The sequence below is a fragment of the Camelus dromedarius genome, chromosome X (genome assembly GCF_036321535.1).
Source record: "Camelus dromedarius isolate mCamDro1 chromosome X, mCamDro1.pat, whole genome shotgun sequence".
NCBI lineage: Eukaryota > Metazoa > Chordata > Mammalia > Artiodactyla > Camelidae > Camelus > Camelus dromedarius.
In genome coordinates, this window is record NC_087472.1 from 109,093,670 (window position 1) to 109,237,848 (window position 144,179).

Below are 144,179 nucleotides of genomic sequence, written 5' to 3' on the forward strand. Positions count from 1 at the left end.
ACATGATTGTTCCATTTTAGGCAGGTGATGAGGAAAGGGGTCCCAGGTGGAGACACCCAGAAAGTTGTTGATGTCTAGTTGGAGTTTAGAGGCGATGGAGATCAAGGTGTGGGAGCAGGGACAGACATAGCAGCAGAGGAGATGACCCAGGGACAGTACTCCTGGAGAGCTGGGACAGCCCAAAGCCAGCGGACAACAAGCCACTGAAAGACTTTGCCTGGAGTTGCCATTTGGATTTGAATTGGAAGAAAGTGACAGAGTAAAAGTTGAACCAAGAGAGGTGTTTCAGAAAAGGGCTGATAGAAGCCTTGAGAAAGCTGGGGGGTGGGCTGGATGATGACTGTAAAGAATCCACTGCATTTAGCAACCAGGAGGTCAGGGGTCACCAACGGAAGCATCTGATGTTAATTGAGCAGCTATTACGTGCAAAAGTAAATTGTGGATAAACAGCAACTTGCCTTTAAGTAAGGTGTTTTCTGTCTAGTGTTAGTTTTTCAAAGATCTTCTCATTTATCTTGTCTTTTCATTGTTTTCTCCACAACATCCTTGTAACTGGTATTATTATTTCCATTTGAGACATGAGAGAAAGATGATGCAGAGTAGTTCCTCTGTGGTCAAAGAGGTTCACTGGTGGAAGCAAGCCGCAGAGTGCTCTGATTCCCCTGCTTTGCAAGGGGGGTCATTGCCAGACAACGCTCACCTGTGACCCGCTGAGAGCCCTGCCCTGCCCCACGCCTGTGCTCTTTCCACATCATTGGAGTTAGAAGCCGTAAAGATAGCAAAAGGTTTTAAATCTGCACTTATGTTTTGCTTCTCTGTAACATTTAATTACTTTAAGGTGAATCTATTATTCACTGTTGAAGATGGGTTAGCTTCTGCCATGCGGGCTGCTGAGAACATTTTAATAGAATTATTTGTCTCTGCCCTACTTGTCCAAAAGTGAAATGAGTCACTGAACTTTGAGAAGCTTCCATTTCTCATTACAGCTTTTAAATCAAAGCCTTCCATGGATGGAGAAACACAGAGTGGAAAATGTTTAAAGATGCCGTTTGCATCTGCTTGGCAGGAAAAACCTGAGGTAGCTTAGATAATCTGCTCCTCATTTGTGAAAACTCATTGGATACTTGTGCGTTTCGCTGGCCATTTGCACATACTGTTACCCAGTTCATGCCTGCTTCTGCCTGTTCTCTGGCACGTCAGTGTGTGTCTGTCTGTCTTTGATGCGCTCGTGTTACAGCAAGTCCACTGGGCTCTTTGAGAAGTTTAGGCCAAGGTAGAGTCTGGGTTGTTTATTCATGTTATCTTCTCCCTGTGCCTAAAACATGCCATTGTTTCATTTGCTAATTATCTTCATGACCATTTGGAGAGTTAATGTGGAATGGATTCTCATCCTAGTGACATTGGGTCTGGAAATTCAATTTGGATGGAAAGATGGAATTAGTAACTGAAATCAGATATACTCCTGGAGGTCTCACGAATTCAAACCAAAGGCTGAAGAATATCAGATTTTTTGCAGAGATGAGCAACCCAGTAGAGGGACCACAGCCTAGAGAGGTGGTACCGTGATTGGTGCCCCACATGAGCTCCCTCTCACAAGAACTTGTGTGCAGGGGCTGTTGAGAAGCAACACGGACTGGTCTCGAGGCAGTAATCTTCTAGTGATGCTACTGTCACTGGTAGAGCTAGCCCTGCGGAAAAAAGTATGACATCAGTCACTTCACTTTGGACCCTTCCATCTTTATTTCTGACCTGTTCCTTTTTGATCTCTTTTCCCCCATAAGTAGCCAGTCCTTACTTGATCTTCCACATCTCTTTTTTGTCCCAGGAGCACCATGTGATAAAATGTGCAGATACTACTGCCTTCTATTTCCCATAATGATTGCCATTTGGAGACTCTGATGCTAGGTGGAAAATAATTTTCTCTCCATGGAATTTCTGGTTTGTGGTGCTGCAGGAGGAGATTCAGCTTCCGTGTGGGGAGACCTCGGATTTTGCCTGTGAAGGTAAATAGACCGTACTCCCTAGAGGTGGCCCTGCCTTGGCAGGGCTCTTCAGTAATGAGAATGCAGTGCTTTGTGACTGAATGCCTGTTACAGCCCAGGGAAGAGATGAGTTTAGACTCACAAAGAAGTCTCATTCCCCTCTCTTAAAGAGAACTGGAGGAATTGGGTTTGAATACAAATCAGTATGTATCAAGAAGAAGGTGATAGATCTTGTGGTAGCTCATAGCGAAAAAAAAAGTGACAGTGAATATATATATGTTCATATATAGCTGGGAAATTGTGCTCTACACTGGAATTTGATACAACATTGTAAAGTGACTATTACTCAATTAAAAAAAATGTAAAAAAAAAAAAAAAGAAGAAGAAGGTGATAAATTGCATTGGGAAGACATATAAAGGGTCTTGGGATTTCGCATATCCAGGAAGCCTACTTGGAGGAGGCAGCATTCGAGATGGGAAAGGGGATGGGTATACTCCTAACACGTCGAAGCTGTGTCCTCCCCACACAGGGAGAAGCACAGACCTCTGCACAAGGACCCAAAGTGCAAATTCTGGACTAGAGACAGCAACAGACATTTAAGGGGAGATTAAAGGGGGTGGGGGAGAACCAGGGGTAGGGAGACCCCAACTTTACAAGATTCTGTGGCGAGGGAACATTCACGCATCACTGGGTTTGCATGTTAACAGCCTGTAACTATGGCCAGAAACTTAGCTGGAAGTGGCTAAATATTCAACCAAAGCTATAGTATGATAATGTTGAGGGATTTTAAAAGGTTAGTATTGTTGACATGGGCACATGGGATAGCACATTGACTAGGAATTAAATAGTCATTGGTCATCATCGGAAGAGAGAAAACCTCTTAAAGACATTCAATAATCATTGCTGTAAAACCCACTCACTTGGAATTTTTAATGCCATCCCCGGCTGGCCTGGAATTTACCTTTCCCCTGCTGATGAAGATGTATGTAATGAGCAAATTAATTGTGTTAGCACAGCTCAACCTTCTCAAGCATCCTAAACCGGGGAGGCATAGCTAATATTTGCAGACAAACATTAAGGAGATGCTAAGGGATTCTGTCTATTCACGAGCGTAGATGCTGCTTGGCATTGGTGTCTCATTGTTTCTGCTATTATTTTTGTTGAGGGTGACCAGAAGCCACAAAAGGCAGAATAAATAGATGGGGATCTGGATTTCCTGGACTGTATGGTATTCAGATAAGCACGGAGAATGCTGTTTGTTTCTCTTTTGGGCAAGGAAGTCACAGATAAGCAGGCTTCAGGGAAGAGCCGTGTAAGTCAGTCATGTTTCCAAATGCCTCACGGAGCCTAGGCTGCAGAAACCTGCTGCTTGGGGGCTGCTGCTGTTTCAACATGGGGTCGCTGCTGACACCCATGCACCTGGGTGTGTTTGTGCCGATGGTTCACTTTCTGTGCTTAGGGAAGAGATTCCAAACCAAGCCATTGCCTTTTACCCCACCCACTTGTCCAGTCATTGTCTCCAAGGTTAGGGGACTTCCTGCGCTTGGCCAGTGGCTTTGCCAGAACCACCTCTTCCCTGTCACCACTGAGATCTTGTTAGGAGCAAAGGACACCAGCCCACATGCACCCGTGCTCAAGAGGTATCCTTTTCCTGCCAACAGAACCCCCTCAATTTGGTTAGAGGTTCCAAATGTTACCCAACTCAGGGCTGACTGCTCGCTGCTCAAAAGCCAGTGATTCGAGAGGCAAGTGTCAGTAGAAAGGAAAGATGCTTTAATCAGAAAAGCTGGCAATCTGGGGAGAAGATGGGCTTGTGTCCAGAGACCATCTCTGAAGATTCTGCTCAACTGTGACAGTTTTAACGGGACAGCTGGGGGGAAGGATCTCAGTGAATCATCGAGGCAGGACACTGGGTTCAGCATCATCTCCATCGCGTGCAGACTGGCTGACTCACTCTTCAGAGGTCATCTTGACCCCTGATCTGCCTGCAGGATCGCTAAGGGGGCTCTTGGAGGTAGAGAGCTAGCCATTCTTTCTTAATTCTTCATTCTGACTTTTTTTTTTTTTTTTTTAATCTAGGAAAAGAATCAGCAGGTTGGGGAAGGCATGGTGTGCACTCAGGAGAGCATAAATCAGGAGTTAGTTCAATTGCTTTGTGATCTCATTCCTATAATTTGATTCTTTCAAGGTCAGAGGGGGACAGAAATGGGCGAACAGGGAAGGGGCAAAAGAGCTGCTTTCACAAATGCATTCAACTTAGAACAGGACTTTGATGTCATCTCTGTGATATTCTGGACTCATTGATGTCTTAGTAAATTAGCCAACAGCTCAGACACCAGGGATAATTGGAAGGGTTGGAGTTTGTCAAGGAAGATGGGGGAAGAGAGAAGCTCTGCATCCCCTCCTCCCAGGGCCCTGGGTCCTACTTGCCTTAGGTTTGCTCAGTTAAGTTGTATTTGTTAAAACAAAGATCTGCAGTTTCCACCTAGAGGAAGCTGATGAGAATTGCAGCCAGAGAAAATACAAATCAATGTTGCATTAAAGAATTTACTATTTTCTTATCTGATTAGCCAACCCCTAATCTCCCTTCCCTGATAATATTACCATTGTTTGAATTAGTCTTTGCCCCTTCAGGTGGAAAACTTAAAATACTTGAAAGCAGCTTCCTTCTACCACTTAGAGCTCAGAATGCTTGTATGTCCTTTGACACAAATCTGTACCCCCTGTGAGTTATTTGATAAATCATTGCAAATTTAGTAGCAAAAAGTCTATTAAAATTTATTTTGAGAATCAGTTGTTTTCCTTGAGACATTCAGATGTATATATGATCTTCCCCACCCATTGAAACATTAAATAACCTCCATTCATTTGAGCCTGAGGGAGAGTCTCCATTTGCCTGGAAGAGAGTCTCCATTTCCTTTTTTTATGCCCCACGTCTCTTCAGGTGCTAGTTATGTAAGGTCTGTTCTGCATTACATCATCTTCCCTAATGCCTTTTTAAATGACAGTTTGAGTTTTGAAGAGTTTTTCAAAGGTTAATTTGTGAAGACCTGAGGGGATGGGGGTGCTTTATCCTAGAGCTCATATCAGTTTTTGTATAATGGCCTTGGAATGCATCTGAGGTCAGAGCACTGACTTTGCCCCCCTGAGGTTCTGTTTCCTACAGAGGCGGTCTGGGCCCTTTCTGCTGATGGGGGAGGGTGGAGTGCTGTCATCAGTTCAAACCTGTCTGCAATCATATCAGACTGTTCACTCCTCTGAGCCCTGTCCTGACTTTTTGATTCGAGGATGTGCGAAAAAACTTTTCACAGAGTGTTTGTATTTTAAATTTGCTTTTCTGTAATCATGTTTTCAAAGTTCTACCAAGCTGAAATTGCCTCTTTTTTTTAAGTTCTGGTAAAATTTCTCATTTGTCCCAGAGCCAAATAAGATTCAAAAAGGCTAAGACGTTTTTTAAGCTGAAAGTCTTGGATTGGCATCACCCTCTGTAGGAAAGTACGGGGGGGGGGGGGAATCATAAATGGTCAGCCTTCAGAGGGTGGGCTAGATAAGCCTGGAAGGCTGAGTGGAGGCACTTCCACCAGGAGATGCTGAGGGGTCTATAGAGAAAGACAGCAGCTGTTGCTGGTCATAAGAGTCTACATGCACCGAAAAAAGAGAACATCTCAATCCATCAAATGTTTATTATAAAACATACTGCGGACCTATAAAGTCTCATAGGAATAGTTTTGTACTTAGACCATAAATGCCCAGAAATAGGAAGGCTGTTGAGAATGAAGAGAAGCCAGCTACCGTCCAAAAAATATTGATTGGAGGCTAATTATGCACTGAACTCTGGTCCAGGCACAGCCAACTCAAATATCCATAAGATAGAGGAGGTTTCAGCCCTTAGAAGATTGAGTGACACTGATATTAAACAAGTTAGAAAAATACCCAGTGGAATGTGCCCATAGGGTAAACCCTGGGTGTCTTAGGACCTAGTGGGAGAGAAATTAAACCAGTTATTGGTGGCTGTGATGGGAGGAGGAGTGAGGTCTGAGCAAGGCAAAAGGAAAGAAATGTTTAATCTGAGATCTGAAAGAGGGACAAGATTGAGGCAGGTAGAGGGCTGTTCTCTAGAGAACACCATTCCGTGTAGCCTATTACATCATCTTTTAACCTCAGCCTATATGGCAGGTTGTTTTTGTAGAAACCACAATTTCGTGATGGCCATTGATGCTCAGTCAATTATAGAACTTCTTTCATAGCAAAAAAAATGATCAGAATGTTCTTCTTTTGGGTCTTGTAGATGAAGTTCCTTTTCTTCAAAATACATTTTTCAAAATTTGTGTGTGTGTGTGTGTGTGTGTGTGAAGAGAGAGAGAGATTTATTGTAAGAAATTGGCTTCCATGATTATGGAGGCTAGCAAGTCCCAAATCTGCAGGCAGACCAGCAGGCTGGAAATCTAGGGAAGAGCTAATGTTGGTTTTAAATCTAAAGTTCGTTTGCTGGCAGAATTCCTCCTTGTTCAAGGGAGACTAGTCTTTTTGTTCTATGCATGCCTTCAACTGATTGGATGAGGCCCACCCAGATTATGGAAGGCAGTCTGCTTTATTCCAAGTTCACTAATATAAATGTTAATTTCATCCCAGAACACCCTCACAGAGCATGCAGAGAAATGTTTGACCAAATGTCTGGACACCATGGTCCAGTAAGGTTGACACATAAAAGTAACCATCATAGGGGGACTGAGGGTTCAACCAGCCATGAAATCATTACACACAAGGACTAAACTGGAAGGGAAAGGGAAGGGAGGGAAAGAGAAAGAAATAGGAAACAAAAAAATATAGAAATCAACCCTCCAAATGAGCCGCAATCTGAAAATCCAAAACCTATGTAGAAACCCATTATAAAAATTCATTATGATCAATTAAATCAACATTTAAAAAATTAATATGTAATGACAAGAGTGTTCTAGAATATTCTAAGAGTTTAAAATTAATGTATTTAATGCTTAAATAAATAAAAAACATGCTTTCTGACACAGGACAGTAGAGTTATTTAGATAGGCAGAAGTAAACATAAAAGTTAGAAATCATAGAAAAATGTAGCAATTATCAGTAAAAATAAAACTAAGGAAATCCTGTTACGGGGATAAACTCTTATTACACATACTCAAAGAGAAATTGGTAATTAGATGTTGTTAGAGCATTAGAACAAAAAGAATAGCAATAAAATGTTTTTTTAAATAAAAATAAAAATATAAAAGAGTAACTGAGATTTGGAGGCTAGGTTGAGATGCTATAGTGTTATTTTATTAGGAGTTTCATAAAAGATGAATGGCTGGAGACTGGATGGGGTTGAATGAAGTACTAGCCAAAATTACTCAGAATTGAAATCTTCACATCAAAAGTACACTCTCTGAACTGAAAAGCTGAGTAAACATTGGTCCATTCCATGGCATATGATAGTTGTAGGCCATTGAGAATGAAGAGATATTCTTAAGCTACCACAGTGAAACATCAGATTACCTGTGAGGAAAGGGTAAGTCAGCTAAACAAGGACCTCTCATCGACAGTAGTCCAGTTTAGAAGGAAAGCAGTTGCCATCTTAACATTCCAGACCAAGCATCAAATACAGGCATTTTTCCACAAGCAAAGTTTATATGCAAAGACTGTAGAACAAGCACTTTAAGAGCTATTCAGGGATGTTCTTCATTAAGAAGATGAGTGAGAAGGCAAGAGAGAAGAGACGGGGTTCTAGAAACAGCATGTGCAGAAGTGGATGAGATAATACCAACTCCTTTAATTAAATGCTAAATGTAAAAACAGCATTATGCATTAAACACTGAAAATAAAAACTCTGTCAACAGTAACAAGACAGTAAGGCAGTGTTTTGACAAAGTATACAATTACTGAATAACTTCAGATTTCATTAGACAAATTAACGTAGAGTATATGTAATGAAAATAACGACTATAAATATAAAATATGATAAATAAACAAAAGTGAGGAGAAATAAAAGGAAATAAACAGTTAAACTAAAAAAATAAGTTGAAGGAGAGCGAAAAGAAAAGAAAGGGAAAGGATGGCAGTATAGAAAACACAGAATAAAATGGTGGGAATCAGTCCCAATGTATCAGTAATTGTCATCAGTGAAAATGGATTTATCCACTAGAAATCCAGCTACATAAAAATGACACGACTAAACAAAATCAAGGAAAATACTGATAAAAAAGAAAGTTTAATAAAACTAATATCCCACATTATAGAACTTAATGTACAAATTGCTTTAGTAAAATAAGATGGTATATAATAAACACAAAAGGGCAAGTCTACCAAAAAGACGTACACAATATGAAATTGTATGTACCTTGAGCTCCAGAAAGAAGAGTGACAGAAATTCTAAGAGAAATGAACACATTTATCAGCAGTTTAAGATTTTTAACATGCTTTTTATCAGATATTGGTACCTCAAGACGACAGAATATTAGGAAGTAGATAGAAGGTTTCAGTAATGACATTGAGAAGCTGGTATATCATACCTTCACAAACTTGTACTCCAAATACAGAGAATGACTGCAAGGCAACCCATGAGAAATCAGTAATAAAAAGATAGTAAGACCTTGTGCGTTTGGGAATTTTTAAATGCCCTCCTGAATAACTCATAGGTTATAGGAGAAGTAACAGTGGCAATTAAAAAATGCTTAGTACCGTAACAACTCTAATGATACTATAAATCAGTCGTGTGCTACCAGTTTCTTGGGAAAAAAAAAAAAAAAAACAATCAATACCTCTCACTATGCATCCCCCCATTCCCTAATAAATCAAGACCGTGTCCATTTACACAGCTCTGCTACAAAGTCTTTTTTGTTGGAAGCATTTTTAATTGATGGCAGCTCTTTGACGATATTGATTCTAATCAAGGTTCTCATTTTGCCAACAAACGTATAAATCACTGCTTGCCCAGGCTTAGCACAAAGGGAATATTTGTGCAGATAATTTTAGAGTAAGTCAAGAATGAAAGTGTAAGATCATTTGGAAGCGACTGTAAGCAGCTCCAGTGGGCAGGGGAAAGTGTTCCTGCCAGCACAGAGCAAAGGGGAGTACTTGATAACAAGATGCTTTGTGTCTGAGATGTGGGGGAGGCGCCAAGACAGCCTGACTGAGATACAGAGAACATTCCAGCTTCCACTAGACAAGGTGCGGGGGAGAACCTGGCAGCCACTTCAGTATGTGTTTGCACATTTGTTTCCTGTGACAGGTCAGCAAGCAAACTCTTTCTGTAAAAGGCCAGAGAGTAAGCGTTTCAGGTCTATGGGTCAGGTGGCCTCAGTCCTGATACCGCATGTGAAAACAGCCATAGACAATTCATCAGCAAGTGGGTGTGTTAGTGTTCCAATAAAACTTTATTTACAAAAATGATGCTGGGCCAGGTTTCGCCTGAGAGTAGTGGTTGGCTGTCCCCTCGGCCTAAAACAGAGTACCAGAATGGAAAACTTGAATTGGGAGACAGTTGTTTTATCTTGTTAAGTGGTTGTGTTGTCTGGACTATGAAGAAATTTTGCATTTTTTCTTGTTTTTGTCCTAAAATATACCTTGTAGAACTACATTAAATTTAGTTGTATAAAACCTTAACAGCTATCCAGGTTACTCTAGCATTTACCCTGAGATTATCTATGTGTCACCAATATTTCACCAAATTTTTTTTTTTTTTTGCTCAGCAGTACTTATGGTTTAGTAGAATTTCAAAAATATTTGCATCCACAGTTGTTTTTTCTAGAGTTTGATAAATAATTGGCTATACTTTACCACTTGATCTTAACTGGCAGTTTATGGAAAAATTATAAATGATTATGTACCGAACCACCAAAATAAATGATTAATTTGATTGATGGATAGATAAATAGATATTTAAGTAGATAAAAAATAAATTGTTTTTTCCCTTAGACATTTGAATGCATACAAACCTTATTTCAAGAAAGACTACTAAAGCTTATTTAAATTTTTTTTCTGAAATGCTTTATTTGCATTGTACGTTACACATATGTGTGGAAAACTGCTTTCTCCTGAAAAAGTGTCATGAATGTTAAGTCTGAATTTTAAGTATGATTATAAGCCACACTGTCATTTCTAACCGTAAAACAGGGAGTAGGCCTTGAAAGCCAACCTTGGTTTTTGAGGGGCTTTTTTCTTCCTTTATCCTTTCGTCACAGCATCTTGATATCCTAAGCAGTTTGCTTCCCTCAATGACTAAGAAATGGCAGTGTGATAACAGGGATGTATCACTGTGATAAACACCAGGTTTTTACAGATCATCTATATTGTCCTTATGTGTGTAAAGGAAAATTCATTTATTTAAATGTTGGAGAAGACTGCTTTGATTAATGTGGCTAGGAATGAGATTCTGTTCCCTGAGATTAAAAAAAAAGGGCCTATGACGTTAAACAGCATTCAGTAGAAAGTGGGACAGGGGAGGAACATTTAGTTTTTTATGTGTATCAGCGTCCAGAGAGAAATAATTTTGTATCTGAAACAGGGGAAAATAAAACCTCAGAAATCCCTCCCACATCATTAAAGCATATTTACAGGAACCTACTGCATCATCCATTAATGAAAAATGCGATTTATAGAAATATTTATTTCAGAGTCTTGGTTTTCACAAAGCAGCTACAATTAATGATTTTTTTAAGTAGAGAGGGTTCCTCACGAAATGTCGAGAGCAACCACAGACAGCTGTGGAGACAGAAGGGAAGGCTGGAAGAGAGGGGACAGCACCCCATAGCAAACCCGCAGAGCTCCCTGGGGTGCCTGAAGGATGTTGGAAATGGAACTGTGTCTTTCTTGGGAGTGACAGGGAGAAAGTTTCTCCATTAAGTTCCAACGAAGCTCCCCAAGGGGCAGTGAGAGAATTAATTTCTCCTCTTACCTCTCCCCGATGTTGCTTTATATGTGTGTGTGTGTGTGTGTGTGTGTGTGTGTGTGTGTGTGGTCTCTACCTGCCCCCTTTGCCACAAGGAACCTACTGCAGTAGCCAGGTCGCTGCTATTCCTGGTGTGGGTGACCGCACCAGGGCAGCACAGCATCCCCTCTGTGGTGAAGAATTGATGAAAGGGGTCTCCTAGGGTCTGACCTGCCCTCCTTGGGCATCTCCTCCTCAGCCCACGCCCTTCCTGAACACCTAGCACTGGTGAATCTCTCAACCTCAGGAGACAAGCTTTAGACGAGAGTCTTAGGGAAGAGCCTGGGCAGAGGATTGCCTGGTGGTGTTGAGGGAAAAGAAGTGGCCACAGAGGTCCTGTGCTGCCAGAGCATTCTCCCCTGGGACCAGACCCTCAGGAGCACATGGAGCAGCTGGGACGCCGAGCTCAGGGCTTCTCAGCCTCAGCAGTAGTGATATTCGGGATGGGTAACTGTTTGCCATGGGGGTTGGCGGAGATGTTCTTTGCACTGCTTAGCAGCATCTCTGTCCTCTACCCACTGGATGCCACTAGTGTCCCCCCTCACCCAGTTGTGGCATCCAGAAAAGCTCCTGACACTGCCAGGTGTCTCCTGGGAGGCACCACTGCCTACAGGTGACAGCCCTGTCCTGGACTAACATACACTCAGACGCTGAAATACCTAGAGACCCAAAGAGTACAACCTCTAAATAGAAAGCAAGTGGAAAACCGTGTACTCACGAAGCAAGGTTACAGAGAGATGGCCCAAGAATGTAAACATAATAAATGTACTCAGTGAGAGCATGAAAGAATATAGCAATACAAAGCACATGATAATAAGTCACACAGGTAGAAATACATGGTGTGGAAAATATTATAGTTAAAATAAAGAGTACAGGCATTGGACTGAGTTGCAGAATGAATACAGCTGAGAAACAGATGGTTGAGCTGCAAGATAAGTTGCAAGACTCTCCCATAAAACGTCAGAGGAGGCAAAAAAGAAAATTAGAAGTGCCAGGAGCATGCTGGATAGAAGTATAACTAGCAACAAATAGAGGGGACCCAGAAAGTGAAAGAAAAAAAAAACAGGAAGCACTTCTTGAAAAAAATGAAGAGAATTCTCCATTATTAAAAACAAACACACACACACAAAATAAAAATCAGGAGAATTCACAAAAAAAAACCAAACAAACAGAAACAAGATCAGAGATCTTTGATGGAAATGGCTCAGGGAGTTCCCAACATGACAAATAAGAGAAACACACACCCGTGCATATTAGAGTGAAAGTTTTAATGGCAAAAGGAAGGGAATTCAAGAAATCCAAGGAGAAACCAGTAGACTCCCAAAACACAAGAATCAAACTGATAACATAATTTTCAACATCGACACTAACTCTGGGACGTCAGTGTTCTGGACTGAAAGTTTATATCCCCCTCAGTTTCTTACCTTGAAGCCCCAACCCTCCATGGGTTGTATCTGAGAGGGAATCAGTCATGAGAGTGGAGCCCTCGTGATGACATCAATGCCCGTAGAGGAGGAGACAGCAGAGAGCTTGCACTGTCTCTGAGCATCCCCACTGAGGACAGGCCAGTGAGGACACAGCCAGAGGAAGCCGCCTACAAGCCCGGAGGGGCGCTCTCACCAGGAACCAAGCTGGCTGCAGCCTTGATCTGGGACTTCTAGCTTCCAGAGCTGCAGGAAAGTCAGCTTCTGTTGTTTAAGGCGCCCAGCCTGTGATATTTCGTTATGACTCCTTGAACAGACGAATCCAGACGGAGTAATATTTTAGAATTACTCTGAACGTTGAAAACTCTGTATCTAACCAAATTGTCGCGTAAATGTGAGAGTGGGATAGTATTTTCAGGCATGCTGATTTTCAAAAGATTTTCTGGACAAAAATCCACTTTGAAAATAGTCTGGGAGGAATTGTTCAACTCCAGGAAAAGGCTGTAACAAATATAGAAGGGAGGTGATCTCTGTCAGGTACATTTATTGTTGCCTAATAAGACCAGGATAAGAAAAGGCCAAACGATATCTTAACCCGGGACTAAAATTCTAGACAATACCAAACAGTGGGTAACCGTGGGGAGATTAAAGAGATAGGAGAACTTGCTTCAACATGTATCCTATTGGGGAAAGACATAGCTATTAATAAGTTTGAGAATTCATTGGTGAATATGGATCTTAATAAAGAGTGATCATGAGCAGAAGAAAAATAAAATGTGTTACATTTACATCAGCCAGAGGAGGAAAAGTAATTTATCTATCAACAGAAAGCAGAAAAGGAAAATAAAAACTATGGTAAAATTTGGCAAATGGACATGTGACATAAGATCGTAGAAACAAATCAACATAAAAATTTAGAAATTCTATTCTCACCAGTTAAAAGACAGAGGCTACAAAATCAGACTGCATCTTTTGTTGCTCCGAAGAGTCCTGCTTAAAAGATAGAGAAAACATGAAAGTAAGACAATGTCCATCATGAACCAATGAATGATGGGGTAACAAACCTAAAAGAAGACAAAACAGGCTTCAAAACGGATCATAACGGACAAAGAGGTATACTACATTGTATGAGGAACAATGCTCTAAGAATACTAAGTCATTCCTGGCATATATTAGGGCGAAGTAGATCTACCAACTGTTGTAGTTTGTGATTCTTCTAAGAAATGGCTTGATTAAACCGGCAAAGAAAGCACCATTATAAAGCTCTGAATGATATAACCAGTAAGCTCGAGATATTATAGATAGAACTCTACACCAACAAACAATAGATACTATTTTTGCAGAGTCACAGAGCATGGACCAAAATAGTCCTATCTTGAAACTTCTGGTCTCTTTTACTTTCCCAGTTGGATGGAACAAGGCTTCGTGTATTACATCATTTGCAGGTGAAGCAATTATCTACATACGAAAAGAATACAATAGAGCGTTATAATTAGAGTTCAACAGGGTTGCTGGAAATGAGATAAACTTAGAAAAAATGGAAGCAGTTCTGTACACCAGCAGCTTGAGCATGTAATCAAACATAAGAAACCACTCACAATAGCAATAAAAACGATCAAGTACCTTTATGCACAAAGGCTATGGAGAAAAATGTGAAATTCTCTTGAAAGACGCAGAAGGTAATCTGAATGTGAAGAGACACTTCTTTTCTTGAGATGATACAATTTTAGAGATATTTGCAATTACAGAGATATCATTTCAAATTAATCTGTAAATTCAGTATTTTAGTTGGATTTCTTTAGAAACATGAACTTAATGTAAAATTTGTATTGAAGAACACATTTCTGCGAAAATGACAAAAGTACGACAAAAAATACTAAAGAGGGAAGACTCGTCCTACTCGATATTAAGCTGAGCTTAATACGAAAAAGCTATTGTGGCAAAAACAAAGCAGTTTTGATAGAATGACAAAAACATAGACAAGTGGGATATCACAGAAAGACCCATATGGGAACAATATAAAAATATGTAGTGTTTAATCACAAGAGGTATCAAAAGACCCAAATTTGTACTCTGAGTAACAACGCAAATAAATTCTCACAGCGGGGCTGCTGGGAGACACGTACACTAGGGTTTGTCCTCGTGTGTGGGCTGGCCCGGAGCTGCAGGCGCCTTTGGAGGTGGGGCTGTATGTTGGGTGTAGCAGGTGCGTACTTAGGGGCGTCCCCCGGTGGTCAGAAGCCACGCTGTGTGTGTGTCCGTGGCACCTCAGGGAGACCCGTACAGTAGTGTTGAGTGAGAACAGGTGAGGAACAAAGTGCAATTTATCACAGAAAACAACCGTGCCCACCGGACAATGACACCAGACATACAAAATACACCCTGTAGACGTACATCTGTAGCTGACACTGGTGATAGGTGCTTCACATGCTCATGTGCTGCTAACGCAGACTCGGAAGGTGCTTCTGTGGGGTGGGAGAGGACTGTGGACAAGCGAGGACGGGCGCACGTACATGGGGGTAAACACGCACGTGTATTTGTGTCCAACCCCTCGCCTCTGAGTGAGTTCCCTCAGGCAGGCAGATCATGATTGTGCGCCACGTCTGAGTGTTCCAAAATGAAACGAAAACAAAAAGGTAAGAATCTCGGTTGTTCAACATTCAGTTCACTTGAAAAATCTGGTGACAGAAACTGGGTTCAGGCTACACAGGAGAAACATCTCCGCAGGACGGAGTTGGGCAGAGCTGCAAGGCCCCAGCGAGGTTGACCTTCCACAGACGTGTCCTGGGGGGCTTCCCGGGAGAGCGTCGGCAGCTTCACGTAGAGCGGGAACGATGCCTACAGGGAATTTGTTTCTCTCTCCAAAGAGCTGCAGTTCCAGAGAAGCAGAAGGGACAGCCAGCCTCATTCCTTTTCACATCTGTGCCCCTCCTCAGAGAACGGAACGACTTGCAAAGATCTCCTTGGGCTGGGAAACGCATCCTGCATGTTGACCCAGAGCGTGGCCTCCCTTTCTTTCCTGGAAAATGCACTTCCGGTTTGAACAGCTGGCTCAACTGCAAAGCACAGCACCTCCTGTCTTAGCTTAGGCGGGGACAGCTGCAGCAGGGAGTACAGAAAGCTGGGCAGAAAGAGCACTTCTGTCCGCACTGTCCCAACAAAAGGTGGAGACATGAAAAAAAGGCCAAGGCCTGGAGAAAGTCCACGCTCTCTCCGGCTTCTCAGAACTCCTTCACAATCCTAGGGAGAAACCCATGTGTTAATAATGTGAGGCCTTGCCAGTGTCCTAAGGTTAAACTCGTATTTTCAAGGGGCAGTCATTATAAGATCAAACACATGAGCATTAAACTTGGACATGAAAGTTATTTTTCCCTTCCCTTTGCATGGAGAGGTCGACTCTGGCCATAGAAATCAAAGGCAGTGAAATGTTAGCACATTTTACAAAGAGACATTGGAGATGCCCAGAAGAGAGTACTCAACTGAGAGAATAAAGACCCATTGTCTTTGGAAATAGAATTACCTCCCAGCATAGGACTGAAATGAGTCAAAATTATAAATGAAGCCAGCACTGGGTATGCTGCCCACCATGGTCAGCCTCCCTTAGGTTGCCGTATCTCTTAAGCCCTCCTTGGACTTACTGACTGCCCAGAATCCTGATGTGTGGTCTCTCAGAATTCCCTGGATGGTCTCTGGATCCCCCGTTCCCCAGGAACCAACCGAGACCCTCTTCTCAAGGCTTCAGTTGGGCCCTCAAGGCCACAGAGCAAAAGGGCTTTGGTTTTATCAGAAAAGAATGCTGGAGTTGTGAATATTGTTTCATGCAACGAAAATATTCTGCTGTTAATACATCAGCAATCATAGACAATCAGATTGCTTTTTCAGAATCTAGAGTGTCTGGCGTGGTTACAGGTAGATGCTGGTTTAACACACTGCCCTGCGGTCCCAGTGTGAGCTCATTAGCATCCTTGAGTAAGTCATTTAGTCGCTCTGAGGCTCAGTGTGCTCACCTTAAAAAAAAATACCAGTAGTGACATCTACCACATCTCAAAGACATAGGACCATGGGATGATGGTGTCTGGGGTGGTTAGCAATGGGAGTGGTCCCTACAAGGTGCCAGGCCAAAGCAATGTCTGTAGCAGGGTAGATTATAGACATCCTTGAATGCCATGGGCAGGAGTTCCAGAGCACTAAATGCAGTGATGACACAGACTAAACATCTGACTTCTGTTTATTAACACCATGTACTTCTACACGATGTCAATGGTAAAATATTCCACCTCTCAGGATGGGTACCACTCAATCCACGCCCCCACCCTCACACTCACTGCTGGAAAATACGATGCTCTCTACTCGTAAAGGGGCCCTTGTTATTAGGCACTTGTGGAGAAAGGGTTGAGCCCAATGAAATGACAGATAAGTAGATCTTGCCAGAGTTTTCTGATGACTCCACGTTCTTGCTGTGCTCTCGTATTTTATTTGAGGACAGCTCTCTCCAGTTCTCCAAGGTGATGACCAAATGGCAAAATCACCAGTCATTCTATAAGCCCGCTCATTCTTTGCCTGCAAGAAATATCCTGTCCTTAACAATATGATGTGATTGCTTATATAACCATTAACATTAATTAGGGCCAAATCATTGCCTTGTAACATGGATTTACACGTTGATTTTTCCTTATGGAAGCTAGTCAGCAATCTTTCTTTATTTTACCTCTTGGCTATTTTGTTTGTGTCCTTGGAGATGAAATGAAATATTTCCAGTTGAGGGAGGGACAACAATACCACTTACACTTATATCTGATTTGAAAAATAATTTCAATTAACATAGGGGAGTTAGCCAGTGAAAGAAGTGTATATAAATTCAAAGATGTATTTATTTGTAGCAGGAAATAGACTTCTGTCACATTTTAGACACATTGTTTTCAATTTATTTAAATGCTTTCTTGTAGCAGGAGGATTGGAGAGTTTTGGTTGATTAAAAACCTTATATATAATATAAGCACTGATGTCCAGAACCAAAGATCTTTTTAGAGGTCAGATTTGCACATGAGCATTCCCACCTATTGGTATTCAGTGTTTGAATTTTCAGTAGAAATATTTTGTCTTAACCTTATGTCAGGAATGTTCAAAATCATTTGAGTATCTTGCTACCCACATTATACACTGGGTTTTATCTAAATGTAAGCAGAATAAAACATAGTGGAGAAGTTCTGACAGACTCTCCTTTTGTTTCTATTCCAATGAGGACAATTACTCCATAGACTCACAGTTAGAACTGCTCTGAAATGATCAGCTGCTTAGCTGGGAGAGCTCGCCCTGTAAGGGCAAGCTGCTTTGATAACACGAAGAAGGCACTCTTGTAAGTTTAGAAAGAGGAACAGACACTTAATGGGGAATAATTTGGACAAGGAAGAGGCTCTGATGCTAAGTGCTATCTCATATGTTGGAGGGCACCTTGGAAGGAAAGATTAAGTAGTTATGTCTCATTGTCTTTAAGTCAAGTAGTAGGAGGTAGAATTTGGGGCTTCTAAATTGTCATTGTAACTCATGCTGAAGTCATTTAGAATCCAAGAACAGTGGTGTGGATTTCCCATAATCCTGCCCTGGGCTGTTGAATGGGGCTTTAATTCTAGGGCTAACTTTATACCTGGTGATATTTACATTGTTTGGGAAGAAGGAAGTGATTTAAAACACTGCCTCCAACAGGTAGTTGACAAAAATAGTTACCCTATGATCCAGCAATCCCACTCCTGGGCGTATATTTGGAGAAAATTCTAATTTGAAAAGATACGTACACCCCAATGTCCATAGCAGCATTTTTTAAAATAGCCACGACGTGGAAGCAACCTAAATGTCCATTGACAGAAGACTGGATGAGGAAGATGTGGTATATATATATATATATATATATATATATATATATATATATATATATATATATATATATAATGGAATACTACTCAGCCATAAAAAGAGTGAAGCAATACCATTTACAGCAACATGGATGGACTTAGACATTATCATAATAAGTGAAGTAAGCAGAAAGAGAAAGACAAATATCATATGATGTCACTTGTATGTGGAATCTAAAATATGACACAAATGAACTTATTTACAAAACAGAAAGAGATTCACAGACGTAGAAAACAAACTTATGATTACCAGGGAGGAAAGACTGGGGGGAGAGATAAACCAGGAGTCTGGGATTAGCAGATACACACTACTATAGATAAAATAGATCAACAATGAGGACCTACTGTATAGCACAGGGAACTGTATTCCATATCTTGTAATAGCCTATAATGGAAAAGAATATTTAAAAATATGTATTTATATGTATAACTGAATCACTATGCTGTACACCTGAAACTAACACAACGTTTTAAGTCAACTGTACTTTAGCAAAATAAAGAAACAATAAAACAAAGTGAAACAAAACCAAACCAGGCAGTTGAATCCCACAGACTCCCCTTTTGATGTACTTCCTGGTCTGAAGGATGCCTCACCTATGCAGTGTCTTGGCACCATCACCACACACATCCGTTAGTCATGGCAGGACCGGAGCCAGCTGGGTTATCAGATAGTGCTGTCTGGAGTCCTCTGATTCCGCACTGTAAGGGGAAAGACCCACACCCAAGGCGGCAGGCCCTTTTGCACAGCTTTGCCTCACAGGCTGCTGCAGCCTTAGCCCAAGGTGTAACCACAGCACGTCCCATCTCAGATGACTGGAACTCGCAGGAAGGGAGTAGCAACCCTTCCCCGAACCCCTCACTTGGCAGGGAAAGGAAGCTGAGCCCCAGAGGGCTCAGGTGGAAGGCATCATGTCACACCAAGGGGAAACTTGTTTTTTTTCCCCTCTTTTGCTTTAAATCTTTCAGGTGAAAGCAAACTGCATTTAGCACAATGGCAATAGTAAATGAAGTAACGTAAGTGATCACTCAGAAACCAGACCAAACCAAACCAAACAGTGCCTTCGGGTAACCCAGATGTGATGGTCCAATTCGGACAGGCTGGTGGGGACAGTGATGACAGCCACACGGGTGGGCTGTGAGCAGACCCTTCACCCATTTCCGTTTTCAAAGTTGTGTTACCCAATCTCTCCTCATTCCGTCAGCAGTGAGCAGAGAAGCAAACAGACATTCCTGGAGAGTACATGGTTCACTGGATGATTTGCATGAGTTTTCTGTTTAGGATTTGTCTGTTCTGACCAAGAGTATTTGCTATGCGGAGCAAAACCCAATTCGTCGGAAGTGTGGGGGCTTTTTTCCATGAGAGTGGTCCTTGAGATTGGTGGGTGTCCCATTTAACGAGAGACTCACCTCATAAAGTGTTGTCGGCTCCTTTACGGGGGCCATCAGAAGGCAGAAAAAGGCCTTGTCCATAGCTGGAGCAGGATGTTTCCGTGGGGTGGCGGTGGGTGTGTGTGCCTGAGTCTGCCATCCTGGCTGTTGACGGTGCTGTGAGTGGGGGTCCGCCGGTGTCAGGTGGTGTTTCCCAGAGGTGGGCACTGAGCAGGAGCCCTTCAGGTGGCACCAGTAAGTTCTGGTGAAGGTGGCGTTGGTGTAGAATTGAAAAGACTCTGAGGTCTTTATAAGAGCTTGTTACTCCAGTGAACTCCTCTCGGGGGGTCCACACCAGAAACAGAACGAAATGACTCGTGATACACTCCAGCTCCCCCTTCCCTCCTCCTCTTTAGAAATGTTTATTTTCTGTTTTTTAACTTCATTTTTATTTTTCATGTTTTATGGAAAACACACACACATAACATGCTTAAAACAGTAAAATAGCAAAACAAGGCATTCCACGGAAATCTAGAGCCACGCTCCCCAGAAGCTGTTAGCAGCCTTACAAGGTCCTTCTGAAATCACAACTGTATGGACAGGCAGGACTGTCTGTGTGTGTGTGCAGGTGGGGTGGGCTGTGCCCACCCTCCTTTGCACAGCCTCCATATGTGAGTGTCCCGGTTGTGTAACGGGCGGGGGGACACGTGTCCCCTCAGTGGTGACAGGACATGGAGCGTGGTGACGTTTGCTCCCCTCCCCTCCTGTCTCACAAAACTAGCCTACTGTGTGCTCAGCTGTACATGTTAACATTTGCCAATCTGGACTTGGGAAAATAAAGTTCTCTTTTTAAGGGACGTTTCCTAAATCAGAATTAGGCTATCATTTTATGATTATAAGTCATTGTAATTTCTTTTATGTGATCTGCCTATTCATATCTTTTGGTCATTTCTTTTAATTGAGTTGTTGACTTTTTAAAAATTGATTTGGAATCTTTATATATTAAGGGAACTAGTCTCTTCTTTTGCGTGTAACATGTATTTTCTCCGTGTTTCCTCATTAAGCAGGGCACTGACTTTTGTTTTGAGATACACACACATACATATTTTTGACATCTTAGGGATGAACATATATATTTCTCTTTTAAAGAGAGTTTTCATGGGGTAAAGACCTTGAATTTCATCCAATGCCTTATCAAATCCCCATTAAAAAAAAATGACCTTTTGTAAAAAATGGTTACTGACTCAGTCGCTCTCCTTAAGTTACTGCTTTCTTGGGGATAATGCTTTAGTTAATAAAAATCGCTTCTGATTTCTGCTAGTATTTTGCTTGTGTTAGTAAGTATGCTTGCTTTTTTCCTTGTTTTACATGTGTGCCAGCTTGATTCGAATTTTGTATCCACATTAATGCAGATGTTACAAAAATTTTTTACAATTTATCTTGCTATATTGTGTTCCAATTTAATTAGTTTAATCATCATATTTGAAAAGTGGAGTTTCATAGAATAAACTCACAGCTCACCTTTAAGTTTATTCCTCTATGTATTAGGTTTGTTCTTTCCCTTCCCCTGGATGAAATGTCTGGCATGACCACTTACTGTTTATTCTTGGCTAGTACTATCAGCAATATTAATATTAATTTTTGTTAATGGGCAGATAGTACTATTAGTAATTTTGATTACTAATTAGTAAGTTAATAGTTTAATGAATTAGTTAAATAGTGTTAATATTAGTATTAAAACTACTGTTGTGCTCAGATTCCTGTGTATTTCAACGTCAGCCATCCTGTGCGGCCTGGTTTACACTGGTACCTTCCCGTGCTGCCACCCTCCCTTCCACTGTTACGGCCTCTCTCCCCGTGTTCTTCTGTTAATGTCCAGGGTCACCTCATTGTTCTGCCTTCCTGCCAGAGAAACAGGAAAACATCTTCTCTGTCTTTGATTCTCCCCGCAAGTCACTGCACATGTGCCACCATAGTCATTTGGAATTTCATATTATGCTTCTTGTATTTTAAGACCTCTTCAATAGCATTTATTATACTTCCCAACTGTGTCCCTATTAATCATTAACTTGAGTTGTAAACTTTGCTGGTGTAATTGTGCACCCCTGCGTCTTACCTGTTCCTCTGCTTCCTGTTACCATGTCTGCATTCCTTCCATTACAGGTTTTTGCTTGACTTTCTTTTCTTTAGAGAAGACACGTGGTTGGATTGAGTCCTTGGATAATCATAGCATTTTTTTTTTCTTCTCTCTCATCCTCACCAAAAAAGATAGATTAACCAAGTGGAGAATAATTTTAAAGTTAGGATGATACCTTAAAAATAAACCAAAAACATAACCATCCTGACTGACCCTCACAAATCAAATAAACCTCTCTTAGCAACAAAGACATTACTCCTGTCAACCTAGCATGGGGAGCATTTAAAAACAAAAACAAAAACAAAAACAAACATGCCAACAAGACCACACATTTTCATATAGTATGAATTGTTGTTTTAGAATGAAGTTCATTATTTAAGTCTTAAATTTCAGCAAATCATGATGGCGATGATATAGCTAAACTTTAAATTGGTTCTTCACTCAAATATAAGAATGTAACCTTAAGACAATCTTTTCTTTAGATTGCAATGTTAAAAAATTTTTGAATAGCTTTCCAAGCTTTAAAAGTAAGACTATTTCATGTTACAAAATCCAAACTTTTCAGCTTTTCTTGAAAAACTGGAAAATCCGGTCATACTGGTCTTGCATATGCAGTCTGTATCACCTTGCTGACACTAAGCAAATGACCCGCTGCAGTGAAGTCTGCATTTCTGCCCTGGTGTTTCTTTACACTCTGCGCTGCCATAAGCCTTTGAACCCATGATGCCTGATTATGGGTGATAAAGATGGGTGAGCTAAATGAAGCTGAGGGGAAGGAGAGCAAAGTGGAGCACAAACATCTCTCCTCTGTGATTTCTGCTTTGAAAGGCCGTGCTGCACCCTGTTTCTCTCCTTCTCTCTGGTTCTCCCATGTATTGTAAACACAGAGTGGCCTTAACACCTCTCCCAGTGCATGCTGATCTTTTATTCCCATCACCGCAGTTAATGAACATTTCTTTCTCCGATTGTTCAAACAAAAACCACGAGTCAATCTTGATTGGCCTTGTTGACACTTAAGCAGACTTGGAGGAGCCTGTACCCCAGGTACCTGCAGGATTTGGGGGAGAGCGGATGGGTGGGCCACGCCCTCCAGCAGGGCTGTGCTTCCTGTGTTTGAGGAATGACAGGGCCTCCAGAGTAGCTGGACTCGAGTGAGAAATAACCTCAAAGCCAAGGAGATTTGTTGACGCACTCACAACATAATGCTATTTCCTGCTAACATATTTGTTGCATTTTCTTTCCATTATTATTTCTCTAATACCCTTAGGAGCTACTTTGCATTGCATGCTAAGTCTTGCCTCCAGGAAAAGTCTTCTTTTGTGGTGGGAAAAAATTATGTCCTGTCCATAAGGCATTCATCTCAACACGTTTTTTTGTTTTGTTCTGTTTTTTTCTCCCAGTATGAAATTTCTGATGTTGAATCAGGTCTGGGTGGTAAAGGATGGTTGTTAATATTAACGAAGTCTCTTTTGTCTTTCCCAGTGTGGATTATCTGTATCTTAGACGGTGTGATTGGCAAATGGAGCCTTTTTCACAGACAGTCCATTGAAAACGTGTTTCTCCCATTATTTGGATCTGGAGAAAGCAGGAGCTCCTGTCCCTCCATCACAGATGTGTGATCTTGGGGACAATTCCTAATCTCTCTCTCCCCCACTTTTCCTCATTTGCATGGCAGATAACAGTAGTCCCAACTCATAGCGTTAATTTTGGGGATTACAGGAGCTCTGATACATGAAAAAATGCTTAGAAAGGTAGCTGGCACATAACAAACTCTATGTGAGTGTTATTGTTATAATAGTAGTAATAATAATAGTTTAATAATAATAATAAAATAGTAATTAAATATCAATACAAACTGGAACACATTCTAAATGGAAGCTAATTCCAGATTTGCTCTACTCCTGGAATATTTTTCCCAGGGAAGGTGTATTTCTGAGGTGTTTCACTGCTTGGTTTTTCCCACTTTTTTCCAAAATTACCCATCTGTTGATAATCTTCTCTAAAGTGGAAGTTCTCAGTGCCATGCATTTGTGTCTTTGTCATCGTCTGGAATGTCTCTTCACAAGTGTCTGCCCTGAAGACAACTCCGAGACCCTGTGCCTCGTCTAAGCGTGGGCCGGGTCCTTCCTCCTTGTTCAGAGCTCCCCCCGCCCAGCAAGGCGGGCACGCAGGTTGGACTAATGAGTCCACACAAGACCCCTCGGAGGAGCAGGTTTAGCCACTGTACGTTTCCCTTGGGCCAAGTCTCTCAGGAACCTCTAGACCTTTCTTAGTCTGCCTTTGGCTGCTTCTCTGGGAGAGGCCTGGGTGCTGGTCACTCGTATCCCTGAGGAGCCATGACAGTCCATTTGACCACAGCGAATGTATAGACCACACCCGCCTTGCCCCCACGTCCCTGACCTGCAAGTGGGACCCCCACGGTGGTGCTGGACTCCCAGGCCAGGCAGCGCTGTCGCTGATCAGGTAAGGGAGCAAAGACAAAATAAAAAGAACAGAGTCTACCGTCAAATAAGAGAAAGTGATAAACTTTCACAATCTTCCCCGTCATGCCCTGACTGTTTCTTAGTGCGACCTAGCTACTGTCTCATGTATGGTGTTTATTTCTGCAGTGATTTTTTTATTTCTCGTTCACTTCTTTCCAAGCCTCCGAGTGCCCATTTTTCATCTCCACTTGTGTTCCGGCTTTTCTCGCAGTCCTTGCTCTTCTTCCGTGGCCCTTTCCTCAGGAAATCCATCCAGATTTAATTGAGTCTATTTACTGTGTTAATTTATTTTATTTTATTGCCACAGGTTTGTGTGGCTTCCAAGTGGATGTCTTTGTCTTATTCATGTCTATGGGGAATTTCCTTATTTCATGCTGGTTCTCTGGGGAGATATTACATGCAAAGGGGAAGGAGGGCCGGGGTGGGGCTGCCAGGCCTTTGAGGTGCTTGCCTAGAACACTCCTCTCCTGCACTCTCCCTGAAGCCTGGCTTCTGGCCCACACACGCCCACGTCGCAGGCCATGTAAGAACAGATTGTCTTCTGCGGATCCAGGGCTGCGGCTGCTCCTTCCTCTACCCCGCCTCACCTCGAGGCAGCTTGCTCCCTGCATGGATGGGATGTTTGCATGCTTTGTCATTCACCCCTGCGTCCCTCACCTCTCCGTAGTGTAGGCTCCATCTTTATAAACGATTTAAAAAGTGCATTCAATTTAGTAAAAGGTGAAATAGGGAGCTCAGAGCAATCAGAGGTCAATGCACATTTGAAGCAACCACCTGAATTGAGCTGTTTCAACAGTTTCATTCTCTTCTGTCAAGCTTTGCCACATGGTTCCAGTCAACTAACTATTCCTTGATACTCACTCACACAGAAGGGGGAAAAAGACTCTTTCCCTGGTAGGAACACAACTATCTCTGGGAGGTGTAGTGGACAACATGAAAAATCACTTCTCTCACTGACCTTCCATTTCTGGTCCCAAGTTGACCCGAGTTCAAGCCTGGCTAGTCCTCCCTACCGTGGATATGACTGCCAACATCTGAGTGAAATTCTACAACCCCTCTATAAGAGGGGCTTGGGTAGCAAACATTATTGAAGGGGAAAATGGAGAAAAGGGAGGACATATTTGCAGGTAAAAGCACAGAATCTTTAAGAAATATACTTTTGCTGTTACAGGTTTGCCTGCTTATCACTCAAGAATCCAATATTAAAAGACAAGTATTGGGCAAGAGGAGAGACAGCTTTATCGAAGAAGCTGGAAGTCCTCAGGAGAAGGTGGACCCAGGTCCCAAAGAACCAACTCCCACCTCCCCAGATTTGGCTCAGAGATTATACAGGGAAAAGAGGAAGGGGCTCTGTGCTGCAGAGGGGGCAGTCTTCTATTTTCAGAGATACTTGTCTTGAACACACGATTCCAAGCAGCCATCAAATCTTGCTTGCAAATGGAACATTATCTAAGTCATAAATCTCTGGCTAGCTAGTCCTGACTGCAAGAAACAAGGGACAGAATCAAAGAGCTGAGGGTCACTAGTTATAGTCTCACTGCCTCAGTGACATTCCCTAGAACTGTGCAGACTCTGTGATTGTGGGACATACTCATGTTTGGCGTGTCTCTGATATCAACAGGGAAAACGTACTAGAAATGATCCCCTCCCCATATAGTAAGAGGGAGGCATGAATGGGAAAAGTGGTCCAGAAATGCAGACTCACCACTGAGGTTATTAGTTAAGCCTTCTCATGTGTCACCATGGTGAGGGCTACTGATTAGCTCGACTACCTGGGCTCTTCTCTGTCCCCATGTGCTAGAAAAAGCAGTGAGATGTAAGGTAATTGCAGAGAGATGGGGAAATGTCAATGGTATGGAAAATCCACAAATTCGTAGGTAGTCTGTGGATAATTGTACACTGCCTCCATCTGTGATATGCTTTGGACACTGTAAAGCAGTATAAAGATGGAGATTATTGTTCGTGGCTGTATGGTTAACAGCATTTTACTGTTTAAAGTAAGTGGTTCTCAAATGCATCCTTGCTTACATACAGATTTGATTCATGTCAAAAGGACTTGCAGGGATGTCTGACTGTAGCTCTCCAGCAATTACACTTACCCTGACAACTGAAGATATTTACAGCCAGCAGACAGCTGGTTGGAATTTACTGGAGCTCCTCTGCACAGGATTCCTCTCCTTTTCCTGACATCTGAACCCATAGCTCTGCCCCTACCTTTCACCTGACCTGTTCCTAGGGTCTCCTACTTTAAGACTTACCTGTAAAGTCACTCTTTTTCTGGAAATAGAGCAGGGAAGAAAAAGGAGAGGAGGTTGAAGCAGTTTTCTGGGCAAGATGAAATGACTTGGCATGAAGCATTGCTTCTTCGTCTTTCCGTCAGTGTCCGCAACAGCAGATGGAAGGAAACCCCCGGGTTTGGGGGAAGTGGTGGGGCTTGCTGTGCCCACTGATTAAAACAGGCTGATCTCATCAACCACGTGTTCAAAATGTGGGCCTCCGGCAAGTTTTCTTTCAATTTAAAAACCTTATGCCTGCCTTCTCTTCTGTGTCTTGGTATTTTTACTTGAAAAGAATGTTTTGTGTTATTTTCACCAGGAAATTTCTTGCCGATCTCTCCAGTTACTGGTTGAAATATGATTCCATTGAGTTTATAGGTTTTGGAAAACTGGCTGAAATGAAGAGGGTGACACGCACATCAGATGTAATGTAAGGGCACTTCCTCTTGTCTGTCTTAGCATCACAATATTTCTAGAAAGAAATGCCATATAAATAGGATACACAAATGGTGACATTGGTTTAATGCTTTACCACGTGTCAGGGTCATCTCTCAGGAAAGAGGTACAAATTTCCTAAAATGCCTGGAGGACGCTGTGTAGTATTTTTAGGTCACATTGGAGAAGTTTTTGATCATTTTCTAAGAGCAAGCTTCTGGTTTTATTAGTTTTCCGGTTTATATTTTATTGATTTCTGCCATTATCTGTGTTCTTTTTTCCTGTTAATTTGAGCTTATTTTTCTTTTCTTAGTTTCCTATTGTACAAGCTTAGATCAGAGATCAGCAGACTATGGCCAGTACTTGTTCCTATCAGCAGTTTTTTGGAATCCAGTCACGGTCATTCCTTCTGTATTGTGTGTAGTTGTTTCTGTGCTACGGTAGCCGAGGTGAGAGGTTGCAGCCGAGGTGAGAGGTTGCAGCCGAGGCGATACGGCCCACAAGGCCTAAAATATTTCCTACCTGGCCTTTCAAGAAAAAGCTTGCCAAGCCCTGGCTTACGTCATTGCTTAGTGACCTTTTTTGTTTTTACAGATAAGCCTTTAAGGCCCGTAGAGTCTGTCTAGGCACTGTCCTGTGTACTTCGTGTAAGTCTGTCGACATGTTGTGTTTTCCAGTGAGTTATTTAATTCCCAGATATCTGGTATGTATGTGTTGATTTCTGAGTTAGTTCCCTTATGGACACAGAACATCCTTCGTAATATTTCAATATTTCTGAACCGCATGGGCCCAGCACTGGCTGTGTCTTGGTGGTCATTTTCTTCTAGTAGGTGCTGTGTCTCTGTCATGCAGTTCACTGAGATCTCAGCCCTGTCTTGTTTTTTTCCACTGCTACTTTTTCGGCCTGGGCCTGTGGCTCTTCCCTGGGCCCATGGGAGCTGACAGTTAGCCGAGTATTTGGGAAGATGTGGGACTTGCTCTCTCTGCTTGCCTGGCATCTAGGCAAACGATTACTTTCCATCTGCTCATCTGGCTTTGGGTTCGGGACTCTGACCCTTCAGGCTTTCTGTTGCGCAGGCTGTGCGTGGTTGGAGAGTGTACTCAGTTAAGACAATCACTGCCTTGGCATGTTTTTGCTCCGTGATGCTGTGGTCTTTCCCCAGCGTTTCCCTGTGCCTTTGTGGCTGAGCTGTCCGAATGCCAGTGATTGAGGCAGGTTATGTTCTGAATTTGGATCCGTCAAGGGCTCTCGTGCTCCCACGAGTTCCCGTTTGAGCTCCGGTGCCTTCCTCAGAGCCCTTTCCCAGCAAGGCTGTAGATGTGCTCACGCTGTTGTCCACAGTCCTAGCCCTGGGGGTGCAGGGTGGGGGATCTGAGGCCGACAAGCCACAGTCTATCAGTTCTTACTGTTACAGCTGCAAATGTTCAAGGTTAAACTCCCCTCCACTTTCCATCTCTTTTCGGGAGCTTTCGAGTATATTTTAAAGCTTAACCAAGTGCACAGAATCACTTCACTCTGCTGACATTACCAAAAAACTACTCCTATGTGAATGATTTTTCAGAAAACTTTTTATTGAGGTAAAACACACATACAGAAAAGTGCACACATCATGATTATACAGCACACTGAAATTTTCCTGGAATTAACACGTCTGTAACTCATATAAAAAGTAGCAAATAATCAGTATTTCAGAAGCTCCCTGGGGGACCCTTCCAATGACTAACCCCTTCTCCCCAAAGGTCAGCCAGCTGCTGACTTCAAATACTGTCACTTAGCTTCTTTTAAAATTTTGTATAATTGGGATGATATAGAATGGACCTTTGGTCCCTGACTTCTTTGGCTCACAGTTACGTCTGTGGAATTCAGCCATGCTGTTCTGTGTAGAAGCGGTTTATATATATATTCGTTGTTTTATAGCTTTACATTGTGTGAATATAAAATAATTTACTTTTCCTCTGTTGCACTGCTGTTGGGCAGTAGTTGGGTTGATCTATTGATGAGTTGTTTCCCATCTGAGGCCATTACGAAGACTGGTGCTGTGACTGTGCTTTGATGTGATGCCTGCTGGTGTTCACAGGGCAAATGCTGCTGCAGATGCTCCTAGGGGTAGAATCCGTGGTTGGCGGGGTGTGGACGCCTTCGGCTTTGACAGACGTTGTCAGACAGTTTTCTAAAGTGCTTGTGCTCTTTATCCTTCCTGGAGCAATGTCCCTGCATGATCAGTTTTACGTTTTATTGGCTCAGTGACAGCTTCATGTACCTACCGCTCAGGGCTCTCTGAGTGAAACAGTACGCTCATTTCCATCTCCCCACCCAGACCCACATTACTGAGCATTTCAGGACAGCCAGCCATCTGGATCGACAACTACTGCCTAACTGCTGTTACCTACTTTTCTTTTTAGGACAGAAGACTTATTCCTGGGAACCCCTGGCAAAGTCCGTGACACTCAGAATCTCTCTAGATTACAGACTGTTGTGACTTTCCCTCTTGATTTGATGTTTTATTTCAACTTTGTGGTTTAAACCTTTTATTTTAATCTGTAGAAAATAAAAACTTGACTTGGTATGTTACCAAATAGTGCCTTGACAAGGATACTGATCACAAAACCCCAAAGTTTTGATAATTGTTTCATGTAGATTTCTCCATAAGGAATTTTTTCTTTTTACTCAGTTATTTCATCATCACAGTTGTAGCAGGACTCTGAAATAATGTATGTGAACAATTCATTCTTTATGTGGTGTGCAGATGTAATGACACCTTCCTCTGCTAGGAGGCAGGATCCTCAGGTGGTCCCCAGATTCCTGCCCCTTCGTGTATGTTTTCATCCCTCATATGATTTCACACCTTAAAGGGTGGGCAGGGCTTAGGAATGTGAAGGGAGATCATTCCTGTGATTAAGTTGCTGGTCTGTTGACCTTGCGTAAATTGAAAGGGTGATGTTCCTTGTGGGCCTGACCTAATCAGGTGAGCCCTTAAGGGGGCCCGAGCTTTTCTTGAAGTCAGAGATACTGGAAATATGAGAAGGATTCTTGGGGGCCCCCTAGCTAAGGCCTGTGGGTGGCCTTATGGAGCTGAGAGTAACTTCCCACTTACAGCCAGCAAGAAGATCAGGACCTCAGCTGCACAGACACAAGAAATGGATTCTTCCAACACCCAGTAAGCTTGAGAGGGGAGCCCCAGCTTTTAGATGAAGATATAGCTGCTGACACCTTAATTTTAGCCTGGTAAAACCCAGCACAGAGGAAATAGCCCCTTTGCCCTGAAGTCCTGATTCAGGGAAACCGTGAGCTAGTAAAGGGGGGTTGTGTTAGGTTGGTAAGACTATGGGAACCTGTTACACAGCAATCGAACACTAATAGGCCTCTTAGAAAAATACTGAGTCACAAGGTAAAAAATCCTTTTATGTAAAAATGAGGTAGGGTTCTGTTCACACTTCCCCCAGAATCACATGTTGCAACTGGACCCTCACTGAAATAACTGGATTCTCCTGTAGGGGTGCACTTTGCTCTCATGGACCTAAAGTAGACTCAGAGCGAACACCCCAGTAATGGAAGCTACCCGTTCTCTCACTTACGTGCGACAGACACTGCACTTTTTCTGGCCAAAATGTCTTTCCTAGAACGCAGATTCAAATCTTCCTTCCCAAAATTTTGGAGAAGTCTGATGTTTCCGGCAGACCCTCGCCTATTACTCCGTGGCTCCTCCCACCCTTTGGTAAAGCACGCTTCCGCGTGTGCGAGGGCCGGAGTTCACTACGTGGCCTCCGGGGGAGCTAGGCTGGCTGCCCTCGCGCCGTCACGGTCAACCACGTCTGAAGCCACTGCCAAGAATGAGGATTCCAAGCACAAACGGAGGAACTGTGGAGGCGCTGGACGGAACACCGGTAAAGAAAAACAGGCACTTGCTTGTGTAAACTTGGTAATTTTTTTTTTTTTTTTTTTTTGGCTGCATCGAGCTGTTTTTCTGTTGCACTGCATAATGTTTGAAGTCCATGGTCATGCTTAGGCAAAAAAAAAAAAAAAAAAAAAGTAGAATTAGAGTTGTGGTTATGGCACACAGGCAGAGTGCAAATACATCACTCTGGGGGTTTGAATTCTTACACATTTTTGTTTAGTTACTGTTGAAACCCAGCTCTGGGACTTTTCACCTCTTAAAACATGAATATGGTAAGAGATCAAAGTAAAAACAGTGCAAATAAGGCCGATTTCTACCACTGGTGAGGAATTCTATGCCCAAGGGAGCTGCATTAAAAAAAAAGTCCAGCAGTAAATTTTTAAAAATTAAATTATTTGACTTTTTTTCTTTTCTTTTTCCTTTGTTTTCAAAAAAAAAAAAGTGGAATTTTAAGCAGGCTAAGAATGATTTGCTGCAGCTGAGTGTTTCAGTGTGGCCTGACCACCTCCTTTCTCTGCTTCTTGTCTCGCTGGCCCCAGGGCTGAGCGTCAGTTACTTCTGTCTTGGGTCATGCTGTTTCTTTTCCCCTAGGCACATGGCCAGCTGTCTTGACATACAGGAGTGTGACTTGTGCTGTCGGCATTTTGGGGGGTCTGGTAAGCCAGTCCTTTTCCAAGGGCACAAGGGGCGCCACCCCCTCTGTGAGTTGGTAGATTGCTCTCTGGTCTCCCTTGCATTCTCCTTCCGCGTGTGCACCCATTTGTCGTTAACAATAGACATCTGAGCACTTAGGACTCCTGTCGATGCCCGTTTCTCATGAAGTCTGTGTTTATGAATTCCTTCCTTGCGAAAATGTGTTTTTAACCCCAAATCAATACAGCCACCACTTTCAGGGTTGTTCACTGATGTGGGGGGACGTTCCCAGTGGACGCTGAACAGCAAGACCTCTGCCTGCCTGTGTCAGCTCTCGGACTGGACACAAGGGTCCTTTCGGTTGTCTCTGTAGTGCCACATTTTTTGTGTTTTTGTGCTGCTGCCGCTGCCTTTTTTTCCCCTCCTGGTGATTTTGCCATTTAAAATGGCGTCCAGCCCAGCACTGAAGTGCTGTCTCGTGTCCCCATGTGCGTGCACCAGGGAGAAAATCCGTGTGTGAGTCAAGCTTCCTTCATTCCCAGCTACAGTGCTGTTGGCCATGAGTCCAGGGTGAATGGATGTTTCCCCTCAGGAGCGTGGTTGGTATTTGCAAATTCCGCGCTGGCTGCAACTTCGGAGCGCGCGGCTCTGGGGGGCGCGCAGGTGAGCTGCGTTATGCTAGCTGGCAAGCGTCTCTGCCGATGAAAATCAGGCCCGTTTGCTCAGACCAGGTGCTTTTGTGTCAGTCTGGACGTCTGTCTGTCTCTCTCACACTCCACATCTAACTGTGATGCAAGTCTGTAGGCTCTACCATTAAAATATATCATGCTGGAGTAACTGCCTCTCCAACCCCCGCTGCCCTGCCCGTTCCTCGGACGGGGTTATTGCAGAAGCCTCCTAACTGGGCTACTGGCTTCTGCCCCGGATCCGCAGATACCAGCATCCCGCTCCTCACAGACTGCGTGGTTCCTCTGCTTAACACCCTCGTCAGAGCACAAATGGACTTCCCAAAGAACTCGTGCAGTCTGACCTCATCCCTGACGGTTACTTCCCTGCTTCCCTGTCCGTCTCTGCTCCCCTAGGCGGCCTCGGTGCTGTTCCCACACACAGCCCCGCCCAGCTAGAGTGTGGGAAGGGGCTGAGCAGACAGCATGGCCCCCAGCTGGATTCAGTGCAGGAGCTTGGAGACGTGTTCTTGAGGAGAGAACGTGTTTCACTCGTCTCCCTTGTGCCCGCCTGCACTTGCACGCCCTCTGAAGCACGTGGGGAAGGCGGAGTACCTGTGTCCACGTGTTCCGGAGTGGTGGTTCCAGGAGGCAGGAAGACGCACTTTGAAGGCAGAAAAACAACCAGTGTCATTTGTGACGCCTGTAAGGAGCCTCCAGTAGTGGCAGTGAGGAATCTAAAATTTCTCCTGCATCCCTGCATTTCTCCACCTGTGTGGAACTCTTAGGATGTGGCAGACGCTTAGTGGGGACTTGATGTAGGTTCCTTTATTTCACTCTAATCTCAGCCTCGAGGGGACTAACAATACTTATCCTCATTTCGCGTGATGGAAGGAGGTGTGGAGCCCACTTGCCTGCCTTCTGGGAACCCCAGTGTCCCCCTTCCGTGCTCGGAGCTTGTAGCCATGCTCTGCTCTGGTGAAAGGTCTTCCTTGTCTTGTGATCTATGTTGGTGCAAAGAAAGGACAGATTGTAAAATAATAGGATGCTACCATAAAACAGTAAGCAATCTTACGGTTACCGGGAGAAAGGCGGTGGGAAAGGATAAATTTCGAGATTTGCAAATATTAACAACTATATATAAAAATAGATAAAAAACAAATTTCTTCTCTATAGCACAGGGGACTATAATATCTTGTAATAACCTTTAATGAAAAAGAATATAAAAATGAATGTATGTATGTATATACATGACAGGGATTTTATGCTGTACACCAGAAATTGATGCATTGTAACTGACTATACTTCAATAAAAATTTTTAAATTAAAAAATAAAATAAAATAGTAGGATAAACACATTGTAGTATGTATTATGATTTCTGATTGTTAATCCATGTGCCATACAGTTAATAAATGTCCTGAGAAGCTTTATTCTTTGAAGTTACACTACTTAGGACAATTCAATATGACCATTGTCATTTCTATAAACATTAGGCAACAACAGTTCCATGGTTGAAATAAGAATGCCCCATCATGCCTTTTTTTAAATGAGAAACTTACATTCACATATAGCACATTTTCCAGGAACACACATGACATGTGTTTCCTCTTTTGGACATTTATTTCAGAAGCAAATAGATACTTTAAATTAGTAAAAGAACATCATCGAAAGCCTGAGAGAACAGTTATTTTCTTCGGCTGATTCGTTGGGAGAATGGAGACACCTGCTGAAAAGCATTCTTCATCTTTTTCTCTATTTAACCTACGTTTTAGATAGATATGCCATGTTCTTAAGAAAAGAGCTGCATGCATAAAAATGGAATGTTCTAAGACTTCCTTTGTTCCCTTTAGCTTTATTTATCCCTTTTACTTCTTTGCACCATAGCATCAGGACTTGTTTTGGATGAGAACCTTATCAACAATGAATTTGTACTCCTTTTTTGTAAATTGAAGAATAGTTGATTTATAGTGTTGTGTTAGTTTCCGGTGTACAGCAGTGATTCAGTTATACATACATATATTCCTTTTCATATTCTTTTCCATTATAGGTTATTACAAGATACTGAATGCAGTTCCCTGTGCTATACAGTAGGACCTTGTTGTTTATTTTAAATATAGTGATGTGTGCAGAATTTGTCCTTCTTAATACTCAACAAACCAAATATTTTTTTAATGAAGGCTTATCTTCAAAGCGAGATTGTAAGTTTCTTTTAACCGGTCCCCTAAATAAATGGGATGGAACTGTGCTGTAATGCACCCTCAGACTGTTTCTATATATTTTGTTGCATAATAAACCATCCCCCCACCTTAGTGACTTAGCACAGCAGTTTAGTTGTTCTCGTGATTCTGTGCCTGGGTTGGGTTCAGAGGGCTGGTCTTCTGCTTCCCATGCTGCTGGCTGGGGATGCACACCTCTCGGGTCTTGACTATGCTGTGCTGTTCCAAGATGGGGCTCCCATGCATGGCTGCCAGTCGGTGCTGTTGACCAGGACCTCAGCTGAGGCGGTCATCGGAGTGCCCCCAGTCTCCTCCACAAGGCCTTTCCACGCAGCTTGGGCTTCTCATAGCATGGTGGCTGGAATACAAGGAACAAGAAGCTTTTAGGCCTTGGCTGAGAATTCCCAGAGCATCGTTTTATTATTATTATTAGTTAATAAACTTTATTTTTCAGAACAGTTTTAGGTTCACAGCACAATTGATTGGAAAGCACAGAGAGTTCCCGCAGGGCCCCTGCTGCAACTCCCCGCCATCTATACCCCCCACCAAAGTGGGACATTTGTTACAGTCAGTGAACCTACATTGACACGTCATTATCACTCAAAGTCTGTAGTTTACGTTAGGTTCCCTCTTAGGTGGTGTACATTCTGTGGGTTCTGACAGACAGCATCATTTTTTGTTGCATTCTTTTTGCCAAAGGTGGTTCAAAGACCAGCCCAGCATGAAGGCAAGGAAAATAAAGTCCACCTGCTGATGTGTGGAGCAGATGTACATCCAGGAAGAGATATCTGGGGACTGTCTTTGGAGCCTCGTTCCCACAGACATGGAAACAAACAGACCCTGTGTTTTATAGCTTGGGTAGCTCAGGTCATGCTTAAATGTGTGTAGATCCCCTGGGGGATCTTACTGAAACCCAGACATGTTTTATAGGTATGGGAGGGCCTCCTGAGATAGGGCTGGAGGTTCTGCGTTCGTCCCCAGCTACCAGGTGGTGCCAGGCTTTTAGTCTGTGAAGCACACTTTGAGTGGCAGAGGCGTCTGACTGCAACATTTTCAGATTCCCGGTTGCCATGTGACAAGCCTCATTCTCTCCTGATACCGGCTTCGTCCTCCTGTTTTCTCTACCTTTGAAGCTGGTAGGTAACACAGATGTGGAAGAGCTTTCAATCCAAATTCAGGGTCATTCTCCCAGAGAAGATTTTGCTGACCACTCAGTTCCCCATTCATTGTCATAATTCATCTTAACCCACCCACCCATTGGTGAATATTATAAAGCGCTTACAAATTCATTGTATTTCTCCCTTGTTTATGTCTCTGGCTCCCTGCTAAGCTTTCGGTTGGCAGGGACTGTGGCACACTTACTTAGGTTATGGCCCCACAAGATTCAGTCCAGCAACCACAGTAGTAATTATAGCCACCATAGCAGTGGATGCTTAGCACGTTCTAGACCTTGATAAGTCTTTTTCTTTGTTTTTCCTTTTGCACAACAACCTTTGGGGGTAGACGGTTCTTATTTCCACATCACAGAGGAGGAAGCTCACGTTCAGAGAAGTTAGCCCTGGGTAGTAAGAACAGCTGGAAATGACAGCTGGATGTGCCTGACTCATTGACCTGGGTCCTCACCCACCATGTTTTTCGGCTTCTGGACATTTCTGGAGCAGATTTATTGAGTCACGAATGGATTTGGGTCCTTTTCAGGAATGGTCTTTTGGGTAAATTTCAGGGATGATTAGGTCCCTGTAGGGGCACGTAGGTACTTTAGAATAATACCTAGCCTCTCGCGATAGCTTGTCCCACTGTTGCCATCCCTTCAGCCAATGAGAGTGTTTTTCCTTTCAAGGATCTCATGGTTTTATGGACCAAATAATGGAAACTGAAGGGCAACAGTGTGTCCTTCATTCCGCACACGTCCAAGTGCACATTATGGAAATAAACTACCTAAACTAGAGCCGTAACCTTGTAAAGAGGAACCCAAATCCATGCGTAATGCTTTTGGCTTCCCTGTGACAGTTGGTTCCTGATAATGCGTATTTTATCTGCTACCTTCTTCACTAGTTGGTGTCAGTTTCTTAGTGAAACTCTTCCCTGGTTAGCCTCTCACAAAACCTAAGAATACCCTAACAAGACAAGTGAACTCTGCTTGAAGATACATTTCACATAAAATACATACTGCTGCCCATTGAAAAAAAAAATTTTTAACAGGCTGCTTCTTGGAAGGAAAGAATTATTTTCTACATAAGGAAGAAAAATAGCTCCGATTGTCAGCTCATTGTTTGATGTGTTATTGTTTCTCTTGTCATCTCTCTGGTCAGCGTCCGCACACTCTCATGATTGTCCTGGCCACAAGGAAAGGAAGACCGGCCAGTGTCACAGGTGAAATGGAAATCTATTCCATTAAATTTAGAGGCTAGATCAAATTATTTCCTGTGCATTCATTTTCACTCTTAGGACAAAAACACGTATGAGCTCAAGAGCAGTTCTGAAAGGCTGCCATGATAGGCACTTGTACTTGCAGTCATTGGCTTTGCTGAATTATGGGAGATTTTTGACTCATGATATTTAAAGCCTGTTTATCACTGGATTGCAGATGTTCCACTCCTTGGCACTGCCCTGAATCATTCAGTGTTTTATCCCCACCTCTCCTACCGTGCTTTGGGTTTCTATGCCGTTGCTAAAAGTCGTCCAGAATCTTACTTTATTTTAAAGACTGGCTTTACGAGGCTCAAGTGAGCACATCACAGAATCAGCAGGAAGCTAGCCATCAGTAATGAGAGAGGTTCCCTCCTTGAGAATGAGGAAGCGGAGGGTACATTGCTTACACGACATTTAACCCTTTAAGCCAAAGCAGAGAGAGGAGGTACTTCTTGTGACGGGGGTGTTTCTTCACGAAAGGATGGAAGGATGGACTTGGGAGGCAGACAGTCTCCCGTGCAGACTGTAGGGAGTCCTGTAGCTCCCAAGGAACCTCAGAGACATCAAGACTTTTCCAGTAAACTGCGCAAGCAGGCTCCACTGGCCAGAGCTTTCCTTTGTGGTGTCAGAAGGTGTGGGGAGAGGCCCTGGTTGGAAAAGTGATTCTTTGAATAGTATTAGCTTTGATTTGTAAGAGCAGTCTTGAGAAAACTTTCCTCCTCTCTGCTGTCTTTTTTGGACAGAATTGTTACTGGATTAGTGTTAGAGATGCCCCATAATTCTGCATTTTCTGGCTCCCCAGTATGAATGTGTTTCCTTTTAAGTCTGAAGTCTTTACACAGGCTGCTATGTCATTTTCTTTCTCATCCATACTTCAGAGTGGTGATTATTTCCCAAAGAGATGGAAAAAAATGTTCTGAAAACAGTATCCTCTCCATCTGGACACACCTTGTCTGGGCTTGTGGCTCAGAAAGGAAATGGAATGGTGCCTCGCTATGATCAGGCGTCCTAAGAAGAGGACATTTGAACTTTTTTTTCTACTATTACTCAGAATCTCCAGCATTTGTAACTTAGTAAGTCCCTCTCACATTCTTTTTAGTATGAAATTGCGACGCTGTGTCTTTGCCCTTGAAACCTTTCTGTCTGGTGGCTGAGGAGAATTACATTTGTTGGTGACAGCTGTAGCCATCAATGACCATTACTCGGTCACCCTTGAGGGAGGCTGGTGGTGTGTGTTAGCTCCCCCTACTTATAAAAACAAAGGCTCTACGCTGCTACTGATCGCTTAGGTGAGTCGAGAGAAAGCAGGTGTGTCGTATGACAGTGGACAGGTTCATGCTCTCCGTCTGGTTAGTGTGTGCACGGATGGGCTGGCATCTTCCTTCGGCAGGCAAGGAGTTAGAGCAGCGAGTGGCAGACTTACCCGGTCAAGGGCCGGACACTGAATATTTTAGGCTTTGTGGGTCACCTGGGCTTGGTCACATATACTCAATCCTACCATTTCTGTTAAGGTAATAATGACTTATTTTTTTGCTCTAAAAAGATATATTGTATTACAAAAACAATAGACCAATGCAGGAAAGTACAAATTAAAAAAAAAAAAATCACACCAAAGCCCACCACCCAGAAATTGCTCTGGTCAACATTTGATGATTGTTAACAGACGTCTCTCTTCAGAAGCATTCAGATTAAAAGACCCTTAAATTGTTACTAAAAGATAGGGGGAAAGTACTTTAAAAAATGGCATTAAACTCACACATGTCATTTTTAATAACAAAGATTATATTAAGTTTTACTTAAATTTAACCAAAAACAGTAAGTGGAAATAAAAGTGAAGAAATTATTAAATGTTAGATGAATATTTCTTTTTCAAAAATTACTTCATTTCCTAGAAGAGTTATATAGGAGCATAAAATGTTAAAAGTTTTTTTTTTTAATCCTTTTAAAAAACTACATGTTTCAACTTTGCCCATTACCTTCTTGTTATGAAAATGAGGCTTTTTATTATAACACAACTTCCTCTTTGTATCTTTCCCAATGACCTTTGATTTTTTTTTTGTTTTTTGTATTATTTTAATATTTTTTCTCTGTTTGTAATCATAAGTTCATTCCTGCATCTAAAATTATTTGATTCTCAGTCTCAGGTTTCTGATCACTTTTCCCCCTTTCCCAAGTTATTCTGATTGGTCTTTTATTGCCTGAGTTTGCCACTCAGGAATGTTTTGAAGACAGGAATGTGGGTGCTGCATTCTTACAGCACTTCCATGCTGCAGAATGTCCATCTGTGGCATTGTAATTGGAAGACAGCGTGGCTGGGCGTGAACTTCGGGGAGGACACTGTCTTTACCTTCAGGATTCTGTAGTCGCTGCCCTGTGACCTTCTGGCACCCAGCGCGGCAGTCCAAAAGTGTAACATTAATTGAATCTTTCTCCTTTTCCGTAACTCGACCTTTTCCCACGGGCGTCCCCATGGGATCCTTTGTGTTGGAAGGTGGTGAATTTCACCACGGTCTTCATGCTGATGATTCCGCAACAGATTCCTTGGAACTTGTGTCCTCCCTATCAACGGATTTATTCAAGTGTTTATTATCAAGTGTTTATTCCACAGTAAAATGTTGTTTATTATAACTCTGAGTAGATTTTCAGTGCATCGCTCTCTTGTCTTCTGCAGGAATAGCAGTTACACTGCACTGGGCTCCCGTCATGTGCCCATCCAGCTGTCTTCAGGCTTTTTATACCCTTGTTCTCTCCCAATTTGCTGTGTTGCATGGCCTCGACTCTAGGGTCAGTGCTTCTGCATTTTCTCTGTTATATTCACTCAGTCTGGTTGGTTTTTTTTTACTGTTGCTTCTTTCCCATTTCTTTCCTGGGCTCCACTAGCTAGGTTTTAAAAAATCTCCTTTTGTTGTTTTGTCATCTAATAATAATCTCATCTCTATTCTCTTTAGTTTACTTGAGACTCTGGAGAAATATCTGTCTGAAATTTGTGGTTTTCTCTGTTTTGGGGGGATAGACGTTCTGGTCATCCATGTCCTTGTCTTGTTTGTAATCTCTTCTCTCTCTCCCTTGCTCCTGTGCCCACCATCCCCCCACTCCCCGGTGCAGAAGAACCAAGGGCACTCCTTTCACATCATTCTACTGTGTTGAACGGGACCCGCAGGCCCTCAGGGGGAGGAGTAATAGAGCAGCCTCCACTCCGAACCCGTGGTCTTGAACGCACTCTTAACGGAGCAGTTATTTCTTCACCCTGAGGGCGTGTCTCCCTTTGCAAAATTCGGGAGGTTGGGTGGGCTCCCAGCGAAGCCCTCGGAATCATGTTCCTTACGCTGTCGCTGGTCCCTTGTTGCCTCCTCTGCGTTTCCCAGAAACGTCTGGAAGGCTGTGTTGCTGACCGCACAAAGTGCCTGTCAGGCTGGCACCTCCTCCCCCGACTTCTGGCTGCTGACTCAGGCCTCTGGAACAGGATTTCTCAATCTCGGCACTGTAGACATTTGGGGCCCATAGTTCTTGGTTGGGGCGGGAAGTGGCCTGGGCTGTAGGATGTTTAGCAGCACCCGGGCCTCATCCGGCTAACTAACTGGGTGCTGGCAGCACCTCCCCAGTTGTGCGAACGCAAAAATGTCTCCACTTATCGCAGGGTGTCTGCTGGCTGAGTGGCGGATTGCCCCCCACTGAGAACCACTGCTTGCAAGGAGCATTCCCTTCTCTCCCACAGTGCCCCACCAAACTGGGATCTCAGAACTCTCATCAAAGACCTTTAGGCTGGACCTTTCAGGATACTGGCAGCAAATTTGGGGAAACCCAAGGTGTCTTGGAGCTCCACTGTCACGCTGTCTGCCTTGGCACAGGCTTCACAATACTTGCCAAGTTTGCTGTGTCCTTTGTGGTTTGTGCTAGTGTCATTGATGAGTATTTCAAGTTCCTGATTGTTTATATTTTGCTATTTTGGTGGGATTCTGAGGAAGGGGAGAGCTGGAACATGGTCTCACTGGATCTCTTTAGCTGGAAGTCTCTTCCTTTCTTCTTTCAAAGCACAACCCTGACCTGCTTCTACTAGTTTCTCTTGTTCGGGGGACAGAGGGAAACATTCCGTTCCAAATTACAACTTTTGCCCACTACACAGTTCTGCACAATGAATGAAGAGAATGAATGGAAGTCAGAATGCTTCTGATAAATTGTATTTTAAAACATTGATTACCTATCTCGATAATGGAGTGGTCCATTTTTGTTCTGGACGAAATGAAAACGCAGTGCTAGCGAATCAAAACATGTAATTGGTCTATTGTGATAGAGTAAAATGTATTTTAAAAAATTTGTAAACCTCTTTCCTCTTATTACCACAGAGGCACGAGTCTTTATCAGAGTGTTAAATTGATGGTAGACCTGATTCAAAGTGATGGGGTATGATATTCTGCAGATGGAAAAGTTGTCCTTTAATTTTGGGTGCCATTTTCACTGCCTGCCGAAAGCAATGGTTATTAAGCATCTCAATGAGTTTAGATTGAGATTCTGCAAGAAATAGCCTTATTTACACAGGTCTTAGCAGGGCTTCATCCTATAGATACATTGTGAAAAAGATTACAGTCTTCAAGTCCATGGAACTAAAGGTAAGCTTTAAATATGAAAAACATATACATTTACTTTGCTGTAATCTGACTTTATTTTATAAAGCCCTTAATGTTACGGTCACGTAGGCTGTTATTTTATGCTGTTTGCATACAGTGTACACTGCGTTTTCAGCGGGTACCCGTGGCTTCCCATGACTGATTATGTGTGTTATTGCACTTAGCACGAGGGCCTTCATCTCAGTTTGTTTTAAAGTTGTGAGCCAACACAAGGGCTGTCAGCACTCTACCCCATCGGGTTCGAGAGCAGGAATTGCAGAATAGCTGGATGTCAATCTGCTGGCTTAAATGAGCCTCTGTATTTGTGGATAGGGCTCCATTAAAAAGACTCAGGGTCCCTCACTGATGAATGGAGAGCTGCTTATTTTGCATTTTGGTAGATCTTGGATGTACTGTCGGGTGCTGAGTAACTTTCCAACGTAAATTCAACTTGGTATTGCCACTTCTGTTTGTTCACAGTTAAATCAGTACGTGGCCAGGCTTTATATCCATCCTGACATGGAAATGCAATGAGAGGATGAGCAAATGTGAGTGGGGTTTGTTGTGTCAGAAATATTTCTTGTAATAAAAATATTAAGTAAGCCACTTTTACATAATTTCGTAATTCTTATTCTATACGTAACTCAAATTAAGTGAATTAAGTTTTGATATCAAATAATGGTACAAATCCCAATTAGTGGTTTGTATCTAGAGGCTTTTTATCATCTCTAATGTCTTCCTCTAATGTTCTAAAAACCATTTAAAGAACAACTTGAATTCCGTGTCGGCCAGAATGCCTTCCATGGTCGGTCTCTGTGTTGGCACATTTTTGTCTATTGTCTGACTACACACTTTCTATCCCTATCTACCTTATAAACATTTAGGGACACACACACACACATATTCATAAGTGTGTGTGTGTGTGTGTACCCTCACATATTTTCATGTAGTGTCTGGTCTGTAGTAGTCGAACAAGTGTGGGGTGAGTGAACAAAAGTACAAACAAAGAACCATTAGGTGGCATTTGTCAACCTCAAGCATGTTTAGCTGCTGGTTTTATTCCAGTCCCTTTCATTGGTCCTGAACTGTAAGAGGGCTGAGTCTACCCAGCGATGCATAGAGTGACACATCGCACAACATGCCCCGGAGGTGAAAACAAGTGCACGGGTGCTGCATTCATGCAGAGTTGTAGAAGAGAGGCACAGAGTGAGTGACCTTAGTTAGGAAAAGCCACCTGAAACGGGTGAATCATATACAGCTTGAACTGAAATACGTAGTGAAGTTTGGGCATCCATTTAAGAAGCTCTGGAATAAGTAAATATTTTAAAATTTCCCCCTACTTTAAGGCCAATTATAACCTAACAATATATTTTTTCTAGACCTGGAAAATGGCCATTAACTTTCTGATTCTTACACATCATAGTCAACTCACTTTAAGTGACATGTGTACATGGATCTGTCTTTGCATAAACCTATGAAACACACCATTTTGAATGCACCTATGGGGCTTGAAGCCTATTGCCCAGGACCTGAATTCTGTCTGTGCTTGGAAATGTGCATATGAGAACAGGCTTGAGGGAGGGTGTGCACACAAACTAAGAGAACGTTTCAGTGTCCAGTGCTTTCAGCCACAGCTCCCTGTGATCTGGTCCCTGGAGCCACAGCTCAGGAAGCCCCCAGTCTGGTGATGGGGATTTGTGGGAAGTGGGCTCCTGGAGTGAGTCCCCACAGAGACAGGGGGAGGCCCAGACGCCTTTGCTGAGAAGCCTCCTGTCAAAGAGAGGTCAGCGGACCACGAGGTGGAGGAGGGAGAGGGGTGGAGGGCAGGCTACAGAGGGTGCAGACGAGGGGATGCTGCCCAGTCTGGGCCAGGGCACACCTGCTTGAGTGTTTGGTTCACTTAGTGACAGGAGGGACTGATTGTGACCTTGGCAGTTGTTTCATGGTTGAATGGGGAGTCAACAGGCAACGTTCACACTATCGGCCACAGTCTCAGCATTTACGCTGTGTTCTGCCACTCAGTGTTGTTTTGTTTGTTTGTTTTAATTTGTTTTAACTGCCTGAACTCCTACTTTAAAAATGTTCAAGTTTCTCCCTGTGTACCTACAGCACCTTCCCCCTAAGTTAACCTGTTGTGTTAGAACTGTTTGTTAGCTCAGTGGTTCTGCTGGACTCTGAGCTTCTTGTGGAGCTCTGGCTGTGTCTTATTCATTTGCCTTCCGTAATATCTGGCACACAAAAGCACACTGAAATCCTTTGATATGTCTCTCTTTGAGAAGTAGGGTGTTTTTTGTTTTGTTTTTTGGTCTCCTCCCAGTGGTTCTGGGTAGATCCATGACTGCTCTGACCAATACGACATAGCAGCAGTGGCCTGTGGCACCCTCCACACCCAAGCCTTAAGAGACTGGCAGCTTCCACAGCCTATCTTCTGAAATACTTCTCTTTGGAACGCAGCTACCATGTTCTGGGGAAGCCCAGGCAACCTCAGTGAAAGGCCCACGTGGAGATGAATTGAGGCCCCAAACCCACAGCCCCACCTAGTAAGTTCCCAATAAATAGCCAGCACCAGCTTGTCTGCCAGCAAGAGTATCCTCCAGGCGCTGCTGAGCTGCCCTACTGCTGGGAAGGGAGATGACTCATCACTACCTAACCCAGCCAAATAAATGAACATTGCTGTTTTAAGCCACTTGATGTTTGGGGATGGTTGTTACACAGCAATAAAACACTGAAACACTGCTCAATATGTATCTCTTGGGTGAGTGACTAGGGAAACTGATATTCTTAAAAGTCTGGAATTAGGACAGCAAGATGACTTTGAATTATTTGAAGCATTTGAACAAATGCTTAGAAAATGGAGAGACACTGGTAAAATGCTTTTTTTTTAAAAAAAAAAAAAAAGGTAAGAGACTGACAAGAAAAAGATGTACTGGTAGCAGTTATCAGGCCAACAGTTCTATGAGATCTGTAAAAAGAGCTTTAGCTACCTGTAATCTGATGTTTCTGACTTCATCATTAAGATTTCCCTTTTATCATGATTATCCACATTAGACAGACTAGCTCATTAGAATGGAAGTTTATCTTGGGCAGTGATATTTTGCTTTGCTGTTGGCAACTGTACTCTGAGAACTTGGAACAGTCCTGGGCACATAATAGGTACACAATCAATATTTGTTGAATGAATGAACAAATTGCAATTGGCTGCATTCCAACCTGAGAAAATATGTGTTAATCTAGGCATTTTGTATTTTGTTTGGTGCATGTGTTTTAAAACGTCGAGCTACTGAGACCAAGCAAACCTAGGAGTCCCAGGATCTAAGCCAAGTTGTTTCCCACTCACTTATAAAAATTTTTACACTCCCCACTGAGAATGTTGTATGCCCCAAATCCCACATGTTTCTGAGAAAGTGATTGGGAATTATAACCTTGATTACTCAGAGACTCCAAGACTTCTCCAGAAATACAGTAGAGATACTGTTTGTTGACTTCCTTCATACTTTGTTTCCCTTTGCAGTCACAGTGCTAAAAAGGAACAAAAAGGTAAGGAGCAGGAGGGGCAGGTGCATAACTCAGGAGGATAATCAGCGATAATCAGCTGGTGAACTGTCAAGGGCAATCATGGACGTGCGAAAAGCAGTAATAGCATTTCGTTTGGGTTATGTAATAGACATTGTATTTTCATCATCCAAAAGGTGGGAACAGCTGTTGGAGTTGAGGGTAGAGGAAGACTAATTGGAGACCTGGCTTGATCCAGCTGTTTATAACCCTTCGTTTGTAGGTTTGCCTTCAGGAGTGCCAGCGAACAGATTGTTCCTTAGCAGACAATAGCAATTTTGGGATATGACTCAGGAAACTGACACATGGTATACAACCAAACCAGTCAAGTACTAACTTTGAAAATGAAACATTAGTTCGTATTTACTAAAATCTATCTCTTCAACTTTAAGATTTGGGAATAAGTCAATATTCTGCGTGTCCTGAAACCAAGAGGGCAGATTATGAGAACAGAAATGAACACCAAGAAACTTGTACAGATACTTGCATGTGAACACACAGTTATTTAAATCACCCCAGATACACACTTGGTTCCTGAAATGCGGCCTCCAATCCCATTTCTCATTGCTTTTGTTGGACTCAAAGTTATAGTAGGTTCGTGGTTTATTTGATGTGAAATCTGTGGCTGTTTACATCCCACACAATGGATGCTGTTTGCTCTCCTGTGTTCTGAAGATTTCAGATATAATGTAAACATTATGTGGGGATTGTGTTGTTTGTTCTTGCTTTTATTTACAGAGAAGCCTTAAAACAAGAATTGGCAAACTTTTCCTGCAAAGGACCAGATAGGAAATATTTTGAGCCTCGCGGGTCACATAGACTCCGTTGTCACTACTCCACATTGCATTGCGGAGGGAGATCAAAGTAGCCTGTGTGAATGCACTTTGGCTGTGTTACAGTCAAATTTCATTTATAAGAGCAGGTGCAGGCTGGTCCTGAGTGACTTAACACATTGCCTTCTGCTGATTCACAGTATAGTGTGAAGGATTACAGGGGAAATCCTGAGGGCAGGCTTTGACAAGGTAGGAAGGGAAAACACCGATGAAAAAGAGAGACGCTTCCTGAAGTTGCAAAATAAATGCAGGAAAGCGGGAGATAAAGTGTTGGCTCCTGAAGAAAGTGAGCCCAGTGACCTAAAATTATTTCCACCGTCAGTGAAAATAAAGCTGTCTAAGCTGATATTCTAGTAATGTTGAAAGGACCCATTTGTTTGGTTTAGGTTCTGTCTTGAATCTTTGACAAATTAATCATTTTAAGAGCCAGAAAAAATAGAAATAGCTTGTATTGAGTGCTGTCTTATTTTTCAATACTGATGATTTTTCTGGACATTGAGTCTTGAAACATTTGGAGCCCATATCATACTCCATGAAGAATTTAACGTGAAAAACAAGGAGACTATTTACTGCAGTAGGTTTGATGGCTCAGGAACCCCAGGCAGGGCACTGGGGTTGGTGTTTATTTAGTAACACAATGCTTGGAAGAATAGGGTCTGGAAATATTTTTGTGGGTAATTCTTAGACTGGTTTTCACCTGAATATTGTAACTGATAGCTTCTTATCTGTAATACATCAGAGAAACCAAAGCAAATGTGATACCTGTATCTGTCTCCTAGGGCTGCTCTAACAGTATACTACAGAGTGGGTGTCTGACACCACAGAAGATTGTTGACATGTGGTTCTGGGGGCTGGAAGTTCCAGATCAAGGTGTCGGCAGGGTTGGTTTCTTCTGAGGGCTGCTGGGGACAGTTTTCTCCTAGTTTCTGGGAGCCTCAGCTCTGCCTTGGCTTGCTGGTGGCATTCTCCCTATGTCTTCACCTTGTCTGCCTTGTCTCCACGTCTGTCTCTGCGTCCAGATTTCCCCTTTGTAAGGATACCAGTCACAGTGAATTAAGGCCCACCCCAATGACTTCGTCTTAATCATACGAAAACCCCTGTTTCCAAGTCAGGTCACGTTCGTGGGTACTGGGGCTTAGTGCTTCAACATCTTTTGGAGAGACACAGTTCAACCCATAACAAACTCTTATGGGGAAACTTCACTTCAGTCTTGAAGCTGTATTTGGTATTGCAGCAACAGTTTTAAAAACAAGAGAAAACTTATGGTCAATTATGATTCTGATGCTAAATCAGCCTCAACATTTATCTTAGCAATTAAAATCACAATTCTGAAAAAGCTGAGATCTTTATATTGAATACTTTCCATTTATATTTTGAGTGTCCTTTTGCAAGTAAAAATTATATCCAACTTTCAGAGAAATGTGCATATTTTAGAGTTAGTCCCTTTCTTGGCTTACTTGTCTCTGCATGGAAAACACCTTAAAATATTTTACAGAGATTTAAAAAAATCAGCTCACTTGTTTGCTTCTTAGGGTAGAGAATAAAAGGTTAAAAATCTGTAAAAAGCCGTCAAAGTACTATGCTTCTATATTCTCAGCCCCAAATCAGATCACAGTGGCTGTCAAGTGGTCTGAAATACTGACGAGGAAATTGGAAGCTGGGGTTGTCCCTACATGTGAAGAATGAGTGGCATCCTAATCTTAAGTCTCCAGCTCCTGTCTGTCAAGTTCAGCATCAGTACAGCAGGGAAACGCACTCACCAGTGATGGGAGAAACTACAGTCATGTGACAAAGGATGGGGTTGCCGAGAAAGGCAGAAAATCAGGAACAGAGTTTAATCAACATGGTGGTCACTGCCTTGTCTTCCTCAGTTAGCACGTTCTGGAACAGCAGGGGAGAGGGCAGAGGTTCAGAAGAAACATAGGAGGCTGGCTGCTTGCTCTATGGGGGAAAGGCCAACAGATACAAAGGCATCCACACAGGGTGTCAGACTGTGGACCACTCCGCAGATCTAGAAATTCAGTTGCACCTAGCTGGACCGCAGGCATCCCCACTGGCTTCTGCAGTATTTCATCCTCAATGCTGATCCTCGTGAACTTTCAGGGCGACAGGGTGATGTCCCAGAATATAGCCGACCAGCTGGCCTTGCCGGACGGCTCACCAACCCATACCTCACAGCTGTTAGGTTTGGGGCTGTGGATGAAGTCAAAATAACAACACGCTTCTCGGGGAGCAAGTGTGTGGAAGAACTGTGGAGGGCTGCAAGAAAAATTCAAGGATTCACTACCAAAATATTCCTTTAGGAAAGCTGACCTGAGTAAGCAAAATACACTGAGTTTCGGGGCTTTTTAGTAAAGGTTTATGGGTCACCAAGAGTCTGTCAAAATACTCTTAGTGGATGGTTGTTAAGCTTCTTCACAAGGAAGGAGATGTGCTTCATGTTGAAAAGACTGTCTCCCCTTCAGACTGTAGGCTCCTTGGCGGGATAAGGCGACTCAGCTTGACTGGACCTCCAGCAATGGACAAAACTCATGGAACATGAAGTTTGACTGATGCAAGAAAATGTGAATTAGAGTCCTTGAGAACTGGCCCCATGCACTGATTTTTTACAAGCTCCACTATTGTAGTTTCCTGTTGCTGCTTTGACAAACTGATACTAAAACTTCATAACCTAAAACGTCACAAATGTATTATCTTACGGTTCTAGAGGTCAGCGTCCAGAGTGGGTCATCCTGAGCTGAAATCAAGGTTTTGAGAGGCTGCATGTGTTCTGGAGGCTCTGGGGAGAGTCTTTTCTTGCCTTTTCCAGGCGTTAGAGGCCACCTGCATTCCTTGGTTTGTGGTCCTTTCCTCCATCGGCCAAGCCAGTGGTATAACATCGCCAGGTTTCTCCTTCTCAGACCTCTGCTTCCATCCCCACACCTCCTTCTCCCACTCTGAGCCCCCTGCCTCCCTCTCATAAGGACACTTGAGATTGTACAGGGCCCACTAGGGTAATCCAGGATGCTCTCCCAGTCGCAGACCCTCACCTAAGTCGCATCTTCCGTGTCCACTTTGCCACGTAAGTGACATATTCACAGATTCCGGGGATTAGGAAGCAGCCATGTTTGGGGGGCCACTTTGCCTATCACACCCGCAAAGTGCTTCTGATGGTTTCATCTCAGTATCCTCCTGTGTCCCTTGCAAATACGACACTTCCAGCATCATTAAACTGACAAAGCAAGCCAGAGACAGGTGTGCCTCTTGAGGGTTGGGGAATTTAAGTTAGCAGTGAGGGTACTCCGAGAAACTTTCTGGCTCGTCTTTGCTGGGGGGGAGCGAACGTCCTAATGTGGGGAGAGTCGTGGCCTCTTCTTCTGGATGTTCCACCTGCTGTCGCACCTCTGACGTCCCAGAGCTGAAGAACAAACCTGTGACTGCCCTCGGGCCCGCGTGAGGCCTGAGAAGAAACAGTTACCAACCAGCTGCTCTCACTTGTTGTTTACCTCTCATCAGTTCCTTAGTCTTTCTGGGCTTGCTTTGCCTTACGTGGGAGAATGCGATGCTCTGATAAACGACTCTAAGGTTTCTTACAGTGGCAAGATCTTCATATTACTCAGGGTTCTCCAGAGAAACACAACCCATAGAATGTGTATACATTCAGAAAGATTGATTATAAGGAATCGGCTCGTGCAGTTGTGGAAAGCGGCAAGTCCCAAGATTTGCACGGGGTGTCAGCAAGCGGGAGGTCTCAGGGCCGCAGATAGTTTACTTCTAGTCTGAGTCCCAAAGCCCGAGGCCCAGGAACAGTCAATGTTTCAATTCAAGTCCGAAGGCAGGAGAAAAATTGATGTCCTAATTCAGAAGCTGTCAGGCTGCAAAAATTCTTACTCGGGGGAGGGTCAGCTTTTTTGTTCTGCTCAGGTCTTTGGCTGACTGGTTGAGACCCACCCACATTGTGGGGGACAGTCTGCTTTCCTCAGTCTACCAGTGTGTTAACTTCATCCCAAAACACCCTCACATACACCCAGAATCATGTCTGACCAAATATCTGGGCACTCTGTGGCCTAGTCAAGTTGACACATAAAATTAACCATCACAATTTTAAACTGAGGGTTTTGAATCGCCTTTGAACTCAGTCCTATTCAGTCTTCCACCTGTGACCCATCCATAAATAAACATACATGCCTGGCCTCTGTAGGATGGAGGTAGATAAGCTTTTGATGTGCACAAGAATCGACTTGGAAAATAGTGACGTCACGTTCAGCGCTGACCAGTGCTGGCCTGGAGGTCCACACCAGGAAAGGAAGATTCTTAGGACTTAGAATTAGAGGCTCCAATTCAACTTGAATGTCTTGTAATTTATTACTTGAGTACTCAGTGCATCAAATTAGAACTTTGCAGGCATTGGTGGGGTGATGTTTTTCTACTATTTCGTTTCCAGCCTGTGCCCAGTTTGCCCTAACCATCTATCTGGCCTGCAGCTGCTCAGTCTTTCTTCACAAAAATAAGCAGAGCCTTCCTTTGTGTTTGGCACAGCAGGGTGTCACTCAGGATTGAGGCTGCTGCTCGTGGATTCCCAGTTCCACTGCTGGCCGCCGCCGACTGCCCTGTGGACGTCACTCAAGTATTTAAATAACTGCGATAAATTCAAGTCGACATATTAGATATAGGAAGGAAAAGAGGACTTGAAAGAAGAGAATGAAGCAGGAGGAGGGAGGTCTATAAAAAGAAGGATAAAAATCCAGAAAAACCAGCCAGCAAATTGAAGAAAACTGGGAAAGAGAAAACAGCTAACATCTGAATAGAAAGGAGAAGCAAAATGTGAGCAGATACAAGTGGGAAAGCACCCCCAAAGGAACAAGATATTTTTTTTTTTTAAAGGAGAAAGATAAGCCAAAGTGAGACAGGTAAAACTAGAATGGTGGTTTCTTTTCAGAAGGGTCATCTAGACAGTCTGGGGAAGCAGCCTTCTCTGCACCTAGCATGTCAGTCCTCCGCACGACACTTCTGCTGGCCTGACTCTCCTGTCTTCATTTCAGCATGCTAAAGAGGACTTTGGGGCGACAGGCGGCCTGTCCCGTAGTAGCTGCGAACTTAATACATTCACAACTCTTTCACAATAAGCACAAGAGCACCGGGGAGAAATACTGATGCAGGATTCCAGTGCTGTCACCTGAATTAATGTGTGCTGGATAAAAGTGATGAGCTCACTAAGTCATAACTTTTTTTTTTTTTTTTAAGATCTCTGCTTCAGTGATATATTGGGTTCGTTTGTAAAGCATGTATTGAGTGCCTGGGTGCAGATGGCTGTGAAATGAAATCAGTTTTTGCCCTCAGGTAACATGCAGCTCAGAGGAGAAAGCTTAGAGATTGGGCAGTTGGTGTTTTTTGATGAAAGCAGTGGCAAAGGAAGTTTGGTGACGACAGTGGTTTGCATTACATGTATTAGTGGTGGATCAAGGCAGTAGTGCCCAAATGTCCCCGGCCACTTCCAGTAGAGGGCAGTTTTATCACTGACCCACAAATGTGGATTTATTTCCTGCCAAGCTTCTTGGACAGGGCTGCTTGTTTTGCTGCCAAAAGAAAGGACGCAGCCTTTTTAGGGATAATGCATTCCTCGTCCTCTTTTTCCCTGAGAGTAACAACACAGGAACTTGAAGTCATCTGGTGCCTTTGAACCACTGTTTTCTGATCGCTATCAAACGCCACTGGAAATGCCTACTTGAAATTCAAAGGATACCTAAGGACTCACAGGACAGATCTTTGCATGTTCCTTTTTTATTTTATAGGGATTGTGTGTCCAGTCCTGTGCTGTTACATTGCTGATGCTCTCCTGAATAAAAGCATTCTCCAGTCAGGAAAAAACTCTATTTCACTTAAAAAGCAATTTTTAAAAGGCCTCTGTCCTCTGCGAACCATATTGAGTGTTGTGTTTTTTTATTAATGGTATTTTGGTCTATTCTCTGACTTTTTCATCACAGCTGGGTCTCCCTTGATTACTTTAATTACTCAGTGAATAAGTAAAGGTCATTTCATTTCAATCACATTTATTAATCACCCACATTTTCTCCTCATTAACATTTTTTCTATTTACACGAAGCCAGACTCCTAAGTGATTCTATCAGAGCTATTAAGATGTTAATGTCAAGTCTGCCTGCAGTAAAGTGAGTTCTCAATGAAGGCAGTGGAGGTTTGTTCATTTTTCCTAAATTGTGTTTGTTTTCATTTGGTGAGCATTAATGATGGGGGCCAGGAACAATCCTAGGTCTAATGGGGCACAGATTACTAGTTACAGTGGGAAATTAATCTCTTGCCCCTTGGGAGTGGGTATTGCTCAGAGACGCTGTCCTGGTTGGACCAAATGGGGTTTTTCTTGATGATTCTATAGGTCGTCAAGACCCGGGTCATTAAAACAGCATTGATCCTGTGAAGGATATAAAGACTGTGTTTGTGTCCACTAGGATGTGCCACCCCCACTTCCAAACACCAAATGTGTTTCTTTAATATGTAGATATACCCCACTGTATCAGTTACAAGGAACTGAAATGCTATTTTGGGTGATCTACATGCAGGCTTCGTATCCAGTTTCTAAAGATACAGACACACACACACACACACACGCACACACAGGCAATGGTAAGCACCTTCAAAATTGCCCTCTGGTGATCCCTATCTCCTCCTGTTTTAAAGGAAAAATTGCACCGGACATTTTTTTTAGGTGGCAGGAAAGAGCTTATTTAAGACTATTACAATAGGGGAGAGAGACTGAACTCAACTCTGCTGAAACACAACATGAGAGAGATTTTAAGCCCTGGAGTGAGCTCGCTGAAAAGGACTAGCGGATGTTGGGGGGAGCTTGCTCGATGTGATGAGGCTGTCTGCCTTTGCTGAGTGGTAGCAGTTAGGCTCCTGCCCTCCTACAGAGACTGGGAGATAGGGGCTCTGTCTTCCCTGAGGATTCCATTTCATATGGAGGCTCCCAAGCACTCCAGAAAGACTTTCCTGGGTTGTGAAACTGGCCAGAGGCTAGAAGAAAGTGAACATCTCTAAGGACCAGAGAAGGAATTTGCAATTTCAGTTTTCTAAAGGGACTGCTCTAAGAAAAGGGAGGTCAGGGGCCTAGAGTCAGGAAGAAGTCTGCCTCCATTTATTCAAGCGGAGGGGCACATGATGGTCTTTTAGATCAGTATTTGTGTCCCCTTGTAACCCCTTCCCCTTGAGTGTTGTCCACATCTAGTGGCCAGAACTTACTGCTAACAAATAGGATAGAGCAGGAGTGACAAATGTCACTTCACGATTAGGGTGTGAAGGACTGTGACATCTGTCTGGCGTGCATGCTCTTTCTCTTGGTTTTGGCTCCCCTTGCTAGCTTGCTCTGGTGAAGCAAGTTGCCATATTGTGGGCTGCCCTGTGGAGTAAGGAAATAGGGGCATCCTTGGCTCAACAGCCAGGGAGGAGCTGAACCCTGCAAACCATCACCTGAGGGAGGCTGGAAGCAGATCCCACTGTGGTCACAACCTTGCACAGAATCTGTGAGGCAATCAGTGTTTGTTGCCTTCATCCCTGAGTTTTGTGGTATTTCTTATATAACAGTAGATGACTAGTGCACACACAACCCACACATTTCTACATGTGAAATCATAAATACTACATAATGTCCTGTGTGTTTATATGGGTATGTTTATGTGTGAGGACACCCATGGAAAAGCTCACATGCTGAATGGCAGGTGGAAAATCCTTCATTAGAGGTAGAAGGTATAGGACTCCCAGACAGATGGGGTGGGAGGGAAAAGGCTACATCGAGGAAGGCTTGTGAGTTGCTTGAGCAACTGGAAGGATGGATAATGATGATATTTATAGAAATAGGGAAAAACTAGAGTAAGTGTACATTTTTGGGCTTTCAAGCGAAGATGTTAAATAGGCAGTTGGATAATCAATCTAGACATCAGGGCAACATTCCAGATTTGGAGGCACACGTTTGAGTAGCATTATTTAGGTGATATTTAAACCATTGGAGGTAAATTTGTGGGAAGAGAACCTAGAAAGAGAAAAGGGAGCTGATGATTGAATTCTGGATTAGTCGACACTAGAAGGTTGCTAAAGAGGAGATCACCAAAAAATAAAACTGAAGAAATTGCAGTTGGTTATGATGCATTTGTTAATTTAAGGGAGAGTGCTGTAGGTACACAGAAAGAAAACTGAGGAACATTTTCTAAGTAGAAGTTCAAGCAGTTAAAACAAACAAACAAACAAACAAACAAAACAACACTGAGTGGCAGAACACAGCGTAAATGCTGAGACTGTGGCCGATAGTGTGAACGTTGCCTGTTGACTCCCCATTCAACCATGAAACAACTGCCAAGGTCACAATCGGTCCCTCCTGTCACTAAGTGAACCAAACACTCAAGCAGGTGTGCCCTGGACCAGAGTGGGCAGCACCCCCTCGTCTGCACCCTCTGTAGCCTGCCCTCCACCCCTCTCTCTCCTCCACCTCGTGGTCCGCTGACCTCTCTTTGACAGGAGGCTTCTCAGCAAAGGCGTCTGGGCCTCCCCCTGTCTCTGTGGGGACTCACTCCAGGAGCCCATTTCCCACAAATCCCCATCACCAGACTGGGGGCTTCCTGAGCTGTGGCTCCAGGGACCAGATCACAGGGAGCTGTGGCTGAAAACACTAGACACTGAAACGTTCTCTTGGTTTGTGTGCACACCCTCCCTCGAGCACAGTCTCATGTGCACATACCCAAGCACAGCCAGAATTCAGGTCCTAGGCAATAGGCTTCAATCCCTATAGTTGCATTCAAAATGGTGTGTTTCATAGGTTTATGCAAAGACATGTACACATGTCACTTAAAGTGAGTTGACTATGATGTGTAAGAATCAGAAAGTTAAGGGCCATTTTCCAGGTCTAAAAAATACATATTGTTAGGTTGTAATTGGCCTTAAAATAGGGGGAAACTGTGAAGTATTTACTTATTCCAGAGCTTCTTAAATGGATGCCCAAACTTCACTACGTATTTCAGTTCAAATTCCGACATGAAGTACCTGTTCCACGTGGGTTTTGCTAACGAGATCAACCAGTTTGTTCCTTTTCTCAACTCTGCTTGGGCTCAGCACCTGTGTGCTTGTTTTAACCTCTCAGATACGTCGTGTAGTGTGTCATTTTACCTGTCTGTGGGTTGACTCAGGCCTTTTAAAATTCAGTGCCTCCAAGAAGGGTCTTGAATAAAACCCACAGCTAAACATGCTGAATAAAATTCTACCTGACAGTTCTTAGTTATGTACTTTTATTCAGTCCTGCAGAGGGAAAGCACTGGCGTTCTGCTGCGCCAGAACTACCCAGATTAGTACATGTGAGAGGAAGACGATCTCATCCACGGTGATGACAGGGCCTATAACGTACCTCGGAATTTGCCAGACAAAAGAGGTATGAATTCTGCGTAGAGAAAAATGACAAGAGTGCTAAACAATGTAGAGAGGCCCAATAAACGGAATGAATGTAAGTTGTTTAATGGATAGATTTTATAATACTGATATTGATTCTCCAGAAAGAGGTGCATAAGTGCAAAGAACATTCAATAAAAATCCCAGTAAGTTTGTTTTGTTTGGTTGTTATTTGGCAAGTATACATAAATACATGAATAATAGCAGTCTTCCCAGAATAACCAAAATGATAGTGAAAATTCAAAAAAATAAGGACAAAATAAGGGGTTCCTTCATAATTTAAAGTCAAGATTTTTGCAGAGAGCTGAAATCATGGATTTGGGGTCTAGAAACTGACCCACAAATATATGCCCTTTCATATATTTGAATTCAGGAAACTGTGGTGACAACTGGCTTTCCTCCTAGGAAAAAATTTGAAAATGAGGTCTCTGTCTCAGCTTAGATGGAGACAGATTAATACCTAAAGATGAAAAGTGAAGCTTTGAAAATATTTCAATGAAAGTGTTTGATATCTTTATAATTTTAGGGTGGAAAGCAAAATTTTTAAGCCACATGCAAAAACCAAACTCACTAACAAAAGAGAGATAAATATATTTCTATCAAAATCTAAAATGTTTACATAACATGTCACCATAAATTTTTAACATTAAAGGTACAGGGCACAGTAGATGAAGATGTCTGCTGTCTGCACAGGATCCATCCCCACCCCGCCACACTCCCTCCCTCTCTGTCTTACCTTTGTCTCTGTCTGATTATCTCTGTCATGTGTCTACAGCACACCCAGGGATTATTGGTCAGGATATGAAAAGCCAGCAAGTCAACTGGAAAAATGACAAAGAGATCAAAGGAAAAATGGTTAAAGACCTTAATGGAAAATTCACCAAAGTACGTAAATTAGCAATAACAACAATCAAGTGGAATAGTGATAAGAGCTTGAAAAGATGCTCAAGATAGATAGTATTTGGGAAAATACAAATTGAAATCAAAATGAGATACATTTCTACGTCATTCACAGTGGGAAAATTTCTGAACCTGACAGTGTGGTGTGGGCAAGGCCAGTGTGTGTGAGCAGTTTGCAGACAGCTAGGGGAGTGGTGAGTGTCTGCTCCATGTCCCAGCAATTCTGCTCCTGGGATCCACCCAAGAGAGGCTGATGTGTGCCCAAAGGCACAGCCAGGGGAAGGGTATCTGAGAAGGGGTGGCATTTCACAGCAGACCAGAGCCCGACATCTTTGCTCCCACGGCATCTGGCTTTTACCACCACTACAGGATTTTTCATGTCCTGCAGTTGTTTGCTGATAATGTGTGGCAAGAGGATCGGCTTGGAGGTTGGGTCAACACTCACAGAGGACAGATATCAGACACAGAAGTGACGAGAGATCACATGCACGCTTTCGAAGCAGATGGTCAGGAAACCTATTCAAAGACTTTGAAATTCTTCTTCAACATCAAGGGCGTTTAGAAAAGGGTCAGGAGTTAGAACATGTTATGAAAGCACAGAGTCTTTGATACGTTTAAGGGGAAACCTGTAAGATAGGGCTTCCTGTGTCAATGCATGATTTTATTAATGCTATCAGGCTTTCTCTACTGCACCCTAACCTGGTCAGTCTCCATACCTCTGCTGTTCAACAAACTCATGCCATTGAGATACTTTTAATAGTTGGTGGTTGGACAAGTAATAGCCTTTCAGTATTCGTCTATGTGGAGAGGAGGCATTTTTGCAGAAAAGATGTTTAATTGCAAAACACTCTGTTTTGCTCAACCGTGAATCTTCAATAAAGGAACTGGTACTGGAGGAGAGGTTTAGGGTTCTTACGGAACAGTGTTCTCAACTGTTTTGCATTGTTTTCTAGCTACTGCCAGCCCCACAAGGGTCACTGATACAACTGTGTAAATCGGGAGTCAGCCTTCTGACCATGAGGCGTAGCTGATTTCAGCTGAGATGATGGTGAGAACTGCTTACACCCACAGCATGTTGACTGTGTCTGTGGAGACCGCATATCCCGCCTTTCCTGGAACGGTCCAGCCTTATGCCTGCAGTCCTGGTGTAATGAATACCAGCTTCCACTTTTGCTAGTAAAAGGCTCCAGGTCTGGACCATAAAATTATACAGTCATCTTTTATAAATTAACAATGGCAATACCAGCTAACATTTATAGGCTGTTTTCTCTTTGCCAAGTACTGTTGCTGAGCAATTAACTCATTTAATCTTTTATAATCCTATTAGATGGAACTTTACAGAAGAAGAAAATGAGATGTAGGCACGTAATGTGTTGAAATCCACAGATACTGTGTATGGATATGGAAGCATGTTTGTGACATAGATCAGAGAATCAGTGCTTCACACATTTTCTGAGTAACTGGTCTCTGTTTTGATACTAATCTTTTAAAAGTTAGAATTGTTTTAACGTTTACTGTTCTCATAAATGCAGTTTGGGAGTGTCTGAAAATTTTAAAATATGCTTGGAAATCCACTGCAGTCTTGGATCCCTGATGAGACAAAATAGAGCCTATAGCTGGAGCCAAAACCTTTGGTCTCGAATGACAGAGACGTCTTGGAAGCATGTGTCTGATGTGGCTCCACAGTGCTGAGTTCACGGTTGTGTGTGGACCGAGGCGAGCTTGCCAGGGAACCTGAGGGTAATAAATGAGGGCTCTGTGTGTGCTGGAGGTGGGCAGCCTCATACTGCGCCGTGTGGTCATGCCGTGTGTTATTTAGTCCTGGGATTAGTGAAGTGCTGTTAGCTGGGGCAAGATGCTGTGTCAGACGTATCCGCAGTGGCCAACTGGCAGGACTTCTTCAGCTTCGTGTACATGAAGGGAGCTCAGTGCTGTCATCCACAGCTGTGCTCTGGCCAGACCCCCTGCCCCATCCTCACTCTCCATGTGGATTTGGAGGTCCTGAAGCACATTACTTGTGCCAATTGCTCTGCTGTGTATTCTGGCTGCACTGACATCTCTGTTCTTCTGAAGAAGCAGCCCTGGTTATATGTACTCAAATCTATTTCTGTTAAGACTTTCCTCCAACTTAAGTTGTCTTTTGTCAGTACAGTCCTCATGCAATAAGATTATGACCAGTAGCAGATGCTGTCCACACATGACTCAAATCTCAGGGACCCTAGCCATCTCCCTGTGCCTATAACTTCCAGGACCATGGAAGGCTGACCTGCCTGTGTGTGCCGTGGGCCGTAAGGCACTGGGGAGTTAACACTCCCCTGGAAGCATCTTCCCCAGATGACAGGTGCAAGTTGTTATGCAGTATAATACCCCAGCTTCCTCACTCCTGGGGTGAGATAATGCCAGAAGTGGCTTCTTGCACATTCTCCACATTTTGCTGATGGGTTAAGGTCCAGTCGCTAGCCGTGAGAACTAGCTTAATAGCATCTCTTTCGTGGGCTGCCTTTCCTTCCCTGTCCCACCTGTCCTCCCCCCAGCCAGAGTCCCAGTCCCTCCAAATAAACCACCTGTGGCAGAACCTTTGCCTTGGGATCTGTTTCTCTGAGAGCTCTGCTTAACCAGCGCCAGCTCTGAAATCGTCTCCAAGCTCCCTGTCTGTTTCTTCAGTGGCCCTTGTCTTAGTCGTGACTGTGCAGTCATTTGTGTGTTCCACGCCTGTATCCCTGGTGATGTGGCAGCTGCCCTGGATGACATACGTGTGTGTGTGTGTGTGTGGTTCACGTAATGCTTGGAGGTGCAGAACACAATAGATACTTATTTTAGAAATAAATGAATGAATTTAGTGAAATCAGTATTTCTGACTCCCAGGAGGCTGTGGCTCAAAGACCAAACAGGTCCTGAGAAAGCTAATGAGAAGGAGGTGGCAAACCAAGGTAGACTGCATTCTCGGCAGGGGGCGGGAACAGCTCAAAACAAGGTCTTAAGGATGGAGCCTGAGGATGAGACACACGTAGAAACCACTTCCAGACCCCTGTTTCTGAGTAACATTATTCCATCCTTTTTTGCCTACGTTCATCTGAAGATTTGGTCTTGAATCTAAGGGTAATGCACTGAAACTCAGAGTAAGCCCATGGTTGGAAAAAAGCACTGCAGGGCTCACTCGTGTGGCCAGGTTGAAAATCCTGTATCACTGATGCGAAGAGCCTGAGAAATCTTCCAGAAAGTTTTACGAAAACTCCAGGGACTGGTACCCTGGTAGCCTGTCTTATTAAAGATATCTGGGCTCTGTAAACAAAAGGATGGGCCTAGATCTGAAAGATTACCTTAATATAAGACATTTTATTTAATGTTTGAGGCGTTTTCCCTGAACCACGCCTATTTTCTTAGCTTTTATTATTGTTGTTGATTTATTTTCTATATGCTTTCCTGTCAAACGGTGGAACCGTACTTTACTTAGCCATACCTTTATTTTCTATGTTTAGGTTGTTTCTCATTTTTTACCATTATAAATAATATTCTGAGCAGAATCTCTGTGCTCAAGATTTTTCTGTATTTCCTTAAAGATAAGTCCTCAAGAAGATTTACTACCTGTTAGTACAGCTTTAACTCCATTTCTGATATTCCAAAGCTGTGATCTTTTGGAGAAGTCCTGTGACGTGGGCACTACTTATGTGACTATTTCATCACCAAACAAGCGTCTGTCCTGTTTGTCCTGCTCTATAGGCTGGTTGTGCCCTTGGGCATCTGCACCTGGAGTTTATCTGCAGTTCCAAATCCATGTCCTCATTCCATTTTGCACTTGATAAATCAACCCAGATTCCACCTCTGGTCTCCCTTTTGCACTGACTTCACCTCATGTCTGGGGTTTTACTTCTGTAGAGAGCCTTCAGCCTTACTGCTCTGGTGTTCTGTGCCATTACTGTCGTTTCATCTCCGTCATTGACATCTCTCAGCTACACCTTGACCCCGGGCTCAGATCCAGCACTCTCACTGTTTCCTTCCCTGGAGGACCCAAATCTGAGGGTACAGGTGTGTCCTCAAGAGAAGGAAGGCTTGTCTGCAGACCATTAAAGAAAATGGTGGAGGAATTTCAATTTTTTGATAGAGTACCTACTTTTTAAAATACAAATTGTGTCCCATTTAATTTTGTTGGAATTAGTTGGGAGAACATAGGACAGTACAGTAGAATATATGATATTTAAGTGTCCACATGACCAATTTTTAAGCATAAAATCATTAAGAAAGGATTTTACACTATATACTGGAAATTTGAATTATCTGGATTTTCTAGAATTTAAAATAGACACTAGCTTGAATATTTTTCTAACTCTATTTACTCTGACAACAGAAGGTGTAAAATAAACATGTAGCCATGGTTTATATTTTATAAAGTGATGGTAGCCTCAATTATTTAAAATATATATACTCAAAAAATTTTAAATTAGCTTTTGAAGTGAATGCAGAGTGAACGTGACAGTTCATTATGAAATTATTTAATACACTAAGATAATGATAAAACTCTTTGCCCAGGCACTGTATAAACAAAGATACTGCAGTATGGTAGCTGGTTGTCATGGCTACCTGATTTTTAACATGCTTTTAAATGACTTACATTTAAATATTCTTGGAAAGTTCCTACAAGAGACACTTTTCTCACCTAATGACGATCATGACTAATTAGAGCTGGTAGATCTGAGACCACAGAGTCTAATTTGAGGCATGTGTTGTGCTTTACAGTAAATACTTATTTCATATCTATGAAAACAAGACCATGTGCGCCGATGAAGCAGGTAGGTTCCGGGCAGACCATGTTGCTCCTCTTGGCCTTCCTCACTGCCTAATTTATGTGGGTCAGGGGCCGGGTATGATGGTGCTTGAGGTATCCCCGGAGGTTCAGGGACAGCTCTGGGTGTTCGACTTCAGCGTGTTGGTGATTGTCAGTGGGAAGAACCCAGGAGTATGAGCCCCGATGCTCCATGTCTTCAGTTACGGCCCTACCTGTTTCTTTGTACATCTCCACCTCCAGCTACTTCTACAGCCACGTCTATTTCTCAAGCTGTCTTTTTCTTTTCTGTGTCTATGGCTATGACTGTAACTTTTCAACTCTATCTACATCTTTCCCCACACCTAAAGCTAAAGTCGTAGCTACATCTGTAAGTACAGCTCCGTATCTACCTCTCTATCTATATATCTGTGCCCTCACCTACACCGCGGACATCCACATGTGTGTGTACGTCTGCATCTGCGTGCACGTCTGCACCTGTGCCTACACCAGTACCTGCACCTGGCTTCACATCCTCATAGCCTCATCCATGTCCTGGATGAGCTAGCACTGAAGGTGTCAGGCTGGCCGGAGGGAAGTACAGTGCCGGCAACTGGTGCATTTATCATGGTTCATGCATCCAGGCTCCCCAAATCCAGCTGCCTCTCCTTTCTCCCTCTCCACTTCCCGGCCTGCTGCCATTTCCAGGGCCCAGATTTCTGCCCCCACCAGGAGTTCAGGATCCCTTTCAAGTCTTCCCCAGAGAGGGCAGGAAATCCTTTATTGCCCTGCTCAGTCTTACAAGATGGATGGTCTCGGCCTATGATGACATGAAAGCTATACACATTCAGTAGAGTGTGTACTTCGAATTTTGAATCCTGATGCTTTCCTGGGCTGGTGATATGGGGTATGGTGCCCTCTGGTGATGCTGGGCAGTGGTCATGAGCTGCCGTTCCCCATCCTCCTCACTGCCCCATCCCCCTCACCGCCCCAGCAGCCGCCTGGTCACAAGGGTGGACAGCTATCCCACACCCACACAGATGTTCTGTTTTTCACTTTCAGCACAGTGTCCAGTAAATTACATGAGATGTTCAACACTTCAGTGTAATACAGACTTTGTGTTGGATGATTTTGCCCAACTGCAGGCTAGACTAAGTGTTCTGAGCACATTTAAGGTTGGCTGGGTTCAGTTGCGAAGGGGACACAGCCCCATTGTAAGTCAAGGAGGATACATTACCTCTGCAACCTCAGCTCTGCTCCCAGTGCTGAAAGCTGCCTGTGTTAACACACAGGATTGCTTAACTCCTTGTAACTCTGAGCTTTGCCTTTGGAGAATACGATGGGGCTTTCTCTTTACATATCCAAATGGCCTGTTGAGATATTCATAGCCCCACAGGAAAGCTCAATCTTCTCCAAGAAGGGGGTCTGCCTCTCCTGCTTGGACAAAGGAAAACTTCCAAGACTTGTCTATCCATTTCTACTTCTCAAACCTGTTACCTTCTCAGTCTGATCTCTCCCGCCACTTAGAAAGAACTGCTTTCATTGTGACTGGTAGTGTGTTGACTTAAAAATACTGGCTAAGAGCTGAGCTGATTTTGGACGCATCACAGGTGTTTTGTTATGGAGGTATGGCTCCTGGTGCGGGAGCTGAAACATACCTGCCTGATGTTGGAGGACATCTCAGCCGACTCTGCAGCTCTGAGTGGCCCAGCACAGCGGTGAGTGGGAGCGGAAGTGTTCCTCTGTGCTGCTCCTCAGACCAGTGGGCAGTCGGCTTTTAACTCATCTGCTGTAACAATGTGACAGTTGGAAAGTGGGAGACTGGAAGTAACTCTGAAGGAAATGGCTTCTGCGAACCTTCAGAACATCTTTAAGAAAAACACTAACCTCAGAGTTACCCTCTCCAGACTAGAGTCCGTGGATGATGTACGCTCCCTTCCTCCATGGTGCCAACAGAGCACTTTCAGAGGAGATTATGTAGCTGGGTTCACAGGGCAACGTAGAATCTTTGAAAACATATTTTTCAGAAGTATAAGACTTTCTAAAATTCCTGAATCTGCTTTCATCAGCATGGACGTGTTTGGGGGACACACCAGTTACTGGTGTGATTTGCAAATATTTTCCCCCAGTCTGTAGGTTGTCTTTTTGTTTTGTCTATGGTTTCCTTAGCTGTGCAAAAGCTTATAAATTTAATTAGGTCCCGTTTGTTTATTTTTGCTCTGACTTCTTTTGCCTTGAGAGACTGACCTAAGAACAGATAGTTGTGCTTTATGTCAGAGAACGTTTTGCCTTGTTCTCTTCTAGGAGTTTTATGGTGTCATGTCTTATATTTAAATCTTTAAGCCATTTTCAATTTATTTTTGTGTACGGTGTGAGGGAGTATTCTCACATCGTTGATTTACACGTGTCAACTAATTTTTTAAACAAACCCTTGAGATGAAAGAACTTTCAGATGAAAAATGAAGGATGTGTTCCCTAAACTGGAGTGTTCCTCCAGGTACTCACAGTGAATGCAGGTAAACGGCTTCCTCAGGAGGGGGATCCTGAGCAGGACCTCGCTCTGGATGCAGGATGCCCTGGTGGGTACCCAGACACAATAAAGAAAGCTGGTGAAATGCCCTATTTCCTGCATCAGAAAGAGCTAGATTCAGGATCTGATTCCATCACTGTGACTGTGCAGAGTTGAGCAGGTATGTGCTCAAGATTCCTTGTCTATGAAATGCAGATAAGGACATATTCCTTGTAGGCAGTTGTGAAGATTAAAGGAGGAATTAGAGGTATGTGTCGCCGTCATCATTATCAGCATCTCCTGATACAATAATAGAACAGTGTGTTGACTTGCACTTCATTGGAGGAAGATGATCTAATCTTATTTTAGATACTAATTTAGATCTGCATTAAAACTATGCCTTTGCATCAGTGTCTCTAATTGCATCGTACGCCGTAGAATTGTCACCTTAGATCCATGCATCTCATTAGTTCTTTATATTTCCTTAGAAAAACTTAGTCCTCTTAACTAGCATAGGAACATCCTTTTTGCCAGGATGGCACCATATTTACCTTAGCCTGGAAATTTCTTACTGTGCACTCTTTAGAGATGGTTCAAATCATTCCATTTCTGTAGTCACTTTTGTTAAAACTTTAAGCATGGCCAAATAGTTCTGTTTCTGGAAAGCTTTTTTTTTTTTTTTTTTCCCTTATGCATGCCAACCAGCGGCTTAAACTCATCATTCTGATGGAATTTAAAAAGCTATATACTCTGAGTTATGTTGCTTGTCTTGTGCTTGGTTCCTTAGTGTAAGAACTCAAGGTTCTGTGTGTGTGTGCAGAGGAATCCTCAGATGGGGGCAGTGCGTTTATGATGATGGAATGAAGTGAATCTCCATGGTGTCCAGAGTTAGTAGACTGACCAACTCATCTTGGTTTTAAAACCCCCTCAGTCCCAGGCAAACCAGGACAGTTGGTCCCTACGTTTTGAAAACATTCAACACACTTCTGAATTTAAGGTCTATGATACAACAGAAACAGGAGGCCAGGAAGCAAAGGACATGGAGTTGGGTCCTTCTATATTCCTGCTCCACTCTCTTCCAGAGGAACGTTTCTTTAAACTTCAGGGGAGTGGTGTATTTTTGCAGCATTATAAAATATAGCGTATGTGCCATCATTAAATTTCATGAGTAGGCGATTTGCATTTCCCCAGTTCTCACTTTGTTGACAGGTATGCAAATGGGGAAAAGACAGGAAAAAAGTGTAAGTTGTTGATAAGTCTTCTCAGCGTTTCACTAATGGTAAGTCACGTACAGGATACGCGCCATCTCCTTGCTGACTGCCATCCGGCTGAGCAGAGCGCTGCCATGTTAGGCATCCTTCAGGGTCGTTTATAGTTTCCATTTCTCTGTGAAGAGTTTCCTTAGGCTATTTAGTAATGAGCTGCACAGTGACATCTAGTGTAGGAAGCGGAGAAAAATTACAGAGAAAACACGTAGATTGATCACCACTTAATGCAAAGTCCAAAAGAATATAATGAATGCTACTGAGAAACAGAGCTCCTTGTCCTGAGCTACAATTCTCTGCCTCTTCCTAACTAGCACCAGTGAACAGCTTCATGGATTTCTGTTTACCTAGGATATCTAAGTCATAGCAGGGGGAAGAAAACCTGTCTCTGTTGGCGCTATCAAAACTAGACCTGTGACAGTCATCCCTCAGTATCCAAGGACAGGATTAGTTTCAGGATCCCAGGCAACACCAAAATCCAAGGATGCTCAAATCCATAATATAAAATGGCTTAGGATTTGCATTTAACCTACACAATCCTCTCATACACTTTTTCACATGCTTTAATCATCTCTAGATTACTTATAATGCCTAATTAATGCAAATACCATGTAAATAGTAAATACAACTTAAATACTATGTAAATAGTTACTAGCACATGGCAAATTCAAGTTTTGCTTTTTTGGAACTTTCTGGAATTTTTTATTTTTCTTTTAACATTTTTGATCCACAGTTGGTTGAATCCTTGAGTGCAGAACCTGTGGATCCAGAGAGCTGGCTATATATACCTGAGACATTTCTATCTGATAGTTCTCGTTTAAGAACAAATATCTAGGGAAGTTGTCATTTTCACCCACAGGTGTGCTATGTTTCTGATCACCATGCAAAGCAGTGATTTGCCACTGAGCTCTGTTTGGACAGGAGTGGGTTAATCTTTGGGTGGTGCTGTTATGTAAGTGGGGCTGGCCCGAGTGAGGAGCCCAGCATGAAAAGAATGGAGCGCTTTGCAGGGTGATGCAGGGAGAAATAGGGAGCAGAAAGTGGAAGAGACGGGTTATCAAGACAAACTTAGCTAACCTCATCATGTTGACCTTGGGCCAGCAGAACCCAGGGTCGCCTAGTACCAGTTGTCCCCAGCAGTAGTGGTATTTTGAGCAACATAACAAACTGAAACCATGTAATAAGTACCCACTTGCCTGCAGCATTGCAAATGCAACATAGTTTCTCAGAGTTAATGAGCAACATTTCATTTTTGACAGCTCTCCTGTCTGACCTCTGCATCCAGCCCAGTAATCTTTCTTCCACTGCTCAAACACACCAGGCATGTCCCCACCTCAGGGCCTTTGCACTTGCTGTTTCCTTTGTATGGTGCATTGGTCCCTCTGATTTCACATGCCTAGAATCAAGTCATTATTTTGGTCTCAGCCCAGATTATCCTCCAGAAAATTCTCCGTAATCAGCCTGCTGTCATTTCTGTATCACATTATACTAGCAGCCCTAGTGAGCACAAAATAAAAGGAAAATAAATAAAACCTAAAAATTGGAAAGAAAGAATAACTCCCTGTATTTGAAAATATGATTAATTCTGCAGAAAACACTAAAGAATCTAAGAAAGTCTCAGAATGAATAAGACACTTCAGCAGGTTGCCAAACATAAGATCAAGATACAGAAACTCCATTTCTTTGCGTCAGCAACAAAGCTTGTCATTTAGTACTCAGACACAATGCACCTAAGAATTATCAGAGATCGGTATGCCAGGATTTTCCACATGTACTTCTGTAATGCAAGTAGAGAGTCAGAAACACAGGGTACTTTTGATTAAAATCTTGGCTTGGGGTTTCTAGGCTTCACTTGTTCCGTGCCTACAAGTCTGGAAGCATGTAAGTGGGGACTTCGGGTTGAGGAATTTTTGGAAACGGTTTCCTGCTTTTCTGCAGTCCATCTAAAGCCAGGTTATCACCCTCCTCAGAGCATTTTTCTCTCCCATTTGCTCCCTGTGGTTCCTGCCCTTAGAGACTCAGGGTTATGTAGGAGTCTCAGAACCTATTCCCCCACCCACAGCTCGGCCAGTTCCCTGGGTCTGAGGATGTGGCTCCAGGTCAACAGGAAGCAGCAACGGCTCCCAGGGACCCCTGCCTCCAGCTTTCCTCACCCTGCCGGGGGCATGCATCCCTATCGTATGTGATCTCCAACTGTTTCCCTCACTTTAGTGCCTGTGCATTTGTTATTGTATACATGGTGGTAAACGTGTTTATCCAGAATATATATCTGTTTTGTGCCAAGAATGTTCTCTGGAAATGAAAGTCCCTTTTTTTAGTGTAAGTTGTACAGATTCACTTTCTTTATTTTGCTCAGATGTGCTTAATAAATATTTGATGAACAGACACATGGAGCGAGTGTAACTTCAGTCTGAGTTAAGCTAGCCATTGATCAGTATAGATGTTTACCAGCATTCACTGTGTTATCCTTGAAATTCTCTACCCCTAAAAGCCTGTGCCCTTCAAGTTTTCATGAGGAATCTAGCCTTGGCTGGCAGGTGTAGTGAACAGATCGTTGAGATAACCCTGGTGATCTCTGCTTCTGGCACTGACATCCTTGTGGGATCCCCTCCCCGTGAGAGTGAGTGAGACCTATAACTTGCATTTAACCTATGGACTATGGCAAGTTTGAAGGGAAGTCACTTCCATGATTGCATTACATGGGACGCAGACCCTGTCTTGGGAACTGAGTTCTGCCAACAACGACCATGGGAGCTTAGAAGGCGATCTTTCCCCAGTGCAGCCTCGGCTGAATCCCCAGCCCGAGTTGACGCCCTGATTGTAGCCTCAGGGGAAATCTGTGAGGTCCTAAAGGTGGTTGTAGGCTGCTGATTAGTGCACCACTTGTTAGGCAGCAGTAGAAACTAACACAGCACGTGATTGGTTACAGAGGACGTCCAAACAGAACCCTTCACTGTAGGTGAGGACAGTTTTGAGATAAGATATTTGGGGTAATTGATACTAACCTACAATACTTTAGGGGTAACACCTAATGCTGTTCTCAAGGAAGGAGCATACCTGACCACGGAAGAAGCCTAGAAAACTCCCACCGCAGCAATCTTTATTGGCACTCCACAGAATCATGGGGCCTGAAGAATCCCCCAGCGTCCTTGTCTTGTCTTAGATTAATATCTAGACCGTTAGTCTTTATCACTCCCTTCTTGTCTTAGTGTCTGATGATGAGTTTCAGTCTTTGTGAGGCTAGAGAGGAATCAGTGGAGGCCATTAGGAAAGGTTAGGGGGGAAGGCGGTTAATCTGGTTAAAGCTAAAGACTGAACACGAAAACGCAGAATCACTCCATTCCACCCGTCTTGCCTTCCCCTCTCCTCTTCTGTGTCTTTCTCTCACTTAACAGACACTTCCTGAGATCTCTCTGTGTATGTGACAGGCATTAAGCATGAAGTTGGAATAAGACTTATCTCTAATATGTGTTATCTAGTAAATGACACATGTTTATTTATTAACGTATGTCTTGAAAAAATCTCACTTCCAAGTCAGAGGTGGGAACAGATACAGTCAAATTGTTACAATCAGATGGATACTAATAAAATCATGTGCAAAGTGCTATAGACAGTCAGTATTTGGCTGACTGTGTGTCCCTGTTTTTCCTGTTTTCATAACAGGACTTCCAGGAGAAGATAGTAGAGAAGAAATATTCACAGACACTTTAGTTAGAACAATGCAATGCATGGTGTTATGGGTTGAACTGTGTCTCCCAAAAAGGTATGCTGAAGTCCTAACGCCCAGTACCTATGCCTGTGGTCTTATTTAAAAACAAAGTCTTTGCAGATAAAATTGTGTTAGGATGAGGTCATTAGGGTGGACCCTAATCCAATGTCAGGCGTTAACTGAAGAGGGACATCTGGACACAGAGACACACGGGAAGGCGGGGAGGATGCGTGTAACAGCAGAGGCAGAGATTGGAGAGATACAGTGGCACATCAGGGAAGGCCAAGGATTGGCAGCTCCGTCCAAGTCCACACACGATAAGTGCTGGAGAGGGTGTGGAAAAAAGGGGAGCCCTCCTACACTGCTGGTGGGAATGGAGTTTGGTGCAGCCACTGTGGAAAACAGTATGGAGATTCCTCAAAAATCTAAAAATAAACTTACCGTATGATCCAGCAATCCCACTCCTGGGCATATATCTGGGAAGAAACTCTAATTGGAAAAGATACATGCACACCAGTGTTCACAGCAGCACTGTTTACAATAGCCAAGACATGGAAACAACCTAAATGTCCATCAACAGGTGACTGGATAAAGAAGTTGTATATAAATTACTCAGCCATAAAAAAATAAAATAATGCCATTTGCAGTAACATGGATGGACCTGGAGATCCTCTCTAAGTGAAGAAAACCAGAAAGAGAAAGAAAAATACCATATGATATCACTCATATGTGGAATCTCAAAAAAAAAAAAAAAAAGACATACATGAACTTACTACAAAATAGAAACAGATTCACAGACATAGAAAACAAATTTATGGTTACCAGGGGGGAAAGGAGACGGGAAAGGATAAACTGGGAGTTTGGGATTAGCAAATATAAACTACTGTATATAAAATAGATAAACAACAAGGACCTACTGTATAACACAGTGAACTATATTCAATATCTTGTAATAACCTGTAATGGAAAAGCATATGAAAAGGAATATATATATATAACTGAATCACTGTGCTGTACACCAGAAATTAACACAAGATTTTAAACCAACTTGCAAGCAAAATACAGTGTGAATTGGGCTGCACCCCCACCTCTTCAGTGTCCTTAACCCTCTTACCTTTGACCACCATTTGTCGTGGGATGGGGACCAGAACCCCAGTGCTAACCCTCAGGCCGGTACCCCTTGTACAAATCTCGCTGTATTCACTTAAGTATTCCAATATCTGTCAGAGAAAATGTAATGATGTGTATTTATTTATATTTGATTTTTATATGCATGTGTATATAAACTTTTGTCATTCATTTACCTTTGACTTTTTTAAAATCAGTTTAGTTATTGTGATGTTATTTTATCTGGTACGCACAAAATCAGGATTGTGGAATTTTTTTCATGCATTTTTTCTTTCTTTCTTTTTTGTTTTATTTTTAAAGGAGGGACTGGGGATTGAACCCAGGACCCTGTGCCTGCTGAGCATGTGCTCTACCACTTGAGCTATACCCTGCTCTCATTCTTGAGATGTCCCCCCAAATGTCAGTTCTTCCTGGGCAGTGCCATGCCCCTTGGTCATTTGTCCTCAGTGTGGTTTGGACTCTTCCACAGCATAACTTGTAAATGGTCCTTTGTTTTTGAGGTTCTTTGATGAGCATGTCTGTCACCTGTGTGGGATGTCGGCTCTCTGACGCAGAACCTGCATTTGGATTTCCTTTCACTCTTGAGTCTGCAATGTTTCAAGCAGGTTTTGTTGCATACATAAGTGAAGGGGTGCAATAAAGTTGGTACATTTTGAATAATAATTGGGTTCTCAATTCGTGAACTTGTTTATAGCCGGATGGGTTTCTTATTTTTTTTTTTTTTTTTTTTGTTATTTAGTATTCTGGTTCATTTCTTTCTCACAACAAACATTAGGATGAAATGATCTTTCCTCCTTTCTCTAGTGTTTGAATGAAATTAAGCAAAAACCAATGCATGCTAAAGTCTGAATCTTCAATTCACACTACAGTAAAGCTCATCCATATTCATGGCAGGGGATGTCAAATAGGAAAAGCCTGAATTACCTTCAGATAAATATCAGAAGTGTGAAATCCATTAAAATACTTTAAAATCATGAGAGCCTCTACCATTACAGGATCATGGCTCTCAGTTCCATGGAAAATTCTTGCCAATAAAAGCAAGACTGATTCCAATTATCTCTTGTATTTTGTCATGCTATTTCATTATCTGTAATGATTCAGTTTACTGGTCGTCATTAATATTTATTGAGCTCCTATGATGCTTAAAGCTGTATATTTGCCTGGATGATAATAAGGTACTTTGTAAATTTGATAAAACGTCACGTATAGTGTCACGAGTGAATAGAGTGGTGTTGAAGAGCGGTCTGCGCGGGAGGGAATATCTAGGGCTGTGCTATCCAATAGGGTAGCCACTTGAAGGCTGTTTAAATTTAAATATCAGTTAAATTAAATTAAATATTAAGTCTTTCTTTTTTCAGTTTTCTTTGGAAGGGGGTAGTTAGGTTTAATTTTATTTAATTATTTTTTAATGGAGGTACTGGGGATTGAAGCCAGGACCTCATGCATGCTAAGCACACACTCTACCCCTGAGCTATACCCTCCCCCCCAAAAGTTCAGTCTTTAAGCTGCATCAGGCTTATTTCAAGTGCTCAGTAACTGCATGTGCTTAGTAGTTACCATATTGGACGGCACAGGCAGAGAGTCTTCCGTATCACGAGAAGTTCTGTAAACAGTGCTAGTCTAGGGAGCTTTGTTAACTGTACCTTCAGTACAAATCAGGACTAGGCTTCATTTTTGTTTCTGTTTTGTTAAAGTTAAACTGGATGAGCAGAAGTTTAGTATGCAGAGAAGTGTAGTCACGGTTTCTCGGGGCTCTTTCCCTCTTCAGACTCATCCAGATGAGTGCTGAACAAAGCACGCACATCAAATCTAGACCGATGCCTGTTTTTGAAGAACCCAGCCATCCTCACTCATTTAAATATTGCGTGTCTGCTTTTGGAAGCAGTGGCAGAGTTGAGTGGTTGTCATAAGAGACCATATGGCTTGCAAAGCCAGAGAAGTACTTACTGTCTGTCCCTTTTCAGAAAATGTTTACCAACCCTGGTCTGGATACTTGTGTCCCACTCAGAACAGAATCTTGATGGATTGGTGACCCACCAGAGAATGAGCAGCAATGAGGGATCATCGATAGAGATACTTATTCTGTTAGTAATGGACTCAATAGAGATCTTCTTCTTTATTTGTAATAGAGACCTTTATTCTAGAGGAGGAATGCTTTGTGACACTGGTCGTCTTCAAATACTTTAGAGGGCTTTCATCCAGAAGAGAGTAAGACCACGGGGTAGAATTTATGGTGAGGAAGAATCACAGCCAGTATGTGGGGGTAAGTTTCTAACGAACAGACTCTTTCATGGATAATGGAACAGTCTCTTTCAAAGACAGTTAGAGCCTCCTTACTATGTAGGTTGAAGCGAAATTGAAATAAAACTTCTGGTAGGCATTCGTAGAGCAGAGGCTAGCCCAAGTGAGCTGGACGGTGTCATCTCCCAGGCAGACTTTTCTGCTTCACAAATCCACTGAAGACCCTTTTGAAAACCCTTTTCTGAGTAAAATACACCTCCACTGACTGAAATGAGTTCATGAACCCCCTAACTGTGCATCTCCTAACCCTCAAAGAATTCTTCCAATTCTCAAATTCTATGATATAGAAATATTTTCAGTTGTTCAAAATCTACATCCAAAGAGAACTCAAGACAGCCAATAATTATCAATCTACTGTTACATAGTACAAAATTTGAACACAGACATAGGCAATGTGCAATTATCTTGAAAACATTGTCTTCTAGGACTGCTAAACCAAAGATTGACAACATAGGTCAAAAACCATAATGCTGACAGCATTATGTTCTCATTTTCATAGATACTTTAGCATTAAAGGTAAAAATTTAAATTCCTGAAAAATGGAATATATGTGAAATACAGCCACATTTGTATAAAAGTTATCTTGCATTGTAGCCACTAATTTCTGTTTAGGATTATTCTAATGACTGAATTTACACTCAACTTTGAATCCTTTATGTTTCTAGCCACCTTCTCACCAAAGTATCATGTTGGATAATACTGACTTTTCCTGTCATTGAGAAAATACTGTGATTTCCTATGTGGCTGAGATTTAAATCTAGAAATTTTAAGAAAGCCACACTAAGTACTAAGAAAATTCACTAATGAAAAATATCTTAATATTGTTATGGGCATTTATTATATATCCACATCATATCATAGCATCAGAAATCATAAAACACCATTATACCCTGCAATTACATGCTTCAGTGGTAGCTTATCTTGTGTTTACTGTAATTACACCATTTGACTAATTACAGCAATTATGCCACTTTGTGGCTGAGTTCTTAGCTCTGAATTCCATTGATTGGGTGGACTTTATAATTCCATGAGGTTTGGTGCCTTCAGTTTGGTGAATATAGGCTCGAATTTTGTAGTACTAGATTTTTCTTAACATTCAGAGACAATTTTAAGGTTTGAGGATGAACGTATTGTTTCAAACTAAACATTTTTTATTACTGTATCACACGTCTGAAGGAGGACAGATTGTCTTTTTTCCTGCCCCAGGCAGTAATCCTATGCTGGGCTGTTGGATAAAGTCCTCGTCCTCAGAGCAGGGACCCACATCTGTGTCATTTCCTGGAGCCAAATGGTGGGTTGGACTGGCAGGTTAAGTGAAATGAGAAGTCAGTTTGGTAACTTAGTAAAAAAGTCAATTAGTCTTGATGCTTCTTCATTCCACTGATCGCTTGTTAAGCTAAATGGATTAAACTTTATAAGTGTTCTCTTTTTTCTTTAGTCTTGTCTAGCCAGAATCTAAAGGCGGGTGGTCAGCAGTCATGAACGCATGTTGCTCATACAGCTTTAACTGCAAATTCCATCCACAGATATTATCAGATGCTTGTTTTCACGCAAGGCACTGTGCCAGCTTCTGAGCATTTAAGACACACTCCCCATATTGAAAACGCTATCTATCGAATGCTCTCCTCAGGTCCACTGGCATCATTTAGACCTCCCATGAAAATCACATTAAAGACGTTCTAATTCCATAATCAACTTCAGAGTTACCTGCCTGTTTACCTTTGAGAAGAAGGAGGTGATATTTGGGTGGAGTCTGGTCTTCAGTCCCTCTCTTGGGTCACAGCGGTAGCAGGGGGAGGTGGAGTGAGCCTGGCCAGTATTTTGAACACCTGGATCTGCAGTGTCAAAGCTCTTAGACTCTGGAAAACTGAAGAAATGTCCAAACCTCAATTTTCTCATATGCAATGAGGAAATTAAAAACAGCCACTTCAAAGAACTTTTGTGAGGCTTGAGAGGATGAGAGCTCTTTGTAAACTATGTGGTACAGGAATGCATGGAGCTTTTGCCTGTTCAAGGGGAAACACTGAGTTTATAAGGAGTTCACACTCTTTTCCCTGAGTCAGACTTCTTAGAGATGATGCAGTTGGTTGCCCTGACATGAATGTCTGCAACTCTTCAGAGCATTTCTCGTTAGAGTCATATACTGAAATACACAAAAGCTTTGAAACCGAAGGCTATGTAGAGTTGGGTGCTTTTTGTGAAATTTAGAATAACAAGAATAACAAGAATTAGATGACCATGCAGGACTACTGGGAACTTCAAAGTGGATCTTAGAAAAAGTATCAAATCTTTACCAGTAGTCAGAATTTTACAAACAACCTGAGAACAAAACAGAATGTCACCCTATATCAACTTTAGCGTGTGAAATTTAGGTTGCAATTTCTATTTCCAAGTTCTGTTAAATCATTAATTACTAATAAAGCAACTGAGTGTTATAATAAGATGAGAGAAAGAAACAGGAGTAGCATAGAGCACATGTGTGTCGTTTTAATTTGATGGTGGGGTATTAATAAAAAATAATAATGGACATTGGTGGCTATTATTTCAGCATATTCAGAAGAAAATTTGTCATGTATTCCATTTGATTACTCTGTATCACTAATTCAAGAGCAGTACAAATTCTGACACTGTGTCCTGTGTGTTTCTTTCTTTTGGCTACTTTTGCCCTCTTAAGAGCTCATTTTTATTGGGTTGAGCTTTTACTCAGCTGTTGTAAGCATCCAAAACCCTTCCAGGGTTTCCAGGAGCAATTCGAAGTGGCTTTATTTTTAGACTATGATCATCGTTTCCTGCCAGGTTTGTAAATGATAATTCCCAAATGACGATAATGATGGTAATAGGCTAGGTTATTTTTTTTTTAACATTTTTTATTGATTTATAATCATTTTACAATGTTGTGTCAAATTCCAGTGTAGAGCACAATTTTTCAATTATACATGAACATATATATATATATTCATTGTCACATTGCTTTCTCTGTGAGCTTACCGTAAGATCTTGTATATATTTCCCTGAGCTATACAGTATAATCTTGTTTATCTATTCTGCATATGCCTGTCATTGTCTACAAATTCTGAACTCCCAGTGTGTCCCTTCCCACCTGCCTCCCCCTTGGCAACCACAAGTTTGTATTCTATGTCTATGAGTCTGTTTCTGTTTTGTATTTATGTTCTTTTTTTTTTTTAGATTCCACATATGAGCGATCTCGTGTGGTATTTTTCCTTCTCTTTCTGGCTTACTTCACTTAGAATGACATTCTCCAGGAGCATCCATGTTGCTGCAAATGGCGTTATGTCGTCGGTTTTTATGGCTGAATAGTATTCCATTCTGTAAATATACCACCTCTTCTTTATCCAGTCATCTGTTGATGGGCATTTAGGCTGTTTCCATGTCTTTGCTATTGTAAATAATGCTGCTATGAACATTGGGGTGCAGGTGTCATCCTGAAGTAGGGTTCCTTCTGGATATATGCCCAAGAGCGGGATTCCTGGGTCATATGGTAAGTCTGTTCCTAGTCTTCTGAGGAATCTCCATACTGTTTTCCACAGTGGCTGCACCAAGCTGCATTCCCACCAGCAGTTGTAGGAGGGTTCCCTTTTCTCCACAGCCTCTTCAGCATTTGCCATTTGTGGATTTTTGAATGACGGCTATTCTGACTGGTGTGAGGTGATACGTCATTGTAGTTTTGATTTGCATTTCTCTGATAATTAGTGATATTGAGCATTTTTTTTTATGCCTATTGATGATTTGTATGTCTTCCTTGGAGAATTGCTTGTTTAGGTCTTCTGCCCATTTTTGGATTGGGTTTTTTATTTTTTTCTTACTGAGTCATATGAGCTGCTTATATAGTCTGGAGATCAAGAAATAGGCCAGGTTATTTTATAAGCCATGGAACTGTGAATGAGCGAAAACCAAACATTGAAATGGCATTTCCTCTCATAGATCAAGCAAAACTCACACTGGCTGCTCAGGAAGCCATTTGAACAAAATCTGTGGGATAAAATGGGGAGGGTTACATTTTGCTTGAAAATGTGCAGCCTGGGGCCAACATCAGTGTGGGTAGTCTGTTCCCAGAATGTCCACGCTGGAGGGCACCTTTGCATTCACCTGCTTACCAGGACGACCATTTGAGTTTCCCTTTGTTAGGTGAGTCAGCACCTACCTACAAACTTCTCGGAACACCTTGTGCTCTTGTGCTCGGTGGGTTGCCTTCCATTTCAGGGCTCGTTTCATCCCTTAAAAATGGCTCCCAGAGCTGGATGGTACATGTGCTCCTCAGACGCAGACTACCATTACCTTTCTTGCCGCCAAACGTGACGTTCCTGCAGGTGCAGCCTGAAAGTGCCTCTGCTGCCTGTGCATGGCACGTTACTGGCTTTCAGGGTGATTGAAGTCATGCCCCAAACGTGTGCACGTGTTCTTTGTTCTGCATGACAGTGGCAAAATATCTGGACATGTCAGTTACTCTTCAGTTCTTTGAAACACGACAAACTTTGAATTATTTTAATCAAAAGTAGGATCATCTTTTTTTTCAGTGAGATTTTCATTTCTTGTTTCTTTGATCGGGGATACAGAATACCAGGTGTGAAATTTAGTCAGCCCAGGACTTGATTTGATTTATTAGCTAACTGTGGGTAGTTTATATGCTTCCCATAACATATTTTTCATCTGAAAAACAGAGCTAAATTAGTTTGTGTGCTAAGTCGTTGTCATAAGAATAAAAGTGGTAACAGAGGCAAAATGCCTACTGAGGCATGGAGGACGTAATAGTTACTTGATACAAGTTGCTGTAATTGCTTCTTGTTCAGTTATTCTACTGGTTTCCTTGAGAAAATCAAGTCCTTTACACCAATCTCTGCTCCTACCCGCTGTGATTTTCGTTTACTTCTAATTTCATTGTTCTTTTCCTCTGAGTTCTTAGATAATCTCATTTGTTTGTTTTTTGGTGGAGATGCTGGGCGTTGAACCCAGGACCTTGTGCATGCTAAGCATGTGCTCTACCACTGAGCTATACCCTCCCCCTTGTTTGTTTTCTGCTTGATTGATTTACGCTTTTCTCTATTTCAGTTTTGATCTTTTGCTCTTCAGGGTGGGGGTTAACTCTGTCTTTGTAATTCTGCTCCTTTGAAAGCCATGCAGCCTGTATCTCTGAGCTTACTTTCCCTCCCAGCAGGTGTTTGGATTTCATTCTCATATGCTTTTTGTTTTCGTGTGTTTTCTCCTGGTGCCCTTCTTGCCTGTGTTTCACAGAAACCATGACTTCTTGATTCCAGCACTAGAGGCAACATCTTTTCTTCCCTGTAATAAACATTCTTGCTACTCGGAGTTCCCATAGTTGAAGGCTTCATGTTCATCTGCTCTTTTCTGATCCTTGAGAAGCAATTCACATCCAACCTTGCGATTGTCAACAGTACCAAAGAATGGAGTTCCTGAGGTTTCCCTGCCCTACTCTGCCAAGGTGTGCACCAGAGGTCAGCACATTTTTTTAATAAGGAACCAGAGAGTAAATGCTGTAGACTTTGTAGACCACATGGTCAACTCTGCTGTGGTGGAAAAGCAGCCTTAGACAGTATGTCAACAAGTGGGCATGGGGCGTTCCAATAAAACTTTATTTACAAAAGCAGGAGGCAGACCAGATGGGCTTGTAGTGTGCTGATCCCTGGTCTAGACTGTCAACTCAGAGGGGAAGGACCATCTCTGTTGGGTTCACTTCTGTGTGCACAGAACGCAGCACGATGCCTGGCTCAGGAAGCATTCATTGACCTGCTAACATTATTTTATTATGAGCAACTGAAGGAGAGTAGAATGACTCTTCCCCTAATCCAGTTTCCTTCACCTAACATGCCTTCGTCAAGTGGGGTCTGCTGAAGCGTTTCAAGGTATGGCCTGCCTTTCTCCTTGTGGTTCTGGACTATGCTGGTTAATTTTAGGTGTCAACTTGACTAGGATTCAGTGACCAGTTGTTTGGTCAAACCCTAGTCTAGATATTGCTGTGGAGGTATTTTTTAGTTGTGATTAACATTAGCGATCGCTAGACTTTAAGTAAAGCAGATTGCCCTCCATAATGTCATGTGGGTCTCATCCGATCAGTTGGAGGCCTTCCTTAATAGCAAAGGCTGGGATTTTTCAAAGAAAGTCCTCCAGACTGCAATATAGAAATTCTGCCTGGGTTTCCAGCCTTGGGACGCAAGACTCATAGGCTGCAACACTGATACCTGTCTGAATGTCCAGTGTGTCAGCCTGCCCTACAAGTTTCTAATTTGCCAGTCCCCACAATTTTATAAATGTGTATCTTATTGGTTCTGTTTCTCTGGAGAGTTCCAGCTACTCCATGGGTTGATGGAGTATGTGAGACAGTATGGTTCCCAGCAGGCACCGACAAAGGCCTTCTCTTCTTTCCTCCTTCAGTCAGTGAAGTCCGGGCCACTAGGTGTGTGTGAGTTGTCTTGATTCTCCTTGTCCCAGAGCTGCAGCCTCCCGGGAGCACAGACAGACATCCAGCAGTGCAGTATGGGTGGGGTCGGGGAAGGAAGGGGACCCCTGCTTCAGCACTGGCCCACATGTGCCAGTGGGCAGCTTGCTGTACTTTACCTTCCCTTCCCGTCTCCTTCCCCCCTCTTCCCAGTCCCCTAGGAAGGCTGAGCTTCCCTCTAATTGCTGCTCCCAAGCAGAAGGACTCCCAGGGTCTTGGAGGAGCACCCCAGGGTTGGTTGTACAAGCCTTCTCTTTCCGTGTCTCCACCACGCTTGCTTGAGCTGGTCAGGTTTCCATGCCCAGTGGTCCGACTTGTCCTCAGCTCAGGAGAGAGGACTGGGGATGCCAGTCCTGGGCCATTTCTCCAATCCAGCTTTTACCAGAGACGCTTGAGCTCCGGGGATTACTGAACACTGGCTTGGCCACAGAAGAGAATACATTTTTGCCTCCTATTTGGAAATCAGCTCCTTTAGAGAACCCTAAAGGGAAAGAAGATCTAATATTCATGACAGCCTCCTGCAGTGTCCTCACCTGGAGTCGGGTAAACACCTCATGTGCTTTTCTGGAACAGCCCTGACCTCAGCCAGTGTAGCACAATCCGACCAGAACGTCCCTCTGGAGGACTGTATTGCGTACAAGTCCTTTTCCTCACCTTCACCATGTGTATCATCGTAACTGGCTTTGGTGGTCACTGTGTAAGGAACTGCTGAAGGAGTAGATGGATGGTTGGGAGATGGATAGTTCCGCTGGGATCTTTTTCTCTAATCACACAGTAATCAAGGACATGGTGGTACATTTGCATTATTTACTTAAAATCTAACCAGGAATTAGCGTGGTGCTAAAAAATGGGTAGTTTCTTGAATATACTTATCATTCCCTTTTTGAAAACTGGGGCGTTTGCCTGGAGTCTGGCAAACCTGGAGTCTGCTGTCTCTCATCCTCAAAATATAGTGATGGAGTTTCTGTGCTCATGTGTCAAGTCTTCTCAGTGTGCTGGGCTGTAGTCTGTCCAGGCCCGGGCATAACTGATTTTAAACGATCAAACATTCTCTTAGGCCCACTCATAGTAGACTCTGGTTTCCTGTGAATCACGTCCACCCTGAAGACTTTTGGGCTACACATTCAGAACACAGTAATGTGTAGAACACATTTGAACTCAAAAGCTCTCTCTCTGCTTCATTCACCACTCTTTCCTCTCGGCCCCAGGCACTGGGTCTATACGTCCTTTGTTCCACATTTGGCTTCAAATATAGCTTTCAAAATCAGTGTCCTCTTAGAATTTTTGTCAGATCTGTGAGATGATTCCTAGGATTTACCATCTGGTATATTATTTGGAGTGAGAAGTGGGAAAAAAAAAAAGAACACTGTGAAAATGTATGATATGATTATGATTCGAGGGATGGGGCACAAATACCCTTTGTGTCTTCGCCACTCCCAACTCCTAGTGACGTCTCTCGTCCCCTTTCCGGCTCTGTCTTCTGGAGAGAAGCACCGCGTTCTTACAGGAAGGGAAGAGCTCCCTCTGCCCACGCTCTCCCAGATGCAGCCTGAACACGCGGCGTTACCTTTAGGCAGGCTTCTCACTGGTGTCGTTTCCTAGAAAACGTCTATTAAGGCGGGTTTATCCAGATGACTCTTTAAATCACTTATAAGAACTTAATGTGGTGGGAAGAGAATCCAGACATTTACATGTGAATGGGCGTGGCTTCATTAGCACTTCCTAGGCTTGCCTCTTCTCCAGCCAGAGGAGTGGGACAGGCTTCCAGTGAAGTGGAAATCCCACTCTGTATTTGCAGGCTGCGTGAGCAGTCTTCTTTACTGCCTCCAAATTCCTCTCATTCGTCGATGCTCACCCTCAAAAGTCCTACTCAGTGGGGTTTGCTAATTACGGGAAAGAAAGAGCCTTTGCTACAAGGGAAATCGGTGCTTTTTCTCTTCAGGGAGATGGTGGAGGCAGCTTTTCATTGGATTCAATTCCCTGTGTGGGATATGGGGTGTCTAATCTGTTAGACCCCGGGAGCTCCCAGAGGCATAGCTTGCTCATGCTCTTCTTGGCTGATCAATAACCTAAGTGCTGGAAATGGCATTTTTAGGGTATGGATAAATTGCATCATATTGAACTGTCATATTTAATGCATAAACTTTTATTGAACACCTAGAGGTGAAAGGCCACATGCCCCGTACTTTTACATAAACTGAATCATACGATCTTCACAAGTATCCTCAGGTATTATGACTACCATTGTATTTGGTGCACAGAAAGTATGAGACTTTCCGTGCAAAGTGCAGACATAAAATAGTGTATCAGGATGTAAACCAGCTCTTATGATTCTATGCCCTGCCATCTGGACCTGACACCATGCCTGGAGAGATTTTTCAAATCCAAATCCGTTTGGGGCAATGGAACCTACCTTTCCCAAAGGACATGATTCTATGAGTCCATCATGGCGCACAAGGTCCAGTGAGAGACAGAGACCACCCAGGCCATGGGAAATGACAGGATGGGGAAGCCAGAGTGGGCAGCAGTGGCTGAGAAAGCCTCCAGCATATCTCCTTGCTACCTGGGCTGGTCTGCATTCCAAGTGAACACGCAGGCGTCCACTCATGTGGGGAGACTGGAAGGGACATTTAGTCTGGAGAAAAGTCCTCTGCCAACCCCTCATTCTGCTCAGACCACAAATTCTTTTTATTCAGAAAGCTTTTCTCCTGTTCTGTAGTATACTTAAGGTTATCAACTATTTGTAACATAGATTAATTTTACCTGTTCAGTCGTAGCTAACTGAAGAATGCTTTTTGCAAGGTGGTAGACTTATTTTTCCCTTGCTGCCCAACCAGTGACCACACACGTAGGGCTTACAACAGCACAGATTACTGTGTCCCAGTGTCCCTGAGTCAGGATTCCAGGCACGGTTTGTCTGGGGTCCGCTGGTCAGAGCCCACCAGGTAGAAACCAAGGTGTTGGCTGGGCTACATTCCCTTCTCATGCTCAGGGCCCTCTTGTAAGTTCCGAAGGTTATTGGCCGACTAGATCTCCTTGCAGCTGTGTGCTGAAGGGTTGCTGCTCTCCTCCCGGCCATCTGCCGGGGCCACTCCCAGCTTGAGGAAGCTGCCTGCCGTTCCATGTCGTGTGGCCCCTGTGGGCACATCACGACATGGCTTTTGCTTCCTTCTTTGATTAGGACCGTACCTGTTGCTGCTGCTTGTCCCTTCTAAGGGGTCATCTGAGTCGGTCGGCCTGTACACATGCTCTCCCTTTAGATTAACTCAGTTAATTGATTAGGGACCAGTCGTTGGAGTGACGTCTTCCCTAGTCACTGGTTCTGCCCATACTCATGGGGAGGGGGTGACACAGGGTGTCTACACCAAGGGGTGGGAATCTTGGGGTCCCTCTTGTCCTTCTGCCCATCACAGACGGAAAATAAGAGGGGAAAAGGACACAGGTCTCTGATGGGGTAGGGCAAAGCTTTCACCTTGGATGCCTAGAAGTGGCTGCCTGGAGAAGGATTATGAGACCCTACCAAGGCGTCATAGGAAACAGGGCAACCAGGACTGAAGGGAGTCATTTTTCAGGGCCACCTTGCCTCTTGTGGTTGATCATAGCAGGTGTCAGTCATGAACTGTCACTCCAGAGGTGCCACAGGATTACTGCAAGAAGGAGATGAAGCTATATATGCATTGAAAGTGTGTAACTGAATAAATAATGTTTTATGTTAAATTTGCATACTAACTTTTCAATGTATAAGGTAACGTACTAACCTTCTATGGCTGCTATAACAAATTACTACAAATTTAGTGGCTTAAAGCAACATCAGTGTATTACCTTCCAGTCCTGGGGATCAGAAGTCCAAAATGGTCCTCACTGGGCTAAAACCAAGGTGTCAGCAGGGCTAGTTCCTTCTGGGGAGAACCTTTTCTAGCTTCTAGAGACCACCTCCGTTCCTTGGCCCCGGCCCCTTCCTCCGTCATCAGAGTGTATCCCTTCAAACTCTGCCTCTGCCATCACCTTCTCTTTTGACTTTGGTTCTCCTGCCTCCATCTTATAAGGACCCTTGTGGTTATGTTGCATTGACTCAGATAACCCAGGAAAATCACCCTCACCTAATGTCAACTGATTATGAACTTTAATCACATCTACAGAATATGCTCACTGCAACACGTCCATTAGTGTTTCGTTGGATAACTGGGAATTGTAGCCTAGCTAAGTTGACACGTAACACTGACCATTACAGATGGGATGAATAAAATATAAATGTATTTGAAAGCATCACTAAATTGTAAAAAATAATGTACTTCACCAGTCATGACTCAAATCTGTTGTAACAGGGAAGAGTCCTTGAAATCTTTTGAAGCTGTACAACTGTCTCCGTGAAGAATGGGGCTCTGACTGATGTCAGAACGCTTCTCTTGGGAAGGCAGATGCTCCTGGGATCCTAGCACGGAGCATCAGGGCACTGGGTGCTCACCCACCCACACCCAAAAGTGAGTAGAAGAGAGAAGGGCAAACACGGATGGGAGGCTGCTTGGACAAATTTCACCTGACTTCTAATCCTGTAGAAATTGGTCTCCACCTCCGTAGCCGTAGCCTACTTTGCACTGGTTCCTTCTGCTTGTTTTGGTCATGGCTCAAAATGAAACGCGAGGCTGTCATCAGAAATTTAGTACATTAGCATTCAATGTCTTCAGAAATTTACTGCCTGAAAATAACAGGGAGAGCCATGACAACAATGTTTTTTTTTTCTCTCTCCCCTTCACAGAGCAATTAAATGTGATGAATATGTTATACACAATGGTGAATGTTGGAATTAATAAGCTGAAATGTCAATGCAGGGCTATTTGTGTACTTGACATCTAATAATTACATCATTTATCATGAAAAAAATCTGGCAATCTTAAATAGAGAGCATTTATAATTAATTTTCTTGCCCTAGAAAGTCCAATTCATTCCACAGTTAAAAAGAGTCAGCGTTAATTTCTTCTCTATCAGCCGTGGGCCACAAGTTAATGTATTCAAATCAGAACATTTACAATAACAGACTAATTAAATTATTTCCTCTACTGTAGTGGAAAAATGCATGGTTCTTATGCTGATAATCAGTCACTGCAATAAATGCCATTTAATTCTCCTTGAAAGTCAAGTTCTTCCCAGTGGCAATTTTAAACTGTCAAGTGGCTTGAGAAATTCAGTTTGCTAGAGTAATAAAGAATATTGATTTTTGCATATCATTATTGTTAATATACTTTAAACGAGACTGAAAGGGAACTCATTAAAACAGTATTTTTCAGGAGATGAGCTTGAGTCATCGGATAAATGAAGCAAGAGGAAATTATCTTAATTCTATTGAATGAGCACAGATTTTGAAATGTTTGTGCTGATGCACTTTCTATAGTAAATATAATTCGGTAAACAAAATACATATTTTTAAATAGAAGCACAGGGCATCTCATGATGGCTTCATACTTGCCGGCAGGACTTGGATCACTAGGAGCCATAGAAGAAATGTGAGGCTATCAGTTTGGAATGTCCAGAAATATGGCACAAGGAAATAAGCTGACAACCATAGGTGTTCTGAGAACATAAGCAAGAACAAAATGACAGAGGTGGTAGCCGTGTGTTCTAAAATATAAGAAAATTTTTGTGTGTTCTAGACGTGTGAGAGGAAAGTGAGTGTGGAGATAGGCTGATCTGGGGCGCAACATGACAGTAATGAAAATGACATAATGGCCCCTTTGATTTCAGGGTCCCCCAAAGGAAGGAGAAAGTCAAGATTCTCTTTGGTGTCTCTAGGTTAAGCTTCAAAGGCTGTCGGGTTATCTCATCCACTCTCTGGTAGAAAAGGAATCTTCCAGAGAATTTTGTGTCTACACTAAAAACATTTCCTTAATGAGAAGCATGAGGCTCACACAGGGAAGATGGCCTCCTTGACGTGGCCAGTACTGACCAAATGGCCTGGCACGTGTAGGTGCTCCGTGTCTATAGGTGCCATAATTGTCATGTCTTCCACGGCTCATTATTTATCAGTGTCATCTGGTAGGCCAGCGACTTCTCGTGTGATGTCCTTCTTACGTTGCAACAGCTCCGTGAAGTTGGCATTGTCATTTAAGTGTCCCCGGTAGGGAGGGTGACATTCAGTAGTGTGCACGAGGGTCAGAGAAGCTGACGCCTGGCAAAGCTGGGATGCGCGTCCATCCACTTTTCTCCAGTTCCGGGCTTGACACCCCCGGGTGCCGGCTTGGTGCGCTGGGTGCAGCGAGGAGAGAGGCACTCCTTCCTGCATTCAAGGGATTTCACAGCGTAGAAAGCCTGGGGCTGCCTGACTTTCTCTTACAGGTGTTGAAGAATCTATGTGTGTAAGGAATGAGGGGGGGGGGGAAGAAAAAACTGAAGGAGGGTTAGAATTAAAAGCAAAATAGAATTAGTAGAAGAAGGGAGAGGGGACATGAACTCATGGCAGGAGAGACCTTACTAACACTAAGAAATGACATCTTACTTTGAGTGTCAGTAAAGGTCCTCAAGGAAACTCCTAAAGGAAGATGTGCAGTTTTTAGTACCTTGAAGATCCCCAGTGAGACAGAAGGACTTTAATTCTCATTGAGTATTTCCTATAGGCAGAGACGTTACTTAAGCATCAAATTTAATCCTCCTAACCCTGTAAGACAACTGTCCTTATTCCATTTTCCACTTGGAAAATAACTTGCCTTGAAAAGAGGTGAATCCACCCATTTAGCAATCTGCAGAGCCAAGCTTTGAACCCAGTGAAGGCACAGACATTGGCACTCTAGGGCAGGGGCTCTGGGGCCAATCAGGATGAGCCTGCAGTTGGAGCTGGAACTATGGCCTGGGGTCTCTCTCCCATCCCCAGGGGCGTGTCCTGAAGAGTTGTAAGGGACAGCCATGGATCACAGTCTGTTCTTCACTCCCCCACCGCCAGTTTGCCGCCAACACTTAGAGACTCTGGGGTGCCTAGGAATTCACCTCTTCTCCACCCAGAGATGACCCTCTGCTGGTGCCTTACAGCTCAGGGAGCAGAGCGAGGGGACGGCATCCCACCCGTCTGCGGGAGCCCGAGTGGCAGATACCACACAGAGGACCCAAGTGACACTCTTAGAGACTGATTTCTTCAGCTGTCTTAATCTGAAAGGTCTGGGAGAGGGGTCACAGAACACTGGGGGAGGGGTCCAGATGCTTATCTTCAGAGCAAGGACCCTCAAGAGTCACAAAAGGGGTCTCTAAGAAGACAGCTTGGAGTGTTTGGAAAATAAACCACCTGGTGTTCTTCTAGGAAGGCCTGCGAGTCCAGACCTGTAGTTGGTGGGGGCAAACATTTTCTGGAAATCTGTCATCTCCACTGCTCCGCACGTTCAGTTATATAATGTAAATGAAGTGACTTCAGATTGGGCTGGTCTCTGAAACTGACAGAAAAGGCTGTTCCTCTTTGTTTCTCTCATTTATTGGGAAAAAAAAAAGTAATACGTAAGCAGCATCTGAAGTTACATTATTCACAGGGGCCCTTGAGAATGCCTTCCTGAAACCGTCTGGCATGATCTACAACCCGACTCACTTCAGGCTTCACTTGCAATAGAAGATAAAGCCCTTCCTTCACTGTCTTCACATTTCCTACCCTGGAACTTTCACAGATCCTTGCAAAGCAGACACACTGAATAGCTAGATACCGCAGACACACTGAATAGCTAGATACCACAGACACGCCTGTGCACGTTGTAAGCCAGAATCCATGCAATGACTCGCTCCAAATCCTTTATTGATTTTGTATCATCTGATGTGAGTTTGGAGTACGAAATTTAATAACTCAGCCACTATTGCATGCTCATCTCCGACAAAGCAGTTGTTCATTGATCTTCAGGGGACTTTTCTTGCTTCAGAAGTTGCAGTAATTGCTTTCCTTTTGCTTATTTTGACCTAGTACCTGTTTGGCATATGTGGGTAGATCTAAGTCGAGTTTGTTTGTTCCTTAGGAAATCAAACTGAAATAAACCTTCACCAGCTTATGGTAACAGTTGCTAGTTCACACTCTAGTTGTAGAAGATCCGACTTTGAGGAAGAAACGGTTCTCGGCGGCTCTTGCTAAAATGAGTAGATAAATTGTATTCTACATTTTATGTCAGAACCATAACCAGTGTATTTGTGACAACCCAAAAATCTGTTGTGCCAGACTCAGATAATTATAATTTGTAATTTGCAGAACTACTTCTGATCACAGAAGGGTCATTGCTTTCAGTGAACTTGAGCATTTTTAGAATGTGTTAACTCTGTTGTAGGTCATGCATGTTCTTCCTGTGTGTGAGGGATTTATTGTGGAATGAGCTTCGCAGTAATTAACCTCACTGGGCTCTGAACGCTTAACGACTGTGCCCACCGCGGGAAGGGGCCGGTATTCCTCACCTCCTTAATTACGTCTGCGTTTCAGAGGGGAGACGTCTCTGGGGAACAGCATATGAATGGATGTCAAAACGTGTCTTAAAGGAAACAGGAGAACGGATGTTCTTCTATCAAGTTGGATACTTGCTGAATAAGACCACCAAATAGATACCATATTTTCCTAACTGGAAGATAAAGAAACATTTTATCTTTTTTCCCCATCTACATTTTTTGTTTCAGAAAGTGATACATCTTACCTTCAGTTTAATGTAGCAGTGTTTCTCTTCCATGAAAATCTTCAATATTTGACTTTTGCCATGATTTACAGCTGATGGTGTCTTAGAATGGAAGGAGTACAGGAGTTTGTCAGCCCTGTTGAGATTCTGTCTCAGTGGCCTATCGCTGCCATAAAAAGCTATTGCATCCTTGGTAGCTTAAGACAACAGACATTTACTGTCTCACAGTCCTGTAGGGGAGGAGACTGACATGGGACTCACTAAAAGGCTGGGCTGAAGTCTTAACTGAATACCCTGGGGGGCAATTCTCTTGCAAGTTATTGTCAGAACTGTGTTCCGAGATCCTCATTCCCGTGTTGACTGTCGGGTGGGGGTGATTCTCAGCTCCTCCAGGCCCCCTTCACTCCCTGGCTCAGAGTCCCTTCCATCTTTCAAGCCAGTAATGACAGGTCGCTCATTCCCATGCCTCATCTCTCTTGACTTTGTCCTGCTGCCTCAACTCTCGGAGCTCAGCGGGGAAAGGTTCTCTGCTTTTAAGGGCTCATATAATTCGTTTGAGCCCACTGGATAATCCAGGGTAACCTCCCCCTCTCAGCATCCTTTACTAGTCATATCCATGAGGTCCCTTTGGCCATGGAACGTGACGCATTCCCAGGTTCCAGGGGTTAGGACGTGGACCTCTTTGGGGGCCATTATTTTGCCTGTGACAAACCCTAATGTGTCTGGTGTGAGAAGTCTTCTGAAAGCCCCAAGGCAGGCCACAGGGCCAGCACGCACGCTAGCAGATGCTGGAGAGAGGCTTCAGTCTTGCAGTGGAGGACAGCGCTGAGCCTCTGAAGCAGGTGAACACACCGTGTGTGTGTTCTCTGTAGAGTTTTCTGTGCCTTGAAGGAGTGCGTGCCAGAGATGCAGAGAACCGAATCAGGGCGCCTTCCAGCTGGCATCTGTGGGGCGCCTGCTGGTCACTGCCAGGGTCGGCTCCGCTTTACCACGAATGTGCCCGGCGGGCTCTCCAGCCAGGCCCTGGGCGGGTCACTTCCCAACACTCACTTCGTTGAACAACAACAAAATAATAACGTTCTTGGGGAAACTGGGCCATATTTCCAGACAACTGAACATTCTTTTATTGCCTTTTCACTAAAAACTTGGCCTAAAAATGTGGCTCTTCTTGAGGACAGTGGAGCGTAATAAAGTTCTAAAATTGAATGCTCTCTGCTGCTCTTGGAGACCCTACCAATATTTCCATTTTATTGATAATATCCCTCTTTTAATGAGCCATAGAGTTTGTTCCTTCAATATTCATGCTGAGGATGGCACTGTGTAGGGCAGCATAATGAATTTAAAGGCCGTCCCAGGACTCTCAGAACCACAGAAAATGGAAGATGAAATGCCTCTTCATCAGGGCAGGAATTGACCTGTCTAGGGAGAATCGGGTTGTGGATTTCCACATACCTAGCTACATGCCTGTGCACTAGAAATATGAAAGCATGTCTGTAACCCACCTTGCAAACAGCATACAGTATTTTAATCTGAGTGACTCAGATATTAAGTAGGTTTCACACGAGTGGTTACAACACTTGTAGAAAACCTCTACTTGTTTAAACTTGTTTAAATCTACTTTTTCACCATTTAAGCTCAATAATACTAAACACCAAGTCTCCAGTTGTGCAGATGGCTGTTTCAGAAGATAAACTGTGATGTTCAGCTGAAGTAAAATTGCACAAGAGGTCAAAAGTAGGAAAATCCTGTTTTCAACAATTTCCCAATCTTGAGAGTCAGTAAAAAAGGATTTTATGGGACCAAAAATGGTATTATTTACATTTTGCAGCTTAAAATGTGCAACCATAAACCTTTTTTTCCCCACTTGAAGAAATTATAAGCAGAGAGTATTGTGTTTCCATAGATAACGTGACTTTTGATCCAGTGATAGAGTCGCGTGCCCAACAGAAGCGCAGTGATAAAAGTCTTCAGATCACTGAATCAACTCTGGCACCGGTTTTATTGTGCCTGAATATGTGATGCGTGTCTCTCTGAATTTCAGCGTCTCAGCTCTCTGGTTGCTTTCTCTCTGCCGACGGCGGGAAATGCACTTTCTTTTCAGGACTTTTTGAGCCCTGGTTTCTCGGGATGTTTATGTCCTCTTTTTCGCTCCTCCCCTTTTTTCCCCAGGCAGGACCCTCCTTTCCTCACAGCGGACTGGGCTCGAGCCCTGGCGTCCACTGTCCTTTACTCTTGTTGGTTTGTAACTGGTGTTGAATGATGTCCCATGTTTGTGGCCCATGAGACGTCTTTCAAGTGTGGTTATTTTGAACGGGCCCCTACACTGTGGCTTTGCCACGTGTACCCCTAGTTCTCTCCCCAGAGAAAGACCTTCAGCCAGAGCTGCCCGCCGCCATCCCGACTGTGGACCACAGGGAAGGCCCTGGTTTTACTGCACAACCCAGACAGGTCAGCCAGAGTCCATCACTTACACTTACCTTAGTGAGGAGCTTGCTGACAAGGCTGGGGCCAGGGATGGTAAAGTGAAGCTCGCAGAGAGTTGAAGTATCCAGAGATGGAGGACTGGGAGAAAGGGTGCTCGGGTGCTGGGTGCAGCGTGGATGGGGTGCTTCTCCCTGAGTGGTAACATCCTGAGGGGGGACCACGACAGGAAGAGGACAGGAATGCAGGTGGAGAGGTCAGCTTGAAGGTGTGCAGCATATTCCTTGCAGCTCTCCAGTAAGCTGCTGGCTTTAGGAGTCTGAAGCCTAGCAGAGAGGTCACAGGGAAAGGCCATGAATGCTGTGGGCAGCTGGGGAGACCCTAGGACAGGGCTTGGCACACTTTGTCTATAAAAGGCCAGAGAGTAAATATTTTAAGCTTTGTGGACCGCACAGCCTCTGCTGCAGCTCTTCGGCACTGCCACCGTGGCTCAAACACAGCCAGAGGCAGTGGGCCAACCAAGGGGTGTGGCCATGTGCCAATAAAACTTTATTTAAAAAATCAAGCGGTGGGCTGGAGTTGGCCCTTGGGCTGTGGTTAACCATCCTCTGCTATAAATCGTGAATGGAAGACATGGGACAGGTCTGTGGGGAACGTCAGTACTTGTGACAGTGCTTCTGAAAGCTTAGTAGGAAATAACCTCCTGGGACGTATTTCAGATGCAGAGATTTCCAGGCCCCATACCAGTTTCACCTGTAATGGAATCCAAGTTTGGACTTAAGGGATGGATGGCAACCATGAGCACAGAGGAAAAGGGGAGAGCCCTGGTGGAAGGGGGTAGACAGCAACCTGAGAAATCAAGTCTAATTAGGACCACACCTTACCCTTTGGCCGTAGCAACAAAAAGTGTCAGTGTAGTTGGGGGGCAGGGTGGAGGGCAGAAGCCTACCCGTGGTGGGCTCAGAGGCACAGGGAAATGAAAATAGAAAATAGTGGCTATGGAGAACTTTTTAATCAGGGAGAGAGCAAAGGTGGTTTTTAATTGGAAGAAGAAAGAGAAATTTTTATTTATTTAAGGCAGGAGAGAACCCACCACCAGCATGTAAGTGTGGATGACGAGGGGCCAGTAGGGAGGAGAGGTGGGAAACTCAGGAGAGACAGCGGCTGATGACCACAGCCAGGATGCGGAAGGGGCAGCTATCTTGGGAGCAGGGTTTCAGGGAATAAGCTTATTTATAAAGAGAATGAAAGCAGAGTGTCCAGCTGCAGATCAGCTTAGAGGCAAGAAGATAAAGTGACTCTCACTGGTGGCTGCTTTGGTGTTTCTCAGGAGGCCTGTGTCATCTGCGGCAGGTGAGCAGGGACCCGCGGCTGGTCGGCTAGTGGGAATGAGGCCCTGCTGTGGAAGGTGGGAGAGTGGAAGGCCGTGGGCAGGCTCTGCATCCCCACTCAAGCACGCCTGCATTGTTCTCTCCTGGGGGGGGGTCTCTGCTTTCATTCACTCAGTCTAAAAATACCCATGGTGTGCCCATCTTGAGCCGGTCTCCAGCTGGGGATGCAAGATGAGTCGAACATCATCCTTGCTCTCAGGGAGACAGAGAATGAAAGTGCATTGTGATGCCTCGTGGGAAGGGGTAGACGAGAGCTCCACACAAAGAGACGCATGTGTGCATGGGCATGCACGCGTGCGCGCGCACACACACACACACACACACACACACGAGCACACGGGGTTGGAACACTCTGTCACACTTTGCCCTGCGCGCCCAGCCAGGAGCCTTGCTGTGGCTCCCCAGACCTCCCGGCTCACTCCCTCTCCAGGTATGAAAACTTGTACCCATCTCCGGAAGCCTAACCCACACCCCGATGTGTCTTCTCGCATTAAACTCCTGGGGCATTGCACCTGGACAAAGCACCCTTTATCATGAGGGAGGAGAGGCAGGAAGTGCCAGGAGAGCCCGATTCCAAAGCAAGCACACCCGACAGAGAAAACCATTTACGCAAATGGCTTCTGAGTCACCATTCCTGCATGACAGTTTCTTATTGGAAATGAATGATCCTGAATCTGTTATGATCACAAAAAAAGGAACAAGCATCAGAGAACTCGAGGCTAAATCTGCCCTGAAAATAATCACTTCCTTCTCCTGTCCTCCCGTCAGAGAACATTCAACACTTCTACTCAAAACAAGGTTGTCAGATCAGTTAACTGAATTGATCACCCCTTTCCAGTACTGTGTTTCATGAATAATGGAGCCGTATCTTAAGTCAAAAGATGATTTTCTATTCCGGATTTGCAAGGTAAAACCATTCTACATGATGGATCAAATTAATTGAAGTATTACCTGTCAAGTTACCATGGCTTGTGCGGACTTAGCTATAATCTTTGTCAGTGGGATTAATTGTACTGAATCTGTGTTCATTTTTCTAAGAAAGCTGTGAAACATTGCATCTTAGGCTGTTTAGCAAATGCATCAGGAATCAGACCATCTACTTGGCAGATGGCTTCACACTCTGTCCTAAGCAGTTATGCAGAAATTCACATACAACAGCTGAAGCTTATGCCCTTCACAGGTTGAAAAGAAGTGTTCAGAGTCATAATTCTTATCAATTGTATACGTACATTAGCCCCATCTTAAGTTTTAGTTCTTGCTGTGATTTGATCTCAGTTGAGAGCAGGAATTGTTAAATTAAGTGAATTCCTATCAATTTGTGCGCTTCCACAGCTTAAGCTCTGCTTAATCATCTGCTCTCCTCCACCATAAACGTGAGAAAGGGCAAAGTTTAGTTTAGAAGCAGACATTTCTTCCTGGGGTTTAAGTAGACAGAGCAAGATAAGAGTAAAGAAAGCTTCCTGAACCCACAGATCTTAATAGGTGCTGTCTGGCCGCGGGACGTTCCCATTCTTAACATGTTGCTTTCACAGAATTCATAAAATCCAATCTCCTTGTTTACTTCTTATTCAGCAAGTATTTATTGAGTATCAGCTGCAGGCTTGATACCGTTCTAGTTGTAGGAGATAGAAATTTTTCTTAAGAAGGACAACATCTCTTTCGTGTTCCCGTATGAGGTCTGCCCTCATTCCTGGCTGGTGGACACGTTCAATGGTACAGTGACTTTGGAAAACTTCTAGCGTCTAACAGTTAGTGCATTTCCACGTGACTCAGAAATTCCACTTGTGGGGTAGACAGCCAAAAGACAGGCATGTTCGTGTCTACAAAAAGAGACATGGGGGTCGGGGGGTGGGGTGGGCAGTAACTGGGAGGGATGGGAGTAAACTTTCTAAAGGATCAAAGTGTTCTCCGTTTTGACTGGGGTGGTGACATGTGGTTATTTACAAATGTAAAAAGTCATGACACTTTAGACAATTAAGATTTCTGTTTTAGTGAATGAAAGTTATTCCTCAAAATAGAAAACATAGTGGGAACAAGGTAAAGATTTGACATGTACATTCCACCATCCCGCAGGCAAAAACCAGCTCTAGACTAGTTTCTTTTCCCAGCTGAGCTCACCAGGGAGAGAAACCTCAGTCATGGTTAATCTTCTTTCTGAAGCCTCCACGTTCTCCCTCACGGGGAAGACAGGACAGTGATGTGAGAACTACCCCTTGGGGCTTTCTACCTACTGAGACACCATCCTTGCTGAAGCCTCAGAAAGTTATCTGGAAAGTAGTTAATATTTAGATATCGTGGGCCCGGTGACTTAAGTATATAAACCCTAATGATCAGAATGGCCCTGAACGTTGGAGTGGTTGGTTCCACTTTCTCCGCGAGCACTGTCTAAGGGGGTACTTGCCCTGGGTCCGCCAGCTGCAGGAGAAGGATACCAGGCTCTCGTGCACCAGGCTGGACACCCAGTACCAGAGAGACAGCATCACTTCCAGATCTGTCTACACGTAAGGACGCATACATCCCACAGGACAGTTTGCAGGACTGATGCATCCAGGGCTCAGTTAGGGACCCTCACGTGCGGAAGTGCCAGAAAAAAGTAATTCCCTTTACCCTGTTGTCTCGAGCAGGCATGTGCCGGACTGAGAATTTTCCTTAGTCGGATTTCGGTCATTAAGAATTTATGTACAAACTGGTCAAATTAAAGGAAGCATCTAGAAGCATATGCATCAACAGCTATTCTTCCCACATGAATAAATGTCCACTTTGTTATGGCCAGTCATAGTAACAGTCATTCAGTCACTGTGCTAAAATATATATAAAATAAAATATGCCATTTTAGCCATTTTTAAGTGTACAAATCAAGGGCATTCATTATATTCACACAGTTGTGCAACCATCACCACTGTCTCTAGAATGTTTCTGTTACCCAACCCAGAAACTCAGGCCCTTAAGCAGGAACTCCCCACGCCCCCTTCCCCAGCCCCTGATGACCTCTGATCTACTTCCTGTCTCTGTGAAGAGCAGCCGTCATTCTTTGTTTTTTTTTAAACATTTTTTTGTTGAGTTATAGTCATTTTACAATATGTCAGTTTCCAGTGTAGAGCACAATTTTTCAGTTATACATGAACATACATATATTCATTATCACAGTTTTTTTCGCTGTGACTACCACAAGATCTTGTATATATTTCCCTGTGTTATACAGTATAATCTTGTTTATCTATTCTGCATATGCCTGTCATTGTCTACAAATTTTGAACTCCCAGTGTGTCCCTTCCCACCCGCCTCCCCCTTGGCAACCACAAGTTTGTATTCTATGTCTATGAGTCTGTTTCTGTTTTGTATTTATGTTCTTTTTTTTTTTATTTTAGATTCCACATATGAGCGATCTCGTGTGGTATTTTTCCTTCTCTTTCTGGCTTACTTCACTTAGAATGACATTCTCCAGGAGCATCCACGTTGCTGCAAATGGTGTTATGTTGTCGGTTTTTAAGGCTGAATAGTATTCCATTGTATAAATATACCACCTCTTCTTTATCCTGTCATCCGTTGATGGACATTTAGGCTGTTTCCATGTTTTGGCTATTGTAAATAGTGCTGCTGTGAACATTGGGGTGCAGGTGTCGTTTTGAAGTAGGGTTCCTTCTGGATATATGCCCAGGACAGGATTACTGGGTGATATGGTAAGTCTATTCCTAGTCTTTTGAGGAATCTCCATATTGTTTTCCACAGTGGCTGTACCAAACTGCATTCCCACCAGCAGTGTAGGAGGGTTCCCTTTTCTCCACAGCCTCTCCAGCATTTGTCATTTGTGGACTTTTGAATGATGGCCATTCTGACTGGTGTGAGGTGATACCTCATGGTAGTTTTGATTTGCAATTCTCTGATAGTTAGTGATATTGAGCATTTTTTAATGTGCCTATTGATCATTTGTATGTCTTCCTTGGAGAATTGCTTGTTTAGGTCTTGTGCCCGTTTTTGGATTGGGTTGTTTGTTTTTTTCTTATTAAGTCATATGAGCTGCTTATATATGCTGGAGATCAAGCCTTTGTTGGTTTCATCGTTTGCAAAAATTTTCTCCCATTCCGTAGGTTGTCGTTTTGTTTTACTTATGGTTTCCTTTGCTGTGCAGAAGCTTGTAAGTTTGATTAGGTCCCATTTGTTTATTCTTGTTTTTATTTCTATTGCTTGGGTAGACTAGGAGAACATTTTTGAGATGTATGTGAGATAATGTTTTGCCTATATTTTCTCCTAGGAGGTTTACTGTATCTTGTCTTATCTTATCTTGTCTTTGATCCATTTTGAGTTTATTTTTGTGTATGGTGTTAGGGAGTGTTCTAGCTTCATTGATTTACATGCTGCTGTCCAGTTTTCCCAACACCATTTGCTGAAGAGACTGTCTTTATTCCATTGTATATTCTTGCCTCCTTTGTCAAAGATTAGTTGACAAAAAGTTTGTGGGTTAATTTCTGAGCAGGCGTCATTCTTGATGTGATTTTTGGGAAATGCTATTTTCTAGGAAGTAAAGGGTCACTTTAATGTCTTTTACTGAAGAGTTAAAATTAAGGTCTTATCCTTCCCTTTTCTGTCACCATAGACACTTGGACAAATGACTGAATTACTGTGTCATAAAACACTAATATTTCCAGGAGAGAAAATGACATCTTTTCTCATCTTAAAGGGCTGTATTTATTCCACCAGTAGGATATCCCTGCGCTGTCAATTAATTCCAGGTAAGCAAGGTAGAATGAATTACCTCTGGTTTAGAAGTCTTCTAGCAGATTCATTCATATATAAAAATACATTAGTAGAAGAATCATTTCTTTGCCACATTCTGACATAATTATGGACAATAAGACACCCACCAAGTCTGGGTCCTCCGCTCTAAGGAAGCAGCGTTCTCCGTTCTGTGGCAAGCTTGCAGCCAGAGGGCCTCATTATTCCCATTTTACAAAGCAAGAGAGCTGGGGCCACCCTGTCATCTTCAGCGACTCCTGTCTTAACAAATAGCATGGCATCTCACAGAGAACGAGATAAGTTTTTTTTTTTTTAATGCTCGCTTCTTAGACGTCCATAATCCATTTCCAGTATTTAAAGGTGCAATAATCTGGCTGTTTTCACCTGAGAGTTCTGTCAGATTCAAAACTGAGGGCCGTGTGCTTCTGACAAAGGAGGGAGCCTCAGTGAAACAAATCTCCCCCTCTGCTGTCCGGATCTTGTTCTTTAGACAGTTTGTGTTGCATATTAATGATGCCGTTTGGTTTCCCTTTGTTCCTCTCGTACCTGACTACGTGTTTTTATTGCAGTTTCACAGTGGTAGGATTTGGCAGTGCTGACTTGCCCCAGGGAGCAAGGCCATTAATCTCCAGCAAGCCAGTAACGGGGGTGGATTTCTCCATGTTCTCAGAAACACGCCGTGTGATTTCTTTTTCTCGTTGTCATCACTGTCATTTTCATCTTTTTACCTACATACTCTTATCACATCCGTTCTTTTGTGTAAACCAGACAGCTGTCGACATTTTACTATCTGTTAACTTTGAATAGGAAAAGGTCTTTCTAATATTCCAAAGCTCTTTTCACACCCTTGTCTCTTGGCTGATTTAAAACTTAGTACCAGTGCAGTTGAATGGGACTAATTATTGTATCAAACCTCAATAGTGACTTTGGGTTTCAGTGTCATTCTTCTTCCCCCACCTCTACCCTTCAGTGCCCTGGGGGGCTGCCTCAAACCCTGAGAACCTAATTCTCAGGGTTTAGTATTTAATCACAGCGGTCGAATGTGAATTAAATTCAGGCTGCTAGAGACAGAAAGAGTTTCTTCACCCTTTGCCAAAGAATAGCCTTCTCTTTTAAGGACAAAAAGCATACTAAGTATTTCTTGGACTTTCGATAGTGTGTGCAGGGTTACTGTTTGTGGGAATGAGTAAGATGTGACTGCATCACAGGGACGTAGAAGCCCCAGATGGGAAACTTTCAGTTACCGGAGTGAGTCAGGATGGGCAATCAGTATACATTTGATGGATCTTCACAATGATTACCTTGTACAGTCTGTACTCCTTATGCTTCAGAATACGGACTGGTTTCTAGAAATGCCTTGAAGTTTGCGTGAAGGGAACTGTGCCGCGAAGGGAAGTGTTTGGAGAGAGGAGAGAATTCATTTCCATGGACATTTGATGCTGCCTGCTGCTGTTCTCCCAGAATGAAACATTGTGTGGAGAACCAGAAGGGAGGCAAGGATGCCTTGTTGGCAGTACCAGCTGGAGCCAGCGTGGTCTGGGAAGAACAGCATCACCAATGATGAAAATCATCCTTGCTCACTCAGAAAGGAAGGCAAGAACGGGTCATTAAAGTTGGTCAGATAGGGTTTGTGAAGCCATGAGAGTGTAACGCTTTCATGAAGGAAAGAGTTTTCCAAGGTCCCTGTCCTTGACAGCATCAGACAGACAGCAGTGCCCGAAGGGAGCCTGAGTCGAGGGGTTTCTCCCTGGGCTCTTCTTAGGGAATCATACTGGTATAAAGCACAGTGGGAGCTGGGGAGGGGAGCTGGGTGGAGCGTGCCCACCTCAGAGAGAACTGAGAGCAGAACCAAGTGTCAGCTGCACTGAAGGTGGGCAGTTAACCGACTCAGGACAACCAAATGAGTGACACGTCACAAAACCAGACCCCACCTGCAGTCCCGTCGCTGTCCAAGAGGGGGCATCATAGGATGCCCGGTGTCACCTACATTACCTGAGGGAAGATGGGTGGGTGGCGGGAATTTTCTCATCTCTGACCAAAGGTGGATAAAGAGAAAAGATGGGAACTGATGCCACTTATCACTTTTTGTTTTGTTTTCACTCATCACGTTGACATAAGCAACCCCTCCTTCTCCATTTTGTTTTTTTGATGTAGAGTTGATTTACAATGTTGTGTTTCTGGTGTACAGCATAGTGATTCAGTCATATATACGTATACACACACACATACACACACATGCATATACACACATGCATATGTGTATATATATACATCCTTTTTCATATTATTTTTCATTCTAGGTTATTACAAGATACTGAATATAGTTCCCTGTGCTCTGCAGTAGGTCCTTGTTGTTTATCTGTTTATATACAGTACTTTATATGTCCCTAACTCCTAATTTATCCCTCTCCCCCTTCCTCCACGTTTAATGCCTGGTATAAAATATGCCCAAGCAGTTTTAACCATGCTCGTGTTCCAGATGAAAATTGAGTGGAGTAATCATTCAAACTAGTCTAGATGCCATTGGGCAAACAGGATATAAATGAACATTAGTTAAATGATTCAGTAAACATTTGTGGACTGCTAAGTCACTGGACCAGAAGCTCTTTACAAGCAAGGACTGTGTCTTGTCCACATTGACCCTCTGGTACCCCTCGCATCAGGGAACACAGTTTCATAGGCTTGTTGTGGAATGGCTGGTGTAGGCCCCCGACTGTGGGAACAAAGGAATGAGCCTTGGGCCGGAATGGTAAACAAGTTATAAAAAGCTGCAGACTCAGAGGTGAGAAGGCTGGTTAGCCAAGGACGGGTAAGGTCCCCAGAGGGGGGCAACCTAAGGCAGGCACAGCCGCCTGAGTCCAGGAAGAATGTTGTGAAGCAGCCGTTTCTCATACGTTCTGCCCTGATAAGTTGTAAGTCTCGCTGGTGCCAACACAAACATGATTTACCAACATAAAGGGTCTTCTGACCTTGAGCCAGACACTGCCTGTTAACCGTTTCCCTTGTCATTCCTCTTTGCTATATAAGACTGTGCAACTTAATAAAGCTTCAGAGTAGCCATCAGCTCTCTCCGCATACGGTGTGTATGTGTGTGTACATGGTATCGCGACACCAACAGCTGGTTGAGTGAATAACATGTTCTTGTTGTGTATCTAACACAAGAACGAATAAATGAATGCTATTAACAAGGAGTGGTATGTGGGATACCCATAATGAGGAATGTAGAGGGGTGACCAGCCTCATAATAGCCTAGTATTGTATCTGTACTGTAAAAGGTTATGGCTTATGAATGGCAAACAGCAGAAGTTGAGAGGAGGAAGGCATTAATTCTGCCTTTGGAGGGGTATGGAGGCAGTCCATGATGCCAACTGAGGACTGAGTTTGAATGGTGAATAGAAGGAAGTTCAACAGGGATAAAAGGGAGGACGGGGCAGCTTTCCAGGAAGAGCAAATGTGTGGAAACCTGAGTGTGCGTGGCTTGCTCAGGGAACAGTGAGGTGTCTGTCATGGCTCACGCCTAAGATTTGCCAAAGGGAGTGGCTCCATATGGAACACAATTGTAGGGTATAATCAGAATTTAATTCTCCTAGGGCTTCATCCTTTTTATTCAGTAGAAAGCAGTTATACTGAATGAAGGGAGAGCCTAGATTTAGTGAGCCCATTAGAGACTGGGGATGTCATTCAAACAAGATGTGACTGGTTTCTTGAGTGTGGGGACTCTTTGGGGGACAAAGACATTGTAGGGATAAACATGATGGAAATAGAATGAACCACACCACGCAACCTGTGATTGATGGTGTGGAGCAGAGGGAGGGGTCCAAGTTGACAGAAGTTTCTCTCTTACTCCAGAATACTTCTGCCCTTCATTCACCTCTATATCTGCACCACCCCAGGAGCCTCGGTTAATTACAGTGAGAAGACCAGGGATTTGGAGTCACCAAGAGCCAGTGGTTATTTTTCCGATCTGAGTGTTTTGAGAAAGTACTGTTCATAGTTTTGCCAAAATCTTAACCCAATGCAATAATGTCCCATGAATGATTGGAAGATTTTTAATGGGGTGGAGAGGGGATTGTGCATAAAACAGAGCAAAAAAGAGTTCACATTTTGATTCCAGAATTAACTGTAGAAGCCCTAGATAATTATTGACAGCTGAGGCACCTTTTCCTCTAGAAGATGGTTATATTGTTACTGCAGCATATATCATGTGATTTATTTCATTCTGAAAAGAAATGAGATCTCAGGTGTCCTCAAGAGTACAGGATTAGAGATGGTCCTTGCCAGGAAGGCTAGATGTGTCATGGGCTGCAGTCTGTGGTACACATGCAGCAGAAGAAAAGATAGCAAACACAAAGTTCCAGTTTTCAGTACCATGAAGGATGCTCATGAGACACGAGCAACCTATAAGAAACTTAAGAAACACTTAAGTTGGTAAAATCTAGAAAATGGTTGACTTATGACAAGATCATAGAGGGTTGGGGGTGGATGGTGTGTCCTGAGGAAGCATCAGATTTCTTGAGAAGGGAGGTGCATGCACACGCACAGATGTCTATGTGTCTAAACATTTACGTGTATTTATTTGTAAGTGCATATTCTAGTGTTGTAATGTCTTTGATTTTTTTTGGAATTTTAAGTAACATTAAAGAAGAGCATGCCAATTTTATTTATTCACATGTGACGTGTTCCCTTATATTCCTTTCCCTTTAAATGCTTGGGGAAATTAGTATAAATGTCTGTGGTTTAATTAGCACTGCGAATTCACAGTTTTTTTCGTCACGTTAGTGATCAGTTTTGTTCTTACGGGCTTCATGGGTTACCCGGATGTGAGCACCAGGGGCTGTTTTCCATGTAATGAAATATTTCACTGCACATTATTAAGGATTTAGAAATTGACTTTGAAAGTCTGATATACTGTATAATTGAGCTATGGAAAAAAGAATCATTATTATTCCAATGGAAAACCTATATGCCAAGGTACCTTGGAGAAATTAAATTACAGTATAAGTTTTATCTTAAGCAGTTACGATGACTGTGTTAAAAGCAGTAAAATGTGGTTTTTAGAGCTTCTTCACTAATACGCTTAAGGAGATTTGGGGTACTTTTATAGGACACCTTTTCAGAAGAAATACTGAATTTCGAAAAGATTGAAAATGTCATGTAAATTGAGGGACAAAAATCATACAACTCCATAGCCACATAAATTGACTTAAAAATACCACTTTATGAGGTGAAAATTTAATTTTTAGAAAAGCAAAAGCAAAGTTATTAATTAACAAAAACATGAGAGAAATTTCACCTCAGTCTTATGGAACACTGTTAAAGCAGGGCTGTTAGTCTGGGCTGAACAAGGGTCTTGGGGGAGTTTTGACCCTTTTGAATTATATGCAAATTTTGTGTGTGTGTAGAGAAAGGTCCACCTCTAAATGGACAATAAAGACTTTATTCAGTATATCTTTTCTTTCTGGCTCTGTCTCCCTATCACCTAGACCTGTGTTCATAATGTACTAGGATTCAATTATGCTGTCATTAAATTATAAGTGAATGTCTAAAACTGAAAATTATAGAAACAGTGTCCAAATTTATACCTGATGAGAGAGAATTATGTTGTTCATTGAAGAAGAAATTTAGTCGCAGGGAAGGTCACTAGGGGCTGGACAATTTGCAGGGAATCAGAAAAAAAAACGGAGAGCAACAGGGTATTTTTGATAATGCACATATTGTAAGTTTACAGTATGAACTGGTGCATTTTCACTACTGTGAACTTACACATACACTGCCACTCAGATAAGGCAGCAGAATATCCCCAGCCACGCGGCCCTTCCCGCATGCTCACTGACCGCCTCCCTCTCCACTGGTAACTGCAAAATCGACTTGACACTGTCAGTGACTTTTGTCTCCTTTGAACTTAACAGACACAGAATCATATAGTATGTTCTCTCTGTGTCCATCTTCTTTCATTCAGTGCTAAGTTTGTCAGATTCTTTCATGTACCTGCATGGACCAGTGGTTCCTTGACTCATTACTGTCTCTCAGTCTGTTGTAATTTTGCCAGCATTTATTTAGCCGTTCTGCTATCAGTACATGTTTGGGTTATTTCCCATTTTTTTTTCTCGATTACAAATGTTGCTGCTCTGAGTATCTATCTACCTATTTATTTATTTATTTATTTATTTATTTATGAAGTGAAATCCACATAGCATATTAGCCATTTAAAGTGTCCAATTCAGTGGCATTTTGTACATTCACAATGGCGTGCAGCCATCACCTCTATCTAGTTCTGAAATATTTCAACACCTGCAAATGCTCTGAATATCTTTGTGTGAGTTTTTGGTGGGTGTGTGCATGCACTTCTGTTGTGTGTGTACATAGGCATGCAATTTCTGGGTCATAGCTCTATGTATTTAAAAATAACTATCATGAAACAGCTGTGTAGCTTAGATATTTCATAGACTAACACTGTTTGGATTTTTTTTAACTTTTTAAAATTGAGTTATAGTCATTTTACAATGTTGTGTCAAATTCCAGTGAAGAGCACAATTTTTCAGTTATACATGAACATATGTATATTCATTGTCACATTTTTTTCTCTGTGAGCTACCATAAGATCTTGTATATATTTCCCTGTGCTATACAGTATAATCTTGTTTATCTATTCTATATTTTGAAATCCCAGTCTGTCCCCTCCCACCCCCGACCCCCTTGGCAACCACAAGTTTGTATTCTATGTCTATGAGTCTGTTTCTGTTTTGTATTTATGTTTTGTTTGTTTGTGTTAGATTTCACATATGAGCGATCTCATATGGTATTTTTCTTTCTCTTTCTGGCTTACTTCACTTAGAATGACATTCTCCAGGAGCATCCATGTTGCTGCAAATGGCATTATGTTGTCGGTTTTTATGGCTGAGTAGTATTCCATTGTATAAATATACCACTTCTTCTTTTTCCAGTCATCCGCTGATGGACATTTAGGCTGTTTCCATGTCTTGGCTATTGTAAATAGTGCTGCTATGAACATTGGGGTGACGGTGTCTTTATGAAGTACGGTTCCTTCTGGATATATGCCCAGGAGTGGGATTCCTGGGTCATATGGTAAGTCTAGTCCTAGTCTTTTGAGAAACCTACATACTGTTTTCCACAGTGGCTGTACCAAACTGCATTCCCACCAGCAGTGTAGGGGGGTTCCCTTTTCTCCACAGCTTCTCCAGCATTTGTCACTTGTGGACTTTTGAATGATGGCCATTCTGACTGGTGTGAGGTGATACCTCATTGTAGTTTTGATTTGCAATTCTCTGATAATTAGTGATATTGAGCATTTTTTTATGTGCCTATTGATCATTTGTATGTCTTCCTTGGAGAATTGCTTGTTTAGGTCTTGTGCCCATTTTTGGATTGGGTTGTTTGTTTTTTTCTTATTAAGTCATATGAGCTGCTTGTATATTCTGGAGATCAAGCCTTTGTCGGTGTCATTTGCAAAAATTGTCTCCCATTCCGTAGGTTGTCTTCTTGTTTTACTTATGGTTTCCTTTGCTGTGCAGAAGCTTGTAAGTTTAATTAGGTCCCATTTGTTTATTCTTGTTTTTATTTCTATTGCTTGGGTAGACTGCCCTAGAAGAACATTTTTGAGATGTATGTGAGATAATGTTTTGCCTATATTTTCTTCTAGGAGGTTTAATGTATCTTGTCTTATGTTTAAGTCTTTGATCCATTTTGAGTTTATTTTTGTGTATGGTGTTAGGGAGTGTTCTAGCTTCATTGATTTACATGCTGCTGTCCAGTTTTCCCAACACCATTTGCTGAAGAGACTGTCTTTATTCCATTGTATATTCTTGCCTCCTTTGTTGAAGATTAGTTGACCAAAAGTTTGTGGGTTCATTTCTGGGCCCTCTATTCTGTTCCATTGGTCCATATGTCTGTTTTTGTACCAAAACCATGCTGTCTTGATGACTGTAGCTCTGTAGTATTGTCTGAAGTCTGGGAGAGTTATTCCTTCAGCCTCTTTCTTTTTCTTCAGTAATGTTTTGGCAATTCTAGGTCTTTTGTGGTTCCATATAAATTTTATTATGATTTGTTCTAGTTCTGTGGAATATGTCCTGGATAGTAGTATTCTTCATTGCAGACAATTTGGACAGTTCATAAATTCACAAAGTAAAGAGCAAAAATCATCTATATTGCTGGCATCCTGAGACAGCCACTCTTAGTGTCTCAGGGCGCCCTAGATCATTTTTTATGTGCACAGTTCCTTTACTGCTTTTAAATCATCTTGTGTTTACTTAATAGTGACTTTTTTTTAACATTTTTTATTGATTTATAATCATTTTACAATGTTGTGTCAAATTCCAGTGTTCAGCACAATTTTTCAGTCATTCATGGACATATACACACTCATTGTGACATTTTTTTCTCTGTGAGTTATCATAACATTTTGTGTATATTTCCCTGCGCTATACAGTATAATCTTGTTTATCTATTCTACAATTTTGAAATCCCAGTATAGTTACTTCTTTAGAAAATATTTTTGATGGTTGAGTAGTCATTCCATGATACATATCTATCTCTCATGATGTATTTTCCTGTTTTTGGACTTAAAGCTCACTTTTAATTTTTCACTATTTTAAATACAAAAGATATAAATCACTGTGCACCCATGTTTGTGGATATGTATCTCTAGTTATTTTCTTACAGTTTCTTCACAGAGGTGGAATTGCCGGGACTAAGGGTACTATCAGTCTTAAGGTTTGGTGAACATTTCCACACTGCCCCTAGGAGGATTTACCAGTCTGTGTCTCATCTTAGCAGTGGACGGAACCTGTGAATCAGTGTTTCTCCACCTCAGCTTCTGCTGGTGGTCTAATAAAAGTTACCAGGTAATTTGTTTAGCGTCGGTTATACTGGAAGTTGTATGTGTCCTAAAATACAACAGCCAGGTTGTTTACACAGAAACGCATCACTTTCCAGTGGTAGAGATGAAAACAGAAGTTTAAAAAATACTACGATGGTTCAAAAAGAAATATGCTGAGCTATAGGCATTGTAAATATTTATCAGACTAGTGGTGCATAGAATGTTCTGGAACTGTCTCCTGTGCCCCCATTCTCATCTAAAATTTTTAACAGCGTTTTACTGTTGATACAGATAGTCATGCTGTGCCTGTAACCTGCTGGCTATTATTTTTAAAACATCACACCATTTCTGTCTTCCGCAAGCATACAATTTAGTAGGGGAATCTTACTTTAAGCTCATAAAAGAGCTAAACGACATTGTAGGAAATAAATAAGAGTTCAAGACAACAGTAGGAGCATTTTCACGAGGCATTTGTTGACAATAATCATGTGAGTCTCAAAGACAGATGGCTGTTATGACAAAGGGGGAGAATTAGACAGATTTGAAGGGAAGGAAGGATTGTTCAAAGTTGGGTAGGTCTTCTAGGAGTTTTGAAAAGTGTCCCAAAAGAGAAAAACTCAAGACTTTTTTTTTTCTGCTCTACTGAGGTATAATTGACAAAATTTTAAGATATTAAAAAGTGTACAATATGATTATACACACACACACACACACATTGTGAAAGAATTCCCCCTCAAGTTAAACACATCCATCACATCCATCACTTCTACTTTCCTTCCTTTCTTCCTTCCTTCTATCCTTCCTTCCTTCTTTCCTTTCTTCCTTCCCGCCTTCCTTTCTTTTTTTGGGAAGAACAATTAAGTTCTGCTTTCACAGAGAACTTCAATGATATAATACAGTATTATCAACTCTAGTCACCATATTGTACATTAGATTCTCAGACCTTATTCATCTTAAAACTGAAAGTTTGTACATCTTTACCAGCATCTCGCTATTCCCCCCTGGGACCCCAACACTTTGTTGCTTCGAGTTCGACTTCTTTCCTTCAGACTCCACCTGTAAGTGAGGTGATGCAGTATTTGTCTTTCTCTGGCTGGCTTTGTTTCACTTAGCGTAAGTCTAGATTCATCCATGTTGTCTCATTTGGCAGATTTTCCTTCTTTTTTATGGCTGAATAAGTCAAGGCATTTTGGAAAAGTGCAATTAAACCTTTGTTCCCTTGGATTCAAGGACTGAGATCTTTTAAAATCTGAGTTCCAGAGTTGAAGAGAGTAGGATGAGAAGGAGTCCAGTGGCACTGAGTGGCCAGGCACTGATCTCAGTGCAGATTGGCTCATGAAATCGCGCTTCTCCTGTAGGCCGGGTCTCAGGGGATGGTGAAATGGGAATGTAAAGGAAGAGAGAGATGTGTGCAGCGGGAAGGACACTTTTGAAGCACAACGGGACTAGCTGATTGCAAGGCTAGATGCAGTGGACATAAAATGAGCCACCGGGGAAGTTCGTGCGCATGGGTCAGGAGGAGCGGTAACGGTCCACAGACAGAAGTGTGCAGGCGCCTTTGACTGACATAGTGATTTTGCTTTGTGCTCGCCATGGTCATCCTCATCACTGCCCCTGAAATGACTGAAGGTTTCCCGGCGAAGACAACAGAAGGAAGGTGCTACCGTATGTTGTAGGTTTTTACAAATTTGCATGTGCACACTTGTTCAGGAAATTACGGTAGAGCATCCGGTACATGTGGGTGTGTAAGGCAGCTAAGGGAATTATGAAAATGCATCAAAGACCAGAGCGTTCAAAATGCTACTTCTCTCCTACTCTACTCCCCACCCCACGGCCCAAAGCTTTACTGAGCATCCTTAGGGCTCCAGCTATTTATTCTGCAGTTTAACAGATGGAAGGAAGGTATCATACATTTATTCTACCTTTTATGAATGGATTTTACTTCAAGGTAACCAGACAGTCAATGATGGAAAGCTATTCTTTGTAGAGAATCATATTAATAAATGAAGGCGGGATAGTAGAATTAGAATGTCACACTTTGCTACTCCTAACGACGTCGTACATCAAGGCAGCGATCATCTGTGGCTGCTAAAATCTTTAGGTGAAAGGTTGATGGGAGCTTTCAGGGTGACCCCTCCTGAAGCCCAGGGCAGTCTTACCCACATGAGCAGTGCCTCCTGCTGGGATGCAGTAAGAAGTACCTAGCGCCACCAAGGAAGTATTCTTGCCCACCTCCCCACCAACAATCAACCCTAAATCTAATCAAGTTTTAGAACTAAGCAGCACTTTATATAAAAATACACATGACAAAGGAGCATGTACAAAATCGCCCGAAGAACACAACCTGCAACACCTAGAATGTGGGAAGTCTTTTAGGAAAACTGACTCAAGACTCTTAAAGATATAAATAGCATAGGAGAAGAGTGCTGGGGAGCTGTTGTAGACGGAAAGATGTTTAGGTGACATATCACTCATGCGAATCCTGACTCGAGTCAGGATTAACTGCAGAATTAATTACGGAAACTTTATCTTTTTTTTTTCCAGAAAGTCAAGAAAAAAATGAATATGGTTTATTTTAAATGGTACTAAGGGATACTTGTTAACTGTGTTTGCTGTGGTAGTGTGGTTAAGTTTTTTAAAGCTCGTATTAATTAGAGATACATGGTGAAGGGGTTACAGGTAAATGATGGTATTTGGACTCAGAGGGTAACCGACCATTCTGGTCTGCCTGGGACTGAGTGGATTCCTGAGATACGGGACTTTCAGTGCTAAGATTGGGATGGTCCAAGGAAAACATGGACAGCGGGTCACCCTGTCTGAGGTTTGCTTTAAAATGCTCCATTAAAGGAAAAATAGATAGGTAGCACCTACGAAAACTGTTGATGGTGAAATTGGGCAATGGACACTGAGAGGTTTTTGACTCTATTCTGTCCATTTGGGGCTCGGTTTGAGGATTTTTGTTACAATAAAAAATAATAAGATAGTAAAAAAAATAAAAAGATCTCCACTTTTAGTAGTGTGTCTGAATTGTAAGGGTGCCTTTTCTCTGTTTTATCATTATCCGGGGAATCAAGGAGTCAAAATAAGAAGGAATCTCAGGGAATTTGTGGATGTGCTGAAGGCCACTGAACTTTTGGCAAAGATGCATGAAGCTGGAGAGATGTCCTCCTAGCTGGACCATGGGCATTCAAACCCACTGGACACACCACGGCAAGGATTTGTTTCCTGGCTAGACAACAGCAAACTCAGGAGAGTTTATTTACGGAGAACGTTGTATCTGAGACTTGGTGTGAGGTCTTGTTGGAAGTACAGGGCTGATAGGCTCACGTAGCATCTATCTCCAAGCAGTGCTCTCTGCTGCAAGTTAATTCTGCACTGCTGAACCTGAGGTACACAGCAAATAGGTATTTTTGAGACATTGAATTGGATCTTTTGAGTTCAAATGGCAGTTTAATGGCACAAGGGAGAATTTGTGAAGGAAACGGAGACTCCTGCCACGTAATCTAATATTTGACAAGCTTTAGACAAACGTTTTGACAACTGTCAGGTCAGTGTTTGACAAGTGTTTAGATTGTCCATCCTGAAAGAGGCAGTCAGATGCCAGGTCACCTGGATAATGTTAGGTAAAGTAAAATGTGTCAGATTACAGTCAGCCCCAGATATTTTCACTTTCTTGTTGGATATAAGTTGACATCGTGCTGATTTTGAAAAACCCTTTTGGCTTACGTTGGTAAAGGGAACGTGAGAAGAGCAAAGGTGCCTGGGAGGAGCAACCCTGGAGGAGCGAGCCACCCAGGCTGCCGGCTTCAGGGCTTCGTGGGGGTCAGCACAGGGTGCCCGTCCACCATGGGTTTGCAGACCTGCCCTTGCCCAGGCCTCCTGCCCCTGGAGGGGCTTGAGGGGAGAGATCATGGGCACGAAATTGTCCCCAAAATGGCATCATTGGCTTGATGTAGTTTTTGATGGAGCAACAAAGTGTAGAAAGAAGAGGCTCAGAAGCAAGAAGGTCCCTAATTTCCCTCAGGTCAGCGTTTTTTGTTTTGATGGATTCATACACCACATGCCCGTTTGAAAGAGGATCCTAGTTAACAAGCAATAACTAATCAATGATGATGATTGTTTTAATGAGCACCTACTTATGTGATATGTGCTCCATTCAGCAATTTCACACTGACACTCACTCCTGAGAACCAGGTGGGTGAAACCATACCTGTTTTTAGAGAGGAAGTAATTGGCTGAGGCAACTTGAGATTTTTTTTTTTTTTTTTTTTAACATTAAGAAGTTTATTAACTTGGAAGGAGCAGGCTATGAGTCCTGACTGGTTTCACAGAAACTTTTTCAGGTGAATTGTGACACCAAAAAGAGTGTATACAATATTTTTTACAATCAGTTATGCAGTATGTATAAAAACAAAATTGTGGCCCTTTCTTCAGTGTGTATGTAATTTTCATGTAACACATAAATTACTAAAAATAGTCATCTACATATCAGTCATCTATGTAAGTATATTAGACTAGGGGGAAGTTATGTGGTTTGTTACTTAAAGGGATTAAAAAAAACAAACCTTTGCATCAAGCCATTATTTGCTGATATTATTTGCTAGTTTGGCAACTTCACTTTCTATTTTTTTGTTTTTCCTTTTTACTCTTCTGTCAGTATTAATGTGGGTAACCTACCTATATGGTGCTGCTTCAATAATAAAGAAAAAGATTAATAATTGTGAAATACCTTTTAAGTGAACTCCAGGGGAACAATTCATCACTTATGTAAAGTGTGAAGAGAATTCCTTGATTTAAACATTTGGACATAATGCCAATACTGATTTTTAAAGTCCCCCCACCGCCCTTTTGTCACTATTGAAACACTGTTTTTCTGTTTGAGTGTATTTGGGAATGAAAGGATGGTGTTACTGCCACCGTGTGTTGCATTTCTTAAATGTCATTCAACTACTTAGAGAAAAATGGAAATAAAGCTCCAAATTTCCAGCCCTTGGGTTTCACTAAGTAGGGAAAGCTCTTCATCTCAGATAAATGCCTTCTTTTCTTCGTCCAAGGACGAGGATTATAAATATGTTTTAAATTCACTTAATGAATATTTAAATTGAAAATCCAACAAAGCTTGGTCACTTCTCTTCACACAGAAGAATCACTCTTTAAGTCTAGCAACACAGATTATTTGTTTCTTCTTCACCTCATTGCATCAAAACGTTATTTAGTTATCTTAATAACTTTATTTAGGTAATAAAGTTGCCTATATTATTTGAAAGCTGTTCACGTTATAAATGATTGGTACCAACTCGTTTTATTACACTTTGTATCACCTTATTGCTCTCCGCAGATAAACTTTGGTCTCTACAAATTGAAAGCTTGTGGCAGCCCTGGGTTGTCAGATGATGGTTCGCACTTTTTAGCAATAAAGCACTTTAAAATTAAGGGATGTACATTGTAGATATACTGCTCTTGTGCACTTAATAGACGAGCGTATAATCTAAGTGTAACTTTTGTCAGCACTGAGAAACAAAAAAATGTGTATAACTTGCTTTATTGCAGTATTGGCTTTATTGCAGTGGTCTGGAATCAAACCTGCAGTATCTCCAAGGGATGCCTATATATTTGGGTTTGGAAAGTTGCTCTCCGAAATGCTTTTGGGCTACAAGAGTAGCAAAGCCATGAGGACTTGGACCGGGAGGGGATTTCTCTCTGCCCATCTGTCCGGAGCCCCCTCCGGTTTTAGGGAATACTCTCTGAAGGGATCTTGCCACCCTGTGCAATTTCTAGCACACTTCAGTGACATCTAAAATTTTACTCAGCATTTTAACTAGTTGGAAAAAGAAAATTTCCAGCATATTGTAAATATAGATATCTTAGCACAAAACTGTAATATCACTCTTTTAAAAATGTTCAGTGTAATCTAAATGCCATAGCAATTTGATACCTATTATAAATAGTCCAAAACCCTGAAGAAGTGCTTTCCTAACAGGATGAAATTTTACATCATTTGTTTTCTTCCTTCAGTTTTAGTTTCCATTCCAACTTCTGCAGAGAATTTTATCTTAAAGTAATATTATATGATGCTTGAAAATCTTTTATTGATAACTTATTCTTACTTACTGCCATGGTCTGAATGACTGTACCCTCCCCCTACCCCTCAATTCATATGTTGAAAGGCTAACCTCTAGTATTATGGTATTTAGAGTTGGGACGTTGGGGTGATGATCAGATCATGAGGGTGGAACCTCATGAAAATGGGATTAGTGCCCTTATAAATGAGACTGCAGAGAACACCCTCATTCTACACCCACCCCTCCACCTTGTGAGGACTCAGCTGTGAACCAGGAAGAGGGCCCTCACCTGACCATTCCTCATGCTTTGATCTTGGACTTCCAGACTTCAGAACTGTGAGAGAGAAATTTCTGTTGTTTATAAGCCTCCCAGTTTTTGGCATTTTATTATAGCAGCCTGAACAGACTAAGACACTTACCTAAAACAAAACTATATAAATTATTTTAAGTGTTATTTTTTAAAATTTATCTTGGAACCATAAGACTGAAGAGTTTAAAAAGTTTCCTCCAGCTTGTGTTGTCATTGCATTTATTATTAGCATAGAGTTGATCAAAGCAACATAGACATTGTTTAATTAAAACATTCATGATTATTATTTTTTAACATTTATGATTATTAAATGAAATGTATGTAATTCAGTGAGATAAGTGGAGGTTCTTCCCTTCTTTTAAATTTATGTATATACCCACGTAGAAATGTTTCTCAATTTGGACACTCTTGACATTTCGGCCAAGTAATTCCTTGGGGAGAAAGGAGTTTTTTGCATGTGGGATTTCTAGCCGCATCTCTGGCCTCTTCCACTAGATGTCAGTAGTACCTACCCAGTTGTGGCATCCAAAAATGCCTACAGACCCTGCCAAATCTGTCCTGGGGAGTAAACGCACCCCCCACCCCCAAGTACCCCTGTTGACAGTTCCATTTGGTCATCCTTCAATTTTGTGAAAACAAACACTTGGAAATACCGATCTTTAAAAGAATGTACTAACCATCACTAAGTTCATTTTCTCAAATTCTCATAATTAAACCAAAAAAAGTTATAACCAGACCTATAAAATAATGATTCATTGTATATTTTCCCCTTAGAGGTACTCTTTTAACCCAATAAACAGAGTTGAGAACATTCTAAATATTGTTGAATTACAGTAAACTTTCCCCAACACTCCTTTTTTTTTTTTTTTTTTTTTTTTTTTTTTTTTTTGATAAAAATGTGCCCTATGTATGCTTCTGTCCAAACCTTGGATCCATGTATAAGGCTTTCTCAGTAAATGAGAAATTTCTACTTTGTAACCTAATTAGCGAATCCGCCTTTTTTTTTCAAAGTAATCAACCATATCAGACTTCCTTTCTGTCAAAACATTCAGATGAAATAGTTCAAGTGAAGTGAGTGAGATAATTTGTGTTTCAAAGAGCATCATAATACCTACTGAGAATAAATTACAGTAGGCACTTGTAAGACTAATTACCAAGAGCAGTAAAGAGCTAATATAATGAATTTATCCATTTTTATTGGAGGTTATATGTAACAAGAGTAAATCTATGTCCTGTTACTCATTATTTGACTTGTAGTAATGCAATGTGATGTGTTGTGTAAAACTGGAAGTTCTTATAAAGCGAGGGGTGTGATAAATGACGTATGTATGCTGGCGTTAGGCTTTTGGGAATAATTAATTAAGAACATCTATAAAAATTCAGATATAACTCCATTAGTTCTGTGAGACATCATGATATTACTTTTCCTCTTTATGTAATGAAAAAGATGAAAAACTAAAAATCAATCATCCAAGCAGCCTATATGTTTTATCTCTTATTAATGAAAAGGAAAATATTAAACATTTTGTAAGATGAAATAAGGTGAGATTAGCTGTAACTGAAGTAAATACACTATTGCTTATTTTGATAAAGTAGGTTTTCATTGTTATTGGATAACACATCAAATCCGAAAGAAATCAGAGATTTAAAAAAATTTTATTTTTATTTTTCTGGGGGAGGCAATTAGGTTTTTATTTATTTCTTTAATGGAGTTACTTGGGATTGAACTCAGGACCTCATGCCTGCTAATAAGCACATGCTCTACCACTGAAATACATCCTCCCCCCCTCAGAAATCACAGAAGATTTTTTATTCTGAAGGTTTAAATCCAAAGTAACATGAAAATCTGGCAGATCCTGACACCTGTCAGTTGCATTTAATAAAGTCAAGATTGCTAACCTGTACTGATTCAGCTGCTTCGAACTCATGACACACCATTGGACTGTGTGTGGAGACTCTGAATTGTTTGCATTGAGGTACATGGGAAAAATAACTTTTCTCATTTGGCATTTTAAAAGAATGCTTTTTGCTTTGTTCCCAGATTCTTTTGAAGTACAACCTAAGAGAATGGGAAAGGTGAGATGAGGCTGGTTAGGGACAACTGACTTCACTGTCACACGGCTACAGTTCAGAGCATCTCCAAAAGGGCCTAGAATCCTCATTTCAGGCCTTGCCTCTCTTCTAAAATGCCGACAGAGTATGCGAACAGAGCCCAGATTGTAATTTTACTCACTTTCCTAATCAATGAACATCATGGTTCACTTCACAGTTTCCAGAATTTGTTGAAATCTCCTTTGCTCATCCCCCATTGTCATTCTGCATTAATACAAAGATTTAAGTGCCATTATTGTGAGCTTTGAAAAGGAGAGATAATATGTGTAGTTCATCCACCACGGATATGCAGACCTTTTCATCTTTCCAACCCTCAAAGTTTAGATCTTATTTAATAAGCTAGTTGATTTTGTTAATAATATAACTAACTCCTCTTAAGTGTAATGGAGGGTTTGCGTTTTTATAATATCACCAAGACAAGCCTTTTGAAATTTGCTGGACCTTCCATTAGAGCAGACTGACAGCGTCTAATAATTCTTGCAGTTGCTATTTCTTCCTCTGAGTTAAAATCTTACCAACGCTGTAAGGAGCTAGTAATAAATTCTTGGTTTGCCTTAGGCCAGGGGATGGATGAGCCAGCGGGTCAAATCCACTCAGCCCTCAGTTTGTGTAGATACAGTTTTGTTAGGACACAGTTTCCCCATTCCTTTCTGCACTATCTGTGGCTGCACCTGAGCTCCAGTGATGGGAGTTGGGTGGTTGCAGCAGAGACTGCAGATTCCTGCGTAGTGTGTATTATCCTGCTTGCTGGTGTTGGCTTGGTCTGTGCCAAGCGGCATTAATTATTTGTAGGCGATTTCAGATGCTACAGTTACGGCTTCGGAGGATGTTTCTGACTGACGTATTTACCATGCTTTATTCACGCCATCCACATTAACATATGTCTGGCATATGGGAGTCAGTCTTTCATTTTGCAGCTGATCAAAGGGTTGCTTTGATCAAGGGATTTTCCACCCAAGTCTTCCTTGAGTTACAACCAACAGGACTATTGACTTATATCCTACTTGTATTTTGTTATTTATATTATTCATGAATGAAAACAAATATTAATTCATTCTCCTCTAATGCTTGCTCTCTTATGGACGTGTATGATTTACATTTAAGGCCAGCTTTACCAGATTTAGCAAATAAAAATACAGGATGCCTAGTTAAAGTTGAATTTTATGTAAATACAAGATCATATTTTAGAAGTGTGTCCCATGAAAATATAATTCAAATTTAACAACCTTATTTGTGATTTAACTTTATAGTATGTACATTTTCTAGGATGGTAGAGCTCTGGGGAGAGACCCCAAAGATGACGAGCAAACTTGAGATAAAGAAATGAAAACTCCACTTTCTCAAGTACGTGCCACTGAGTTGGTTGACACTACCCACTGAAGAACATGGATTTATGCCAACAGTATTTGATTCCTTATTGGAAAGGAATGATGCCTTAACCTAGATGGACTAAACATTTACACAGGGTTAGACAGAACAAGGAAAGAACCCATGCTCTGGAGGCAGGAAATTAACAGAGTCCAGCGCTCCATAAATATTTGTTGGAAGGTCTATGGATGGTAGGTAGGTATGGAGGGAAGCAAAAATGAGAGACTTAGGAGAGTGCCAAAGTTGCCACAGAGTGAAAACGGTTGCCACAACTATTTCATGCACACTTTTGCTGGTACTACTTGGTTGTCTATCTCACTGAGTTTGTGTGTGTGTGTGTGTGTGTGTGTGTGTGTGTGTGTTTAATCTCCTTCCCAAATCTGAGAGTTCTACACCCGTTTCTCATCAGCTCACTCTCCAAGAAATACTCAAGGGAAAAACCATCAGATTTTACCAGGAAGGTGTTTAAGGAAATAGAGACAGTGGGGGAATGAATTAACGCACGCGGCATCAACACGGGCTGCGTGTTCCTTGTGAAGGCTGAGGTGCTGGCTTCTCGTCAGGGAGGACCCCTGCTTTGAGATGAGCATCTGGACCACTGTCCTCTCGTGAAAGCTCACCTGTCCCTGGAACGTGATATGCTGAGACTTTGGTTTGCAACTTGATGTTAATGACTGTTGTTCTTTTTTAGTATATTTTATTTCATTCTTGAACGGCAGCATCTGTAAGGTCCCACTCTTAAAAACACTCTTATATTCTGTAAATCTGACATAGTTTGCAGGGGGCTCTGATTAGCCACTCGAAGTGACCTTTACCTCTCAGTCTGCTCATTTGACAAACGTCTAGTTAAACTTGCCCGTACAAAGGAAACAAGAGTGACCTTGATGTCCCAAGCCTTAGATGGCCCCCGGTTTTTAAGTTGCATTTCTTGAGGGCAGACTTTGGTTTTTATGTAGCAGACCAGGTGTTGTGACTGAGGCCCTGGTGGTACTTAGATGACTCAGAGAAGCAGAAGCTGACCATGGATTCTTCCCCCTCCTTCCACGCTCCCAATTTCTCCAGGCACCTGCTCTTTGGCTTGTGGGATATATTTGCCTCCTGTAAGTAGCATGAGACCCTCGTTTTTATACTGATCTTATTACTTTCACAAATTATACGTTTTGGCTTTATGAAATTATTGTTGGAATCAAAATATTACAGTTATCATAGAATCAGCTCAATAACGGAGGACTGTGTGGGTTTCATTGATACACTGCTGTATTTCTATCAGAATAATTTTATGCACACGGTGATATATCATATAGGATGCTCCAGAGGGAACGTAGGCCCAAAGCTCTCCCCAGGGTTTGCATACAGTTTTAATAATATTCAGCTAAACACATAATCGCATGTTTCTCATATATTTTCAAAAGCCCCATATGGTTAGAAATGCCTGCCAGACTTCTCTGTTTTGATAAACAGAATGACATTTATTTAAACAGTTCTGAAAATATCTTCTTTCTCTACTTTATACTCAGGAGAGTTAACGCAGTCCTTGCTTTAGGCAGTAAAAGGCCACGTTGCCAGCACCTATCTTATGGAGGATTCTGAATTTCCCCCTCAGATGTCATTCTGGGGAGACCCCGAGTGCACTAGCCTTCAAAGATTTAAGAGTTTAACCCAAGGACAGATGATGGCAAGTGGGGGACCTCAGTTGGCACTGGGTTTTTCAAAAAGTGATTTGCTACTTGTTGCCCGTGAAACTGAGTATTCTCTAAAGAGGTTGTTAGTTTTACTGCATGAAAGTCAATATATTTAATCATAAATTCTAGTAATAGAAATTCAAACAGAATGACTGAAGTGAAGCAGACAGGAAAATGACTGATTTCTTCAGACACTATTAGGTTATGCTGACATATTTTCTACGCTGGCTCTGCAGGTCATTGCACCCCATTATTTAGATAGCAGGGGAATCTAATTGAACTGAAAGCCCCCGTCCTTGAGAAATAGGCTGCTTTTGTTTTGTTTGGCTTTTTCCCTGTCAGCCTTCCCCATTTCTGAGGTTTGCTTTGACAGCTCTGAAGTTTGGGTTATACACAATACATACAAAGTAAGGAAATAATTAGGTTGTACGGTATGTTTTCATCCTGAAAAACCACAGCTTTAAAATATTCCTATTGTTTTCCCCATCCTTTGCTGCTCGCTGACAGTGAACAAGACCTTATGGGCAAAGGGACAAAGACGTGTGTACCATCTACAGCTCTGCTTCTCCGAGAGTCCCTCGGTGGGAATCAGTGCTTTATTTTTATTTAAAAAAATTTTTTTTTAATTGAAGTACAGTCAGTTACAATGTGTCAATTTCTGGTGTACAGCATGAATGTCCCAGTCATGCATATACATACATATATTAATTTTCATATTCTTTTTCATTAAAGGTTATTACAAGATATTAAACATAGTTCCCTGTGCTATACAGAAGAAACTTTAAAATCTATTTTTATATATAGTGGCTAACATTTGCAAATCTCAAACTCCCAAATTTATCCCTTCCCACCCCCTTTCTCCAGTAACAATAAGATTGTTTACTATGCCTGTGAATCTGTTTCTGTTTTGTAGATGAGTTCATAGTGTCCTTTTTTAATTTTCTTTTTCTTTAGATTCTACATATGGGTGACATCATATGGCATTTTACTTTCTCTTTTTCTGGCTTGCTTCACTTAGAATGACAATCTCTGTGTCCATCCATGTTGTTGCAAATGGCATTATTTTATTCTTTTTTATGGCTGAGTAGTATTCCATTGTATAAATATACCACAACTTCTTTATCCATTCATCTGTCATTGGACAATTAGGTTGCTTCCATGTCTAGGCTATTGTGTATAGTGCTGCTGTGAACATTGGGGTGCAGGTGGAGTCAGTGCTTTAGATTCAGTACAGGGTGCAGAAGTTATATCCCAGAGCTATCAGTCAGTTAGGAGAAGGGCCTGTGGTTCCAGACAAAGCACTGAATAATGAGAAGAATTGTGTGTCATTGCTGATGGTTGAAGAAAGTCTGCATACCCTTTACTCTCTAAGAAATGTGGGCAGGGTGTGTCATATATGAGAATATCCAGGAATTGGAAACTGTAGATCCATCCTGTGGAGGCCAAGGACAGTCTGGAGAGTGAGCTCTGGCTGGCACCCAACAAAACATCCTTCCATGTTAAGTTACTGTGCTGGGAGTTTCTGAGATCTTCGCAGTGTCTTCTCCATTCCTTTTGGCTTCACTTTTGTGAAACTGGGGTCTCACAGCTTAGTTCCAGGATTCAGCTTCCATATTTTCTTTATATTTATCTGTACCATTTCTATTTCTTTGAATGATAAAGCTTAAACAATGCCACTGAGTCCTTATGAGAAGCTTCATAATAACGAGAATACTTATTTTGTCTTCTGCTGGTACTTACACAGGCTTATGCCAACCCAATCTTCACCACCTTTTTATGACTCTCAAAGATGACAGTGGAGCTCTCTTTTTCAATACTCAGATTATCTTTTCAAAAATATCATGGGGTGTTTTGATAAAAAGAGCCTGTGTTAGGTAGCTTTCAGTCATTACTAAAATGAAAACTCATCTCACTGAGATGATTTCTGCATTCACACAATGAAGCGACTTCTGAAAATAGACCAAAATATATTTTCAACTAAATGTGGGCAAGTCCATCTGCTAACAGAGATGGAAAGCTTCTGTTTTAAAACTGCAGACTAAAATGCTATTTTTATTTGAGATCAGAAAGAGGAAAAAAAATGCTGACATTGCTTCTATTAGAGGAACTTTGAATATGGAAGCTAGAAATTTTTAATGAAAAGACTTGGTCTCTGACCCAACAACTTCTTTGCTAAAGAATCAGGAAGAGACATACACCTGGGATCAGGTGGGGTGAGCGTTCTGCTTTTTCTGGAATGAACTGAGGGAAGGGGTTTTCACATGATGTCTGTTAGTCAGCCCTGCACCTGTCTGACAGGGGCATCGATGTTGCCTGCAATCCTGTCAACTGTCTCAGTGTCCCAGCTGCTGGAAAACTGTAATGCTGTTGGGGAGAAATTAATAATTCATCTGAAATTTAAAGTGAGGTTGTTGACTGTCTAGATTTTGTAGAATTAGAAAAGTAATTTTGAGTAATTTCATAAGAAGAGAAGGCCAAATCTGTAGAAAAGGGAGCCTTTATTATAAAAACACAACTCTCAGAAACAAATGAAAAAATAATGTGTTAATTTAAAGAAAAAGGTTGGAAAAAATTCAGATAGTCTCCACATATGAACACTTATATTTTTATAATAAAACATCTGACTGCCTTGCTGAATTCAAAATATCTGAATATCTTGCACAGAAAAATATTTTGCAAATCTTAGGAAAATAAGGAGCAAAACAATTTTCTTCTCAAAGTCGCTTCTGACTTATCTCTTTAGTACATTTTTGTTATGTAATATGAATAACAGACCCATTGTTTATGTTGTCAAAGGCAATCGATTATTAAAAAATCTTCGCAGTACTGATGGAATATTGCATGGGCTTTTACTGTTTCTATCAAAGACTGGTCTTAGTTTATGCCTGAAAACCCTGAGACAGAGCTCCCACAGATATAAATGTGAAAGACTTTCAGTGACATGACACTCCTCGTATGTTCCAATAAATCTCGGTAACAAAAAATAGTTATGAGCAGAATTGTATCTTAAAACAAGCAAGCACAAAGGAGAAATAAATGAAAGTACATGAGTATTTTATTACCTCATCAAATCGCTTTGCTTGGAAAGACTATCACACGGTGGCAGATGGGCCTACTTGATCCTGAAATAACCTTGAGTTGGGTGTGTCCCTTGACCATCAGCAAACCAACTGTAAGGCCACAAGAAGGAAAACCCAGGTCACCGTGGGGTTCCTATGTTCAGCTTAAGTGGGAAGGACGAACAGGGAACCAGCTGAGGTTTTTTGAAGAGGTGGCAAAGGTCTTCCACTTGGTACCTTTCAGTCATCGTTGCTTGGAAACAGCTATAGATCATGTACTTGTCTGTAGGACAGTAAATCTCGTGTGCACTTTGTAAGAGAGCTAGGCCATTAACAAGTGGTAATGCCAGGCCCTAGAATTTGTGTAGTCTTTGTACTGGGCAGCATTTTGATAGAAGCCCTGTAAGAAACGCACATCAGACCGAGGCAGGCAGAGGACTGGATGTCATATTCTCTGCAAACCCATCAGTCCTCAGTGAACCCCCCAAAACACACCTCCTCACACTGCCTTCCAGTTTATTGGAGTCTTCCACCATTGCAGTACACTCACCTTGCTGTTACTACTGATAAATGTTGCTACATTAAGGTCTAAAGTTGAATTTGACTTTCGTTTCTTAATTTTAAAAAAATAGCATGTTATGTAAATTAATGGACTCTTTTGCATGTGAATGTCTCTCATAATAGCCCCTGGAAGAGTAAGAACTTGAGAAGAATGATAATTAAGTCTTTTTTTGCAGCTAGAAGGATTGTAATGGTATTTCTTGACATTTTGTTGGCTAGTGAGTGGACCACGTGCCAGAATGCAGTGCACACAGGGACATTTATTTGTCATAACATCTTTGACAAGTGAAATTCCCCTGTTATTCTATAAATAAAAACAGCTGTGCAATCCCAGGCAAGTTACATAAACTGAAGATGTGTCGAATTTAAAAATGAAACAGCTATTGTGGAATTAAACTCCTCCAGCTTTTAAATATCATTACAGACAATTTAGTAATGTATTTCAGACTAACTGTGGCTTTTCAAATATAAAAACAGGGGCTTCCAACTTTAATCTAGAAAATTGTTTTTGTTGGAGATCCTTTCCTATTATTGTTATGAAATAAAAAACAAAAACAAAGATTAAAATTATGATAAAGATTATTAAATTATGTATTTGATTAGAGCTATTTTAAAGATCACAAATCAAATGAGAATACTTCACATCTACTGAAAAAGCAAAGTTGAAAATGTTAAACAGTCTATCATCATTTAAATAGTAGCCATTTATTATTCAGAGCTCTCTGCTAGATTGCTTTAAATATTTTATAAATGATGCATACCAGCCTAATCTCCTGAGAGTTTAAGCAATGGTCTCTTAAAAATCTAGGTGAATTAAATGTCATTCAAATATAAAATAGAAATAGAGATAAGTCTTGAGAACAGCTTTAAAAATTATATATGGTGGAGGAAGGAGAAATCCTTTGACCTAGTAAAGGAATCCTGCAAAATAATATATGGTTCCCTAATAAAGACCAGAAGAATATAGTCTATGATCTCATCACTTCATGGGACTCTTAAGGTTAAATTAGTCAGTCCAGGCCCCTCCCTTTAATAGAAACTCTACAACATTATCATCTTGCCCAAAGTTGCCCAGCTAGTTAGAAGCCGACTCTAAACTAGTCTCTTTGTTCTACACCTGGTTGATTTTACTGTAATACCAGAATATTTACATTTTAACTTGAAGATTTCCAAAGATTTTTAGGAATCTACCTAAAAATGTTACGGTTGGATTCCTGAAGATATCCCAAGTTGCCTTTTGAGGTTTTCACTCTAGGTGCATTTGCTTTATCTCCTTGACTCTTACTCTGAGTCGTCCCAGGTGCCATGGGAGCAGTCAGCAGGACTGGTAGTTCCAGATGTTTCTGATAAGAGAGAAGTTACTGGAGCATCCACAGAGAAAGGAGTTCTCGCTTTGCCCCGAAGACTGCAGTTCCTGATGCATCCAAATAAAGACGAGAGCATTGCTTCGGAGATTTCCTGAGGCAATAAATGTGTGTGGCTGTTAAGCATTTTTCTCTCTTAATGACACTGAAGATCGTAAAAGAAGATCTCAGTCTTCAGTGGGTTTCATACGTCACCAGTCCCCATGCAGGTGTCACCCGACTGTGCCTAGTTGAACCCCATGTGTGTCTTTGCTTGAATGTCCCTCACCCCCGAGAAAATAGACCGAGTGGGCAAAATTCACGATTCCCCTAGACAGGATGTCAACGGCTGGGTTATGGCAATAAATGAGCCTTGCGTCACAGTTGTCTCTAGATGTCTCTGTGCAAAGGTAAAATTAAATTCAGCCACAATGTTCATACACACTTCGGGCCAAAAATTATAAGTAAGCAAAGCTTTTCCTTTTATTTTGGAATGGTAGAGGTAATTCTACGGGTGGCATAAAATGGATGTATGTCAGCCCTTAGGTATTTGAGCCAGGGAATATACATAAGGCAAGAATTAAGAAGTACAAACGTATTGCTTTTCTTTGTAATTGTCTTGTCAGGCATGGCAGAGATGCTTGTAGGTGTCACCTTTATTATCAGGATTGGTTTTAACCAAAGCCTTCAGACAGATCAGATAGATGTAATTGTTTATTCCTTTTCTTTTTTCATTCACGTTAGCTGAGAGCTGTGGCAGGCACTGAAGACATACAGAGATGACAGTCTCGTTCCTGTCTAGAGAAGTCCATTAAAAGCAGGAACATGGTATCTGATGTCTCTTAAACCATAAAAAGGTGACAGAAACTCCCTTTGAGTGCTCTTTTGATGTTCCAAAAGCTAGTGTGGTCAGCCTCTGCTGGTTAACCAGGCACACCATTTGGTTCCAGACAGAAGTTTCAGCAGGTGTAACCCGTTGACGTGGGCCAGTCAAGTTAAGGGGCTGAACATTAGGAGGGCTCCGGGATCAGCGATCCTAACCTGATACAAAGCTCGGGAAGCTAGATCCAGTGAAGAATGTCTTCCTTTTTTTTTTTAATTCAAGAATTTTTTCACTGCTGGTGGGAATGCAGTTTGGTAAAGCCACTGTGGAAAACAGTATGGAGATTCCTCAAAAGACTAGGAATAGACTTACCATATGACCCAGGAATCCTGCTCCTGAGCATATATCCAGAAGGAACCCTACTTCAAAATGACACCTGCACCCTAGTGTTCACAGCAGCACTATTTACAATAGCCAAGACATGGAAACAGCCTAAATGTCCATCAACAGATGACTGGATAAAGAAGAGGTGGTATATTTGTACAATGGAATACTATTCAGCCCTAAAAACTGACAACATAATGCCATTTGCAGCAACGTGGATGCTCCTGGAGAATCTCATTCTAAGTGAAGTAAGCCAGAAAGAGAAAGAAAAATACCATATGAGATCACTCATATGTGGAATCTAAAAACAAACAAACAAAAAAACCAAAGCATAAATACAAAACAGAAACAAACTCATAGACGTAGAATACAAACTTGTGGTTGCCAAGGGGGCAGGGGGTGGGAAGGGATAGATTGGGATTTCAAAATGTAGAATAGATAAACAAGATTATACTGTATAGCACAGGGAAATATATACAAGATCTTATGGTAGCTCACAGAGAAAAAAATGTGACAATGAATATATATATGTTCATGTATAACTGAAAAATTGTGCTCTACACTGGAACTGGACACAACATTGTAAAATGATTATAAATCAATAAAAAATGTTAAAAAATTTTTTTAAGAAGTTGAAGTATAGTCAATTTACCATGTGTTAATTTCTAGTATACAACATAGTGATTCATTTACACATATATATGCATAAATGTATGTATATATTCCTTTTCATATATGAAGAATGTCTCCTGTAAAAAGAAAATCTACTGAGAAAGGCAACACAGCGCACTCTCAAAGGGAGAAGAAAGTCGTAGAATTACTTTAGCATCAACTGAGATGGAATCATCCTCTGTTTTGTTACGAAGATGGTCACACTTCTGGGCTTGAATTCATTTTAAAAAATGACCTGCTGGTTAAATTATGGTATTGAATTTAGGACCAGGAGGAGGTTTTGTTGACGAGAAAAACGCGGAGGATAAACAGCACTCCTTTTTTAGTCTATTTCTCTCACCCCCAGGCCCTCCAGAGGCCAGCAGGAGGAGAGGGCGGCACACTGAACCTGGAGTGAGCTGGAGGTATCTGACCGTATCCATCTCTGGAGTTGTGTTAGGGCCAGTGGTTCACTTGTGTGGATCTTGCCTCTTCCTCAGAGTTAACTGGGATGATTTCCTTTGCAGCATCAGCCCTTACTCCCCTGTGGGCTGTGTAACAGATGTTAGGAAAGCAGCCTTTTGGCAGTTTGGAGGGAGTTTTGTTCTAGATGAAACCCTAGAAGCGACACTAGGTCCTTGGCCGTCCAGCCTCCTCTCACTGTCCCTGCCCGTCTCCCAGTCACCCTGTCCCCTGCAGTAGCAGTCAGCGTGGTCTGGGACTGTAGTGTCCTGGGAGAATCTGAGGAGAGCTAGGGACCTTGGCCGTAGGAAATGTCCAGTACACACGAAACATTGCCCACATCTTCAGGGTGTTCCTGACCCAGGACTGCCAGTGCATAGATCCCACTGACCCCCACCTGCCTACATATCTGGGTGTGGTCTAAGGGGTGCCGGGTACTTTTCCAGGGCCCAGCACATCCCCACAGTCTCAGGTCAGACACATCCCCATAGTCTCAGGTCAAGCACATCCTGTCTCGCAGGTTTATACTAGCATCATCGTATTAGCCTGAAATCCAACAAGGGAAGAAATCTGTTAATTTTTTTTTTTCACCAGGCATTTCTTTCTTTAAAAACAATTTTTTGAGGTAATTGAATTATAACATTATATAAGTTTCATGTGTACCGCATTACATTTCTACTTTTGTGTACCCTGCTGCCTACTCCTTCCCCCAAATTTAGCTGACATGCATACACTTGACCCATTTACCTCTTTCACCCTCCCCTACTCCCCCCCTTCTGATAACCACTACTCTGTTCTGTGTATCTACCTACTTGTTTCTGTTTCATTTGGTTTCTTTGTTCATTTTGTTTGTTCCTTCCTTTATTAGTTTTATATTCCGCACATGAGTGAAATTATGCAGTGTTGGTCTTTCTCTGTCTGAGTATAGTAGTATACTGCACTTAGTATAGTAGCCTCTAGGTCCATTCATGTTGTTGCAAATGGCAAGATTTCATTTTTAATGGCTGAATAGTATTCCATTGTGTATATAGCACATCTTCTGTGTGCATTCATCCGTTGATGGGCACTTAGGTTGTTTCCGTATCTCCGCTGTTGTAAGTAATGTCGTCTGAACACAGGAATGCATGTATCTTTTTGGATTAGTGTTTCATATTCTTTGAATAGATACCCAGAAGTGGGATAGCTGGATCATAGGGTGATTCTATGCTTAATTTTTTGTCACTCAGCATTTCGTAAAGTGATAGGTCTACTGAAACCTATTTCGAATGACGTTTAGGGTTGGGGTTATGTTTACTAATGTCTGGATGCAGTGGCATTAAGTGGCCAAGACCTCTTGGGCTGAGGAAAGGAACTTCCAGAACATTTGGGTGAGGAGCTCAGCACACTCTCTCCCACAAAAGCCTTGATAAAACTGAAAAAGATCATCAGAAATAACATCTCGGGTCTCTGAAATCTGACCAGAGACATGTAAGACCCGTCAAAGGATTGCCTCCATGGTTCCCTTCATAGATTTGCAGTCTCACATGGTCTTCATGTTCTGCCCAAAGTGGGTAGAAACAACCGTCTGCTCTTTTCGATCCAGTGTCAGACAACCATGTCCTGCTGGGAAAAAGCCAGTCAACCAAGGCAGCGCTGTGGTGCAGCTCCTCCTGGGCCCATGGTACCACTTAGAGATGCTTCTCCCCCTTCGCCGCATCCTCCGACACTGCCCAGGATGGTTACGCCCTGTTTTTACTGCTCACTTAAGCTTCCTTTCCCATTCTTGCTTCCTTGTGTTCTCAGGTAGCAAGTTTCCTCTTCATCCTAGCGGAAAAAAAGAATCAAGTCAGAAGTAACTGAAAGTGTCTGCTTATATAGTCTCTTCTGTTCCTCACTGTCAAGGTCATCTCTCTTCCCATGCTCAGAGCCCTCTGTCCTCAGCATCCCCTCTGAGAGCCTTCTCTCTCCTCCACCTTCAGCTTCATGCTGGCCCCTTTGCTTCAACTCGTGGAAACCTATTCAAAGGTACAATTATCTCCTTACTAGGGGGGAAAAACGCCTTCCCGTCTCGTCCTGTCTGTCTCTGACTATCTCCTTATTTGTTCCCTTCGTAGGTAGATTTTTTAAATGTGGTCAGACACACAGCATAAGATAACCATTTTAACCATTTGACAATGGCGTTTAACCATGGTGAAGTGTACGATTCAGTGGCATTTAGTATGTGCCCAGTGTTTGGCAACTGTGACCGCTGTCCAGTTCCAGAACATTTCCAATGCCCTGAAAGGAAACCTTGTGACCATAGCCTGTCACTCCGTCCCCCAGCCAACTGCTGGCAACTTCTCATCTGCCTTCTGTCTCTGTGGATTTTCTGATTCTGGGCGAATCCTATAAACTCATAGTCATAATTCTCGCAAAGATTAATGAAGACTTAGAGTGTCCGTGAGCTCACTCCCATTTTCCTCGCAGCCTGCTCTACCCTGTATGAGCTCTTCTGCTGGCCCCCCTCCCCCTGCCCCCGTGCTGCTCTGAGACTGCAGATGACAGTCTGACCTGCAGTCCGGTGGGTCTTCTAGTCTTTTTCCTTCTTCCAACTCTGAAACATGTGAAACAGATCAGTAGGTTACTTGGGGCTTTTGCTACGATCCATGTTTCTTTTTCTCACCCAGGAATAAAGGATACCCACACCGCTGTGGGAGCCGCTCACGACACCATGTCCAGGGGTGGAAAGTTGAGAACTGTCACAGCACTGATGCCAGGGCCTGACTGACTTCTCACCCCCATGCTTTTCTGGCTGGACTTTAGGAAAGGCCATCCTGGTTTTATTTGCATTTGAGATTTTTCGTATACGTTTTGGTTTCATGTGTTAGGCCAAAGTGGGTTTTTTCTTTTCTTTTTTTTTTTTTTTTTTTTTAACATTCTACCATTGTCTCCTGAGTTTGTAATGCATACGCACATGTCAAATTGACTGGCCTAGACTTTCGGTTTTTATCAAGAACTGTGTGCTCTCGTGAAGGTTGAAGAGAACGACTGGCTTTAAAGACATGGTCCTGTTTTATCACGTATCTTTTAAAAAGTACAGTTTAAAATATGTTCCCTCCTTCATATAGGAAGCATTTGTAAGGCCACTACCTATCTATAGAAATGGGAAAATGATTTAAACAATTTTTAAAAAATTCAGTGTGGTAATAATATGGAAAAATGGGTATGGGTGGAAAATGGATTTATTCCCGTAGCTTAAAAAAAATTTTTTTTTCTCCTACAATAAGAGGGATTGTCTCTGATGGTCTAATGTTAGCAGTAATGAAGAGGCTTCCAGGGACACCTTTGGTCTTGCAAGAAGTTGACATTTCCAGATTTGGTGAAGGTCCTCTTTTCTCTTAGGCCAGAAGACAACAGAGCATTAATGTTCCTATTTAATTAAATGAAATAAAGGGCCAATTGATCCAGGACTCTTGCTTAAAATATTATCACCCAGTTTGGAAGAGTAATGGTGTAAACAAGAGAACATTATTTTTTAATGTCAGTGAATAATAAGGTTGTGATTTTTGTTGTCACAAGGAGTCATTCTCTAACACCAAACTGAGTTCTAGATTTCTAGCATCAAGTAAGCAGCTTATGCTAAAGCTGGTAGACTAGGTTAAAAACATTTCTTAACTTTAATATGCTGTCTGCTGAAGTTGCCACTTTCTTTATGATCAGGGTTTTTGGAAATACTATTTATATGTGAAATGAAATTCAGATTTTTAAAAAAACCCTCAGTGCTGTTTGGACTAAGTACTTTGATTGTTGAAGGGTTTTGGACCGTACTGTAGTTTTAAAATTTCTTTCTTGTCATCAGGTAGACTGGTTTTTTCTCATCTATTTAAACCATATTTTAAGCTTCTTACTAATTCAAAATTAAGTCATGATTGTCCATCACTTCCAAACATGCCACCTCCCCAGTCATTCATAAATGAAAGGGGTTGGGTTTTGTTGGTTTGCTTGTGTAGGATGTGTACGTGTTGGTATGTGTCTGTGTGTGTGTGCACATGCATGAAAGAACACATTATTTGTTTGTGACAACAGGTGTGAAAAGTTTTACCTACATGGAAGCTCACTAAAGAATCATCCAGAGTTTTAACTGGGGGCTGGTCACATAGGCACCCTATGTCTAGCTTGCACTGAAATTCCAGGCTCCCAGGAGAGCAGGCTTTCATCCTAAAGCATGTTGTTTGTGCACACAATTTAGCGCAGTGAGCCATTCTTGTCAGGAATGGTGGCAACACTTCTGAACGCCACGTTCTCGGGTGCCAGCCAAGGGCTGGCCTTGGAGGTGGGATTTTCTCGGAGAGCCGTCACAGCTATGCCTTTCTGCATGACCATCGTGTCTCTTGTGTGTGGCCCCTGCTGATACAGACCTCCGAATCTGTCTCCCATCCTGCCTCTCATTGAATCGTATGATCTGTCTACAGGAACCACCTCCATTCCCTGAAAATACCGTCCGTGTTCTTTCTCACCTGTTGTCACTCTTTCTGCTGCCTGTGAAGTAGTGGTGATGAGTTATTAGCTTGATAAGCTAATCTAAAATACTACCAATCACTGTAGACACACAGATGTGGGCTGACTTAACAAAAGGCTGATGTTCTTGAATGTTCATGTTTGGAACGTTCGTGTTTTCCAACGTGAATGTTTTGTGTTATATTTTGAAATAGGTATGTTTTTACACAGATTTTACTATCACTTCATTTTATAGATGATGCCATTAAGATTTCATTCTGAACCCTGTCCTGAAATTTGAGTCATTTTCTTCCGATCATTCTTTTAAAAGGATGTATTGAAATGTAGTTATGTAATAACCAATTACTGCTAACAAATACTGTTATTTTTTGCTTCTGATTCATTAAGGAGATTTACACTTTCTGCTTTGCCACACTCTTCAGTGTTTTTTTCTCCCCTTGTAATATGAAAATCAAACATTAGATTATTTTTTGTCATAGTAACTCCTCTCTTTATGGACTAGTTGTAATTTCTCCTCAGTGCTCAATTTCAGAGCATAACAGAGTAACATGTGTTGGTGATGGTGTGAAGAATTTAGAATCCTCAAGCACTGCTGGTAGGAATGTAGGAAGGAGCTGCTGCTTTGGAAAACACTGGCATTTTCTCAAAAAGTTAAACATGGAGTTAAACATAGAGTTTCCACGTGACTCAGCAATTCCACTCCTAACCATATCCACCCAAGAGAAGGAAAGCACATGTTCACAAAAAAAACCTGAATATGAATGTTAGTAGCAGCATGTTCATAATAGACCAAAAGTGGAAACAACCCAAACGCCCATCAACTGATGAAAAAAAAACAAACAAACCAGAATGTGGTCTACTTATGTGATGGAACAGTATTCAGCTGTAGAAAGGAATGGAACACTGATTCACAATACAACAAGAATGACCCTTGAAAACATTATGCTCAGCGAAAGAAGTAGACATAAAAGGCCACATGTTGTATCACTCTGTTTATATTAAATATCCACTATTGGCAGATCCACAGAGACAGAAAGTAGTTTTTTGGTTGCCAGGGGTTGGGAGGGGGGGAGTCGAGAGTGACTGCTAATTGATACGAGGTTTCTTTCTGGAGTGATGACAGTATTCTGGAATTCAGTAGAAGTGACGGTTTCACAACCTTGTGAATATAGTAAACTCCCTGAATTGTATGGTTTATAATGGTGAATTTTCCGGTATGTGAGTTGTATCTCAATTAAAAAAATTGTGTGTGTGTGTGTACACATTTAGTTTTATTGTAACAAAGCAACTTGTACACTTTTAACGTTTAAAACTGAGCATCACCTTTCCTTTCTAGTGAAACAAAGAGAAAAATTTAAAAATAAAACAGAAACAAAAGCACAATAGAGAATGTCAATTGCAAGATTCTCTGGGAAGCACGTAAAAGAATTTTACACAGAGGATCTAATGAAACTTTTAAAGAGAAATGAGAACTGGGAACCAATGTCAATCCTACTTAATTCAACAACTGTGTGATTGTTTGAAGAGTCTTTTAATTCAGCATTTAGTGTTTTGATTGTCAGGAGTCCCCAGTCATAGCTGATAATGCATAATAATATACAGTTAGTGATCCTGGTAAAGTAATTAGCTTTCTGCATGGAGATCTTCACTCTGCTTCCAATATTTTGAAATATTGCAGGTTTTCTCACACATGCATAAATAGCATGAGGCAAAGACATGCTGGGGGCGTTTGGAAACCCACCCTTTCTCCTCTTGCTCCATTACCAATAAAAGTGAGAACTGTGTGTGATGATTGTGCATAAAGCTCGGTATCTTTCTCTCCCCTTACAACTCAGCGAAGATGCTGTTACATTTTTCACTCTTGCTCAATCTGGTAGCTTGTGTTTGGGCTAAAAACAACTGGTCAAGAAGAGGAATTAATTTCAGCCATGCCGCCGTTAAAACTGCACTTCCAGTTACGGGTTTTTTAAGTCCGATGATGTCAGACCATAAAGCTAGTGTCTCAGTGTTTCATGCTACTTAAAGAAATGTAATCATACTTTCATATGTTTTCAGTGTTTGTGCTACTTTTTCTTAACTTGCAACTTGTGCTTAAAATACCCTTTTCTTGGTGCTGCGCTATTGGATAAAGTAAAATTGCAACAAACTACTTCACCAATGACGGGGAGCAGTTGGAATGCCTTGACTCTGCAGACAGAGCGCCCGTAGAATAAATCAAATGTCCAAAAATGATGACATCTGTTAAAAGATCCTTTTATTTTTGGTTTCTGTTTTCATTATGACGTCATAAAATTAGGCATGCTCGTTACAAGAGAGTAGGAATAAACATTTATTCATTTACTTAAGCCTCTTACTAAGTTTGCACCGTCTGTCAGACCCAGGGGACCGGCGGATGAATCAGCACACAGAGAAGCTCTTCGTTACAGAGGCATCTGCCGGGGCACCACAGCGGACCTTTCGTCTCGTCTGTGCGTGCCTCCCGGGTCCCCGAAGCAGGTGATCAGGGATGTCCCCTTACTTCCTCTCTGCAGCTTCACTTGAACCAAGAACGAACCCAAGAGTGGAGCCATGCGTGGATGCCAAGGGTGAAAACTGCAAAAACCTGGCGATTGTATGTGGTCCACCTCTGTTAATCATCCCATAAGATTATACATAGAGGACCACAAGGTCAGAAAATGTGCTACTTGGGAATTTGGAAAAAAACCTCAAGAGAAGTCCGAATCAAAGCATAAATCAGCGTTTTAGGGATGGGATTTGACCACAGTTCTACCTCACATGAAACCCTTTGGCAGTAAAAGACGATGTGAAAAGCAATACCAAAATAATAAGAAATTCTAGCAGGGAAAAATCGGGAGATATAAATTACACGTGTGATCTCAGAGCCGTTGCGCGTAGCTTTGGATTGCTTCGCATAACTAAGAAGAACAGAACTTTTGTTTTCTGCCCAAGTTGTTTACACAGTTTCTTGTGTTCTTCTGGGGGAGAGGATGAGAGAGCAGAAAACCGTTCGTCCACCATTCGTGGTGGATGAAGAGTCAGGAACCTAACTAGCTGGGGTGTTCCGCAGGATCAGTCTTTAATGGCCCTGAGCTAAGCGCTTAAGGTTTATTATCTCAACTGACCCTTTGAATAGCCTGCAGATTGGTCATTATTAGTGCCTCCATTTTACAGATGTGAAAACGAGGCTGCAGAGCTAAGTAGTTTGATTAAGAATGAATAGTGAGTAATTGGTCAACGTGGACATCATTGATCTTTAATCATCATGACTGGTCTGTTCTCTGGCCAGACCCCCACTTTCTCTCCTCCGTGATTCACCTGAGACTTGGGTCAGAGATCCCTCTCCTCTTCACCTTTTCTAGAACGCATCGTCTGTCGGTCCTCAAACAGAATTGTGCTGCTGCTTCTCTCTGGAGTGTTTCCAGAGCTTTCCAAGCACAGCTGACGGCTGTGATGTACTTAACTGTTAACCTTAGCGAGGAAGTTTTATTGAATTCATGGGTTTATTCCTGGAAGCTGGTGTACTCACAGGCATGTGGATGTGTTCAGTAAACATCTTCTAAATGAATGATTGATCAATGGAGGGAATCAATTGAGTAATGTTGAATAAACAGGAATTCTCCATCCTCTGTGTTGATACACATCCTAGAATTAACTTGGCCTACCTAAAACATTGTCTTGAATTTTATTCAAACGTCCCATTTCCTATGAATTAAGTAGAAATCCTCTGTGTTTAGATTTTCACTCATTAACAAGTTACATCTCGTTTCATATATCATTTTACAGTATCAAGTGGGACGAAATCAGGCAGTTTGGATAGTTCACATCTCTTTCAGGAGCAAAGGTCGCCAGCCGTTTGCCTGCCTGTCTTGGTACTTCACGTAACACTTGCACGGTCATCTATTAATGCATGTTAACTAAGAGTTACCTGGCCTCCAGGGATGCCTTATTCAGCAGGTCACTCGGTTCTTATTATCTTCCACCCAGGATCAAGATAAAATATGTGCCAGAGAAAGATGTCTTACAGAGATTCTCAAGACAGACTAGCTATACGTAAACAAATAAATTACCAGGGCGACCGCTTCCTGCCTTTTAGAAAGAGAAGATTTGTTACAGGGGTTGAGAGTGAAGAAAATCGATCCTTGTTGAACTGATAAATGTCCCTTCTAGATAGTTTACGTGGCCATTAAAGCATGAAGTCGCCATTTTTCCTTATCTGTCAGCTGCTTATTTCCTGCATGAGCTGTTTGGGCTTTCTAAATCATATCTGTTGGTCCCTTGCTGAATGCTTGGCTGTTGGGTACATATGGAATAAATTACCCAATGAAAATCATCTCAAATCTTTCCAGCTATTTGATCAAGTGCACCTGTAAATCTTGAAGTGCCTATAAAGAACTGTCTAACAAGCACCTTGGGCACAAGAGACAAAAATCTCACAAAGGATGATAGTAACTAACTTTTGGAAGGTTGACTCGAGTTAGGAAATGTCAATAGTCAGGGAGAAAAAAATCCCCAAACCAAGTCTTGAAATTCTGGTAAATGGCAACTGCTATTTACACATTTCTGTTACTTTTCATTATTAGGGAAACCTGATGGGGAAACTGATGTGTTATTTCACTCTTTAGAGCAGAAAGGGGAATTCCTCAGAGTGGAAGGGGAGAAATACCGAGGAAAAAAAGGAACACTCTTTGAAGGCACCTCTTTTCCTAACCATGGGAAAGGCTGCTGGTTCTGAGTTGCACTAACCTGTGTTGATTGTTCTCCTGTAGAATACTTGTCAAGGTTGCCTGTTTTGTGAAAGCCTTAGAGGAGTGTTCAGTATTATTGGATAAATGCATGTCATCGCTCCTTCCTACCTTTGCACCCCTGTCTGAAGCACCCATTCCTCCACCTGTCTCTCATCACTGCCCCCGCAAGTATTATTCCCATCCTTGAAGAGGAAGGCTTTCTTTTTCTGGAGAGCATTCTCTGAGCCTCCCTGGGGGAAATTTCTCCATCTTTTTCCCTTTGTTCTGCAACTTGCACGTTGGAAACCATTATGGACACCTTTGTTACAGTGCTTTGCTATGTTTTGCAGCATCTGTTCCTTCCATTACATGTGGTATTTGCATCCCCAGGGTCTGGCACATAGTTTTGTTAAATAAGTAATGAATGAATGAGAGACATAATGAGTGAATAAAGATGAGATGTCCTTTATTGCCTTTCTCACTGACAGTCTCATTGTCCTTTTCTGTGCCTGTCCCAAGAAGTGCACGGTCACTGAGCATGGGGTTGCCAGATTTCGCAAAGCTAACCCACGTCTTACCATGCGATCCGGCAGTTGTGCTCCTTGATGTTTACCTCAGTGAACTGATACGTTGTATCCACATGAAAGCCTTCGCACAAGTGTTTAAGCAGCTTTATTCATAACTGCCCATACTTGGAAGCAACCAAGATGGAACCCTAATGTAAACTATGGGCTTTGGGTGATGATGATGTGACAGTGCTGGTTCATTGATGGTAACAAATGCATCTTCTGGTGTGGGAACAGACAGGAGGCTGTGCGTGTGCTGGGGAAGGGGACATATGCGTGTGGAAACTCCATGTAGTTTCCCCTCACTTCTACTGCTAACCTAAAACAATTCTAAAAAGAAAAGTCTACCCCAAAATTCAGGCAACCCAATTAAATGCGAATTCTAGATAACAACAAATTCTTTTTTGGTGTCAGTATGTCCTGTGCACTGTGTGTGTGTGTGTGTGTGTGTGTGTGTGTGTGTGCGCGCGGGCGCGTGCGTGCAAAAGAACCTTAGCATACTGCTAAGTCTTGTTTGTTTTAATTGAGACATAATTAACATACCATAAAACCACCATTGTAAAGTGTCCAGTTTGAACACTTTTAGTGTATTCATGAAGGTCTATAACCATCACCACTCTCTGTTCCAGAGTACTTTCAACACCTCAAAAAGAAATGCTACACCCCTTAGCAGTTCCTCCTCATTTCCCCCTCGTTTCAGAGACTGGCAATCACTGACCTACTTACTGTCTCTATGGATGGGGGACTGGTTGTTATTTCAGGCCCCCTTGAACTTAGGGATTTCTGTTTCTACGTCCCACGTCACAAACACAAGAAAATCCTAAAGCTACTACCAGAAAACTACTAGAGCTCATCAATGAACCTGGTAAAGTTATAGGATACAAAACGAACACACAGAAATCTGTTGCATTTCTATACACTAACAATGAAATATCAGAAAGAGAAATTAAGGAAACAATCCCATTTACCATCAAATCAAAAAAGAATAAAATACCTAGGAATAAACCTACCTAAGAAGGCAAAAGACCTGTGCTCAGAAAACTATAAGACACTGATGAAGGAAACTGAAGATGACACAAACAGATGGAAAGTGTTCTTGGATTGGAAGAATCAGTATTGTTAAAATGACAGTACTGCTCAAGGCTATCTATAGATTGAATGCAATCCCTAGCGAATTACCAATGGCGTTTTTCACAGAACCAGAAAAAAAAATTTCTGATTTGTATGGAAACATGAAAGACCCCAAATAGCCAAAGCAATCTTGAGAAAGAAGAGAGCTGGAGGAATCATGGGTGCAGACTTCAGACTATACTACAAACCTACAGTCATCAAAACAGTGTGGTACTGGCACAAAAAAACAGACACCTAGATCAATGGAACAGGATAGAGAGCCCAGAAATAAACCCACACACTTATGGCCAATTAATCTACAACAAAGGAGGCAAGAATATACAATGGAGAAAAGACAGTCTCTTCAATAAATGGTGCTGGGAAAACTGGACAGCTGCATGTAAAAGTACGAAAGGGGAACATTCTCTAACACCATATGCATAAGTAAACTCAAAATGGATTGAAGACCTAAATGTAAGACCAGGTACTCTAAAACTCCTAGAGGAAACTGTAGGCAGAGCACTCTTGGATATAAATTACAGAAATATTTTTTTTTATCCAGCTCCTGGAGTAATGGAAATAAAAACAAAAATAAACAAATAGGACATAATTAAATGTATAAGCTTTTGCACAGCAAAGGAAACCATAAACAAAACGAAAAGAAAATCTACAGAATGAGAGGAAATATTTGCAAATTATGCTGCAGAAAGGGATTGATTTCCAAAATATACGAACAGCTCATAAAGCTCAATTAAAGAAAAAAAATTAAAAAACAGCCCAATCAAAAAACTGGGCAGAAGACCTAAACAGACATTTCTACACAGAAGACATCCAGACGGCCAACAGGCACATGAGAAGGTGTTCAGTATCACTAATTATTAGAGGAATGCAAATCAAAGCTACAGTGAGGTATCAACCCACACTGGTCAGAATGGCCATTATTCAGAAGTCCACAAATAAATGCTAGAGGGGGTGTGGAGAAAAAGGAACCCTCCTACACTGTTGGTAGGAATGTAGTTCGTGCAGCCACTATGGAGGGCAATATGGATTTTAGATTTTAAAAAATCTAAAAATAGAATTACCACATGATCCACAATCCCACTTCTGGACATATATCTGGAGAAAACTCTAATTCGAACAGATACATGCACCCCAGTGTTCAACAGCCAAGTCATGGAAACAACCTAAATGTCCATCAACAGATGACTGCATAAAGAAGCTGTGATGTACAGAATACTACTCAGTCATAAAAAATAATAAAATAATGGCATTTGCAGCTACATGGGTGGACCTGGGGATTATCATACTGAATGAAGTAAGTCAGACAGAGAAAGACAAATATCATATGATATGCTTATATGTGGAATCTTAAAAAATGACACAAATGACCTTATTTACAAAACAGAAAGAGACTCTCAGACATAGAAAACAAACTTGTGGTTACCAAAGGGGAAAGTGGGGGAGGGATCAATTGGGAGTTTGGCATTAACATGTATGCAGTACTATATATAAAATAGATAACCAACAAGGACCTACTGTATAGCACAGGGAACTATATTCAACATCTTCTGAAAACCTGTGACTCTGACAAGAGGAGCCAGGAAATCAGCCTACGTTTGCACTGAGCCTCCTTGACGCAGCCTGGTTGGAGAAGAGGTCCCCCGGCACAGTCGTGAGGAGGACGCGGGCGGGTCCCCCTTGTTCTGCGAGGACCACCTGGGGCACCCACACCTGTGCCTGGCCGGGCGTGCAAAGTCGGCTGCAGCCAATGCCTGGGGAGCCGAGACATTTGGGATCAGATATGTTTTACAATCGGAGTGTATTTAGGCTGTAATGGAGAAATCTGATTTTTATTCCACATATATCACATCTGGGTTGTACTTAGCCAGAGGATAGTCATGTTATATTTAAAAATGTATTTGAGTGCTTAGAGAATCCAAAACCAGCAAGGGCCATGACTGCAAACACATGACAGTGACAGCTGAAACAGCTAGCTCTAGTATTTATTTATTTTAAGGCTATCGTAAGAAAGGGGCTTATGTGGTAAGAGTAGAATACTCTGCAGCGAGATCCGAATACTTCCCTGAATGGCGTTCCCCTCCTGCGTCCACTTGGAGAGCTTCACACGCATTTGGAGTCTAGGAGAATTTCCTATCCCAGGTGTGTGTACACCACGCACCTTGTGACAAAACACAGCGTGCTACTGGCCTGGAAATTTCACAAACTCACTTGTATTTTCTTAAGGAACTGTGTTTGAACTTGCTGTAGCTGAGGACAAGGAGGAGCAACGTGAAGATAAGGGCGTCAACTGCTTTACCATGTGAGCTCCCTGCGGATGCTGCCTGTGACTTCTGTGGCTGCGCACGGGGGGCTTGACCTGGACACCTGTGGGACAAGTTCGTAGACCATCTGCAAACAGGAAGGGTCCTGGGGGCCACATCATGGGGAGGAAGCCCTACACGACTGTGCCAAACCGTGATGGGGCACGCTCCAGAGACTCAGTGGCCCAGCCCGGGGCACGGTAGCATTAACAGAGGGAGATGGGGAAGCGGAGATTAAACCCCGCCTCACGGTCGTGCCGTGGCTAAGCGGCAGCACGCAGCCTCTGCCCGGTGGGCTGGCCAGTCCTCCACGGACCTGTCAGTGAGGACACAGGGAACGCAGGGGGTGTACACGGGTACTACTCACACCAAAGCAAGGTCAGCGTGCCATCAGCGCCCCACAACTCTGCTTCCACAGGACAGCAAGGAGTTCCAGCACCAGGTGACAGAATTCTTGAGCTGCGGATGCTCCAAACCAGGGAGATGGAGAAGTGATGCTCAGAGGGGCTGGGAACATGCCTGGCAGCAGCTCCTCTCCAGGCTTATCTCCCCTGGCCCCTAGGGGCATGGCAGGACATTCCACCGAGATGTCGGTCAGAGTGACGTCAAGCTTTGCATGTGTGACCACGTGGGGACATGCAAAGTGCCAGGACTGCACGGTGCAGTGTTCCCTGCAAGTAATTAATCAGGGTTAGAGGAAGGAAGCTTTGCCACCACATTCCACAGCCTGGGTCCCCGTCTCAAATCCATCAGAAGCTCTTGCTTTAGTAACTCTCCGAGGACCCTCTGGAGCCAATCTTGGCTGCTGGGGTGTTTAAGTTTATACAGAGGTGTGCGCTCATGGAACTGGGACCAGAACTCACTGAATCTTTATCTCTGGGCTGTTCATTTGGGCTTGGAGATGACATTCTGGATAATCAGATCAAATAGTTCCTTTGTCTTCTGATTCCACCCCCAAACCTATTCCATGTCTTAACATCTATTTCAGTTTTGTCTTTACAACCGGTGCCCTGAAGCATTCCTGGAACCCCATGGAGATGGCCTTTCCTGTACAGGTCTGCACTCTGAGTATTTCTCTCTTCCCCCTTAATATCAATCCATCACTGTGACCTTTTCCAAGAGGTCCAGAGACTGAGGAGAAGGCAGTAACCAGGGATGTGGTCACTGGTGGTTTGACCGGCTAGGTGCCCTAAGATCCCACCAGACAGTCCTTCCTCTTGTGATGCACACACATCAGCACCAACATTTGTCCTCAGCACTTTTGTGCTGCAAACTCAGGGATTTTTCTTCATTCATGCGCTCCTGGGTTGTCAGAATTCTTGTGCTGTCTCTTACTGTAATGTGGAAAATGCAGTGTGCATAATTTTTAATATTTTCAGTTCATTCATTGCACCATTAAGTGAGCATTTACCAGGTGACTGTTACATTCCAGGCATTTGGCTGGATGATGAGGACACAGAGATAAATTCAGTGTGTCCCTTCATATAATTAAAATCTCATGATGAATGACTTTGCCATATATGACTGTGATTCTGCTGTGCATCAGATGATAGCTCTTGTCTACATGGTGATTTATAGCACGTCTCTCCCGTGATAATGAAGGAAACCTATTAAACTAGAGCTTGTCTGCTCAGCCTACTGAGCTGCTGAGTTACTTGGTTTTAGTCTGTGATGAGTCATGAACGTGTCACTGTTGTCCACTAGTAAAAAATGCACAGTCTAAAAGTTGAGAGTTAGTTTTGGACGTTTCTGAGGACTGGGGTAACAGCGTCTTGGGGTAGCTCTGGGGGACTGCTCTGAAGAGGTAGGGGAGGAGCTAGGATTTATAGGAGTTTTTGCAGCAAAGACCAGGGAGTCAGAACATCGAAAGATTACTGTTAATTAAAGAAAACCAGATATCAAGTTAAGGAATTTAACGATTCTATATGTATGGGAAGATGGAAAGGTCTGGGCTTATTGAAGTCATTCCTTTGATGTGCATCTTAGCTCTCTAAGCTCTTCCCCATCCTAAGTGCCCTCCAGGTGCACCGTCGGGGGTGGCTGTAGAGGCTGCCTGGCTCTATTCTGAGTCCCCTCCCCTCCTGCTCACTGTTGGGGGCGGCAGTAGTGGCTGATGGCTGATGGCCGCAGCGTCCTTTGTTCACCAATGTGGCAAGCAATATTTTTTATTCATACCTTGCTTCACTTTCTCTGACCTGACTTCCAAGAGGGCATTAAAAACCAGAAGAAATGTAAGTGTGTATTTCAAGACCTAGCAGGTCTGAGTACGTAAGACAGAGGAACGGTAATTCGGGAAGGTGACAGGCAGGTGAAGAGCCAGGGTGAGGTGGGAAGGCAGAGCAGAGAGCCACGTCCAGAAGCTCGAACCCCCAGCTGCCCAGCGGGAGGAATTCAGGACGGAAGCAGGGATTTCCAAACCTGGGGGCTGCACCCCCTGGTGGAAACTGGAGCCACAGAGGCGCTGGAATCTTATAAAAGACACAGCCACCTGGCGGCACCCGCCAGGACCTCCCACTGGCCAATCCCAGCTGGAAGTCTGCTCACTGGGGGCCTTGGGACCCGCCCCAGGGACAGGAAGGGAGGACAGTGCTACACACTGGGTGTGTATTATGGACTGAAGGTTTGTATCCCCCCAGATGCATATTTTGAATGTAAGGGTGCTAGGAGGTGGAGACTTTGGAGGCGATGAGGTCATGAGGGTAGAGCCCTCACGAGTGGATTAGTGCCTCATAAAGGAGACCCCCCCCCCCCGAGCTCCCTCACCCCGTCCTCCACGTGATGTCATATTGAGAAGGCGGCCATCTGTGAACCAAGAGGGGAGCTGACTCTGCCTGCACTTGATCTTGGGTGTCCCGTCCCCAGACGGTGAGAGATGAAGTCTTGCTTAAGCCTCCCAGGCTGTGGTATCTTTGCACAGCAGCTGGACAGACAGGTGCAAAAAACAGAGCAAATGAAGACTTGTGTCTTCATGAAGCTGACCTTTTAGGGAGACATAATAAACAAAAAGCATTTGGTATTATTTATATCTGTGTTGTACATTATTATTGTCCTTTACCTGATGATAGTTTTGTGCTGCATTTTTTAAGACTCTGAAAGGGTAGTGAGTGTCATAGCGGCAAACAGGCACAGCAGAGGAAGGGGGTGCAGAGAACCAGATGGGGGTGGTGCCCAGCTTTAGAGGTTGGTGACGAGCTTGCATCTGAGCAAAGCTTGGACAGAGGTGAGCGGCACTTACGTTAAATGATTCCCCCAGTGAATTTCGGGTAGGGGAAACTGCCAGGACCCAAATCCTAAAGCAGGACAGGAATGTTCCAGAATCATTAAGAAGTGGACGAAAGAGGAGGCGGTTTCAGATGAGGTCAGAAGTATGGGCAATTGTAGAATCATACCCTCGATTGGGTCCAGAGGATGTAAATTATGTCAACATAACAGCAAGATCTGTGTATCATAAAATAGTATTTTATCTGTGAACATGGGTAGCCCACCCAATATTTTCTCAATACTTACTGACTCTTTTTTAATTTTCATATTCTTTTTCATTATAAGGTTACTATACGGCGTTGAATATAATTCCCTGTGCTATACTGTAGAAACTTGTTGTTTATCTGCTTTATATGTAGTAGTTAGTATTTGCAAATCTCAAATTCCCAATTTATTTCTTCCCACCTCCTTCCTCCCTGGTAACCATATCTTTGTTTTCTATGTCTGTGAGTCTGTTTCTGTTTTGTAAATAACTTCATTTGTCTTTTTTTTTTTTTTAAGATTCCACATATAAGCAATCTCATATGGTATTTTTATTTCTTTCTGGCTTTCTTTACTTAGAATGACATTCTCCAGGGACATCCATGTTGCTGCAGATGGCATTAGTTTATTACTTTTATGGCTGAGTAGTATTCCATTGTATAAATATACCACAACTTATTTGTTATGTGTCAAGAGTGGCAAATTTGATAGGAAAAAAACTCTGCTTTCATTGAGATTAAATTCTAATTAGAGACAAAGAGCAAACAAGTGAATAAAATAAGTAAGTAAATACATAAATAAATAACACCATTTCAGGCAGATACAGCGTTAGAGAAAAAAATGAGGCAGGGTCCAGTTTGTGACTGGGGGTTGAGAGTGTATATATGACTAGAAATGGAGGAATCAGAACTTGACTAAAAGATCTTTTTCTCAGTTTATTACAATCCACTTGACAACTTTTTTTTTGTTATCATGATGATAGGGAAGTAAAAGTCTACTTACGTACCCTGTTTTCTGTATCGAGAATTTTGAGATTAGCCACTTCTGTCTAATGACATTCAGAACGCAGTACTCATGCCGACAAGGCGTACTTCTGCTGGAATGTTTCCTCGTGGCAAAGAAAGTGACGGTGACACTTGAGCAGGGCCTGGAGGACACAGGGCTGATGGGTGTAAAAATGTCTGTGGCCCTGGGAAGGGCATGCACTCTTCTTCTGAGGGAGGAGGGAACTTGAAGTGCAGCAAGATAGCCTTGTGGGGGGCGTGGGCAGAACTAGGGGGGGACAAGATCAGAGAGGGAAGCAGGGTGTATCCCACAGGGCTGGAGGACTGGGAAGGGACTGGATTCATTCTACAAGGACGGCGGGTGGCAGGCAGGCGGGGGGAGAGCCATCATCTCTCTTGTGCTTTGAGAGCTCGCTCTAATGACGCTGGTCCACACTGGGAGGGCAGGTGTGCAGGAGACAACCCGCTAGACACCTGCTGTGAGCAGAAAGGAGCAGTGCCAGGGATGGTGCTAATGGACAGTCAGATACACAGCGAGTGTGTTGGGGTGGTGGAACACGACACGGCGGGTGAGACTATGGTAGGGGTGCACAGGCAGGAGGCAAGCTGAGTGGTTCCATCGCATTCAGAATGCTGTTTGCCGAGCCATTGGTCTGTGCTTCATACTTGGGGTTGGTGAACTTGTTCCATAAAGCACCAGCTCAGCTCATCAGTCTTCTAAGCCTGGTAGATTGTCAGGGTTCCGTTATAACCTCTCAACTCTGTGCGTGTTGCATCAATGCAGCAGTAGATGGTATGCAAATGAGTGGGAGTGGCTGTGTTACAATAAAACTTTATTTACAGAAACAGAGAGCAGGCAGGATTTGGCTTCTGGGCCATGATTAGCTGACCTTGTTTTAGAATCTTGGACCAGCTGTACAACGTTCTGACCTTTGCTTCAGTAGGAGATTATGGCCACGTACTCTGGCTGTCCATGTGACCAGAGGTCAATGCTTCTAGACATTTTGAGCAGGTCAATACCCCTGCCCTGACTTCTGACCTGTAGGGTCACTTAATTTCTTGACTAGGTTGACCCTTTTGAGTAGTTCACTGAAATAATATCATCGCTCTTAGTGTTTTCTTTTTACTTACAAATCTTTTGCTTCTGTGTAAGATTTTCATGCTAGCCTTTGACTTCAGGTTATTACAGATGAAGGTGTGGGTGAATTTATCCTGCCTCCCAATTTCTTTCTTCCTTCCACTAAATCTTTCTGTTCATTTTTGGTGTCTGGAAGGATGGACTGTTGCAAAATGCATTGACTTTGGAGTAGCTGGACTTGGGTTTGGGTAACAGTTCTGTACTTACCCACTGTGTGCATTGGGCAAATGGCTTACTTTCCCTGAAACTTCCTTTTCTCATCTGTAAGACTCAGATAATGATGTTTCCCTTGCAGACTCATTAATATTAAATAATAATCCTAAAGTGCCAGGCATTGCAACAACTTAGGATTTCTTTCTTAACACATACCAAGTAAACCAGGAGGTTCTGAACGCACAAGAAAATGCTAAGATTGGTGAAACTTCCAATGAATTGTCTACTGTTTGCTAATGGTTTCATAAAGTTCCAGTGACCTTTTAATTAGACTATTTATGAACATTATGCAAATAAAGCAGATAAACTATAAGTGTATATTTACAGGAGATATTCAACCAATACATTATTCTTAGGGAATATAAGATGCAGAATAGAGAGAGAGAATTCAGCCGGGCTGTCACCAGGGTGGCATTTATAGTCCTACTGACTACAAGCAGAGCTGAGGTGTATTTGAGCGCCATATTAGAAATCATGGCCTCGGTTTAAGGTTTTTGAAGAGAATTAGTCTCTTAATTCATGTTTCTAGCTTTTCTTTATTTTACAGAGAAACTCATTCCATTTTTCATCCTAATAAGGATTTTAACATCATATGACAAATACGGGTTCCTTTCTTATATTCTCTTCTGTCTTCGTGGAAGGTACCAGGGTGTAGACGCATTAAGCTGGCCCGAGGAGTAAAGCAGGCAGGCAGTGCTTGGTTTTAACGAGCTACCCCGAGTGCCCACTCACCATGTGTCCACCTCTGTGCACCGAATAAGGATGAGTGCATCTAAAGCCTCACAACCAAGCGGTGAGCTGGACCCTGCTGCCTAGGTCACCAATTCTAAGACATCTGTTTATTTTTGCACGTATTAACTGCTCTGACATTTAAGTGGGGCTCACAGCACAGTCACAGCGTCTCACTGCTACTGTCAGCAGGACACAGGCGTCTTCATGGGAACGTGGCCATGGCTCACTTCTGAGGGGTTCTGTGGACTGTCAGTGCTACGTCTGTTGGTCCCATGTACCCAGCAGAAGGCCCTGACAGCAGAAGTCTCCAGCTCTCCTCTTTAAGGCGCTGCTGTCAGTACAGTGCTGGGCTCTTGTCAAAGCTGAACACGGGACCCGTGGAGGCTTTGTGGTCTCCCACCTGGTACCCCACTTCAGGGCGGGTCAGCTCTGACTCCATGCCTGATGAGGTAGAAGGGCCCAACAGGCAGGTTTGCTGGTCCAGTGGAAATGGGGTGCTCAGGGAGGCAGCTCCAGGGCACCTCAGCTTGCTGTGGTGGCGGCTACCCCTTTGCGGGAAACTTTCTGTCACACCCTCATCACCTGAAGCAAAGCCATTAGCTCAGTGGGGCCCTGGGTTCCCAGTTTCCCCTGAGTGCCCGGTGCCAGCGGTGTCCACTAGGCTACAGTGGCCGTTCACTGTCGTCACCAGCGAGGCGAGTCCAAAAGTGGGTGGCACTCAGGGCCATTCTCACAGCTCAGGGCAAGGGTCACCTCGATGAACCCTGTTTTATTTGTCTCATCCTGGGGGTGGCATTTGGAGCACTCCAAACTTCACAGCTGTGATCAAATCACGTGGCTCCCCAATGCAGGTGACCCCAACCAGGGACCCAATACTGAACAAAAGTTTATGTGCCCGATGCACAGGGAGGCCAAACAAACTGAAACATTGGGAATTTGGAGCAGAGGGAGGTTTATTGCAGGGCTGAGTGAGGAGGGAAGGTGGCCTGTGCTTAAGAAGCCCTGAACTCCCTGATGGTTTGGGGGGAGAAGTTTTTATAGGCAAAATTTGGGGTGGGGGCTGCAGTGTGTGTGACTTTCTTCTGACTGCTTGGTGGTGACATAACAGGGCAGTGCTGAAGTTGCCATCTTTAGTTCCCGCAGAAGAAGTCAGGTATCATTATTTATATTCCTTGAGGAGGAACCAAGACCCTGTCCCAAGGCTGCACTACTGCTTCCTGACTGCTCCTCCCTTGTCTTTGTACCCCCTCCCTTCCCTGATTAGCAACTGTTTGACTCTGCCCCTTGGAGCTCAGCGAAGGTCCAGGAGGCTGAATGAAGCCCATCTCTTCCAAACAAGAAATGGGAGACATGGAAAGGATTTGTACCAGGGAAGGCCCCCAGGGTCCTGCTCTGTTTCTCCCGCTGTCTGATGAGGCTGGGGCTGTGAAGCTGCGCCCGGCTGGATGGTCCCCAGAGTGACCTGGACATGGATGACGTCAGAGCAGCGGCTCCCTCTCAGGGCTCCTGCGGTGCCCTCCCCCGCTGGCAGTCAGAGCATTCATTCCTTTGAACTTGCTCAGCGTATCAGTCATGCCTGTCCCACAGCTCAAGACCAAACACAA